At 41.9% G+C, this 141420-nt stretch overlaps 5 protein-coding genes and 1 pseudogene across 5 annotated transcripts; all 6 read right to left on the bottom strand.

The window, feature by feature from the left end:
* Nucleotides 1-5281: 5281 nt before the first annotated feature.
* Nucleotides 5282-13225, bottom strand: LOC135570083 (uncharacterized). The gene is made up of 4 exons (XM_065016147.1): nt 12193-13225; nt 11732-11829; nt 11268-11445; nt 5282-5376 (listed from the first exon to the last, which is right to left on the bottom strand). Exons 1-4 carry the CDS (start codon nt 12767-12769, stop codon nt 5282-5284), a joined length of 948 nt encoding a protein of 315 aa, XP_064872219.1. The 5' UTR covers nt 12770-13225.
* Nucleotides 13226-20512: 7287 nt separating this feature from the next.
* LOC135570087 (zinc finger protein 260-like) lies at nt 20513-27040 on the bottom strand. Its single transcript, XM_065016151.1, has 4 exons — nt 26333-27040; nt 25872-25969; nt 25559-25736; nt 20513-22091 (listed from the first exon to the last, which is right to left on the bottom strand). The coding sequence occupies exons 1-4, from the start codon at nt 26745-26747 to the stop codon at nt 21325-21327; spliced, it is 1458 nt and encodes a 485-aa protein (XP_064872223.1). The 5' UTR covers nt 26748-27040; the 3' UTR covers nt 20513-21324.
* Nucleotides 27041-32073: 5033 nt separating this feature from the next.
* On the bottom strand, nt 32074-108847 carry LOC135570085 (zinc finger protein 883-like). The gene is made up of 4 exons (XM_065016149.1): nt 108275-108847; nt 40883-40980; nt 40564-40741; nt 32074-35295 (listed from the first exon to the last, which is right to left on the bottom strand). Exons 1-4 carry the CDS (start codon nt 108585-108587, stop codon nt 33773-33775), a joined length of 2112 nt encoding a protein of 703 aa, XP_064872221.1. The 5' UTR covers nt 108588-108847; the 3' UTR covers nt 32074-33772.
* On the bottom strand, nt 79315-88281 carry LOC135570086 (zinc finger protein ZFP2-like). Its single transcript, XM_065016150.1, has 4 exons — nt 87494-88281; nt 87030-87124; nt 86717-86894; nt 79315-81112 (listed from the first exon to the last, which is right to left on the bottom strand). Exons 1-4 carry the CDS (start codon nt 87972-87974, stop codon nt 80094-80096), a joined length of 1773 nt encoding a protein of 590 aa, XP_064872222.1. The 5' UTR covers nt 87975-88281; the 3' UTR covers nt 79315-80093.
* Nucleotides 102160-107931, bottom strand: LOC135570084 (gastrula zinc finger protein XlCGF7.1-like). Its single transcript, XM_065016148.1, has 3 exons — nt 107923-107931; nt 107489-107666; nt 102160-103350 (listed from the first exon to the last, which is right to left on the bottom strand). Exons 1-3 carry the CDS (start codon nt 107929-107931, stop codon nt 102560-102562), a joined length of 978 nt encoding a protein of 325 aa, XP_064872220.1. The 3' UTR covers nt 102160-102559.
* A 5865-nt stretch (nt 108848-114712) lies between the features above and the next one.
* On the bottom strand, nt 114713-118630 carry LOC135570082 (zinc finger protein OZF-like; annotated as a pseudogene).
* Nucleotides 118631-141420: the final 22790 nt, after the last annotated feature.

Raw genomic sequence — 141420 nt, 5'->3', positions numbered from 1 at the left:
AGGATGCGGTGGTTGACAGAGTCGAAAGCCTTGGCCAGATCAATGAATACGGCTGCACAGTAATGTTTCTTATCGATGGCGGTTAAGATATCGTTTAGGACCTTGAGCGTGGCTGAGGTGCACCCATGACCAGCTCTGAAACCAGATTGCATAGCAGAGAAGGTATGGTGAGATTCGAAATGGTCGGTAATCTGTTTGTTGACTTGGCTTTCAAGACCTTAGAAAGGCATGGTAGGATAGATATAGGTCTGTAGCAGTTTGGGTCAAGAGTGTCCCCCTTTGAAGAGGGGATGACCGCAGCTGCTTTCCAATCTTTGGGAATCTCAGATGACACGAAAGAGAGGTTGAACAGGCTAGTAATAGGGGTGGCAACAATTTCGGCAGATAATTTTAGTAAGAAAGGGTCCAGATTGTCTAGCCCGGCTGATTTGTAGGGGTCCAGATTTTTCAGCTCTTTCAGAACTTCAGCTGAATGGATTTGGGAGAAGGAGAAATGGGGAAGGCTTGGGCGAGTTGCTGTTGGGGGTGCAGTGCTGTTGATGGTTGCAACACATGGAGTAGGGTTGATATAGTCATGGTAGGATACATGATAGAGACAACACATGGAGTAGGGTTGATACAGTCATGGTAGGATACATGATAGAGACAACACATGGAGTAGGGTTGATATAGTCATGGTAGGATACATGATAGAGACAACACATGGAGTAGGGTTGATATAGTCATGGTAGGATACATGATAGAGACAACACATGGAGTAGGGTTGATATAGTCATGGTAGGATACATGATAGAGACAACACATGGAGTAGGGTTGATATAGTCATGGTAGGATACATGATAGAGACAACACATGGAGTAGGGTTGATATAGTCATGGTAGGATACATGATAGAGACAACACATGGAGTAGGGTTGATATAGTCATGGTAGGAAACATGATAGAGACAACACATGGAGTAGGGTTGATATAGTCATGGTAGGAAACATGATAGAGACAACACATGGAGTAGGGTTGATATAGTCATGGTAGGATACATGATAGTGACAACACATGGAGTAGGGTTGATATAGTCATGGTAGGATACATGATAGAGACACATGGAGTAGTATAATGGTAAAAAACTTTACTCAACATATTGTGCAGCTTAATAGAATTAGAAATATACGTCCTATTACCAGTCAGATAGGAAGTAGCAGTAAAGTCCTATTACCAGTCAGGTAGGAAGTAGCAGTGAAGACCTATTACCAGTCAGATAGGAAGTAGCAGTGAAGTCCTATTACCAGTCAGATAGGAAGTAGCAGTGAAGTCCTATTACCAGTCAGATAGGAAGTAGCAGTGAAGTCCTATTGCCAGTCAGATAGGAAGTAGCAGTGTCAACACTGCCAAATGGCTGAGATGTCCTCCACTGAGTCCACAGTCCTCTCCACCATAAACACCATCTGTTGTCTGCACACCTCTGACCACAGATCAGATCAAATGAAATGTTATTGGTCTCATACACATATTTCTCTGATGTCATCACAGGTGTAGAGAAACAGTGCTGTAATATCTAACAAAACAAAACAATAAATGCAAATCCCCACAAGTTATTTTAAGGATGAAGAAATATAGAAATAGTCAGGTTCCGGAATATAATTATATACAGTTTGTTTACGATGTAAGAGTCTGGTATATAAATGTATACAGTTTGTTTACAATGTATATGATGGTGTGTATAGACATTATGGACCGTATTTTAATAGGAAAGGTGTGAACAGCAGTAGTTATATAGGATGAGTCTTGTCTAGAATACAGGGTGGAGTACTGGGTGGTGGACAGCTAGTAACAGTGACTAAAGTTCAGGACAGGGTACTGGGCGGAGGCCGGCTAGAGGTGACTATTTAACAGTCTGATGACCTGGAGATAGACCACACATTAACCACACAATAAGTATTGTGGTGGCAGCATCATGTTATGGGTATGCTTGTCAGGATCAAAATAAATATGAAAGGAGCAAAGCCCAGGTAACAAGTTAAAACCCACCTCAGTCTTCTGAAAACCTAACCCTGGGACATTGTTTAATTTTTCTGAAGGACAATTACACAGATGTTTACACTGCTGCCACCACCAGGCCTGGAGGGCTGGGATAGGGTTTTATGTTTCTGGAATTACACCATTTTCTATGCAAAAGACACACCAGAATGGCTTTCCAAGACTTGTTGAGTGTTCCTAAGTGGTCTGATCTCAGTCCTGACTTAAATGTACTGAAAAAACCCATATGGTTTAAATATCGCTGTCCACCAATGAGCACTTTTGACAAAAACGATGGATGTATTTTGCACAAAGTTGGTGGAATCTTAATGAAACTGTAATGGCTTCCACCAAGTATTAACTTGGACAGGAGACGGACTTATCCAATTATGATATAAAACAAAACACATAGTTCAACATTTTCTATTAAATCTAATTAAATCCCTTTATAGATTTCATTTTAAAAACGTGAACAAAAGTTAAAAGGCCTGGGAGACGTTCTATAGTCAATGTTCAGCTTTAACTGTGGAGTGACCCCATGAAATGGGATATCAGCCAACTCAGTGACAACCACAAACACAAATATGTATCATTTACACAAATATTAGTCATCTTAGCTCTTATTGCAGGACTTTGAATGTGGTACATCACCTCCATAACCAACCTACTGTGTGTATTGAACATTCATATTGGAAGCTGGCTTGATCAACCTATTGTGTGTATAGTTCATCCATATTGAACAGCCTTACCTATAGAGTAGCACCACCACCCATCAGCCCATTCTCTTCTTGATGTCAAAGCTGCATTGTATTGTTGCTATAGGAGTTTATGATTAATAATCCTATGATGTCACCATACTATTCATTTAAAGCCCCTCTGTCAGATATAAATCATCAGAGTGGGAAACCAACTGACATGGAAACAATAGCAAATGTATCACTATCAGAGGGGTGCAAATGTATCACTATCAGAGGGGTGAATTATGACATCATATAGAACTACTCAGACATTCCAAATATCACTTGCTTATCAGAGGGGTGAATTATGACATCATATAGAACTACTCAGACATTCCAAATATCACTTGATTATCAGAGGGGTGTATTATGACATCATATAGAACTACTCAGACATTCCAAATCAGGCTTCATCCACATCATGAAGGTGGATATTGATCCAACCATTTCAAAAGTAATGACCGGGCTGATGGAAACAGGATATGCCTGTACACTTTTATAAATGCCGACAGACGATTTGTTACTTCGTTTGACAATTTGTTTGTATGTTTGTGTCAGTAAAAATGTCTAAGCGAGAAATGGCTGTGGAAACTCCTTAATGATAACAATCACATCTTAGTTAACTTGGAGTCACATGATGATATGTTGTGTGGTCCTCCCACTATGACTTGAGAAACCATGTAGTTTATTAGGCTACAGATGAAATAAGTTATGAACTTCACAGGGTGGTGAAAGTGCATGTGATGAGCTTGATGCTCCTTTCCAATACATTTTGAGGTTCTTATTCTGGTGACATGATGATCGATGCTTGGTTGCCATTTGACAAATAAAATAATAATCTCATCATTCGGGTAACAACGTTTATTCAACCAGTGGGAGGCTTGTAAATGCCCCCAGGAAAGTCGAAAGAGGAACTCTTCATTGAGACAATAATAAACAGCAATCCATGGGCGAGTTGTGGTGGATATTATAAACTAAGGATCTGCTGGAGTCCGAGTCAAACCAAGATTCTTTATTTCTGAGCTCAGAGAGAATAACAGAGTTACACAGCACAGTGGAGACAGTCTGAATACCTGAAGCATTGAGTGATTAGCACATATCTTTATAGTTTCCTGTTCCTGGGAGGGACTTTATTCATACAAGGATGCAGGTGTAGCTGGTTTGCAACACAGAATGATAGTCCCAAGAAGAGGAGATTATAATAGGACAGTTTCACAAGGTTAGTCACATACTCAGTTATGTGGACACACAAACAATTAACATTTTCCATTACAGAGTCTGAACATTTTCATTTCATTAAATCATCAGTGGGCTACAATGCAGATGTCAACAATGGAACAAATGCATCACATCCAAATATCACTTGATTATCTGTAGTGCTGGAGGAATGACACACCCAGATAAACACACACAAAGAGTTTAAAAAAAGGACAATTTAAAAGAAGGAACCTGATCTTCTTTATATTCAAACTGACATACTCCATATTCAATTCATGTTTTCTAATAAAAACAAACAAATATATGTTTGAGTATACCCTGTACCATTTAATTTCATATGGTAAAGACAGGTAAACACATTGTCAGTCAACAATATAAGACAACGGGAGCACTGTGTATGTTCTCTGATGAATTTTAAGTCAATGTGATGTGAAATATCAACATACACGCTAAGAAAAGTAATTTCTCTCTCCTGTGTGGATTCTCTAATGACGTTTAAATCACTGTTATGAGTAATATGTTTTCCCACATTCTGAGCTTTTCTAAGCCTTCTCCTCTGTGTGTAGTCTAATGTGTTCTTTCAGGCTTCCTAAATGGGCAAAAGCTTTGCACCCTGGGAGGAGTGGTAAGGCTTCTGCCCTGTGTGTATTCTCTCGTGTTGGTTCAGGCATGCTTTCCGGCTGAAACTCTTTCCACACTGGGAGCAGTGGTAAGGCTTCACTCCTGTGTGGATTATCTCGTGTTGGTTCAGGAATGCTTTCCGGCTGAAACTCTTTCCACACTGGGAGCAGTGGTAAGGCTTCTCTCCCGTGTGTATTCTCTCGTGCTGTTTCAGCTCCCCCGAACGGACGAAACACTTTCCACATTGGGAGCAGTGGTTTCTCTCCTGTGTGTATTCTCTCGTGTTTTTTCATGTGTCCTCTCCTATTGAAACACTTTCCACATTGGGAGCAGTGGTAAGGCTTCTCTCCTGTGTGTATTATCTCGTGTTGGTTCAGGCATGCTTTCTCTGAAACTCTTTCCACACTGGGAGCAGTGGTAAGGCTTCCCCTGTGTGTATTCTCTCATGTATTTTCAGTCCCCCGAACGTTTCTTTCCACACTGGGAGCAGGGTTATTCTCTCATGTTGTTCAGGTTTAGTCTCTGGTTGAAACACTTTCCACATTGGGAGCAGTGGTAAGGCTTCTCTCCTGTGTGTATTCTCTCATGAGCTTTCAGGTGTGCTTTCTGGTGAAAACTCTTTCCACACTGGGAACATTGGTAAGGCTTCTCCCATGTGTGCATTTTCTCATGTTGTTTCAGGTCCCAAACCGGTTACAACTCTTTTGACACTTTCCAGTGGGAGCAGTGGTGTCGTCTTGCTAGTTTGGACGTCCCTGGCTCTGGTTCCTCCGAGTCTGGCCTTTCTCCTGCCAAAGACAGTGTTATTTTTAAATAGAGACCGAATGAAACCACATGATAAAACAACCTTGCTACGAGGGGAAATCCTAAATCAGATCTCTCAATAACCCGAGGCCAGTTTTAACAATCTTAGCGTGATTTTAAAACAAATGTAGAGCTTCCTGGTAATTACTGCTATGTTTACATTACTTATTCATCCTGCTTTACAAGTCAGAACACAAAAAACTAGACAGTTCTAGGACACTGAAGACACAGACGTCGCTGGATTCCAATTGAACAGGTGGTTCTAAATATATAACATTCATAGCTGTATGATACAGAATGTGACCTACACACTTCCTTAAACATAAAATAACTAAAGAAGTAATTTTGTGTGGAAGTCCAAAACTTGTTTTTACGTCGAAGATACAAAGCACATCAGTAACATCTCCCCGTTGTTGAAAGGGTTCGACACATTGCTGTTTAAATGGACCAATTTCTTATTTAGACATTCACAGATTTTCAACATTTTGATTATCGCTGATGTCATATTTTGGGTAAATGTTCCTAAAACTGATAGTAACAACAAAAAACTAAAATATAAACGCAACATGTAAAGTGTTGGATGTTTCATGAGCATCACTGTTAGTCAACATTTTTTCTTTGCCAAGATAATCCATCCACCTGACAGTGTGGCATATCAAGAAGCTGATTGAACAGCTTGGTTATTACACAGGTGCACCTTGTACTGGGGATAATAAAAGGCAACTCGCAAATGTGCAGTTTGTTCACACAACAATGCCACAGGTCTCTGAGGGAGCGGGCAATTGGCATGCTGATTGCAGGAATGTCCACTGGAGCTGTTAGACATTTACATTTACATTTAAGTCATTTAGCAGACGCTCTTATCCAGAGCGACTTACAAATTGGTGCTTTCACCTTATGACATCCAGTGGAACAGCCACTTTACAATAGTGCATCTGGGTCTTTTAAGGGGGGTGAGAAGGATTACTTTATCCTATCCTAGGTATTCCTTAAAGAGGTGGGGTTTCAGGTGTCTCCGGAAGGTGGTGATTGACTCCGCTGTCCTGGCGTCGTGAGGGAGTTTGTTCCACCATTGGGGGGCCAGAGCAGCGAACAGTTTTGACTGGGCTGAGCGGGAAATTTAATGTACAGTCAAAAGGTTGGACTCACCTACTCATTCAAGGGTTTTTCTTTATTTTTACTATTTTCTACATTGTAGAATAATAAAGACATCAAAATGATTAAAAAATGGAATTTAACATGGAATCATGTAGTAACCACAAGTGTTAAATCAAAATATATATTTTATTCTTCAAAAGTTGCCACCCTTGCTTTCTCTCAAACAGCTTCACCTGGAATCCTTTTCCAACAGTCTTGTAGGCATTCCCACATATGCTGAGAACTTGTAGGCCGCTTTCCCTTCACCTCTGCGATCCAACTCATCCCAAACCATCTTGATACAATACTTTAGATTCAAAGGTACCAAAAAGTACAGTAAAAATTACTTCCATCTCTGGAAACCAAAAAAAAATAAACAAGATAAAATAAAAAACGGTGGGGGATTGTGTCTGGGGATTGTGTAGGCCAGGTCATCTGATGCAGCACTACATCACTCTCCTACTTGATCAAATAGCTCTTACACAGCCTGGAGGTGTGTTGGGTCATTGTCCTGTTGAAAAACAAATGACAGTGGGACTAAGCCCAAACCAGATGGGATGGCATAAAGCTGTAGAATGCTGTGGAAGCCATGCTGGTTAAGTGTGACTTGAATAAATAAATCAATGACATTGTCAACAGCAAAGCACCCGCACACCATCACATCTCCTCCTCCATGCTTCACGCTGGGAACCACACATGCAGAGATAATCTGTTCATCTACTCGTCTCACAAAGACATGACGCTCAGATCAAAAAATCTCAAATTTGGACTCATCAGACCCAAGGACAGATATCCACCGGTCTAATGTCCATTGCTCGTGTTTCTTGGCCCAAGCAAGTCTCTTCTTCTTATTGGTGTCCTTTAGTAGTGGTTTCCTTGCAGCAATTCGACCATGAAGGCCTGATTCACGCAGTCTCCTCTGAACCGATGATGTTGAGATGTGTCTGTTTCTTGAACTTTGTGAAGCAATTATTTGGGCTGCAAGTTCTAAGGCTGGTAACTCTACTGAACTTTTGCATCAGAAGTAACTCTGGATCTTCCATTATTGTGGTGGTCCTTAAAGTAATGTTGGACTGTTGTTTCTCTTTGCTTATTTGAGCTGTTATTGACACCATATGGACTTCGTCTTTTACCCAATAGGGTTATCTTCTGTATGCCACCCCTACCTTGTCACAACACAACTGATTGGTTCAAACACATTAACACCTGTTATGGCTAGGGATTCCGCTAGCGGAACATTTCGACAACATCCGGTGAAATTGCAGAGTGCAAAATATATTTTTTTAAAATTAGAAATATTTAACTTTCATGCATTCACAAGTGCAATACCACAAATTAAAGTTTAAGACTCCATAATGTTTCATCATTAGATGCTACAAGGCTCCTTTAAGACTCCATAATGTTTCATCATTAGATGCTACAGTCCTCCTTTAAGACATCATGTTTAGAATGTGTCTGGAAGCGCTACTCTATCTATTCTACTCTCATCCTTTCGGTTTTAATAATATTTTATAATAATAATGTTATAATAGGTAATAACTAAGTTTAATAACTAGGGTTAATACCTGCCTGGCGCACCAACAAAATATTTATTTAGCCCTCTCTAACAATACCGCTACAGAATTAGCATAGTAGGCCATGTAACTTAACCTGTAGTGACACCCAGCCCGTGAACGGGACCGTTACCATCATCTGACACTAATTAGCATAACGCAACGGACATAAATGAAATATATTGGAACACAGCTTTGCCTTTTGTTAATCACCCTGTCATCTCAGATTTTCAAAATATGCTTTACAGCCAACGCTAGACAAGCATCTGTGTAAGTTTATCATAGCCTAGCATAGCATTATGCCTTGCTAGCAGCAGGCAAACTTGTCACGGAAATCAGAAAAGCAATCAAATTAAATCGTTTACCTTTGATGAACTTCGGATGTTTTCACTCACGAGACTCCCAGGTAGACAGCCAAAGTTCATTTTTTCCCAAAATATTATTTTTGTAGGCGAAATAGCTCCGTTTGTTCTTCATGTTTGGCTGAGAAATCCCCCGGAAATTGTGGTCACAACTCCGAAAAATATTCCAAATTAGCTCCATAATATCGACAAAAACATGGCAAACGTTGTTTAGAATCAATCCTCAAGGTGTTTTTCTAATATCTATTTGATAATATATCCGTCGGGACAATTCCTTTTTCTCAAGGACCGATTGGAGTAATGGCTACCTCTGCACTTTACACGAGAATCTCTCTCGGAGCCACCATGTGACCACTTACGCAATGTGCCCCCATACGGCTATTCTTCAATAGAAATGCGTAAAACTACGTCACAATGCTGTAGACACCTTGGGGAATACGTAGAAAGCATAAGCTTGTTGATGGTACATTCAAAGCCATAGGGAGTCATTGGAACGCAGCGCTTTCAAAACCTGGGGCACTTCCGGATTGGATTTTTCTCAGGCTTTCGCCTGCAACATCAGTTCTGTTATACTCACAGACAATATCTTTACAGTTTTGGAAACGTTAGAGTGTTTTCTATCCAAAGCTGTCAATTATATGCATATTCTAGTATCTTTTACTGACAAAATATCCCGTTTAAAACGGGGATGTTTTTTTCAAAAATGAAAATAGTGCCCCTAACACCAAGAGGTTTTAAGGTAATCAGAAATATTTAGGACTAACTTATTCCTTGACACCCATTCTGATACTAACTGCAGCTCTATGTTAAGTGTTGAAGTCATTTCAGTCGATGTAGTAGCTGACATGTACAGTGTTGAGTCAACGCATACATAGACTCACTGGCTTTACTCAAATGTCATTGGCATGTTGTTGGTAAAGATTTAAAAAAGTAGGTGCCAAACAGCTGCCCTGGGGAATTCCTGATTCAAACTTGATTTTGTTGTACAGGCTTCCATTAAAGAACACTCTCTGTGTTCTTTTAGACAGGTAGCTCTGGGGCGGCAGGTAGCCTAGTGGTTAGAGCGGTAGGCCAGTAACCGAAAGATTGCTGGATCGAAACCCTGAGCTGACAAGGTAAAAAACTCTGTCGTTCTGCCCCTGAACAAGGCAGTCCTAGGCCATCATTGAATAAAAGAATTTGTTTATAACTGACTTGCCTAGTTAAATAAAGGTTATATTTTAAAAGAAAAACTCTTTATCCACAATATAGCAGGAGGTGTAAAGCCATTTTTATCATCAATGTCTCTCAGCCAATCAGTCATTTGTAAGTGCTGTGCTAGTTGAATGAACTTCCCTATAAGCTGAACGTCTATATTTGTTTACTTTGTATCAGGTCAAATATATTTTTTCCAAAATTGTAATGGTTGGTAACAGGCTGATTGGTCGGCTATTTAAGGCTGATTGGTCGGCTATTTAAGCCAGTAAAGGGAGCTTTACTATTCTTGGGTAGTGGAATTACTGTATTATCTTATATTTTACTATTATCCTCAATTTTCCATCCACGTTGTCAGACACCAGTGACTTGTCATTGTTGATTTTATTTGCGCAAAATTTCATTGAAGATGCTCCAAAATATTTTTACTATCATTCTTCATGTCATTTATCTTTGTTTCATAGTGTAGTTTCTTCTTTATATTGAGTTTAGTCACATTATTTCTCAATTTGCAATAGGTGTCACGAATATTACCGAAGGTGGCTCCCCTCCCCGTTCGGGTGGCGCTCGGCGGTCGTCGTCGCCGGTCTACTAGCTGCCACCGATCCTTTTTCGTTTGGTTTTGTCTAATTGTTTTCACCTGTTCATTGTTTGGTTGTTAGGGTGGTAAGTTTGTTTCGCCCACTTCTGTTAGATATAGACTTTCATTGAGCAATAAGTTTCATTCTTCATGTCATTTATCTTTGGTTCATTGTGTAGTTTCTTCTTTTTATTCAGTTTAGTCAAATGATGTCTCAATTTGCAATACATTTGCCAATCAGTTATACAGCCAGATCTATTTGCCATCTCTTTTGCCTCCCTCTTCATCATACCATTTTTTAATTCCTCATCAATCCACGTGTATTTAACAGTTTTTACAGTCATTTTCTTAATGGTGCTGCTTATTAGTAACTGGGATAAGCAGCTTCAAATGTGTCAAGGGCAGCGTCTGGTTGCTCATCATTACACACCACAGACCAACAAATATTATTTACATCAATAACATAGGAATCACTACATCTGATGGATCTGGATACTGCTTTAAAACCCATTTCTGCAGCATTAGTAAAGATATGATCAAACCATGTTGATGATTTCATTCCTCTACTGTTTGTCACTACCCTGGTAGGTTGATTGATAACCTGAACCAGGTCGCCAGCACTGGTTACAGTTTGAAGCTTTCGTTTGAGTGGGCAGCCTGATCACAGCTTTTCTTCAGTACTAGTTAATTAATTACCAAAGACTTGAGTTTAGTTTGCCTGTTCTACAGTCTTGTAAAGATAGGGGTTTGACTGGGACAGGCAATGTAACATCCATAATGTTTTAAGGAAAAGTTTTTGTAAAAAAAGCACCTTACATTGGATCATCTTGAAACTTTCTCTCCAAAGCTAACTTTCATCAAGGTTTTATATGGTCTATTGGTTTCTCTCTTTTCATTGGCAGAATCCTTTTTCAGTGTTATGATATTCATAACATCCATATACACCAGTCTATCTTCCTGTCAACTAACAGAACTCTGCTGGTTGTCCTGGTAACAGATACCGGTGGGCAGATCTATTGTATTTGTTCAAACTAAACTACAGTACTTACTTTGTGGTGTCAAATCTGATCCTTTCTTCTCTTCTCCTCCTCTCACAGTTCCACTCAGCCCCGTTGTTTTCCTGCAGTCCACCAGCAGCACAGACAACTTCTTCATACCCAGCAGTAAGGTGCTACCGGGAGAGGCACGATACAGGGACTCCAGGAGGGAGGAAGGGCTAGTGTTGTCCTGGTAACCATAAAGAGGGGACACAGACGCACATCATTATGGATGCTGATGTCACTGTTGTCATAAAGTGCTTTACAGAAACCCAGCCCCCAAGCGAGAGAAAGCTGTTTGCTAGACCAGACCAAGCTGTACCATCTGGTGTTCTGATCTGGAGAGACTTCTCTGGCTCTGGATGCTGATGTCACTGTTGTCATAAAGTGCTTTACAGAAACCCAGCCCAGACCCAGAGAGAGCTAGACCAGACCCAGAGAGAGAAAGCTGTATACTAGACCAGACCAAGCTGTACCATCTTGTGTTCTGATCTGGAGAGACTCTTCTCTTCCTCGTCAGCATCAGGATGTTGTTGAAGCTCCCCAGAGGATCCACCATAGTCATGTCTCTCTCCTGTGTTAATGAGAACATCAAAATGAGTAGTAAACTTATAACCGTCTCATAAAATCATAGGGTCTTACAAGAGGCATGAATATGTCCCTTTGATATTTTAAGTAGAGATTATGCTTCAATATTGAATTTTAAAAGCCTGTTATACTAGATGAGGGGAACTTTAATGTAGACCACATGGAGAATTCAATACATCGAATTGAAAAGTCCCTAAAATATATGAACCAATGGCAGATTGACCCTTTAACAATTCCTACAGTACTGAACAACATATTCAAGTGTAGAACTTCAGTAGAATAACACTTTAAAACCACACATTAGTTCAACAACGGCATAGTTTGTGTCCCTGTTAAAGACAGTACTCACTGGTGTTAATCTGATATTCTGTCTCTTCCTCTTTCACTCCAAAAACGTCTTCCTCCTTCACCTTTATTGAGATAGCATCCTCTTCCTCTCTAAACGGTTCTTTCTCTTCTATCACTATAACAGCCTCCTCTTCCTCCTTTTTCATTCTGAAATGTTCTTTCACTATAACAGCATCTTCTTCCTTCACTATAACAGCCTCCTCTTCCTCCTTTTTCATTCTAAAAGGTTCTTTCACTATAACAGCATCTTCTTCCTTCATTATAACAGTCTCCTCTTCCTCCTTTTTCATTCTGAAATGTTCTTTCACAATAACAGCATCTTCTTCCTTCATTATAACAGTCTCCTCTTCCTCCTTTTTCATTCTGAAATGTTCTTTCACTATAACAGCATCTTCTTCCTTCATTATAACAGTCTCCTCTTCCTCCTTTTTCATTCTGAAATGTTCTTTCACAATAACAGCATCTTCTTCCTTCATTATAACAGTCTCATCTTCCTCCTTTTTCATTCTGAAATGTTCTTTCACTATAACAGCATCTTCTTCCTTCACTATAACAGTCTCATCTTCCTCCTTTTTCATTCTAAAAGGTCCTTTCTCTTCTTTCACTGTAACCTCATCCTCTTCTTCAATGTTCAGCGCCAGAACGTCTTTCTCCAAACAGCAGACCTCCTCTTCTATAGCAGGGATGAGTAGTTTAATGAACTCATGGTCAGGGATGTTAGCTATAGTTAGTTAGCATTAGCGAATAGCCTAGGGCTAGGCTCAGCATAAATCTTGAACAAGTTTGCAAATTAGGTTACAGTTAACCAGTTAATACGTCAACAGAACTGTGTTTAAAACACTGAGATTAGATAATGTACATTAAGATGGTCTAAAGCGTCAATCTTTCACTTTTATGTTGGCTAGCAAGCTACCGACGTAGTCGAAAGAGTTGGCGCCTTGTTGTTCCTGAAGAAGCGTCCGTCCAGTCCATTATACGTCACGCAAGAAGAGACAACTGAACGACGCTCGTCGCCATCTGCTGGCTGGAGTGGGTAACGCAGTTTGGAAACAATAGTGACAACACTTTTTGTATTGGAAAGAACGTCATAATTATTTAATAATAAGCTGATACATTTTCTCTTCCAAATAATACGTTCCTGTACACAGACGTAGAAGCTCAATATGAAAATGTAGATGATTAATAAATATTTATATGAATAGGTAGTGTGTTGATATACATTTTCTCTGTTAATTTTTCACATTCTTTTTTATCTACATGTGACCATACTATTCCCTTAAAGACAAAATATTTAAGTTACTTTGCCGGGGTATGGTAGTAGGTGCCAGGTGCACCGGTTTGTGTCAAGAACTGCAACGCTGCTGGGTTTTTCAGCAGAACAATCTCGCGTCTTGTGACGGCCGGCCGCCCAACAACCTGCCCGCTTGACCCTATCCCCTCCTCTCTTCTCCAGACCATTTCCGGAGACCTTCTCCCTTACCTCACCTCGCTCATCAACTCATCCCTGACCGCTGGCTACGTCCCTTCCGTCTTCAAGAGAGCGAGAGTTGCACCCCTTCTGAAAAAACCTACACTCGATCCCTCCAATGTCAACAACTACAGACCAGTATCCCTTCTTTCTTTTCTCTCCAAAACTCTTGAACGTGCTGTCCTTGGCCAGCTCTCCCGCTATCTCTCTCAGAATGACCTTCTTGATCCAAATCAGTCAGGTTTCAAGACTAGTCATTCAACTGAGACTGCTCTTCTCTGTATCACGGAGGCGCTCCGCACTGCTAAAGCTAACTCTCTCTCCTCTGCTCTCATCCTTCTAGACCTATCGGCTGCCTTTGATACTGTGAACCATCAGATCCTCCTCTCCACCCTCTCCGAGTTGGGCATCTCCGGCGCGGCCCACGCTTGGATTGCGTCCTACCTGACAGGTCGCTCCTACCAGGTGGCGTGGCGAGAATCTGTCTCCTCACCACGCGCTCTCACCACTGGTGTCCCCCAGGGCTCTGTTCTAGGCCCTCTCCTATTCTCGCTATACACCAGGTCACTTGGCTCTGTCATAACCTCACATGGTCTCTCCTATCATTGCTATGCAGACGACACACAATTAATCTTCTCCTTTCCCCCTTCTGATGACCAGGTGGCGAATCGCATCTCTGCATGTCTGGCAGACATATCAGTGTGGATGACGGATCACCACCTCAAGCTGAACCTCGGCAAGACGGAGCTGCTCTTCCTCCCGGGGAAGGACTGCCCGTTCCATGATCTCGCCATCACGGTTGACAACTCCATTGTGTCCTCCTCCCAGAGCGCTAAGAACCTTGGCGTGATCCTGGACAACACCCTGTCGTTCTCAACTAACATCAAGGCGGTGGCCCGTTCCTGTAGGTTCATGCTCTACAACATCCGCAGAGTACAACCCTGCCTCACACAGGAAGCGGCGCAGGTCCTAATCCAGGCACTTGTCATCTCCCGTCTGGATTACTGCAACTCGCTGTTGGCTGGGCTCCCTGCCTGTGCCATTAAACCCCTACAACTCATCCAGAACGCCGCAGCCCGTCTGGTGTTCAACCTTCCCAAGTTCTCTCACGTCACCCCGCTCCTCCGCTCTCTCCACTGGCTTCCAGTTGAAGCTCGCATCCGCTACAAGACCATGGTGCTTGCCTACGGAGCTGTGAGGGGAACGGCACCTCAGTACCTCCAGGCTCTGATCAGGCCCTACACCCAAACAAGGGCACTGCGTTCATCCACCTCTGGCCTGCTCGCCTCCCTACCACTGAGGAAGTACAGTTCCCGCTCAGCCCAGTCAAAACTGTTCGCTGCTCTGGCCCCCCAATGGTGGAACAAACTCCCTCACGACGCCAGGACAGCGGAGTCAAACACCACCTTCCGGAGACACCTGAAACCCCACCTCTTTAAGGAATACCTAGGATAGGATAAAGTAATCCTTCTCACCCCCCCCCCCCCTTAAAAGATTTAGATGCACTATTGTAAAGTGGCTGTTCCACTGGATGTCAGAAGGTGAATGCACCAATTTGTAAGTCGCTCTGGATAAGAGTGTCTGCTAAATGACTTAAATGTAAATGTAACAGTTTCCCATGTGTACCAAGAGTGGTCCACCACCCAAACAGTGGTGGTTTGTGCCGTTTAAGATGAGGCAGGACGATTTGTTTTTCCATGAGCATGGCCTTAATTCTATTTCAGCATATTGGATGACTGTCATTCATATGTCCCTCACCCTGTTCAATGTAACAGCAATAGGTTTAGGCTACTACGTGATACTCTAATTGTCCCTATACCCATCATGAGGTAGCAACCTAGCCTATGAATGAAAGTTTAGAATGTAGGTTCACACAGTTCGAGAGAACATTTTGCGATGACAGACAGTGACACATAGACAAACAGTGACACATTCAATACTGCCTTGCACACTCTCGCCTGCATCTAGCTGAAATAGAGATATCACTGGACAAATTCAGGTATGTTTATCCCCGTTTTGTTCCATTTAAACGCTTGTCATCAGAATCGGCGGAATGAATACACCCCTGATCATGCATAAACACAGTTCACTTTCATTACAGACACGTTGTATTCCTTCTTGCATCTATGTGCTCTCTTATCACCTTCTCCCTTTGTTTCTGTACTTCAATGCACAACACATCAGCTGTATGTCACCAGGAGAAAAAACCTTTCCAAGCCAAACCATTTCATAACTGAAACACACAGCTTACATTGTTGTCACCATATTAGCTAAAATAACATCATAGTCAACAGAGCTAATAGAACTAACTCGTTAGTAAACCTGCTACAATCATGCAGTAACGTTACAGTGTACAGTCAGTAAGCAGTTTAGCACTTACCTTGGCGGGTCCCAGTGGCAATAAATTAGTCAAACCAAAAGCTTGCCTTGACTTGGAAGAGTTCCAGTGTTGTGTTGGATAGTCATAGCCAGCTAGCTAACATAGCATCCCTTTGTTTGAGCCAAGTGTTTGAGTAGACTAAACTAGATAGCTGCATTTGCTAGCTAAGTAAGTGAAACTGAAAGTGGAAAATAAATGACGAAATATCTCTCTCTCGCTTCTCCTTCATTTTGGAATAAAATAATTTGTTCAAAACTGTTCAACTATTGTATTTTTCTCTCTTTTAGTCAACTACTCACCACATGTTATGCACTGCAGTGCTAGCTAGCTGTAGCTTATGCTTTCAGTACTAGATACATTCTCTGATCCTTTCATTGGTTGGACATCATGTCAGTTCATGCTGCAAGAGCTCTGATAGGTTGGAGGATGTCCTCTGGAAGTAGTCATAATAACTGTGTGAGTCTATGGAAGCCTTGAGAACCATAATCCTCCTAGGTTTTGTATTGAAGTCAAAGTACCCAGAGGAGGATGCAAAATAGTATGTTTTAATAAATTATTTGGTGACGTGATTATATTTAGTATGGTTTCATCTAAAAAGGACCACTTTTAAATATTTTACCATTTTTATTTTTCTAAAAATAACTGAGGACGATGGTTCTCCCCTTCCTCCTCTGAGGAGATCCCACTGCACCCAAAGGACACCCAGCCAACTTGACACAATTGTGGGAAGCATTGGAGTCAACATGGGCCAGCATCCCTGTGGAATGCTTTCGACACCTTGTAGAGTCCATGCCACGACGAATTGAGGCTGTTCTGAGGGAGAAAGGGGGGGGTCCAACTCCATATTAGGAAGTTGTTCCAAATGTTTGGTATAATCAGTGGATATATCTGCCATTTAGCAGAGTTTCAAAAATATAATTGAATCAAAGACCATAACATTGAAACAGACATACTTCATATTTAGTTACAATCAAATATCATTTGTCACATGCGCTGAATACAACAGGTGTAGATCTTAACGTGAAATGCTTACTGACAAGCCCTTAACCAACAACGTAGATAAGAAAAATAAGGGTTAAGAAAATATTCCCAAAATAAAACGTTCAAAAAAGTAACACAATAAAAAACAAAAACGAGACAAAATACAGGAGGTACCAGTACAGTGTCAATGTGGAGGCTATATGCAGGGGGTACCAGTACAGAGTCAATGTGGAGGCTATATACAGGGGGTACCAGTAGAGTCAATGTGGAGGCTATATACAGGGGGTACCAGTACAGAGACAATGTGGAGGCTATATACAGGGGGTACCAGTACAGAGACAATGTGGAGGCTATATACAGGGGGTACCAGTACAGAGTCAATGTACTGAGGTACAGATCAGGAGCAGGTGTTGAAATAAAATACATACAGCTTTATACAGTTTGATTTAATGAGGCTTAATGACCAAAAGCACAATTCTATTTTTGTAAACATGAGACAAGTGTAAGAGCATATGCATGTTCTCTCATGAACTTTAAGTAGCCTTTATTTGATGTGATATAATCCTTTCGAGACAGGATTGTGTCACGGATCTGGGGAAGTGGACCAAAGCATTTCTGCAGCATTGAAGGTCCTAAAGAACACAGTGGCTGCCATCATTCTTAAATGGAAAGTTTGGAACCACCAAGACTTCATAGTGCTGGCCGCCCAGCCAAACTGAACAATTGGGGGAGAAGGGCCTTGGTCAGGGACGTTACTGAGAACCCGATGGTCACTCTGACAGAGCTCAAGAGTTCCTTTGTGGAGATGGGAGAACCTTCCAGAAGGACAACCATCTCTGCAGCACTCCACCAATTTGGCCTTTTTGGTAGAGTGGCCAGACGGAAGCAAACATTTCTAAAATCCTGTTTTTGCTTCGTCATTATAGGGTGTTGTTGTGCAGATTCATGAGGAAAACCTCCCAATTGAATCAATTTTAGAATATTCCAGTAAATTCAGGAAGTAAACTGAAAATTCCAATTATCTTCTATGGTTTTCAATGAGGAAAATGTGGAATTTGGTTTACTTTCTGAATTGACTGTAATTTAAATGGAATTGACTCCAACCCTGGTTTTACTACAAATCTGTCAACGTCATCATTTAGTCAATCAATGTTATAATGCATAAAGCTCACAGATGTGCTTGTTCTCATTCAGAGTAAATTATTCTATTTGAATAAAACATAATTAAACAAATCAAATGTATTATGCACCTGAATAACTTCAACAACCTGGTTGATTCTCTGGTTGATTCTCTGCTCAACAACACTGACTGTGAATCAATCTGGTTGATTCTCTGCTCAACAATTTTCTTTAAGGAATACCTAGGATAGGATAAAGTAATCCTTCTCCCCCCTTAAAAGATTTAGATGCAATATTGTAAAGTGGCTGTTCCACTGGATGTCATAAGGTGAATGCACCAATTTGTAAGTCGCTCTGGATAAGAGCGTCTGCTAAATGACTTAAATGTAAATGTAAACAACACTGACTGTGAATCAATATGGTTGATTCTCTGGTTGATTCTCTGCTCAACAACACTGACTGTGAATCAATATGGTTGATTCTCTGGTTGATTCTCTGCTCAACAACACTGACTGTGAATCAATCTGGTTGATTCTCTGCTTAACAACACTGACTGTGAATCAATCTGGTTGATTCTCTGCTCAACAACACTGATCGCGTGAGAGACTGGATGACGGCTTCCTGCTCCCTCTTCCATAGTGGGAACACTGATGGCTCAACATGGGCTTCCTGGTTATGAAAGAAAGTGTGATGGTCAATGGTAGCCTCTCCCATTGTTTGAAGCAGTTGTAGTCTTTGTTGGCATGTATCCAGACCCCAGAATGGTAGTAGAAAGGAGCCTGTTCCCCGCATGCTTCCTCACAGTCATTGGCTGGATCGACCACTCCCCCACCTGACCACAGGACCAGTATTGCTGTCTGATCTTCATTCCTACAGCCTTCATCACCGTCCCTGGAGTCTCTTCACTGTCTGATCTTCATTCCTACAGCCTTCATCACCGTCCCTGGAGTCTCTTCACTGTCTGATCTTCATTCCTACAGCTTTCATCACCATCCCTGGAGTCTCTTCACTGTCTGATCTTCATTCCTACAGCCTTCATCACCGTCCCTGGAGTCTCTTCACTGAGTAAGTAAAGATAGTATAAGAAACCTCTCCCATTCTACTTGTCTATTATCTTTGTTTAGAAATAGTCATTTGTGTGACCTACTGATTTTCCCTACAATTCATTTTAAGGATTTAGAAATATAGAAATGGTAGAATGAGGAATGTCAGAGTCTGGAATATAAATATATACAGTTGGTTTACAATGTATATGATGGTGTGTCTAGACATTATGGACCGTATATGAATATAAAAGGTGTGTACAGTAGTAGTTATATAGCATGAGCCTTGACTAGAATACAGGATGGAGTACTGGGTGGTAGACGACTAGTAACAGTGACTAAGTTTAGGGCAGGGTACTGGGCGGAGGCTGGCTAGAAGTGACTATTTGAACATTCATATTGGACAGCCTTACCTATAGAGTAGCACCACCACCCATCAGCCCATTCTCTTCTTGATGTCAAAGCTGCAGTGTATTGTTGCTATAGGAGTTTATGATTAATAATCCTATTTACTTCAAGACACACTAAGATGTCACCATACTATTCATTTAAAGCCCCTCTGTCAGATATACATCATCAGAGTGGGAAACTAACTGACATGGAAACAATGGAGCAAATGTATCACTATCAGAGGGGTGTATTATGACATCAGATAGAACTACTCAGACATTCCAAATATCACTTGATAATCAGAGGGGTGAATTATGACATCATATAGAACTACTCCAGACATTCCAAATCAGGCTTCATCCACATCATGAAGGTGGATATTGATCCAACCATTTCAAAAGTAATGACCGGGCTGATGGAAACAGGATATGCCTGTACACTTTTATAAATGCTGACAGACTATTTGTTACTCCGTTTGACAATTTGTTTGTATATTTGTGTCAGTAAAAATGTCTAAGCGAGAAATGGCTGTGGAATCTCCTTAATGATAACAACCACATCTTAGTTAACTTGGAGTCACATGATATGTTGTGTGGTCCTCCCACTATGACTTGAGAAACCATGTAGTTTATTAGGCTACAGATGAAATAAGTTATGAACTTCACAGGGTGGTGAAAGTGCACGTGATGAGCTTGATGCTCCTTTCCAATACATTTTGAGGTTCTTATTCTGGTGACATGATGATCGATGCTTGGTTGCCATTTGACAAATAAAATAATAATCTCATCATTCGGGTAAAAACTTTTATTCAACCAGTTTGAGGTTTGTAAATGCCCCCAGGAAAGTCGAAAGAGGAACTCTTCTTTGAAACAATAATAAACAGCAATCCTTGGGAGAGTTGTGGTGGATATTATAAACTAAGGATCTGCTGGAGTCCAAGTCAAACCAAGATTCTTTATTTCTGAGCTCAGAGAGAATAACAGAGTTACACAGTGCAGTGGAGACAGTCTGAATTCCTGAAGCATTGAGTGATGAGCACATATCTTTATAGTTTCCTGTTCCTGGGCGGGACTTTATTCATACAAGGACACAGGTGCAAATTGGTTTGCAACACAGGATGATAGTCCCAAAAACAGGAGCTTATAATAGGACAGTTTCACAAGGTTAGTCACATACTCAGTTATGTGGACACACAAACAATTAACATTTTCCATTACAGAGTCTGAACATTTTCATTTCATTAAATCATCAGTGGGCCAACAATGCAAATGTCAACAATGGAACAAATGCATCACATCCAAATATCACTTGATTATCTGTAGTGCTGGAGGAATGACACACCCAGATAAACACACACAAAGAGTTTAAAAAAAGGACAGTTTAAAAGAAGGAACCTGATCTCCTTTATATTCAAACTGACATACTCCATATTCAATTCATGTTTTCTAATAAAAACAAACAAATATATGTTTGAGTATACCCTGTACCATTTAATTTCATATGGTAAAGACAGGTAAACACATTGCCAGTCAACAATATAAGACAACGGGAGCACTGTGTATGTTCTCTGAAGAATTTTAAGTCAATGTGATGTGAAATATCAACATACACGCTAAGAGAAGTAATTTCTCTCTCCTGTGTGGATTGTCTAATGACGTTTAAATCACTGTTATGAGTAATATGTTTTCCCACAGTCTGAGCTTTTCTAAGTCTTCTCCTCTGTGTGTAGTCTAATGTGTTCTTTCAGGCTTTCTAAATGGGCAAAAGCTTTGCACCCTGGGAGGAGTAGTAAGGCTTCTCTCCTGTGTGTATTCTCTCATGTTGTTTCAGGTTTACTCTCTGGTTGAAACACTTTCCACATTGGGAGCAGTGGTAAGGCTTCTCTCCTGTGTGTATTCTCTCATGCCGCTTCAGGTGTCTTCTCTGGTTAAAACACTTTCCACATTGGGAGCAGTGGTAAGGCTTCTCCCCCGTGTGGATTCTCTCATGTAGTTTCAGCTCCCCCGACTGGTTGAAACACTTTCCACATTGGGAGCAGTGGTAAGGCTTCTCCCCTGTGTGTATTCTCTCATGTTGTTTCAGGTTTCCTCTCTGGTTGAAACACTTTCCACATTGGGAGCAGTGGTAAGGCTTCTCTCCTGTGTGTATTCTCTCGTGTAGTTTCAGGTCCCCCCACTGGTTGAAACACTTTCCACATTGGGAGCAGTGGTAAGGCTTCTCTCCTGTGTGTATTCTCTCATGTGTTTTCAGGTTTACTCTCTTGTTGAAACACTTTCCACATTGGGAGCAGTGGTGGGGCTTCTCCCCTGTGTGGATTCTCTCATGTAGTTTCAGCCCCCCCGACTGGCTGAAACTCTTTCCACACTGGGAGCAGTGGTAAGGCTTCTCCCCTGTGTGTATTCTCTCATGAGCTTTCAGGTGTCCTTTCTGGTGAAAACTCTTTCCACAGTGGGAGCAGTGGTGTCGCCTTGCTAGTTTGGACGTCCCTGGCTCTGGTTCCTCCGAGTCTGGCCTTTCTCCTGCCAAAGACAGTGTTATTTTTAAATAGAGACCTGAATGAAACCACATGATAAAACAACCTTGCTACGAGGGTAAATCCTAAATCAGATCTCTCAATAACCCGAGGCCAGTTTTAACTATCTTAGTGTGATTTTAAAACAAATGTAGAGATTCCTGGTAATTACTGATATGTTTACATTACTTATTTTATTCATCCTGTTTTACAAGTCAGAACACAAAAACCTGGACAGTTCTAGGACACTGAAGACACAGTCGTCGCTGGATTACAATCAGCAGGTGGTTCTAAATATATAACATTCATAGCTGTATGATACAAAATGTGACCTACACACTTCCTTAAACATCAAATAACTAAAGAAGTAATTTTGTGTGGAAGTCCAAAACTTGTTTTTACGTCGAAGATACAAAGCACATCAGTAACATCTCCCCGTTGTTGAAAGGGTTCGACACATTGCTGTTTAAATGGACCAATTTCTTATTTAGACATTCACAGATTTTCAACATTTTGATTATCGCTGATGTCATATTTTGGGTAAATGTTCCTAAAACTGATAGTAACAACAAAAAACTAAAATATAAACGCAACATGTAAAATGTTGGATGTGTCATGAGCATCACTGTTAGTCAACATTTATTCTTTGCCAAGATAATCCATCCACCTGACAGTGTGGCATATCAAGAAGTTGATTGAACAGCTTGGTTATTACACAGGTGCACCTTGTACTGGGGATAATAAAAGGCAACTAGAAAATGTGCAGTTTGTTCACACAATAATGCCACAGGTCTCTGAGGGAGCGGGCAATTGGCGAATAGCTCTGTTTGTTCTTCACGTTTGGCTGAGAAATTGCCCGGAAATTGCGGTCACAACTCCAAAAAAGATTCCAAATTAGCTCCATAATATCGACAAAAACATGGCAAACGTTGTTTAGAATCAATCCTCAAGGTGTTTTTCTAATATCTATTTGATAATATATCTGTCGGGACAATTCCTTTTTCTCAAGGACCGATTGGAGTAATGGCTACCTCTGCACTTTACGCGATAATCTCTCTCGGAGCCACCATGTGACCACTTACGCAATGTGCCCCCATACGGCTATTCTTCAACAGAAATGCATAAAACTACGTCACAATGCTGTAGACACCTTGGGGAATACGTAGAAAGCTTAAGCTCGTTGATGGTACATTCAAAGCCATATACGGAGTCATTGGAACGCAGCGGTTTCAAAACCTGGGGCACTTCCGGATTGGATTTTTCTCAGGCTTTCGCCTGCAACATCAGTTCTGTTATACTCACAGACAATATCTTTACAGTTTTGGAAACGTTAGAGTGTTTTCTATCCAAAGCTGTCAATTATATGCATATTCTAGTATCTTTTCCTGACAAAATATCCCGTTTAAAACGGGGACGTTTTTTCCCCAAAAATGAAAATACTGCCCCCTAACACCAAGAGGTTTTAAGGTAATCAGAAATATTTAGGACTAACTTATTCTTTGACACCCATTCTGAAACTAACTGCAGCTCTATGTTAAGTGTTGCAGTCATTTCAGTCAATGTAGTAGCTGACATGTACAGTGTTGAGTCAACGCATACATAGACTCACTGGCTTTACTCAAATGTCATTGGCATGTTGTTGGTAAAGATTGAAAAAAGTAGGTGCCAAACAGCTGCCCTGGGGAATTCCTGATTCAAACTTGATTTTGTTGTACAGGCTTCCATTAAAGAACACTCTCTGTGTTCTGTTAGACAGGTAGCTCTGGGGCAGCAGGTAGCCTAGTGGTTAGAGCGGTAGGCCAGTAACCGAAAGATTGCCGGATCGAATCCCCGAGTTGACAAGGTAAAAAACTCTGTCGTTCTGCCCCTGAACAAGGCAGTCCTAGGCCGTCATTGAAAAAAATAATTTGTTCTTAACTGACTTGCCTAGTTAAATAAAGGTTACATTTTAAAAGAAAAACTCTTTATCCACAATATAGCAGGGGGTGTAAAGCCATACGTTTTTGTCAGCAACAGACTATGATCGATAATGTCAAATGCTGCACTGAAGTCAAACAAAACAGCCCCAACAATATTTTTATCATCAATTTCTCTCAGCCAGTCAGTCATTTGTAAGTGCTGTGCTTGTTGAATGAACTTCCCTATAAGCTGAAAGTCAATATTTGTTTACTGTAAAATAGCATTGTATCTGGTCAAACACCATTCTTTAGGGTTGGTAACAGGCTGATTGGTCGGCTATTTAAGCCAGTAAAGAGAGCTTTACTATTCTTGGGGAGTGGAATGACTTTAGCTTCCCTCCAAGCCTGAGGGAACACACTTTCCAGTGGGCTTAAATTGAAGATAATGTGAATAGAACTGGCAAAATCAGCTGCTATTATCCTCAATCATTTTCCATCCACGTTGTCAGACACCATGACATTGTTGATTTTTTTTGCCCAAAATTTCATTGAAGACGCTCCAAAGCTTTTTACAATCATTCTTCATGTAATTTATCTTTGTTTTATAGTGTAGTTCTTCTTTTTACTCAGTTTAGTCACATGATTTCTCAATTTGCAATAGGTTTGCCAATCAGTTATTCAGCCAGACCTATATGCCATCTCTTTTGCCTCCCTCTTCATCACAGCATTTTTTAAATTCCTCATCAATTCACGTGGATTTAACAGTTTTGACAGTCATTTTCTGAATGGGTGCTGCTTATTAGTAACTGGGAAAAGCAGTTTCAAATGTGTCAAGGGCAGCGTCTGGTTGCTCATCATTACACACCAAGGGCCAACAAATATTATTTACATCAACAACATAGGAATCACTACAAAAAAATGTATGACCTCTTATACACAATATTAGGCCCAGCCTTTGGAACTGTGGTTTTCCTAGACATGGCTACTATGTTGTGATCACTACATCTGATGGATCTGGATACTGCTTTAAAAACCATTTCTGCAGCATTAGTAAAGATATGATCAAACCATGTTGATGATTTAATTCCTCTACTGTTTGTCACTACCCTGGTAGGTTGATTGATAACCTGAACAAGGTTGCCGGCACTGGTTACAGTTTGAAGCTTTCGTTTGAGTGGGCAGCCTGATCACAGCTTTTCTTCAGTACCAGTTAATTAATGACCAAAGTCTTGAGTTTAGTTTGCCTGTTCTACAGTCTTTTAAAGATAGGGGCGTTGACTGGGACAGGCAATGTAACATACATAATGTTTTAAGGAAAAGTTTTTGTAAAACAAGCACCTTACATTGGATCATCTTGAAACTATCTCTCCAAAGCTAACTTTCATCAAGGTTTTATATGGTCAATTGGTTTTTCTCTTTTCATTGGAAGAATCCTTTTTCAGTGTTATGATATTCATAACATCCATATACACCAGTATATCTTCCTGTCAACTAACAGAACTCTGCTGGTTGTCCTGGTAACAGATACCGGTGGGCAGATCTATTGTATTTGTTCAAACTAAACTACAGCACTTACTTTGATGTGTCAAATCTGATCCTTTCTTCTCTTCTCCTCCTCCCACAGTTCCACTCAGCCCCGTTGTTTTCCTGCAGTCCACCAGCAGCACAGACAACCTCTTCATACCCACCAGTAAGGTGCTACCGGGAGAGGCACGATACAGGGACTCCGGGAGGGAGGAAGGGCTAGTGTTGTCCTGGTAACCATAAAGAGGGGACACAGACGCACATCATTATGGATGCTGATGCCACTGTTGACATAAACTGCTTTACAGAAACACAGCCCAGACCCAGATAGAGCAAGCTGTATGCTAGACCAGACCAAGCTGTACCATCTGGTGTTCTGATCTGGAGAGACTCTTCTCTGCCTTGTCAGCATCAGGATGTTGTTGAAGCTCCCCAGAGGATCCACCATAGTCATGTCTCTCTCCTGTGTTAATGAGAACATCAAAATGAGTAGTAAACTTATAACCGTCTAATAAAATCATAGGGTCTTACAAGAGGCATGAATATGTCCCTTTGATATTTTAAGTAGAGATTATGCTTCAATATTGAATTTTAAAAGCCTGTTATACTAGATGAGGGCAACTTTAATGTAGACCACATGGAGAATTCAAAACATTGAATTGAAAAGTCCCTAAAATATATGAACCAATGGCAGATTGACCCTTTAACAATTCCTACAGTACTGAACAACATATTCAAGTGTAGAACTTCAGTAGAATGCCACTTTAAAACCACACATTAGTTCAACAACGGCATAGTTTGTGTCCCTGTTTAAGACAGTACTCACTGGTGTTAATCTGATATTCTGTCTCCTCTTTCACTCCAAAAACGTCTTCCTTCTTCACTTTTATTGAGATAGCATCCTCTTCCTCTCTAAACGGTTCTTTCTCTTCTATCACTATAACAGCCTCCTCTTCCTCCTTTTTCATTCTGAAATGTTCTTTCACTATAACAGCATCTTCTTCCTTCACTATAACAGTCTCATCTTCCTCCTTTTTCATTCTGAAATGTTCTTTCACTATAACAGCATCTTCTTCCTTCCCTATAACAGTCTCCTCTTCCTCCTTTTTCATTCTAAAAGCTTCTTTCTCTTCTTTCACTATAACCTCATCCTCTTCTTCAATGTTCAGCGCCAGAACTTCTTTCTCCAAACAACAGACCTCCTCTTCTATAGCAGGGGATGAGTACTTTAATGAACTCATGGTCAGGGATGTTAGCTAGCTAGTTAGCATTAGCGAATAGCCTAGTGCTAGGCGCAGCATCAATCTTTAACAAGTTTGCAAATTAGGTTACAGTTAACCAGTTAATACGTCAACAGAACTGTGTTTAAAACACTGAGATTAGATAATGTACATTAAGATGGTCTAAAGCGTCAATCTTTCACTTTTATGTTGGCTAGCAAGCTACCGACGTGGTTGGAAGAGTTGGCGCCTTGTTGTTCCTGAAGAAGCGTCCCGTCCAGTCCATTATACGTCACGCAAGAAGAGTCAACTGAAAGACGCTCGTCGCCATCTGCTGACTGGAGTGGTAACGCAGTTTGGAAACAATAGTTACTACACTTTTTGTATTGGAAAGAACGTCATAATTATTTAACAATAAGCTGATGCATTTTCTCTTCCAAATAATACGTTCCTGTACACAGACGTAGAAGCTCAATATGAATATGTAGATGATTAATAAATACTTATATGAATAGGTAGTGTGTTGATATACATTTTCTCTGTTAATTTTTCACATTCTTTTTTTTCTACATGTGACCATACTATTCCCTTAAAGCCACGCTCTATAAGATACAAATCATCCTGTAAACAACAGAACAAATGCATCACATGCAAATAGCACTTGATTATCTGTAGTGCTATACACTGGGTAGACAAAACATTAAGAACACCTGCTCCTTCCATGACTTAGAAAGACTAGGTGAATCCAGGCTAAAGCTATGATCCCTTACTGATGTCACTAGTTAAATCCACTTCAATCTGTGTAGATGAAGGGGGGAGACAGGTTATATAAGGATTTTTAAGCCTTGAGACATGAGACATGGATTGTGCATGTGTGCCATTTAGAGAGTTAATGGGGAAGACAAAATATTTAAGTTACTTTGCACGGGGTATGGTAGTAGGTGCCAGGCGCACCGGTTTGTGTCAAGAACTGCAACGCTGCTGGGTTTTTCAGCTCAACAGTTTCCCATGTGTACCAAGAGTGGTCCACCATCCAAACAGTGGTGGTCAGTGCCGTTTAAGATGAGGCTGGACGATTTGTTTTTTCATGAGCATGGCCTTAATTCTATTACAGCATATTGGATGACTGTCATTCATATGTCCCTCACCCTGTTCAATGTAACAGCAATAGGTTTAGGCTACTACGTGATACTCTAATTGTCCCTGTACCCATCATGAGGTAACAACCTAGCCTATGAATGAAAGTTTAGAATGTAGGTTCACACAGGTCGAGAGAAAATTTTGCGATGACAGACAGTGACACATTCAATACCACATTCAATACTGATCCAGGATGTAATCATTAGTCCAGCAGTCTGCAAATAGAGTTTTTAAAAACAAATTCAGGTATGTTTATACCCGTTTTGTTCCATTTAAAACCACATTAGTTCAACAACTGCATCGTTTGTGCCCCTGTTTTAAAGACAGTACTCACTGATGGTGATCGGATATTCTGCATCTATGTCCTCCTTTTATCACCTTCTCCCTTTGTCTTCTCCTCTTTTATTGAGATATCCTCCTCTTCCTCTTTTAGGAAAAACTTTCCAAAAACCATTCTTCCTCTTCTTTCAGCTTACATTCTCCTCCTTCAATGTTAGCTAAAATAACTCATAGTTTTTGATTCTGAAAGGTTCTTCCTCTTCTTTCACTATATTCTCCTTCTTCAATGTTAATCTTCAGTGTACTTTTTGATTCTGAAAGGTTCTACCTCCTCATGTTCCACTCTGACAACCTCTTTCCCATCTTCCTCTTGACTGTAATATCATCCTCTTGTTTCAATATGATAGCCTCCTCTTCCATTCTGCTCTGTTTTCCTCCAAGTTTCACCAGATCTTTCTCCGTCTAGTTTCGTGACCTCATGCTCCGGGCGATTAGCCTTGTGAAAATAAATCAAGTTAACACATTCGCTAATTTAAGAAGCAAACTATTTAAATTAACAAGTAGATGTTAAACAGAATTTTGTTCCAAACACTAAGATTAATATACAGAAGATTAGTGTAAAGAGCTTTCAAATACTCCGGATCTATTTCTCTGAAACCACCGCATTGGTTGAAATCATGTCAATGCCTTTTGTCTCTGATGGGTTGAAGAAGCCTCCTGTTCCGTCCACTAGATTATACTGTCACGTAAGTCTAAGCATCACCTTGAAAACCTAATCGCCATCTGCTGACTTTTGTATTGAGCAACAAGATCGGAACAAAAAGTAAAGCAATGTCAAATTTAGAAGTCATTTAAAAACAACCAGATGTTATGTTCTCTTTTTACTTTCTGAAAATACAGCCAATACTTTCCTCCACTGCTGACCTGCCCATTAGGCAGATTAGGTGACAGATTGACGTGGGAAGGCATATTCCGAGCTAAATGGACCAGGCATCCCTGTGGAATGCTTTCGGAAGAGTCACTAACACCTCACATAATTCTGCCCAAAAACAATTTTAAAAACTTCTCACTCAGCGGAATGTGGGCTATTTAGGTGAGTGGTGGATGTATCTGCCATTTAGCAGTGCCCACTTTGCAAAAGGCAACATGGACAGATATGTCTCTACCTGGGTGGTCCCAGAGCATCAAACCCACTTTACCCTTTTAACAGTCTCTAAAGTGCCCTGGACCATAATTTGATTCATTTTTTGTTATAGTTATTCTGAACTCCTGCCTTTCAAAATATAATTGAATAAATTTGCCTAACATTGAAACTGTATTTCCTTCAACCTTTTAAGATTAAATCAAACAGGAAATGCCACATGTCTGAGTGAAGTCTACAACAGGTGTAGCTGTTAGCGATGATGCTAATGACAACCTATAACCAACTGGTTGATAAGAAAAATAAGGGTTCCCACAAACCTTGTCAATTAAACGTTTTAAAAGTAGTCTGTTCCTACCTGGCAGAATATATCATGAATATTAGCATCAATCCAGTTGTGATTTTTGTTAAGCAGACTCTGCAATCACTTGTGTGCTACAGAGACACCACTTACCAAGCAAGGCTCTTTAGGGTAACTGAAGGATAGGACTGGATGGTCTTCAGAGATAGATGGGAGAGTTTAGGGTAACTGAAGGATAGACCCTCTCCTGGTCTTCAGAGATAGATGGGAGAGGTTTAGGGTAACTGAAGGATAGGACTGGATGGTCTTCAGAGATTAGATGGGAGGCCAGGTTTAGGGTAACTTAGGATAGGACTGGGGGTCTTCAGAGATAGATGGGAGAGGTTTAGGGTAACTGAAGGATAGGACTGGATGGTCTTCAGAGATAGATGGGAGAGGTTTAGGGTAACTGAAGGATAGGACTGGATGGTCTTCAGAGATAGATGGGAGAGTTTAGGGTAACTGAAGGATAGGACTGGATGGTCTTCAGAGATAGATGGGAGAGGTTTAGGGTAACTGAAGGATAGGACTGGATGGTCTTCAGAGATAGATGGAGAGAGGTTTAGGGTAACTGGGGTAACTGAAGGATAGGATTAAAAACAAACTAAATATAACTATTGTATAATACACTGTGTCTGTAAAATGTACATAGTATGTATAAGCTGGACTTAGAAGCCAAATAGTTGTTGTGCATTAGTTTCCTCCAATCAGGGAAGGGGTGGTAGGGTTAGTGGAAAACAAAGGAAAATATATGTTTATACATACAGTGCCTTTGGAAAGTATTCAGGTTTTTAGAAAATATTACAAATGTATATGTATTTAAACAGAAATAACTTATTTACATAATTATTCAGACCCTTTGCTATGAGAATTGAAATTGAGCTCAGGTGCATCTTGTTTCCATTGATCATCCTTGAGATGTTTCTACAACTTGATTGGAGTCCTCCTGTGGTAAATTAAATTGATTGGACATGATTTGGAAAGGCACACACCTGTCTATATAAGGTCCCACAGTTTGCAGCGCAAGTCAGAACAAAAATGTAATGACTTCTTATGACATTGTTTGCCAGACTGAACATTGTAAATCATATTTTTCCAAACTGCGTTACCCCCTCTAGTCAGCAGATGGCGATATGAGTTTTTCAGGTGATGCTTCTTGCGTGAAAATAAAAGAGAGCCGCACACTCTAGAAGCTCAAATGCAATAATTTAATTACCAACGTTACGAAAGCCAAGCTGTCTTCATCAGGGATGCTTCTTGCGTGACGTATAATCTAGTGGACGTGACAAAAGGCCTCTGATTGAAACACGCTGTGCTTTGCGAGCAAACCTAAAACCAAAACATTGAAGCTCTTTAGACCAATCTTGTGTATTTACTCTTAGGTAAACAGAATTATGTTCAAAACGCTATCTATTGGTTCATTTAAACGTAATTTGCTTGTTAAATTAGCAAATGTGTTACATTGATACTGTGTAACAGTAAGTATAACTCTAATCTGTCCCCTCGCCCATACCCGGGCGCGAACCGGAGATCCTCTGCACGCACACCACTACTTCGAGGTGTCAGAGCAAGTGACGTCACCAATTGAAACGCTACTTAGCGCTAAATAATACTTTTAAAATCAATTGGATTCTGAAGTATATTAAGAACCAGAACAGTATTTGGAATGTCTTGCCCTTAGTATTATTTGACTCTGTTAGTGGTTTAGAATTTTTGCTTTGATGTCATTTTAATGTTGATAAAATCCTAGTAAAATTGGCTAAATTCCATAAGCAGGCGATTTTAGCTTGGATGTTAGGTATAAACACAGTTTTCCCCCTCACATATATTTTCTATGGAACAACTAAGGTGGATATTGATCCAACCATTTCAAAAGTAATGACTGGGCTGATGGAAACAGGATATGCTTGTACACTTTAATAAATGCCGACAGACGATTTGTTACTTCGTTTGACAATTTGTTTGTCTTTTTGTGTCAGTAAAAATGTCTAAGCGAGAAATGGCTGTGGAAACTCCTTTATGCGCAAAGCTTTAAATAACAACCATCACGTCTTAATTAACTTGGTGTCACGTGATATGTTGTGTGGTCCTCCCACTACGATTCGGGAACCCATGTAGTTTATTAGGCTACAGATTAAATAAGTTATGAACTTCACAGGGTGGTGAAAGTGCATGTGATGAGCTTGATGCTCCTTTCCAATACATTTTGAGGGTCTTATTCTGGTGACATGATGATCGATGCTTGGTTGCCATTTGACAAATAAAATAATTGCTCTCACCCATAATAATCTCATCAATTGGGTAACAACGTTTATTCAACCAGTGGGAGGTTTGTAAATGCCCCCAGGAAAGTAAAACAAAGAACTCTTCATTGAGACAATGATAAACAGCAATCTGTGGGAGAGTTGTGGTGGATATTATAAAATAAGGATCTGCTGGAGTCCAAGTCAAACCAAGATTCTTTATTTCTGAGCTCAGAGAGAATAACAGAGTTACACAGCGCAGTGTAGACAGTCTGAATTCCTGAAGCATTGAGTGATTAGCACATATCTTTATAGTTTCCTGTTCCTGGGCGGGACTTTATTCATACAAGGACATAGGTGTAAATTGGTTTGCAACACAGAATGATAGTCCCAAGAACAGGAGCTTATAATAGGACAGTTTCACAAGGTTAGTCACATACTCAGTTATGTGGACACACATACAACTAACATTTTCCATTACAGAGTCTGAACATTTTCATGTCATTAAATCATCAGTGGGCCAACAATGCAAATGTCAACAATGGAACAAATGCATCACATCCAAATATAACTTGATTATCTGTAGTGCTGGAGGAATGACACACCCAGATAAACACACACAAAGAGTTTAAAAAAGGACCATTTAAACACATGGAATCTGATCTACTCTATATTCAAACTGACAGACTCCATATTCAATTCATGTTTTCTAATAGAAACAAACAAATATATGTTTGAGTATACTTTGTACAATTCACTTTCATCTCATAAAAACAAGTAAACACATTCTTAGTCAACAATATAAGACAACAGGAGCACTGTGTATGTTCTCTGATGAATTTTAAGTCAATGTGATGTGAAATATCAATATCAATATTACAAGTAATTCTTCTCTTTTGTGTGGATTCTCTCATGACGTTGAAGTGCCTGTGATGAGTAATATGTTTTCCCGGCCCCCCACAAGAGTCGCTGGTGCGCGATGAGACAAGGATATCCCTTCCGGCCAAACCCTCCCTAACCCGGACGACGCTAGGCCAAATGTGCGTCGCTCCACTGACCTCCCGGTCACGGTCGGTTGCGACAGAGCCTGGGCGCGAACCTAGAGTCTCTGGTGGCACAGCCCTTAACCACTGCGGCACCCGGGAGGCCCTCTAATGGGTTTTTTAAGGCTTCCCTAATTTGTTAAAATTCTTTGAACACTGGGAGCAGTGGTAAGGCTTCTCCCCTGTGTGTATTCGCTTATGTGTTTTCAGTTGACATAAGTGGGAAAAACTCTTTCCACACTGGTAACAGTGGTACAGCTTTTCTCCTGTATGTATACTTTCAACATTGTAAACATCTAACATTGTAAACGGCCAGGTAGGACTTCTCCCGTATGTGTATTCTCTCATGTATTTTCAGGTCCCTTAACTGGTTACAACCCTTTCCACACTGGGAGCAGTGTTAAGGCTTCTCCCCTGTGCGTATTTCCCCCTGTTGGTTCAGGTGTCCTTTCTGGTTAAAACTCTTTCCAGGACCTCGACTCTTTTCTATTTTTACCAATGACCATACAGTTTTTAAATTCCTCATCAATCCATGGAGCCTTAACAGTTCTAACAGTCAGTTTCTTAACAGGTACATGTTTATCAATAATTGGAAGAAACCATTTAATATGGTAAAAACAGGTAAACACATTGTCAGTCAACAATATAAGACAATGGGAGAACTGTGTATGTTCTCTGATGAATTTTAAGTCAATGTGATGTGAAATATCAATATACACGCTAAGAGAAGTCATTTCTCTCTCCTGTGTGGATTCTCTAAAGACGTTTAAGTGACTGTTATGAGTAAAATGTTTTCCCACAGTCTGGCCTTTTGTAAGCATTCTCCGCTGTGTGCAGTCTCATGTGTTCTTTCAGGCTCCCTAAATGGGCAAAAGCTTTGCACCCTGGGAGGAGTGGAAAGGCTTCTCCCCTGTGTGTATTCTCTCGTGTCGTTTCAGCCCCCATGACCGGTTGAAACACTTTCCACACTGGGAGCAGTGGTAAGGCTTCTCACCTGTGTGTATTCTCTCATGTTGTTTCAGCTCCTTTGACCGGATGAAACACTTTCCACACTGGGAGCAGTGGTAAGGCCTCTCCCCTGTGTGTATTATCTCATGTTGTTTTAGGTTCCTTAAATTGTTAAAACTCTTTCCACACAGGGAGCAGTGATAAGGCTTCTCTCCTGTGTGTATTCTCTCATGTTGTTTCAGTGTCCCTGAACAGTTGAAACTCTTTCCACACTGGGAGCAGTGGTAAGGCTTCTCTCCTGTGTGTATTCTCTCATGTTGTTTCAGCGTCCCTGAACAGTTGAAACTCTTTCCACACTGGGAGCAGTGGTAAGGCTTCTCTCCTGTGTGTATTCTCTCATGTAGTTTCAGCGTCCCTGAACAGTTGAAACTCTTTCCACACTGGGAGCAGTGGTAAGGCTTCTCTCCTGTGTGTATTCTCTCATGTAGTTTCAGCTCCCCTGAACAGACGAAACACTTTCCACATTGGGAGCAGTGGTAAGGCTTCTCTCCTGTGTGTATTCTCTCATGTAGTTTCAGGTATGTTTTCCGGTTGAAACTCTTTCCACAGTGGGAGCAGTGGTAAGGCTTCTCTCCAGTGTGTATTCTCTCATGTTGGTTCAGGCTATCTTTCCGGCTGAAACTCTTTCCACACTGGGAGCAGTGGTAAGGCTTCTCTCCTGTGTGTATTCTCTCATGTAGTTTCAGCTCCCCTGAACAGACAAAACACTTTCCACATTGGGAGCAGTGGTAAGGCTTCTCTCCTGTGTGTATTCTCTCGTGTTGTTTTAGGTTCCCTAAATTGTTAAAACTCTTTCCACACAGGGAGCAGTGGTAAGGCTTCTCTCCTGTGTGTATTCTCTCATGTTGTTTTAGGTTCCCTAAATTGTTAAAACTCTTTCCACACAGGGAGCAGTGATAAGGCTTCTCTCCTGTGTGTATTCTCTCATGTAGTTTCAGGTTCCCTAAATTCTTAAAACTCTTTCCACATTGGGAGCAGTGGTAAGGCTTCTCTCCTGTGTGTATTCTCTCATGCTGTTTCAGCGTCCCTGAATGGTTGAAACTCTTTCCACACTGGGAGCAGTGGTAAGGCTTCTCTCCTGTGTGTATTCTCTCGTGTAGTTTCAGGTATGTTTTCCGGTTGAAACTCTTCCTGCACTGGGAGCAGTGGTAAGGTTTCTCCCCCGTGTGTATTCTCTCGTGAGCTTTCAGGTGTGCTTTTTGAACGAAACACTGTCCACACTGGGAGCAGTGGTAAGGCTTCTCCCCGGTGTGTATTCTCTCATGAGCTTTCAGGTGTGCTTTCTGGTTAAAACTCTTTCCACAGTGGGAGCACTGGTGTCGTCTTGCTGGTTTGGACGTCCCTGGCTCTGGTTCCTCTGAGTTTGGTCTTTCTCCTGCCAAATACAGTGTTATTTTTACATTACTTATTTTATTCATCCTGTTTTACAAGTCAGAACACAAAAACCTGGACAGTTCTAGGACACTGAAGACACAGACGTCGCTGGATTCCAATTGAACAGGTGGTTCTAAATATATAACTTTCATAGCTGTATGATACAGAATGTGACCTACACTTCCTTAAACATAAAATAAATAAAGTAATTTTGTGTGGAAGTCCACAACTTGTTTTTACGTCGCAGATACAAAGCACATCAGTAACATCTCCCCGTTGTTGAAAGGGTTTGACACATTGCTGTTTAAATGGACCAATTTCTTATTTAGACATTCACAGATTTTCAACATTTTGATTATCGCTGATGTCATATTTTGGGTAAAGTAAAAAATAAGGTGAAATATTTGGGTAAATGTTCCTAAAACTGATAGTAACTACAATAAACAAAAATATAAACGCAACATGTAAAGTGTTGGATGTTTCATGAGCTGAAAAAAAAGATTGCAGAATTTTTTACATCCCTGTTAGTCAACATTTATTCTTAGGTTAGGATAGAAAACACAAAAGTTTCCAAAACTGTAAAAATAGTCTGTGAATAGAACATAACTGATATTGCAGGCGAAAGCCTGAGAAAAGTCCAATCAGGAAGTGACTCCCATTTTGAAGCCTTTGCGTTCCTATGCATCCCTATTGACCATTGAAAGGGATATCAACCATATTCCCTTTTTCTATGGCTTCCCTCATGTGTCTTCAGTCACTAGACATAGTTTCAGGCTTTTATTTTGAAAAATGAGCGTGAACGACAACATTGCGTCAGTGGTCAGGTGGTGGCTCTCAGATTGATTTGTGCGTAATAGACAAAGGCGGCCATTGTGCCTCTCGCTCCTCGTGAAAAGCCAATTGTCCCGGTTGATATATTATCGAATAGATATTTGAAAAACACGTTGAGGATTGATTATAAAAAACGTTTGCCATGTTTCTGTCGATATTATGGATCTAATTTGGAGGTTTTTTTCGGCGTTGTCGTGACCGCAACTTCCGGTGGATTTCTCAACAAAACGTGAAGAATAAACGGAGGTATTTCGGCTATAAAAAAATATCTTTATGGAACAAAATTAACATTTGCTGTCTAACTGGGAGTCTCGCGAGTGAAAACATCCGAAGCTCATCAAAGGTAAACGATTTAATTGGATTGCTTTTCTGATTTTCGTGACCAAGCTCCCTGCTGCTATCGATAAACTTACACAAATGCTTGTCTTGCTTTGGCTGTAAAGCATAATTTCAAAATCTGAGATGACAGGGTGATTAACAAAAGGCTAAGCTGTGTTTCACTATATTTCACTTGTGATTTCATGAATATGAATATTTTCTAGTAAGATTTTTTGTCCGTTGCGTTATGCTAATTAGTGTAGTTGATGACAATTCTCCCGGATCCGGGAGGAGTAGTTCCAAAAGGTTAAAAAACAATGCAATTAAAAACCTGCTGGCGGAATGTTGACAACATCCTGTGAAATTGCAGAGTGCAAAATATTTATTTATTTATTAGAAATATTTAACTTTCATACATTCACAAGTGCAAAGCTTAACTTCTTGTTAATCTAGCCACCGTGTCAGATTTCAGAAAGGCTTTACGGCAAAAGCAAACCATGCGATTATCTGAGGACAGCACCCCATCAAACAAACACATGACAATCATATTTCAACCCACCAGGCGCGACACAAACCTCAGAAATAACTATATAATTTGTGCCTTACCTTTGAAGAGCTTCTTCTTTTGGCACTCCAATATGTCCCATAAACATCACAAATGGTCCTTTTGTTCGATTAATTCCGTCGTTATATCTCCAAAATGTCCATTTATTTGGCGCGTTTGATTTAAAAAAAAACACTGGTTCCAACTCGCCCAGCATGACTACAAAATATCTAATACGATAAATGCTGTCCAAACATTTGAAAGAACTTTCCTAATCCAACTTTAGGTATTTTAAAACGGAAATAATCGAGAAAATTTAAGATGGGATAAACTGTGTTCAATACCGGATAAAAACAACGTGAAGCGCGTGACCTGGAGCGCGCATCAAAACATTAGAGAGCACTAGGCTGGACCCTCGTTCTGAATAGCCGAACTTCTTCATTTCTCTAAAGAAAAACATCAACCAATTTCTAAAGACTGTTGACATCTAGTGGAAGCAATAGGAACTGCAACCAAGTGCCACAGAAAAGTGCCACACAAAACCATTTGAAAACAGAGTCACCTCAACAACAAAAAATTCCTCCTGGATGGTTTGTCCTCGGGGTTTCACCTGCCAAATAAGTTATGATATACGCACAGACATTATTTTAACAGTTTTAGAAACTTTAGAGTGTTTTCTATCCAAACCTACCAATTATATGCATATCCTAGCTTCTGGGCAGGTAGCAGGTAGTTTACTTTGGGAACGCTTTTCATCCGGACGTGAAAATACTGCCCCCTATCCCAAACAGGTTATAAGGAAAGAAATTCCACAACTTAACTTCTAAAAAAGGCACACATGTTAATTTAAATGAATTCCCGGTGATTACCTCATGATGCTACAGTCCTCCTTTAAGACTCCATAATGTTTCATCATGAGATGCTACAGTCCTTCTTTAAGACTCCATAATGTGTCATCATTAGCTGTTACAGTCCTCCTTTAAGTCTCCATAATGTTTAGAATGTGTCTGGAAGCCCTACTCTATCTATTCTATTCTCATCCTTTTGGATTTAATAATATTTAATAATAATAATAACAATGTTATAATAGGTAATAACTAACTTTAATAACTATGGTTAATACCTGCCTGGCGCACCAACAAAATCTTCATATTTACACCCCTCTAACAATACCGCTACAGAATTAGCGTAGTAGGCCATGTAACTTAAGGTAATCAGAAATATTTAGGACTAACTTATTCCTTGCCACCCATTCTGAAACTAACTGCAGCTCTATGTTAAGTGTTGCAGTCATTTCAGTCGCTGTAGTAGCTGACGTGTACGGTGTTGAGTCATCCGCATACATAGACACACGGGCTTTACTCAAATGTCATTGGCATGTTGTTGGTAAAGATTGAAAAAAGTAGGTGCCAAACAGCTGCCCTGGGGAATTCCTGATTCTACCTTGATTTTGTTGTACAGGCTTCCATTAAAGAACACTGTGTTCTGTTAGACAGGTAGCTCTGGTGCGGCAGGTAGCCTAGCGGTTAGAGTGGTAGGCCAGTAACCGAGAGAATGCTGGATCGAATCCGAGTCGAATCGAGTCATTCTGCCCCTGAACAAGACAGTCCTAGACCGTCATTGAAAAAAATAATTTGCTCTTAACTGACTAGCCTAGTTAAATAAAGGTTACATTTAAAAAAAATAACTCTTTATCCACAATACAGCAGGGGGTGTAAAGCCATACGTTTTTTTCAGCAGCAGACTACGATCGATAATGTCAAAAGCCGCACTGAGTCAAACAAAACAGCCCCAACAATATTTTTATCATCAATTTCTCTCAGCCAATCAGTCATTTGTAAGTGCTGTGCTAGTTGAATGAACTTCCCTATAAGCTGAAAGTCTATATTTGTTTACTGTAAAATAGCATTGTATCTGGTCAAATATTTTTTTCCAAAAATGTAAGGGTTGATAACAGGCTGATTGGTCAGCTATTTAAGCCAGTAAAGGGAGCTTTACTATTCTTGGTTAGTGGAATGACTTTAGCTTCCCTCCAAGCCTGAGGGAACACACTTTCTAGTGGGCTTAAATTGAAGATAATGCGAATAGAACTGGCAATATCGGCCGCTATTATCCTCAATCATTTTCCATCCACGTTGTCAGACACCATGACAACATGTCATTGTTGATTTTTTTCGCCCAAAATTTCATTGAAGATGCTCCAAAGCTTTTTACAATCATTCTTCATGTCATTTATCTGTTTCATAGTGTAGTTTCTTCTTTTTATTCAGTTTAGTCACATAATTTCTCAATTTGCAATAGGTTTGCCAATCAGTTATTTAGCCAGACCTATATGCCATCTCTTTTGCCTCCCTCTTCATCATACCATTTTTAAATTCCTCATCAATCCACAAGAATTTAATAGTTTTTACAGTCATTTTCTTAATGGGTGCATGCTTATTAGTAACTGGGATAAGCAATTTCATAAACGTGTCAAGGGCAGCGTCTGGTTGCTCGTCATTACACACCTCGGACCAACAAATATTGTTTCCATTGTTGAAATCGGCTAAACTTTGAACATGGAGACATTAAAGTAGTGATAGGAAGTGAAAGAGACTGGGTGTTATGTCAGAAGTTAATGGTTCTCTGAAGAAAGACAGGTGGCTTTGGAATGTGTTGGGTGGACGAGAGGAGAGCAAAGTGTGAAACAGGGGAAACAAACATCTGTGGATTAGATGAAGGGGAGGTTGAGGTCAGGACAGATTCTCATCAGGGAGAAAGGTCTGGTATCCTGTTACTCTCTTTACTCTCTTCCTGTGGAACCATAAGATGTAAGGATTGGAGAGAAGGAGTGTCTTAAGTGAGACATATCTGGATGGAACAAATGTTGGGTTGTCTGAATTACAGATGTACAGAACCTTTGGGAATAATTCAACTTGGTTAAAGCTTCTCTAGTGTCCGTGAGTTATTTACTGTGAAAGAAAATAACCTAACAACATCTCAACAACATAGGAATCCCCACAAACAATTGTATGATCTCTTATATAGAACATTAGGCCCAGCCATTTGGAACTTTGGTTGTCCTAGATATGACTACTATATTGTGATCACAACAGCCGATGAATTTGGATACTGCTTTCAAACACATTCCTGCAGCAATAGTAAAGATATGATCAAAATATGTTGATGATTCAATTTCTGTACTGTTTGTAACTACCCTGGTAGGTTGATTAATTAATTAACAGTGTCTTGAGTTTAGTTTGCCTGTTCTACAGTCTTGTAAAGATAGGGGGGTTGACTGGGACAGGCAATGTACCATCCATAATGTTTTATGGAAACGTTTTTGTAAAACAAGCACCTTATATCAGGTCATCTTGAAACTTTCCCTCTAAAGGTAACTTTCATCAAGGTTTTATATGGTCTATTGGTTTCTCTCTTTTCATTGGCAGAATCCTTTTTCAGTGTTATGATATTCATAACATCCATATCCACCAGTCTATCTTCCTGTCAACTAACAGAACTCTGCTGGTTGTCCTGGTAACAGATACCGGTGGGCAGATTGTATATTATTTGTTCAAACTGAACTACAGCACTTACTTTGATGTGTCAAATCTGATCCTTTCCTCTCTTCTCCTCCTCCCACAGTTCCACTCAGCCCCGTTGTTTTCCTGCAGTCCACCAGCAGCACAGACAACCTCTTCCTACCCAGCAGTAAGGTGCTACCGGGAGAGGCACGACACGAGGACTCGGGGAGTGAGGAAGGGCTAGCGTTGTCCTGGTAACCATAAAGAGGGGACACACAGACATATCATTATGGATGCTGATGCCACTGTTGACATAAAGTGCTTTACAGAAACCCAGCCCAGACCCAGACTCAGATAGAGCAAGCTGTATGCTAGACCAGATCAAGCTGTACCATCTGGTGTTCTGATCTGGAGAGACTCTTCACTGCCTCGTCAGCATCAGGATGTTGTTGAGGCTCCCCAGAGGATCCACCATAGTCATGTCTCTCTCCTGTGTGAATGAGAACATCAAACAGATGGTAAACTGATGACCATCTATTGCAATCATAGAGTCTTACAAGAGGCATGCATATGTCTAAAATGGCCACTTTCATCATGATTTCCTAAAATAGTGTTTGTGACGCAAATGTTAAAGGGTCGTTCCACGAAATGGGTGGCTTTTGCGTCCCTTTGTTATTTTAAGTAGAAAATATTCACCAATATTGAATTTTAAAAGCCTGTTATATTAGATGAGGGGAACTTTAATATAGACCACATGGAGAATTCAATACATGTACATTAACATGGTCTAAAACGTCAATCTTTCAGTTTTATGTTGGCTAGCAAGCTACCGACGAGGTTGAAAGAGTTGACGCCTTGTTGTTCCTGAAGAATCGTCCCGTCCAGTCCATTATACGTCACGCAAGAAGAGTCAACTGAAAGACGCACATCGCCATCTGCTGACTGGAGTGGGTAACGCAGTTTGGAAACAATAGTTACTACACTTTTTGTATTGGAAAGAACGTCATAATTATTTAATAATAAGCTGATACATTTTCTCTTCCAAATAATACGTAACAGCTGCTCCTTCTACATGTGACCATACTCTTCCCTTAAAGCCACGCTCTATAAGATACAAATCATCCTGTAAACAACAGAACAAATGCATCACATGCAAATAGCACTTGATTATCTGTAGTGCTATACACTGGGTAGACAAAACATTAAGAACAGCTGCTCCTTCCATGACTTAGAAAGACTAGGTGAATCCAGGCTAAAGCTATGGTGACTGATGTCACCAATTAAATCCACTTCAATCTGTGTAGATGAAGGGGGGAGACAGGTTAAATAAGGATTTTTAAGCCTTGAGACATGAGACATGGATTGTGCATGTGTGCCATTTAGAGAGTTAATGGGGAAGACAAAATATTTAAGTTACTTTGCACGGGGTATGGTAGTAGGTGCCAGGTGCACCGGTTTGTGTCAAGAACTGCAACGCTGCTGGGTTTTTCAGCTCAACAGTTTCCCATGTGTACCAAGAGTGGTCCACCACCCAAACAGTGGTGGTTTGTGCCGTTTAAGATGAGGCAGGACAATTTGTTTTTTCATGAGCATGGCCTTAATTCTATTACAGCATATTGGACGACTGTCATTCATATTTCACTCACCCTGTTCAATGTAACAGCAATAGGTTTAGGCTACTACATGATACTCTAATTGTCCCTATACCCATCATGAGGTAGCAACCTAGCCTATGAATGAAAGTTTAGAATGTAGGTTCACACAGGTCGAGAGAACATTTTGAGATGACAGACAGTGACACAGACAGACAGTGACACATTCAATACTGCCTTGCACACTCTCGCCTGCATCTAGCTGAAATAGAGATATCACTGGACAAATTCAGGTATGTTTATCCCCGTTTTCTTCCATTTAAACGTTTGTCAACAGAATCGGCGGAATGAATACACCCCTGATCGTGCATAAACACAGTTCACTTTCATTACAGACACGTTGTATTCCTTTTTGCATCTATGTGCTCTCCTCTTATCACCTTCTCCCTTTGTTTCTGTACTTCAATGCACAACACATCAGCTGTATGTGACCAGGAGAAAAAACCTTTCCAAGCCAAACCATTTCATAACTGAAACACACAGCTTACATTGTTGTCACCATATTAGCTAAAATAACATCATAGTCAACAGAGCTAAGAGAACTAACTCGTTAGTAAACCTGCTACAATCATGCAATAACGTTACAGTGTACAGTCAGTAAGCAGTTTAGCACTTACCTTGGCGGGTCCCAGTGGCAATAAATTAGTAAAACCAAAAGCTTGCCTCGACTTGGAAGAGTTCCAGTGTTGAGTTGGATAGTCATAGCCAGCTAGCTAACATAACATCCCTTTGTTTGAGCCAAGTGTTTGAGTAGACTAAACTAGATAGCTGCATTTGCTAGCTAAGTAAGTGAAACTGAAAGTGGAAAATAAATGACGAAATATCTCTCTCTCGCTTCTCCTTCATTTTGGAATAAAATAATTTGTTCAAAACTGTTCAACTATTGTATTTTTCTCTCTTTTAGTCAACTACTCACCACATGTTATGCACTGCAGTGCTAGCTAGCTGTAGCTTATGCTTTCAGTACTAGATTCATTCTCTGATCCTTTCATTGGTTGGACATCATGTCAGTTCATGCTGCAAGAGCTCTGATAGGTTGGAGGACGTCCTCCGGAAATTGTCATAATTACTGTGTAAGTCTATGGAAGCCTTGAGAACAATAAACCTCCTAGGTTTTGTATTGAAGTCAATGTACCTGGAGGAGGATGCAAAATAGTATGTTTTAATAAATTATTTGGTGACGTGATTATATTTAGTATAGTTTTATCTAAAAAGGACCACTTTTAAATATTTTACCATTTTAATTTTTCTGAAAATAACTGAGGACGATGGTTCTCCCCTTCCTCCTCTGAGGAGACCCCACTGCACCCAAAGGACACCCAGCCAACTTGACACAATTGTGGGAAGCATTGGAGTCAACATGGGCCAGCATCCCTGTGGAACACTTTCGACAGCTTGAAGAGTCCATAACTCAATGAATTGAGGCTGTTCTGAGGGGAAAAGGGGAGGGTCCAACTCCATATTAGGAAGTTGTTCCAAATGTTTTGTATAATCAGTGGATATATCTGCCATTTATCCAAAGGGATTTACAGTCATGTGTGAAAACACTTTACATATGGGTGGTCCCAGGAATCAAACCCACTACCCTGGTTTAACAAGCACTATACTCCACCAACTGAGCTACAGGACCACAAGGAATGATCAAGGAATGACGCAGATAAACACACACAGCCTGAGTTTCAAAAATATAATTGAATCAAAGACCGTAACATTGAAACTGCATATTTAGTTACAATCAAATATTATTTGTCACATGCGCTGAATACAACAGGTGTAGATCTTAACGTGAAATGCTTACTGACAAGCCCTTAACCAACAACGTAGATAAGAAAAATAAGGGTTAAGAAAATATTCCCCCCCCAAAAAACGTTCAAAAAAGTAACACAATAAAAAACTAAAACGAGACAAAATACAGGAGGTACCAGTACAGAGTCAATGTGGAGGCTATATACAGGAGGTACCAGTACAGAGTCAATGTGGAGGCTATATACAGGAGGTACCAGTACAGAGTCAATGTGGAGGCTATATACAGGAGGTACCAGTACAGAGTCAATGTGGAGGCTATATACAGGGGGTACCAGTACAGAGTCAATGTGGAGGCTATATACAGGGGGTACCAGTACAGAGTCAATGTGGAGGCTATATACAGGGGGTACCAGTACAGAGTCAATGTGGAGGCTATATACAGGGGGTACCAGTACAGAGTCAATGTGGAGGCTATATACAGGGGGTACCAGTACCGAGTCAATGTGGAGGCTATATACAGGAGGTACCTGTACAGAGTCAATGTGGAGGTAATATACAGGTGGTACCAGTACAGAGTCAATGTGGAGACTATTTTCAGGCGGTACCAGTACAGAGTCAATGTGGAGGCTATATACAGGGGGTACCAGTACAGAGTCAATGTGGAGGCTATATACAGGGGGTACCAGTACAGAGTCAATGTGGAGGATATATACAGGGGGTACTGGTTCAGAGTCAATGTGGAGGCTATATACAGGGGGTACCAGTACAGAGTCAATGTGGAGGCTATATACAGGGGGTACCAGTACAGAGTCAATGTGGAGGCTATATACAGGGGGTACTAGTACAGAGTCAATGTGGAGGCTATATACAGGGGGTACCAGTACAGAGTCAATGTGGAGGCTATATACAGAGGGTACCAGTACAGAGTCAATGTGGAGGCTATATACAGGAGGTACCAGTACAGAGTCAATGTGGAGGCTATATACTGGGGGTACCAGTACAGAGTCAATGTGGAGGCTAAATACAGGGGGAACCAGTACAGAGTCAATGAGGAGGTCAGTCATCAAGAGTGTGAGGCTATATACAGGGGGTACCAGTACAGAGTCAATGTGGAGGCTATATACAGGGGGTACCAGTACAGAGTCAATGTGGAGGCTATATACAGGGGGTACCAGTACAGAGTCAATGTGGAGGCTATATACAGGGGGTACCAGTACCGAGTCAATGTGGAGGCTATATACAGGAGGTACCTGTACAGAGTCAATGTGGAGGTAATATACAGGTGGTACCAGTACAGAGTCAATGTGGAGACTATTTTCAGGCGGTACCAGTACAGAGTCAATGTGGAGGCTATATACAGGGGGTACTAGTACAGAGTCAATGTGGAGGCTATATACAGGGGATACCAGTACCGAGTCAATTTGGCGACTATTTTCAGGGGGTACCAGTACAGAGTCAATGTGGAGGCTATATACAGGGGGTACTGGTTCAGAGTCAATGTGGAGGCTATATACAGGGGGTACTAGTACAGACTCAATGTGGAGGCTATATACAGGGGGTACCGGTACAGAGTCAATGTGGAGGCTATATACAGGGTGTTACGGATACAGTTATCCTGTGTGTGTGTGTATCCTGTGTGTGTGTTTCTTTTCTCTCCTTCTCCCCTCACAGGTGAAAATCATCACTCCCCAATCAGTCAACAATCAATCATCAATCAGAAGACACACCTCCTCCTATTTCCTACCCTATCACAGTTCCTTCCCCATGGTTTAAAAACCCCATCATTTGTTTGTTCGAGAGCTCAATCTCTAGCTCAATCTCTAGCTCAATCTCTCGCTCAATCTCTCTGTAAATGCCATGTCTGTAGGTCTCTGTGTTTCACTCTCGCTTTGTGTCTTAACCTCTCTTTTGTTTAAAGCACCTCCATAGCACGTTGTCATCACCTGTGAGTATTGTTTTTGGTTATGGTGTTTGTTTGTTGCTGTTGGGAAAAGGGGGAAACCAAGACAAGTCGCCCATGGGCATACACTACCCGTAGGTGAACTTTGTTAAAAACACTAGTTAGAACTGGGCGGACCACCCACTGTATTTTTGGTTAGTTAGTTAGCTGTTGTTAAAGTAGGCTAGTCTAGCTTAGGGGTGTTTTTGAATACTTATTGTTTCTTTCCTTGGGTCCAGCTCAGCCCCTTTTCCTGCTCCCCCCATTACCGTGTGTTTATAAATAAACCTGGAGTTTGACGGTAGATTTCTGTTGTCGTGGTTATTTCGTTCACACTTTTACTTTGTCACAATAATAATTTGCATGAGTTATGTTACGGGTCTCATTACCATCCCCCCTAGACTGTCAGGCCAAAAGGGATTCGTAACATAAGTGGGGGCTCGTCCGGGATCTGTCATAACTGACACCCATAGATTGTTGTAGTGGTATAGTTCAGTGTTGAGCGTCATAGCTGAAGTAGCATTAGTGTTTGCTATTTTCTTTGGCACTTGTGAAGTAGTGTGAAATGACTACTTTTGATTTGAGATCCTTTTTGGATAACCCTTCGTGGGAGGTTTTTGACAAATGTCGTAGAGTTGATTTAATGACCTTGGCTGACCATTATTCAGTATCGATTCCGCAGAGTTTAGTTAAGGCGGAGGTTAAACGGCTAGTATTAAATGTATTGTTGGAAGAGCAGGTGCTTGTGTTACCGCTGCCTGAGCCTACTACCCCTGTAGCGGATGTTGCTGCTCCTGTGAGCCCATTGGTGTCTGATAATGAGGGAGAGGCTAAAACACCAGCCACATTGTCCCGTTTTGATCCACTCTCCCCACTGTCAAATGGTGATGCCAGGAGGGATGTCCGTTTAGCACAGTTCCAACTGGAGGTGGAAGAGAGAGCCCAAATTAGGCGAGAGACTCTCCAGTTGGAGATTTGTAAAATAGAGGCAGAAAAAGAACGAGAACAACAGCATTTGGAGATAAAATGTAAAAAAAGTGAAAAAAAGTGTAAAATTGAGGCAGACAGAGAACAAAGGCAGTTGGAGTTCAAAATGCGCCAGATGGAACTGGAGGCAGAGACAGCGAGGCTAGCCTCCGGTCCTACTGTGTCTGTTTGTGAGCCGTCCTCACCTACTGTGTCCTCAAACACGTTTGACATTAGTAGGCAGATTGCCTTAGTACCTTTGTTCAGAGAGTCAGAGGTTGACTCCTATTTTTGTGTATTTGAGCGTATAGCCGTAGCATTGAAATGGCCTGAAGAGGTATGGTGCCTATTACTTCAGTGTAAATTAACTGGTAAAGCCCAAGAGGTTTTGTCAGCGCTACCTCTGGAGGACAGTTTGAATTATGAAGTGGTCAAAGCTACTGTTCTTCGTGCCTATGAGCTTGTGCCTGAGGCATACCGACAGAGATTTAGGTCTCATAGAAAGTCTTCTAGTAAGACTTATGTGGAATTTGCTAGAGACAAGGGAAATCTGTTTGATAAATGGCATGCTGCTAGTAAGGTAACTGATTTCAACTCTCTCCGGGAGTTAATCTTGTTGGAAGAGTTTAAAAATTGCTTACCCGAACGCATTGTAGTTTACCTAAACGAACAGAAAGTATCCTCCCTGGCAGAAGCGTCTGTGTTGGCAGACGAGTTTGTGTTGACGCACAAGAGTGTGTTTTCGGCTCAAACTGAGAGTAGAGCCACTGAGTTTCCTACCGTTAGCCCTAGTCGGCCAGCAGTAGTATATCAAGCACGCCAGAAGAATGAGCGTCCCTGTTTCTATTGTCATAAAGTAGGACATATGATTAATGATTGCTTCCTGCTTAAACGCAAACAAGGGATGCCTCTTCGTGCCAAGCCACCAACAGGTGTTGCTCTAATTCGTACGGTTGTGAGGTCTGCAACAAAACAGGTGCCTCAGGGTAACTGTAGTTTGAAAGTCTCAATCCCCGACCGCAGTTATGAACCATTCATTTTCGAGGGGTTTGTGTCCCTAACGAATGACGAAGCGTCTCAGCGACCGGTAAAAATCCTTAGAGATACTGGTGCGGCGCAGTCGTTTATATTGTCTGATGTGTTGCCCTTATCTGACGATACATATTGTGGTTCCAGTGTGTTAGTGCAGGGTATTGAAATGGGTTTTGTCCCAGTGCCATTGCACTTTGTGAAAGTACACTCTGAGTTAATCAGTGGAATATTCAGAGTGGGGGTACGCCCTATGTTGCCAGTGAAAGGTGTGACCTTTATAATGGGTAACGATATTGCCGGAGGAAAGGTAGTACCCGTATTGGAAGTATTGGATAAAAGTGACCACTCTCTCTCGAATGAGCTGGCACAGAGTTATCCACATGTGTTCCCCGCTTGTGCTGTCACTCGTGCTCAGGCACGACAAGAGTGTGACGTGATAGATTTGTCAAACACTGTTCTGTTCAAAGAGGTTGATCAAGAAGATGGATTGTGTGATACCTCTGAGAAGCTGATCACCTCTGACAAACAGCCCAGGAAACAAGCAAAGATCGTTGAACTTATTGCTGATGCAATACAGTTACCAGTCACTCGTGAGCAGCTGATTGCTAACCAAAAGGTTGACAACAAGCTTGCTAAATGTTTTTCTAGTGTTGTCTCATTGGAAGATGTGAAGAAGAAGAACGTGGCTTACTTCATTGATGGTAATCTCCTCATGCGTAAATGGAAATCCCACGTTGACGCGGATGGAGATTGGAATGCTGTTTACCAAATAGTGATTCCTACAGCCTTTCGACAAAATGTGTTATCCCTTGCTCATGATCACCAGTGGTCTGGTCATTTAGGAATCACAAAAACTTATGATCGGATCCTTCAACATTTCTTTTGGCCGGGTTTAAAACAAGATGTGGCTCAGTTCTGTCGGACATGCCACACATGTCAGATAACAGGAAAACCAAATCAGGTTATTCCTCCCGCTCCTCTTTGTCCCATACCTGTCATAGGTGAACCATTCGAGCATGTGGTGGTTGATTGTGTCGGACCGTTACCGAAGACAAAATCGGGTAACCAGTTTTTGTTAACGATAATGTGTATGGCTACAAGATACCCCGAGGCCATTCCTCTGAGAAGGATTACAGCCCCGGTAGTGAGTAAAGCCTTAATAAAATTCGTCACGACATTCGGATTACCTAGGGTGGTACAAAGCGATCAAGGAACCAATTTCCTATCCAAGCTCTTCAGGCAGGTGTTAAAATCCTTGTCAATTACACACCGTGTGTCAAGCGCCTATCACCCAGAGTCTCAGGGTGCACTTGAAAGATGGCATCAGACACTGAAGTCTATGCTACGTAAATATTGTTTGGAATCTGAGAAAGATTGGGATGAGGGAGTTCCTCTAGTTTTGTTTGCTGCTCGTGAAACTGTGCAGGAGTCCCTAGGTTTCAGCCCGGCTGAACTGGTGTTTGGTCACACAGTGAGAGTACCAATGAAAGTCCTTAAAGAACAGTTCTTGTCCCAAGAGTTGTGTACCAGAGATGAGAATGTGTTGGACTACGTTAGTCGCTTTCGTGAGCGCCTACACCAAGCTTGTGCTCTCGCAAAGGAAGCTCTGTCTTCCACACAGAGGAGCATGAAAAGACACTATGATAAAGAGGCTGTTTCTCGTCCACTACAGCCAGGTGACCAAGTACTGGTGTTATTACCTGTTCCAGGATCTTCACTGTCAGCTCGTTTCTCGGGTCCTTATTTAATTGAAAAGAAAATAAGTGAAACTGACTATGTGCTTCAAACTCCTGATAGACAACGCCAATCTCGTGTGTGTCACATTAACATGTTGAAAGCTTACCACACCCGACCCATCACACAGTTAGAGAGTTCAAAAACAGAGGAAGGTACTGCTGTCTCCTCTGCTACTACTGCTATGATAGTGGACTGTCATATTGATGATGTTGATGGCTTAGAGTTGCGCAATACTCAGCAGCAGTGTGTTAGATTGCCCAACTCAGAAATGCTGCTGTCTATCCAATCCGGTCTGGTTCATTTAACGGATGGACAGGCCAATGATATTGTGAGGCTACTACACAGTTTTCCATGTCTCTTTAACCTCATAGTCCGCCCCATCCCGCATGCGGTATCGTTACTACAGCCTCAAGCTCATTACCATAACGCAACGTTAGCGATTTCTAAAAATCGCAAATGAAATGAAATAAATATGCCTGTTCTCAAGCTTATCCTTTTCTTAACAATCCTGTCGTCTCAGATTTTCAAAATATGCTTTAGAACCAGAGAAAATCACTAATTTGTGTAAGAGTGGTGATAGCTAGCTTAGCATTAGCGTTAGCATTTAGCACGCAACATATTCACAAAAACCAGCCAAGGAATCAAATAAAATAATTTACCTTTGAAGAACTTCAGATGTTTCAATGAGGAGACTCTCAGTTACATAGCAGATGTCCAGTTTTTCCTGAAAGATTCTTGTGTAGGACACATCGTTCCCTTTTGTTACTATGCATTTGGCTACCGAAACTAACCGAAAATTCAGTCACCTACATGTCGAACTTTTTTCCGAATTAACTCCATAATATCGACTGAAACATGGAAAACGTTGTTTGAATCAATCCTGAAGGTGGTTTGTCATATTTCTCTCCATTGAAAGCACCGTCCTTGTATCCTACTTTGTTCTGAGATGTGACTGGAAAAATACTGGGAGTTGATTTTTGCGCACCGAATGCCACGCAGACACCAAGAGGGACACTTGGCAATTGTAGTCTCTTATGGTCAATCTTCCAATGATATGCCTACAAATACGTCACAATGCTGCAGAGACCTTGGGGAAACAAGAGAAAGAGTCCGTTCATTCCTGTCGCATTCACAGCCATATAAGGCGATCATGGAAAACGTAGCCTCAGAAATCCTGTGCATTTCCTGGTCGGTCATACATCTTGGTTTTGCCCGAAGCATTTGTTCTAAGGGACTCACAGTGAAAATCTTTGCATTTCTGGAAACGTAAGACTGTCTTCTTTCCAAAACTATCAATTCCAAGCATATTCGAGCATCTTTTCGTGACAAAATATTGCGCTTAAAACGGGCACGTCTTTTTATCCAAAAATGAAATACTGCCCCTAGAGTACTAACAGGTTAATGACGTTCCTACTCGCACAAATGTGTTGGAACATGACATTAATGTTGGAAATGCTACACCTATCAAGCAACACCCATATCGTATCAACGCTTCCAAGAGGAAGATAATGAGGGATGAGGTGAGATATTTGTTGGAGAATGACCTGGCTAAGCCAAGTTCAAGCCCTTGGAGTTCTCCTTGCATTTTGGTTCCTAAACCTGATGGTACGTCCAGGTTATGTACGGATTATCGAAAGGTAAATTCTGTCACAATGCCAGATTCGTTCCCGTTACCCCGACTGGACGACTGTATCGACACTATTGGTGCTGCTAAGTATGTAACTAAGTTAGACCTCTTAAAAGGTTACTGGCAGGTTCCGTTAACTTCACGTGCTTCTGAGATTTCTGCCTTTGTGACCCCAGACAACTTCCTACAGTACTCAGTCATGGCTTTTGGGATGCGAAATGCACCAGCCACTTTCCAACGACTGGTTAACTCCGTATTAGCTGGCGTTCCTAATTGTAGTGCATACCTTGATGACCTAGTGATTTATTCGTCTGAGTGGACAGATCATGTTGACTCGCTAAGGGTAGTATGTGAACGGTTGGCAGCTGCTTCTCTAACCCTGAACTTGGCAAAGTGCGAGTTTGGGAAGGCTACTGTTACCTATCTCGGTAAAGAGGTTGGCCATGGACAGGTGCGCCCTGTTGATGCCAAGGTCTTGGCTATAACTGCATTCCCTGCACCTACCACCAGACGAGAGCTACGCCACTTTTTAGGGATGGTTGGCTACTACCGTAGCTTCTGTAAAAATGTCTCTGCGGTAGTTGCTCCATTGACCGATTTGCTTAGTCCGGCTAGATCATTTGTGTGGTCCCCTGATTGTAAGAGAGCTTTTGAATCAGCGAAAGCACTCTTATGTAGTACACCTGTACTTGCTGCTCCAGATTTTGAACAACCATTCAAACTTGAGGTAGATGCTAGTGCCAGAGGTGCTGGTGCTGTTCTACTGCAGCAGGACAAGAGTGGAGTGGATCATCCCATTTGTTATTTTTCACGTAAATTTAATAAATGTCAAACAAACTATGCGACAATAGAACAAGAAGCTCTTGCTTTGTTGTTGGCTCTGCAATACTTTGAAGTATATATTGGTTCCAGTGCCCTACCCGTGATTGTATATACTGACCATAACCCCTTAGTTTTTCTCCACCGAATGTACAACCAGAACCAGCGCCTTATGCGTTGGGCGCTGATTGTACAAAATTATAATTTGGAGATCCGCCACAAAAAGGGTTCTGATAATGTGTTGGCAGATGCTTTGTCTCGTGTGTGAAAATGATTTCTGTATGTTTTGCAAGGTTGTTGCTTTGTTGTGAGTATTCATTGAAATACTGTAGTCGCAACCCCTAGGGTTGCTCTTTTAAGGGTGGGAGTGTTACGGATACAGTTATCCTGTGTGTGTGTATCCTGTGTGTGTGTTTCTTTTCTCTCCTTCTCCCCTCACAGGTGAAAATCATCACTCCCCAATCAGTCAACAATCAATCATCAATCAGAAGACACACCTCCTCCTATTTCCTACCCTATCACAGTTCCTTCCCCATGGTTTAAAAACCCCATCATTTGTTTGTTCGAGAGCTCAATCTCTAGCTCAATCTCTCGCTCAATCTCTCTGTAAATGCCATGTCTGTAGGTCTCTGTGTTTCACTCTCGCTTTGTGTCTTAACCTCTCTTTTGTTTAAAGCACCTCCATAGCACGTTGTCATCACCTGTGAGTATTGTTTTTGGTTATGGTGTTTGCTTGTTGCTGGTGGGAAAAGGGGGAAACCAAGACAAGTCGCCCATGGGCATACACTACCCGTAGGTGAACTTTGTTAAAAACACTAGTTAGAACTGGGCGGACCACCCACTGTATTTTTGGTTAGTTAGTTAGCTGTTGTTAAAGTAGGCTAGTCTAGCTTAGGGGTGTTTTTGAATACTTATTGTTTCTTTCCTTGGGTCCAGCTCAGCCCCTTTTCCTGCTCCCCCCATTACCGTGTGTTTATAAATAAACCTGGATTTTGACGGTAGATTTCTGTTGTCGTGGTTATTTCGTTCACACTTTTACTTTGTCACAATAATAATTTGCATGAGTTATGTTACGGGTCTCATTACCATCCCCCCTAGACTGTCGGGCCAAAAGGGATTCGTAACACAGGGGGTACCAGTACAGAGTCAATGTGGAGGCTATATACAGGGGGTACCAGTACAGAGTCAATGTGGAAGCTATATACAGGGGGTACCAGTACAGAGTCAATGTGGAGGCTATATACAGGAGGTACCAGTACAGAGTCAATGTGGAGGCTATATACAGGGGGTACCGGTACAGAGTCAATGTGGAGGCTATATACAGGGGGTACCAGTACAAAGTCAATGTGGAGGCTTTATACCGGAGGTACCAGTACAGAGTCAATGTGGAGGCTATATATAGAGGAGGCTATATACAGGAGGTACCAGTACAGAGTCAATGTGGAGGCTATATACAGGAGGTACCAGTACAGAGTCAATGTGAGCAAGTCTTCTTCTTTTTGGTGTCCTTGAGTAGTGGTTTCTTTGCAGCAATTCGACCATGAAGGCCTGATTCACACAGTCTCCTCTGAACAGTTGATATTGAGATGTGTCTGTTAGTTCAACTCTGTGAAGCATTTATTTGGGCAGCAATTTCTGAGGCTGGTAACTCTAATGAACTTATCCTCTGCAGCAGAAGTAACTCTGGGTCTCAATAAAATGCAAATGAATTACTTAAAAATCATTAAATGTGATTTTCTGGATTTTTGTTTTAGATTCCGTCTCTCACGGTTTAAATGTATCTATGATAAAAATTACAGACCTCTACATGCTTTGTAAGTAGGAAAACCTGCAAAATCGGCAGTGTGTCAAATACTTGTTCTCCCCACTGTATAGCCATATTATAAAGTATGAAAAGGCTTGTTCGTTCACATGTCATGATATTTGTATTACGACTTTTATTATGTAATATACTTTTTTTTGTTACTATGGAATAGTGAAGTATAATTACAAGCATTTCATAAGTGTCAAAGGCTTTTATTGACAATTACATGAAGTTGATGCAAAGAGTCAATATTTGCAGTGTTGACCCTTCTTTTTCAAGACCTCTGCAATCCACCCTGGCATGCTGTCAATTAACTTCTGGGCCACATCCTGACTGATGGCAGCTCATTATTGCATAATCAATGCTTGGAGTTTGTCAGAATTTGTGGGTTTTCGTTTGTCCACCCGCCTCTTGAGGATTGAACACCAATATGCTCAATGGGATTAAGGTCTGGGGAGTTTCCTGACCGTGGACCCTAAATATTTATGTTTTGTTCCCTGAGCCACTTAGATATCACTTTTGCCTTATGGCAAGGTGCTCCATCATGCTGGAAAAGCCATTGTTCATCAACAAACTGTTCCTGGATAGTTGGGAGAAGTTGCTCTCGGAGGATGTGTTGGTACCATTCTTTATTCATGGCTGTGTTCTGAGTAAAAATTGTGAGTGAGCCCACTCCCTTGGCTGAGAAGCAACCCCACACTTGAATGGTCTCAGGATGCTTTACTGTTGACATGACACAGGACTGATGGTAGAGCTCACCTTGTCTTCTCCGGACAAGCTTTTTTCCGGATGCCCCAAACAATAGGAAAGGGGATTCATCAGAGAAAATGACTTTACCCCAGTCCTCAGCAGTCCAATCCCTGTACCTGTTGCAGAATATCAGTCTGTCCCTGATATTTTTCCTGGAGAGAAGTGGCTTCTTTGCTGCCCTTCTTGACAACAGGCCATCCTCCAAAAGTCTAAGCCTCACTGTGCGTGCAGATGCCCTCACACCTGCCTGCTGCCCTCACACCTGCCTGCTGCCATTCCTGAGCAAGCTCTGTACTGATGGTGCCCCGATCCCGCAGCTGAATCAACTTTAGGAGCCGGTCCTGGAGCTTGCTGGGCATTCTTGGGCACCCTGAATCCTTCACAACAATTGAACCGCTCTCCTTGAAGTTCTTGATGATCCGATAAATGGTTGATTTAGGTGCAATCTTACTGGCCGCAATATCCTTGCCTGTGAAACCCTTTTTGTGCAAAGCAATGATGACGGCACGTGTTTCCTTGCAGGTAACCATCGTTGACAGTGGAAGAACAATGATTCCAAGCACCACCCTCCTTTTGAAGCTTCCAGTCTGTTATTCTGGAAGAATTTGTTCTTAACTGACTCGCCGAGTTAAATAAAGGTAAAAAATAAAATAAAAAATAAAACATTCGAACTCAGTCAGCATGACAGAGTCTCCAGCTTTGTCCTCGTCAACACTCACACCTGTGTTAACGAGAGAATACTGACATGATGTCAGCTGGTCCTTTTGTGGCAGGGCTGAAATGCAGTGGAAAAGTTTTGGGGGAATTCAGTTCATTTGAATGGCAAAGAGGGACTTTGCAATTAATTGCAATTCATCTGATCACTCTTCATAAGATTCTGGAGTATCTTCAAATTGCCGTCATACAAACGGAGGCAGCACACTTTGTGAAAATTAATATTTGTATCATTCTCAAAAAGTTTGACCACGACTGTACATAGGTATTCCTTTTGTCCAGATGTGAAAGGGCAGTGTTGAGTGCAATAGAGATTGCATCATTTGTGGATCTGTTGGGGCGGTATGCAAATTAGAGTGGGTCTCTGATCTGATGAAACCAAGATCAAACTCTTTGGCCTGAATGCCAAGCGTCAGGTCTGGAAGAAACCTGACACCATCCCTACGGTGAAGCGTGGTGGTGGCAACAGGTGTGGGGATGTTTTTCAGCGGCAGGGACTGGGAGACTAGTCAGGATCGAGGGAAAGATGAACGGAGCAAAGTACAGAGAGATAGTTGATGAAAACCTGCTCAAGAGCACTCAGGACCTCAGACTGGGGCAAAGGTTCACCTTCCAACAGGACAACGACCCTAAGCACACAGCGAAGACAACATAGAAGTGGCTTTGGGACAAGTCTGATTGTCCTTGAGTGGCCCAGCCAGAGCCCGGATTTTAACCCGACCGAACAACTCTGAAGAAATCCTGAAAATAGCTGCACAGCGACGCTCCCCATCCACCCTGACAGATCTTGAGAGGATCTGCAGAGAAGAATGGGAGAAACTCCACAAATACAGGTGTGCCAAGATTGTAGTGTCATACCCAAGGTGGCTTGAGGCTATAATCACTGCCAAAGGTGCTTCAACAAAGCACTGAGTAAAGGTTCTGAATACTTATTTAAATGTGATATTTCAGTTTTAATTTTAAAATGCATTTGCATACATTTCTAATCCTGTTTTTTGCTTCGTCATTATAGGGTGTTGTTGTGCAGATTCATGAGGAAAACCTCCCAATTGAATCCGTTTTAGAATATTCCAGTAAATTCAGGAAGTAAACTGAAAATTCCAATTCTCTTCTATGGTTTTCAATGAGGAAAATGTGGAATTTGGTTTACTTTCTGAATTGACTGGAAATGAAATGGATTTGACTCCAACCCTGGTTTTACTACAAATCTGTCAACGTCATAATTTAGTCAATCGATGTTATAATGCATAACGCTTGTTCTCATTCAGAGTAAATTATTCTAATTGAATAAAACAGAATTAAACAAATCAAATGTATTATGCACCTGAATAACTTCAACAACCTGGTTGATTCTCTGCTCAACAACACTGACTGTGAATCAATTTGGTTGATTCTCTGCTCAACAACACTGACTGTGAATCAATCTGGATGATTCTCTGCTCAACAACACTGACTGTGAATCAATCTGGTTGATTCTCTGCTCAACAACACTGATCGTGTCAAACTTCGTTTTGTATCCAGGCTGTCACTTCTGTCATCAGCTACTAACACCAGTGCTGCACCTTTGTCCTTGTCCCTGGATGACGGATTCCTGGTCCCTCTTCCATAGTGAGAACACTGATGGCTCAACATGGGCTTCCTGGTTATGAAAGAAAGTGTGGTGGTCAATGGTAGCCTCTCCCATTGTTTGAAGCAGTTTTAGTCTTTTTTGGCATGTATCCAGACCCCAGAATGGTAGTAGAAAGGAGCCTGTTCCCCGCATGCTTCCTCACAATCATTGGCTGGATCGACCACTCCCCCACCTGACCACAGGACCAGAATTGCTGTCTGATCTTCATTCCTACAGTCTTCATCACCGCCCCTGGATTCTCTTCACTGTCTGATCTTCATTCCAACAGCCTTCATCTCCATCCCTGGAGTCTCTTCACTGTCTGATCTTCATTCCAACAGCCTTCATCTCCATCCCTGGAGTCTCTTCACTGTCTGATCTTCATTCCTACAGCCTTCATCTCCGTCCCTGGAGTCTCTTCACTGTCTGATCTTCATTCCTACAGCCTTCATCACCGTCCCTGGAGTCTCTTCACTGAGTAAGTAAAGATAGTATAAGAAACCTCTCCCATTCTACTTGTCTATTATCTTTCTTTAGAAATAGTCATTTGTGTGACCTACTGATTTTCCCTACAATTTCTTTTAAGGATTTAGAAATATAGAAATGGTAGAACGAGGAATGTCAAGAGTTTGGAATATAAATATATACAGTTGGTTTAAAATGTATATGATGGTGTGTCTAGACATTATGGACCGTATATGAATATAAAAGGTGTGTACAGCAGTAGTTATATAGGATGAGCCTTGACTAGAATACAGGGTGGAGTACTGGGTGGTAGACAGCTAGTAACAGTGACTAAGTTCAGGGCAGGGTACTGGGCGGAGGCCGGCTAGAGGTGACTATTTAACAGTCTGATGACCTGGAGATAGACCACACATTAACCACACAATAGGTATTGTGGTGTCAGAATCATGTTATGGGTATGCTTGTCACCGGCAGGGACTGGGGAGTTTATCAGGATCAAAAGAAATATGAAAGGAGCAAAGTGTAGACTTTGTATAGGCACTGTACAGCCTTAACTGTGGAGTGACCCCATAAAATAGGATATCAGCCAACTTAGTAACAACTACAGAACACAACAATGTATAGGTTACACAAATATTAGTCTCTTAGCTCTTATTGCAGGACTTTGACTGTGGTACATCACCTCCCCAGTCAACCTATTGTGTGTATTGAAAATTCATATAGGACTGTACAGCTAGCTAACTGGCTACTGATCAACCTATTGTGTGTATTGAACATTCATATTGAACTGCCTTACCTATAGAGTAGCACCACCACCCATCAGCCCATTCTCTTCTTGATGTCAAAGCTGCAGTGTATTGTTGCTATAGGAGTTTATGATTAATAATCCTATTTACTTCAAGACACACTAAGATGTCACCATACTATTCATTTAAAGCCCCTCTGTCAGATATAAATCATCAGAGTGGGAAACCAACTGACATGGAAACAATGGAGCAAATGTATCACTATCAGAGGGGTGTATTATGACATCAGATAGAACTACTCAGACATTCCAAATATCACTTGATTATCAGAGGGGTGTATTATGACATCATATAGAACTACTCAGACATTCCAAATATCACTTGATTATCAGAGGGGTGAATTATGACATCATATAGAACTACTCAGACATTCCAAATCAGGCTTCATCCACATCATGAAGGTTGATATTGATCCAACCATTTCAAAAGTAATGACCGGGCTGATGGAAACAGGATATGCCTGAACACTTTTATAAAAGCCGACAAACTATATGTTAGTTCGTTTGACATGGTGGGGACTTTTTGTGTCAGTAAAAATGTATAAGCGAGAAATGGAGGTGGAAACTCCTTTATGAGCAAATATTTATATAATAACCATCACATCTTAGTTAACTTGGAGTCACGTGATGATATATTGTGTGGTTCTCCCACTACGACTTGGGAACCCGTGCAGTTTATTAGGCTACAGATGAAATAAGTTATGAACTTCACAGGGTGGTGAAAGTGCATGTGATGAGCTTGATGCTCCTTTCTAATACATTTTGAGGGTCTAATTCTGGTGACATGATGATCGATGCTTGGCTGCCATTTGACAAATAAAATAATATCGCTCTCATCCATAATAATCTCATCATGTAGGTAGCCTACCAACACTGTATCTGTGAGCTGCTGGCTACAGTGCACGGGACAAGAGAAGTTTTGCTATATAATGCAACAGTTTTGTTAAACCATCAGTAGAGTTGAAAATGCGATGGAAACCATTGGGAATTTAACAGAAAAAGTTATTTATTTGTCACGCAAAGCCTTTAATCCGCAATAAGTCTGTTTGATAGAAACATTTCTGGTGGGAAAATGTATATTGTTTTATGCAGATTTTTGAATATTCACATGAAAATCTGTCTCAAATTACATGGAAACTTAGCTACTAAGGTGGATATTGATCCAACACCTGCTGCTTTTTCAAACCAGCCCACTGGGGACAGACGTCAGTTCAACATCTAGTTTCTATTTACATTTCTTTGAGTTGTCAACTAAAGTGAATTCAACACGAAATCAACACAAAATGTCACCTGTCATTGGATTTCGGTTGCTGGTTGGGTGAAACACAAAATGTTACCTGTGGAAACAATGTTTATTCAATCAGTGGGAGGCTTGTAAATTCTCCCAGGAAAGTGGAACGAGGAACTCGGTGGAACGAGGAATCGGAGGGTCTGCTGTCCGGACCTCTGGCAGTCTCTATGGGGGTGCCACAGGGTTCAATTCTTGGACCGACTCTCTTCTCTGTATACATCAATGAGGTCGCTCTTGCTGCTGGTGAGTCTCTGATCCACCTCTACGCAGACGACACCATTCTGTATACTTCCGGCCCTTCTTTGGACACTGTGTTAACAACCCTCCAGGCAAGCTTCAATGCCATACAACTCTCCTTCCGTGGCCTCCAATTGCTCTTAAATACAAGTAAAACTAAATGCATGCTCTTCAACCGATCGCTACCTGCACCTACCCGCCTGTCCAACATCACTACTCTGGGGCTCTGACTTAGAATACGTGGACAACTACAAATACTTAGGTGTCTGGTTAGACTGTAAACTCTCCTTCCAGACCCATATCAAACATCTCCAATCCAAAGTTAAATCTAGAATTGGCTTCCTATTTCAAACAAAGCATCCTTCACTCATGCTTTCTTGGAACATACCCTTGTAAAATTGACCATCCTACCAATCCTTACTTTGGTAATGTCATTTACAAAATAGCCTCCAATACCCTACTCAACAAATTGGATGCAGTCTATCACAGTGCAATCCGTTTTGTCACCAAAGCCCCATATACTACCCACCATTGCGACCTGTACGCTCTCGTTGGCTGGCCCTCGTCTTCATACTTTTCGCCAAACCCACTGGCTCCATGTCATCTACAAGACCCTGCTAGGTAAAGTCCCAATTATCTCAGCTCGCTGGTCACCATAGCATCTCCCACCTGTAGCACACGCTCCAGCAGGTATATCTCTCTAGTCACCCCCAAAACCAATTCTTTCTTTGGCCGCCTCTCTTCCAGTTCTCTGCTGCCAATGACTGGAACGAACTTTCAAAAATCTCTTAAATTGGAAACACTTATCTCCCTCACTAGCTTTAAGCACCAACTGTCAGAGCATCTTACAGATTACTGCACCTGTACATAGCCCACCTATAATTTAGCCCAAACAACTACCTCTTTCCCAACTGTATTTAATTTATTTATTTATTTTGCTCCTTTGCACCCCATTATTTTTATTTCTACTTTGCACATTCTTCCATTGCAAAACTACCATTCCAGTGTTTTACTTGCTATATTGTATTTACTTTGCCACCATGGCCTTTTTTGCCTTTACCTCCCTTCTCACCTAATTTGCTCACATTGTATATAGACTTGTTTTTTTACTGTATTATTGACTGTATGTTTGTTTTACTCCATGTGTAACTCTGTGTCGTTGTATGTGTCGAACTGCTTTGCTTTATCTTGGCCAGGTCGCAATTGTAAATGAGAACTTGTTCTCAACTTGCTTACCTGGTTAAATAAAGGTGAAATAAAAATAAAATAAAACTCTTCTTTGAGACAATGATAAACAGCAATCCTTGGGAGAGTTGTGGTGGATATTATAAAATAAGGATCTGCTGGAGTCCAAGTCAAACAAAGATTCTTTATTTCTGAGCTCAGAGAGAATAACAGAGTTACACAGTGCAGTGTAGACAGTCTGAATTCCTGAAGTATTGAGTGATTAGCAAATATCTTTATAGGTTCCTGTTCCTGGGTGGGACTTCATACAAGGACACAGGTGCAAATTCGTTTGCAACACAGGATGATAGTCCCAAGAACAGGAGCTCTGAGGGAGGGTAAATGTTTTGGGTAAATGTTCCTAAAACTGATAGTAACAACAAAAAACAAAAATATAAACGCAACATGTAAAGTGTTGGATGTTTCATGAGCTGAACAAAAAAGATCGCAGAATTTTTTACATCCCTGTTCGTCAACATTTATTCTTTGCCAAGGTAATCCATCCACCTGACAGTGTGGCATATCAAGAAGCTGATTGAACAGCTTGGTTATTACACAGGTGCACCTTGTACTGGGGATAATAAAAGGCAACTCGAAAATGTGAAGTTTGTTCACACAACAATGCCACAGGTCTCTGAGGGAGCGGGCAATTGGCATGCTGATTGCAGGAATGTCCACTGGAGCTGTTAGGAAATTTAATGTACAGTACCAGTCAAAAGGTTGGACTCACCTACTCATTCAAGGGTTTCTTTATTTTTACTATTTTCTACATTGAAGAATAATAAAGACATCAAAATGATTAAAAAACACATGGAATCATGTAGTAACCACAAGTGTTAAATCAAAATATATATTTTATTCTTCAAAAGTTGCCACCCTTGCTTTCTCTCAAACAGCTTCACCTGGAATCCTTTTCCAACAGTCTTGTAGGCGTTCCCACATATGCTGAGAACTTGTAGGCCGCTTTCCCTTCACCTCTGCGATCCAACTCATCCCAAACCATCTTGATTTGGTTGAGGTCGGGGGATTGTGTAGGCCAGGTCATCTGATGCAGCACCCCATCACTCTCCTCCTTGGTAAAATAGCTCTTACACAGCCTGGAGGTGTGTTGGGTCATTGTCCTGTTGAAAAACAAATGACAGTGGGACTAAGCCCAAACCAGATGGGATGGCATATAGCTGTAGAATGGTGTGGAAGCCATGCTGGTTAAGTGTGACTTTGATTTATTTATTCATGACATTGTCAACAGCAAAGCACCCGCACACCATCACATCTCCTCCTCCATGCTTCCCGGTGGGAACCACACATGCGGAGATAATCTGTTCATCTACTCCTCGTCTCACAAAGACATGACGCTCGGGTCCAAAAATCTCAAATTTGGACTCATCAGACCCAAGGACAGATATCCACCAGTCTAATGTCCATTGCTCGTGTTTATTGGCCCAAGCAAGTCTCTTCTTCTTATTGGTGTCCTTTAGTAGTGGTTTCCTTGCAGCAATTCGACCATGAAGGCCTGATTCACGCAGTCTCCTCTGAACCGATGATGTTGAGATGTGTCTGTTACTTGAACTTTGTGAAGCATTTATTTGGGCTGCAATTTCTAAGGCTGGTAACTCTAATGAACTTATGCATCAGAAGTAACTCTGGATCTTCCATTCTTGTGGTGGTCCTTAAAGTAATGATGGACTGTTGTTTCTCTTTGCTTATTTGAGCTGTTCTTGACATAATATGGACTTCGTCTTTTACCCAATAGGGCTATCTTCTGTATACCACCCCTACCTTGTCACAACACAACTGATTGGTTCAAACACATTGTTATGGCTAGGGATTCCGCTAGCGGAACATTTCGACAACATCCGGTGAAATTGCAGAGTGCAAAATATATATTTTTTATTAGAAATGTTTTACTTTCATGCATTCACAAGTGCAATACCACAAATTAAAGCTTAAGACTCCATAATGTTTAATCATTAGATGCTACAAGGCTCCTTTAAGACTTCATAATGTTTCATCATTAGATGCTACAGTCCTCCTTTAAGAATCCATAATGTTTCATCATTAGGTGCTACAGTCCTCCTTTAAGACTCCATAATGTTTCATCATTAGATGCTACAGTCCTCCTTTAAGACTCCATAATGTTTCATCATTAGATGCTACAGTCCTCCTTTCAGACTCTATAATGTTTCATCATTAGATGCTACAGTCCTCCTTTAAGAATCCATAATGTTTCATCATTAGATGCTACAGTCCTCCTTTCAGACTCTATAATGTTTCATCATTAGGTGCTACAGTCCTCCTTTTATACTCCATCATGTTTAGAATGTGTCTGGAAGCGCTACTCTATCTATTCTACTCTCATCCTTTCGGTTTTAATAATATTTAAAAAATAAATAATGTTATAGGTAATAACTAACTTTAATAACTAGGGTTAATACCTGCCTGGCGCACCAACAAAATATTTCTTTAGCCCCCTCTAACAATACCGCTACAGAATTAGCATAGTAGGCCATGTAACTTAACCTGTAGTGACACCCAGCCCGTGTACGGGACCGTTATCATCATCTGACACTAATTAGCATAACGCAATGGACATAAATCTTCCTAGGAAATATTCCTATTCATGAAAATCACAAGTGAAATATATTGGAACATAGCTTAGCCTTTTGTTAATCACCCTGTCATCTCAGATTTTCAAAATATGCTTTACAGAAAAATATTCCAAATTAGCTCCATAATATCGACAAAAACATGGCAAACATTGTTTAGAATCAGTCCTCAAGGTGTTTTTCTAATATCTATTTGATAATATATCCATCGGGACAATTCCTTTTTCTCTAGGACCGATTGGAGTAATGGCTACCTCTGCGCTTTACGCGAGAATCTCTCTCGGAGCCACCATGTGACCACTTACGCAATGTGCCCCCATACGGCTATTCTTCAACAGAAATGCGTAAAACTACGTCACAATGCTGTAGACACCTTGGGGAATACGTAGAAAGCGTAAACTCGTTGATGGTACATTCAAAGCCATATAGTGAGTCATTGGAACGCAGCGCTTTCAAAACCTGGGGCACTTCCGTGTTAGATTTTTCTCAGGCTTTCGCCTGCAACATCAGTTCTGTTATACTCACAGACAATATCTTTACAGTTTTGGAAACGTTAGAGTGTTTTCTATCCAACGCTGTCAATTATATGCATATTCTAGCATCTTTTCCTGACAAAATATCCCGTTTAAAACGGGGACGTTTTTTTCCCAAAAATGAAAATACTGCCCCCTAACACCAAGAGGTTTTAAGGTAATCAGAAATATTTAGGACTAACTTATTCCTTGACACCCATTCTGAAACTAACTGCAGCTCTATGTTAAGTGTTGCAGTCATTTCAGTCGCTGTAGTAGCTGACGTGTACGGTGTTGAGTCATCCACATACATAGACTCACTGGCTTTACTCAAATGTCATTGGCATGTTGTTTTTTATTTTATTTTATTTTTTTATTTCACCTTTATTTAACCAGGTAGGCTAGTTGAGAACAGGTTCTCATTTGCAACTGCGACCTGGCCAAGATAAAGCATAGCAGTGTGAACAGACAACACAGAGTTACACATGGAGTAAACAATTAACAAGTCAATAACACAGAGAAAAATGGGGAGTCTATATACAATGTGTGCAAAAGGCATGGGGAGGTAGGCAAATAATTACAATATTGCAGATTAACACTGGAGTGATAAATGATCAAATGATCATGTACAGGTAGAGATATTGGTGTGCAAAAGAGCAGAAAAGTAAATAAATAAAAACTGTGGGGATGAGGTAGGTGAAAATGGGTGTGCTATTTACCAATAGATTATGTACAGCTGCAGCGATCGGTTAGCTGCTCAGCTAGCTGATGTTTGAAGTTGGTGAGGGAGATAAAAGTCTCCAACTTCAGCGATTTTTGCAATTCGTTCCAGTCACAGGCAGCAGAGTACTGGAACGAAAGGCGGCCGAATGAGGTGTTGGCTTTAGGGATGATCAATGAGATACACCTGCTGGAGCGCGTGCTACGGATGGGTGTTGCCATCGTGACCAGTGAGCTGAGATAAGGCGGAGCTTTGCCTAGCATGGCCTTGTAGATGACCTGGAGCCAGTGGGTCTGGCGACGAATATGTAGCGAGGGCCAGCCGACTAGAGCATACAAGTCGCAGTGGTGGGTAGTATAAGGTGCTTTAGTGACAAAATGGATGGCACTGTGATAAACTGCATCCAGTTTGCTGAGAAGAGTGTTGGAAGCAATTTTGTAGATGACGTCGCCGAAGTCGAGGATCGGTAGGATAGTCAGTTTTACTAGGGTAAGCTTGGCAGCGTGAGTGAAGGAGGCTTTGTTGCGGAATAGAAAGCCGATTCTTGATTTGATTTTCGATTGGAGATGTTTGATATGGGTCTGGAAGGAGAGTTTGCAGTCTAGCCAGACACCTAGGTACTTATAGGTGTCCACATATTCAAGGTCGGAACCATCCAGTGTGGTGATGCTAGTCGGGCATGCGGGTGCAGGCAGCGATCGGTTGAAAAGCATGCATTTGGTTTTACTAGCGTTTAAGAGCAGTTGGAGGCCACGGAAGGAGTGTTGTATGGCATTGAAGCTCGATTGGAGGTTAGATAGCACAGTGTCCAATGACGGGCCGAAAGTGTATACAATGGTGTCGTCTGCGTAGAGGTGGATCAGGGAATCGCCCGCAGCAAGAGCAACATCATTGATATATACAGAGAAAAGAGTCGGCCCGAGAATTGAACCCTGTGGCACCCCCATAGAGACTGCCAGAGGACCGGACAACATGCCCTCCGATTTGACACACTGAACTCTGTCTGCAAAGTAATTGGTGAACCAGGCAAGGCAGTCATCCGAAAAACCGAGGCTACTGAGTCTGCCGATAAGAATATGGTGATTGACAGAGTCGAAATCCTTGGCAAGGTCGATGAAGACGGCTGCACAGTACTGTCTTTTATCGATGGCGGTTATGATGTCGTTTAGTACCTTGAGTGTGGCTGAGGTGCACCCGTGACCGGCTCGGAAACCAGATTGCATAGCGGAGAAGGTAAGGTGGGATTCGAGATGGTCAGAGACCTGTTTGTTGACTTGGCTTTCGAAGACCTTAGATAGGCAGGGCAGGATGGATATAGGTCTGTAACAGTTTGGGTCCAGGGTGTCTCCCCCTTTGAAGAGGGGGATGACTGCGGCAGCTTTCCAATCCTTGGGGATCTCAGATGATATGAAAGAGATGTTGAACAGGTTGGTAATAGGGGTTGCGACAATGGCGGCGGATAGTTTCAGAAATAGAGGGTCCAGATTGTCAAGCCCAGCTGATTTATACGGGTCCAGGTTTTGCAGCTCTTTCAGAACATCTGCTATCTGGATTTGGGTAAAGGAGAACCTGGAGAGGCTTGGGCGAGGAGCTGCGGGGGGGCCAGAGCTGTTGGCCGAGGTAGGAGTAGCCAGGCGGAAGGCATGGCCAGCCGTTGAGAAATGCTTGTTGAAGTTTTCGATAATCATGGATTTGTCGGTGGTGACCGTGTTCCCTAGCCTCAGTGCAGTGGGCAGCTGGGAGGAGGTGCTCTTGTTCTCCATGGACTTCACAGTGTCCCAGAACTTTTTGGAGTTGGAGCTACAGGATGCAAACTTCTGCCTGAAGAAGCTGGCCTTAGCTTTCCTGACTGACTGCGTGTATTGGTTCCTGACTTCCCTGAACAGTTGCATATCGCGGGGACTGTTCGATGCTATTGCAGTCCGCCACAGGATGTTTTTGTGCTGGTCGAGGGCAGTCAGGTCAGGAGTGAACCAAGGGCTGTATCTGTTCTTAGTTCTGCATTTTATGAACGGAGCATGCTTATCTAAAATGGTGAGGAAGTTACTCTTAACCAGTTGCTCCTACCCTCTACTTTTTTGAACATTTTGTTAAAAATCGCGCAACATTTCAGCGCCCTGCTACTCATGCCAGGAATATAGTACGTTCATATGGTTAGAATGTGTGGATAGGAAACCCTCGGACGTTTTTAAAACTGGTTAAATCACGACTGTGGCTATAACATAACGTGCGTTACATCGGAAAGCGCAGGAAAACCTGATCACAGAAAATGGAAATAAATATCCTTGCGCCACTTCCAGCAATTGTTAACAGTGAGCCGAATTAGATAAGACCGAGCATTCAACTCCCACAGCATCCCCATGTTGTCTAGAGTCTTGTGAATTGAATCATCTTTGATTCTTGGTTGAACCGAAACAGGGGCACCACTTACCTCCAGTCTCCGCCCAGATCATTCTGGAAGAGCTCTCTCGTGAAATTTTTTCCAAGACGACAGCTAATGATTTTTACATCGCCTACGGATGATTTTTATCGCTTATTAACGTTTACTAATACCTAAAGTAGCATTACAAACAAATTTCGAAGTGTTTTGTGAAAGTTTATCGTCTACTTTTTGAATTTAAAAAAATTACGTTACGTTGTGAAATCGCTGTTTTTTTCGTTTATCACACAGTCTACATATAACGATATCTTGGCTTTATATGGCCCGATTTAATCGAAATAAAGACCCAATAGTGTTTATGGGACATCTAGGAGTGCCAACAAAGAAGATGGTGAAAGGTAATGACTGTTTTCTATTTTATTGTGCGGTTTGTGTAACGCCGAAATGCTAATTATTTTGTTTACGTCCCCTGCTGTGCTTTTGTGTTGTAGTGTATTGGTGCATGCTATCAGATAATAGCTTCTCATGCTGTCGCCGAAAAGCATTTAAAAAATCTGACTTGTTGCCTGGATTCACAACGAGTGTAGCTTTAATTCGATACCCTGCATGTGTATTTTAATGAACTTTTGAGTTTTAACTAATACTATTAGCATTTAGCGTAGCGCATTTGCATTTCCAGAGCTCTAGTTGGGACGCAAGCGTCCCAAGTAGAAGCAAGAGGTTAAAGAATGACCAGGCATCCTCAACTGACGGGATGAGGTCAATGTCCTTCCAGGATACCCGGGCCAGGTCGATTAGAAAGGCCTGCTCACAGAAGTGTTTTAGGGAGCGTTTGACAGTGATGAGGGGTGGTCGTTTGACTGCGGCACCGTAGCGGATACAGGCAATGAGGCAGTGGTCGCTGAGATCCTGGTTGAAGACAGCGGAGGTGTATTTGGAGGGCCAGTTGGTCAGGATGACGTCTATGAGGGTGCCCTTGCTCACAGAGTTAGGGTTGTACCTGGTGGGTTCCTTGATGATTTGTGTGAGATTGAGGGCATCTAGCTTAGATTGTAGGACTGCCGGGGTGTTAAGCATATCCCAGTTTAGGTCACCTAACAGAACAAACTCTGAAGCTAGATGGGGGGCAATCAATTCACAAATGGTGTCCAGGGCACAGCTGGGAGCTGAGGGGGGGTCGGTAGCAGGCGGCAACAGTGAGAGACTTATTTCTGGAGAGAGTAATTTTCAGAATTAGTAGTTCGAACTGTTTGGGTATGGACCTGGAAAGTATGACATTACTTTGCAGGCTATCTCTGCAGTAGACTGCAACTCCTCCCCCTTTAGCAGTTCCATCTTGACGGAAGATGTTATAGTTGGGCATGGAAATCTCTGAATTATTGGTAGCCTTCCTGAGCCAGGATTCAGACACGGCAAGGACATCAGGGTTAGCAGAGTGTGCTAAAGCAGTGAGTAAAACAAACTTAGGGAGGAGGCTTCTGATGTTGACATGCATGAAACCAAGGCTTTTTCGATCACAGAAGTCAACAAATGAGGGTGCCTGGGGACATGCAGGGCCTGGGTTTACCTCCACATCACCCGCGGAACAGAGAAGGAGTAGTATGAGGGTGCGGCTAAAGGCTATCAAAACTGGTCGCCTAGAGCGTTGGGGACAGAGAATAAGAGGAGCAGGTTTCTGGGCATGGTAGAATATATTCAGGGCATAATGCGCAGACAGGGGTATGGTGGGGTGCGGGTATGGCGGAGGTAAGCCCAGGCACTGGGTGATGATGCGAGAGGTTTTATCTCTGGACATGCTGGTTGTAATGGGTGAGGTCACCGCATATGTGGGAGGTGGGACAAAGGAGGTATTAGGGATATGAGGAGTGGGACTAGGGGCTCCATAGTGAACTAAAACAATGATAACTAACCTGAGCAACAGTATACAAGGCATATTGACATTTGAGAGAGACATACAGCGAGGCATACAGTAATCACAGGTGTTGAATTGGGAAAGCTAGCTAAAACAGTGGGTGAGACAACAGCTAATCAGCTAGCATAACAACAGCAGGTAAAATGGCATTGACTAGGCAACGGGGCCGACAGATAAAACAAACAAGCAGAATGGAGTACCGTGATTAATGGACAGTCCAGCGTGCATCAGCTATGTAGCCAAGTGATCAGAGTCCAGGGGGCAGCGGTGGATGGGGCAGGGGGGCTGGACTGGCGAGTGTTATCCAGGTTAAAAAAATAACAATGACTAAGTAGCTTGTAGCTAGCTAGCTGGTTAGCTTCTGGAGGTTCTTGAGTGTGTTCTAAAAATAAAGATAATAGCGATTCCGTATCACATTGGGTGAGGCAGGTTTCCGGAAGGTATAAACAATTTTTTTTTAAATCGGGAAGAGATAGAAAGTACATATGGGCCACTGCGTTTTGGGACGCGGCGATGCAGACGGTTAGCAGGCCTGTGCTAACAAGCTAACAGATTAGCAGGCCGGGGTAAACAAGGTAGTAGTTAGCGGACCTGGGCTAAACAAGCTAAACAAGCTAGCATGCCGAATTAGCAAGCAAGGAGATAGCGAGGGCTAGAGAGTTAGCCTTTGGAGGACGTTGCGATGGGGTGAGTCTGTATATTCCTCTTCATGCAGTGATATCGATAGACCGGTCGTAGGTCCAGGTATTGTAGCCCAGGAGTATGCTAGGAGCTCTGGCCGGGCTAGCTTCAAGCTACGTGGGTGGAAACGCTAGCCAGGAGTAATCAACCAGGGTTGCTGTTTAGCTCGATAGCTAGTTGTGAAGATCCAGCTGAAGAATGTTCCGTTTGTGGTGGGAATCCGGAGGTAAAAATTAAATAGGTCCGTTATGCTCTGGTTAGCGTCGCGTTGTTCGAACTGGCGAGAGCTTACCGAGCTAAAGGTTAGCTGATGACCGGTTAGCTGAAGACCGCTAGCATAGCTGGTGGTTAGCTGGCTAGCTTCAGTTGAGGGGTTCCGGTTCCGAAGTAAATATAAATACTTTAGGAAAAGTAGCTACATTGGCGGGTTGCAGAAGAGTATTTGGAAGCTTAGGTTTAGCAAAATGTTTTTAAAGATATGCGAAGAAAAAATATCAAAAATATCTAAAACGAAAAAGAGACGATATTTACAGAGAGACGATACGACAGGACGATTTACTGCTACGCCATCTTGTTGGTAAAGATTGAAAAAAGTAGGTGCCAAACAGCTGCCCTGGGGAATTCCTGATTCAAACTTGATTTTGTAGCTCTGGGACGGCAGGTAGCCTAGTGGTTAGAGCGGTAGGCCAGTAACCGAAAGATTGCTGGATCGAATCCCCGAGTTGACAAGGTAAAAAACTCTGTCGTTCTGCCCCTGAACAAGGCCGTCATTGAAAAAAATAATTTGTTCTTAACTGACTTGCCTAGTTAAATAAAGGTTACATTTTAAAAGAAAAACTCTTTCTCCACAATATAGCAGGGGGTGTAAAGCCATACGTTTTTGACAGCAACAGACTATGATTGATAATGTCAAATGCCGCACTGAAGTCAAACAAAACAGCCCCAACAGTATTTTTATCATCAATTTCTCTCAGCCAATCAGTCATTTGCAAGTGCTGTGCTTGTTGAATGAACTTCCCTATAAGCTAAAAGTCTATATTTGTTTACTGTAAAATAGCATTGTATCTGGTCAAATATTTTTTTCCCAAGATTGCAAGGGTTGGTAACAGGCTGATTGGTCAGCTATTTAAGCCAGTAAAGGGAGCTTTACTATTCTTGGGTAGTGGAATGACTTTAGCTTCCCTCTAGGCCTGAGGGCACACACTTTCTAGTAGGCTTAAATTCAAGACAAGGCAAATAGGAATGGCAATATTGGCTGCTATTATCCTCAATTTTCCATCCACGTTGTCAGACACCAGTGACTTGTCATTGTTGATTTTATTTGCACATTGAAGATGCTCCAAAGATTTTTACAATCATTCTTCATGTCATTTATCTTTGTTTCATAGTGTAGTTTCTTCTTTTTATTCAGTTTAGTCACATGATTTCTCAATATGCAATAGGTTTGCCAATCAGTTATTCAGCCAGACCTATTTGCCATCTCTTTTGCCTCCCTCTTCATCATACCATTTTGTAATTCCTCATCAATCCCAGTTTTTACAGTCATTTTCTTAATGGGTGCTGCTGATTAGTAACTGGGATAAGCAGTTTCAAATGTGTCAAGGGCAGCGTCTGGTTGCTCATCATTACACACCAAGGGCCAACAAATATTATTTACATCAACAACATAGGAATCACTACAAAAAAATGCATGACCTCTTATACACAATATTAGGCCCAGCCTTTGGAACGGTGGTATTCCTAGACATGGCTCCTATATTGTGATCACTACATCTGATGGATCTGGATACTGCTTTAAAACCCATTTCTGCAGCATTAGTAAAGATATGATCAAACCATGTTGATGATTTCATTCCTCTACTGTTTGTAACTACCCTCGTAGGTTGATTGACAACCTGAACAAGGTTGCCGGCACTGGTTACAGTTTGAAGCTTTCTCTTGAGTGGGCAGCCTGATCACAGCTTTCCTCCAGTATTAGTTAATTAACAGTGTCTTGAGTTTAGTTTGCCTGTTCTACAGTATTGTAAAGATAGGGGGGTTGACTGGGACAGGCAATGTAATATCCATAATGTTTTAAGGAAAAGTTTTTGTAAAACAAGCACCTTACATTGGATCATCTTGAAACTTTCTCTCCAAAGCTAGCTTTGTATTTGTTCAAACTAAACTACTTACTTTGATGTGTCAAATCTGATCCTTTCTTCTCTTCTCCTTCTCTCACAGTTCCACTCAGCCCCGTTGTTTTCCTGCAGTCCACCAGCAGCACAGACAACCTCTTCATACCCAGCAGTAAGGTGCTACCGGGAGAGGCACGACACGGGGACTCCGGGAGGGAGGAAGGGCTAGCGTTGTCCTGGTAACCATAAAGAGGGGACACAGACACATATCATTATGGATGCTGATGTCACTGTTGTCATAAAGTGATTTACAGAAACCCATCCCAGACCCAGAGAGAGCAAGCTGTATGCTAGACCAGACCAAGCTGTATGCTAGACCTGCTGATGCCACTGTTGACATGAAGTGTTTTACAGAAACCCATCCCAGACCCAGAGAGAGCAAACTGTATGCTAGGCCAGACCAAGCTGTACCATCTGGTGTTCTGATCTGGAGAGACTCTTCTCTTCCTCGTCAGCATCAGGATGTTGTTGAGGCTCCCCAGAGCATCCATAATAGTCATGTCTCTCTCCTGTGTGAACGAGGACATCAAACAGATGGTAAACTTATGACCATCTATTGCAATCATAGAGTCTTACAAGAGGCATGAATATGTTTGAAATGGCCACTTTCATCATGATTTCCTAAAATATTGTTTGTGATGCAAATGTAAAAGGGTCGTTCCACGAAATGGGTCGCTTTTGCGTCCCTTTGTAATTTTAAGTAGAGATTATGCTTCAATATTGAATTTTAAAAGCCTGTTATACTAGATGAGGGGAACTTCAATATAGACCACATGGAAAATTCAATACATCTAATTGAAAAGTCCCTCAAATATATGAACCAATAGCATATCGACCCTTTAACAATTCCTACAGTACTGAACAACATATTCAAGTGTAGAACTTCAGTAGAATGCCCCTTTAAAACCACACATTAGTTCAACAACGGCATAGTTTGTGTCCATGTTGAAGACAGTACTCACTGGTGTTAATCTGATATCCTGTCTCTTCCTCTTTCACCCCCAAAACGTCTTCCTCCTTCACCTTTATTGAGATAGCATCATCTTCCTCTCTAAACGGTTCTTTCTCTTCTTTCACTATAACAGCCTCCTCTTCCTCCTTTTTCATTCTGAAAGATTCTTTCTCCAAACAGCAGACCCCCTCTTCATTAGCAAGGGAGGAGTAGTTTAGTGAGCTCATGGTCAGGGATGTTAGCTAGCTAGCTAGCATTAGCGTCTAGCCTAGTGCTAGGCTCAGTATCAATCTTTAACACGTTTGCAAATTGAACCAGTTGATACGTCAAACGAAACTTGTTTAAAACACTGAGGTTAGCTAATGTACATTAAAACAGCAGACCTCCTCTTCATTAGCAGGGGATGAGTACTTTAATGAACTCATGGTCAGGGATGTTAGCTAGCTAGTTAGCATTAGCGACTAGCCTAGTGCTAGGCTCAGCATAAATCTTTAACAAGTTTGCAAATTAGGGTACAGTTAACCAGTTAATACGTCAACAGAACTGTGTTTAAAACACTGAGATTAGATCATGTACATTAACATGGTCTAAAGCGTCAATCTTTCACTTTTATGTTGGCTAGCAAGCTACCGAGGTGGTCGAAAGAGTTGGCGCCTTGTTGTTCCTGAAGAAGCGTCCCGTCCCGTCCATTATACGTCACGAAAGAAGAGTCAACTGAAAGACGCTCATCGCCATCTGCTGGCTGGAATGGGTAACGCAGTTTGGAAACAGTAGTTACAACACTTTTCGTATTGGAAAGAACGTCATAATTATTTAACAATAAGCTGATACATTTTCTCTTCCAAATAATACGTTCCTGTACACAGACGTAGAAGCTCAATATGAAAATGTAGATGATTAATAAATACTTATATGAATAGGTAGTGTGTTGATATACATTTTCTCTGTTAATTTTTCACATTCTTTTTTATCTACATGTGACCATACTATTCCCTTAAAGCCACGCTCTATAAGATACAAATCATCCTGTAAACAACAGAACAAATGCATCACATGCAAATAGCACTTGATTATCTGTAGTGCTTTACACTGGGTGGACAAAACATTAAGAACAGCTGCTCCTTCCATGACTTAGAAAGACTAGGTGAATCCAGGCTAAAGCTATGATCCCTTACTGATGTCACTAGTTAAATCCACTTCAATCCGTGTAGATGAAGGGGGGAGACAGGTTAAATAAGGATTTTTAAGCCTTGAGACATGAGACATGGATTGTGCATGTGTGCCATTTAGACAGTTAATGGGGAAGACAAAATATTTAAGTTACTTTGCACAGGGTATGGTAGTAGGTGCCAGGCGCACCGGTTTGTGTCAAGAACTGCAACGCTGCTGGGTTTTTCAGCTCAACAGTTTCCCAAGAGTGGTCCACCACCCAAACAGTGGTGGTTAGTGCCGTTTAAGATGAGGCAGGACGATTTGTTTTTTCATGAGCATGGCCTTAATTCTAATACGGCATATTGGACGACTGTCATTCATATTTCACTCACCCTGTTCAATGTAACAGCAATAGGTTTAGGCTACTACATGATACTCTAATTGTCCCTATACCCATCATGAGGTAGCAACCTAGCCTATGAATGAAAGTTTAGAATGTAGGTTCACACAGGTCGAGAGAACATTTTGCGATGACAGACAGTGACACATAGACAGACAGTGACACATTCAATACTGCCTTGCACACTCTCGCCTGCATCTAGCTGAAATAGAGATATCACTGGACAAATTCAGGTATGTTTATCCCCGTTTTGTTCCATTTAAACGTTTGTCAACAGAATCGGCGGAATGAATACACCCCTGATCATGCATAAACACAGTTCACTTTCATTACAGACACGTTGTATTCCTTCTTGTATCTATGTGCTCTCCTCTTATCACCTTCTCCCTTTGTTTCTGTACTTCAATGCACAACACATCAGCTGTATGTCACCAGGAGAAAAAACCTTTCCAAGCCAAACCATTTCATAACTGCTACACACAGCTTACATTGTTGTCACCATATTAGCTAAAGTAACATCATAGTCAACAGAGCTAATAGAACTAACTCGTTAGTAAACCTGCTACAATCATGCAGTAACGTTACAGTGTACAGTCAGTAAGCAGTTTAGCACTTACCTTGGCGGGTCCCAGTGGCAATAAATTAGTAAAACCAAAAGCTGGCCTTGACTTGGAAGAGTTCCAGTGTTGTGTTGGATAGTCATAGCCAGCTAGCTAACATAGCATCCCTTTGTTTGAGCCAAGTGTTTGAGTAGACTAAACTAGATAGCTGCATTTGCTAGCTAAGTAAGTGAAACTGAAAGTGGAAAATAAATGACAAAATATCTCTCTCTCGCTTCTCCTTCATTTTGGAATAAAATAATTTGTTCAAAACTGTTCAACTATTGTATTTTTCTCTCTTTTAGTCAACTAACCAGAAGTTATGCACTGCAGTGCTAGCTAGCTGTAGCTTATGCTTTCAGTACTAGATACATTCTCTGATCCTTTCATTGGTTGGACATCATGTCAGTTCATGCTGCAAGAGCTCTGATAGGTTGGAGGATGTCCTCTGGAAGTTGTCATATTAACTGTGTAAGTCTATGGAAGCCTTGAGAACCATAATCCTCCTAGGTTTTGTATTGAAGTCAATGTACCCAGAGGAGGATGCAAAATAGTATGTTTTAATAAATTATTTGGTGACGTGATTATATTTAGTATGGTTTCATCTAAAAAGGACCACTTTTAAATATTTTACCATTTTTATTTTTCTGAAAATAACTGAGGACGATGGTTCTCCCCTTCCTCCTCTGAGGAGACCCCACTGCACCCAAAGGACACCCAGCCAACTTGACACAATTGTGGGAAGCACTGGAGTCAACATGGGCCAGCATCCCTGTGGAATGCTTTCGACACCTTGTAGAGTCCATGCCCCGACGAATTGAGGCTGTTCTGAGGGGAAAAGGGGAGGGTCCAACTCCATATTAGGAAGTTGTTCCAAATGTTTGGTATAATCAGTGGATATATCTGCCATTTAGCAGAGTTTCAAAAATATAATTGAATCAAAGACCGTAACATTGAAACAGACATACTTCATATTTAGTTACAATCAAATATCATTTGTCACATGCGCTGAATACAACAGGTGTAGATCTTAACGTGAAATGCTTACTGACAAGCCCTTAACCAACAACGTAGATAAGAAAAATAAGGGTTAAGAAAATATTCCCAAAATAAAACGTTCAAAAAAGTAACACAATAAAAAACAAAAACGAGACAAAATACAGGAGGTACCAGTACAGAGTAAATGTGGAGGCTATATGCAGGAGGTACCAGTACAGTGTCAATGTGGAGGCTATATACAGGGGGTACCAGTACAGAGTCAATGTGGAGGCTATATACAGGAGGTACCAGTACAGAGTCAATGTGGAGGCTATATACAGGAGGTACCAGTACAGAGTCAATGTGGAGGCTATATACAGGGGGTACCGGTACAGAGTCAATGTGGAGGCTATATGCAGGGGGTACCAGTACAGAGTCAATGTGGAGGCTATATACAGGGGGTACCAGTACAGAGTCAATGTGGAGGCTATATACAGGGGGTACCAGTACAGAGACAATGTACTGAGGTACAGATCAGGAGCAGGTGTTGAAATAAAATACATACAGCTTTATACAGTTTGATTTAATGAGGCTTAATGACCAAAAGCACAATTCTATTTTTGTAAACATGAGACAAGTGTAAGAGCATATGCATGTTCTCTCATGAACTTTAAGTAGCCTTTATTTGATGTGATATAATCCTTTCGAGACAGGATTGTGTCACGGATCTGGGGAAGTGGACCAAAGCATTTCTGCAGCATTGAAGGTCCTAAAGAACACAGTGGCCGCCATCATTCTTAAATGGAAAGTTTGGAACCACCAAGACTTCCTAGTGCTGGCCGCCCAGACAAACTGAACAATTGGGGGAGAAGGGCCTTGGTCAGGGACGTTACTGAGAACCCGATGGTCACTCTGACAGAGCTCAAGAGTTCCTTTGTGGAGATGGGAGAACCTTCCAGAAGGACAACCATCTCTGCAGCACTCCACCAATTTGGCCTTTTTGGTAGAGTGGCCAGACGGAAGCAAACATTTCTAAAATCCTGTTTTTGCTTCGTCATTATAGGGTGTTGTTGTGCAGATTCATGAGGAAAACCTCCCAATTGAATCAATTTTAGAATATTCCAGTAAATTCAGGAAGTAAACTGAAAATTCCAATTCTCTTCTATGGTTTTCAATGAGGAAAATGTGGAATTTGGTTTACTTTCTGAATTGACTGTAATTTAAATGGAATTGACTCCAACCCTGGTTTTACTACAAATCTGTCAACGTCATCATTTATTCAATCGATGTTATAATGCATAAAGCTCACAGATGTGATTGTTCTCATTCAGAGTAAATTATTCTAATTGAATAAAACATAATTAAACAAATCAAATGTATTATGCACCTGAATAACTTCAACAACCTGGTTGATTCTCTGGTTGATTCTCTGCTCAACAACACTGACTGTGAATCAATCTGTTTGATTCTCTGGTTGATTCTCTGCTCAACAACACTGACTGTGAATCAATCTGGTTGATTCTCTGGTTGATTCTCTGCTCAACAACACTGACTGTGAATCAATCTGATTGATTCTCTGGTTGATTCTCTGCTCAACAACACTGACTGTGAATCAATATGGTTGATTCTCTGGTTGATTCTCTGCTCAACAACACTGACTGTGAATCAATATGGTTGATTCTCTGGTTGATTCTCTGCTCAACAACACTGACTGTGAATCAATCTGGTTGATTCTTCATCACTGACTTGATTCTCTGCTCAACAACACTGACTGTGAATCAATCTGTCACAGCCTTCATCTCCGCCCCCACCTGACCACTTCCAGAATTGCTGTCTGATCTTCATTCCTACAGCCTTCATCACCGTCCCTGGAGTCTCTTCACTGTCTGATCTTCATTCCTACAGCCTTCATCTCCATCCCTGGAGTCTCTTCACTGTCTGATCTTCATTCCTACAGCCTTCATTACCGCCCCTGGAGTCTCTTCACTGTCTGATCTTCATTCCTACAGCCTTCAACACCATCCCTGGAGTCTGTTCACTGTCTGATCTTCATTCCTACAGCCTTCATCACCGTCCCTGGAGTCTCTTCACTGAGTAAGTAAAGATAGTTTAAGAAACCTCTCCCATTCTACTTCTCTATTATCTTTGTTTAGAAATAGTCATTTGTGTGACCTACTGATTTTCCCTACAATTTATTTTAAGGGTTTAGAAATATAGAAATGGTAGAACGAGGAATGTCAGAGTCTGGAATATAAATATATACAGTTGGTTTACAATGTATATGATGGTGTGTCTAGACATTATGGACCGTATATGATTATAAAAGGTGTGTACAGCAGTAGTTATATAGGATGAGCCTTGACTAGAATACAGGATGGAGTACTGGGTGGTAGACGGCTAGTAACAGTGACTAAGTTTAGGGCAGGGTACTGGGCGGAGGCTGGCTAGAAGTGACTATTTGAACATTCATATTGGACAGCCTTACCTATAGAGTAGCACCACCACCCATCAGCCCATTCTCTTCTTGATGTCAAAGCTGCAGTGTATTGTTGCTATAGGAGTTTATGATTAATAATCCTATTTACTTCAAGACACACTAAGATGTCATCATACTATTAATTTAAAGCCCCTCTGTCAGATATAAATCATCAGAGTGGGAAACCAACTGACATGGAAACAATGGAACAAATGTATCACTATCAGAGGGGTGTATTATGACATCATATAGAACTACTCCAGACATTCCAAATCAGGCTTCATCCACATCATGAAGGGGGATATTGATCCAACCATTTCAAAAGTAATGACCGGGCTGATGGAAACAGGATATGCCTGTACACTTTTATAAATGCTGACAGACGATTTGTTACTTCGTTTGACAATTTGTTTGTATATTTGTGTCAGTAAAAATGTCTAAGTGAGAAATGGCTGTGGAAACTCCTTAATGATAACAATCACATCTTAGTTAACTTGGAGTCACATGATATGTTGTGTGGTCCTCCCACTATGACTTGAGAAACCATGTAGTTTATTAGGCTACAGATGAAATAAGTTATGAACTTCACAGGGTGGTGAAAGTGCATGTGATGAGTTTATTGCTCCTTTCCAATACATTTTGAGGTTCTTATTCTGGTGACATGATGATCGATGCTTGGTTGCCATTTGACAAATAAAATATTAATCTCATCATTCGGGTAACAACGTTTATTCAACCAGTGGGAGGCTTGTAAATGCCACCAGGAAAGTCGAAAGAGGAACTCTTCATTGAGACAATAATAAACAGCAATCTGTGGGAGAGTTGTGGTGGATATTATAAAATAAGGATCTGCTGGAGTCCAAGTCAAACCAAGATTCTTTATTTCTGAGCTCAGAGAGAATAACAGAGTTACACAGCGCAGTGTAGACAGTCTGAATTCCTGAAGCATTGGGTGATGAGCACATATCTTTATAGTTTCCTGTTTCTGGGAGGGACTTTATTCATACAAGGATGCAGGTGCAGCTGGTTTGCAACGCAGAATGATAGTCCCAAGAAGAGGAGATTATAATAGGACAGTTTCACAAGGTTAGTCACATACTCAGTTATGTGGACACACAAACAATTAACATTTTCCATTACAGAGTCTGAACATTTTCATTTAATTAAATCATCAGTGGGCGACAATGCAAATGTCAACAATGGAACTAATGCATCACATCCAAATATCACTTGATTATCTGTAGTGCTGGAGGAATGACACACCCAGATAAACACCCAGAGTTTAAAAAAAGGACCATTTAAAACAAGGAACCTGATCTTCTTTATATTCAAACTGACATACTCCATATTCAATTCATGTTTTCTAATAAAAACAAACAAATATATGTTTGAGTATACCCTGTACCATTTAATTTCATATGGTAAAGACAGGTAAACACATTGTCAGTCAACAATATAAGACAACGGGAGCACTGTGTATGTTCTCTGATGAATTTTAAGTCAATGTGATGTGAAATATCAATATACACGCTAAGAGAAGTAATTTCTCTTAAATGACTTTTATGAGTAATATGTTTTCCCACAGTCTGAGATTTTCTAAGCCTTCTCCTCTGTGTGCAGTCTAATGTTTTCTTTCAGGCTTCTTATATGGGCAAAAGCTTTGCACCCTGGGAGGAGTGGTAAGGCTTCTGCCCTGTGTGTATTCTCTCATGCCATTTCAGCATCCCTGAATGGTTGAAACACATTCCACACTGGGAGCAGTGGTAAGGCTTCTCTCCGGTGTGTATTCTCTCATGTCGTTTCAGCATCCAAAGATGGTTGAAACACTTTCCACACTGGGAGCAGTGGTAATGCTTCTCTCCTGTGTGTATTCTCTTATGTTGTTTCAGCTCCTCCGAATGGTCGAAACACTTTCCACATTGGGAGCAGTGGTAAGGCTTCTCTCCTGTGTGTATTCTCTCATGCCATTTCAGCATCCCTGAATGGTTGAAACACATTCCACACTGGGAGCAGTGGTAAGGCTTCTCTCCGGTGTGTATTCTCTCATGTCGTTTCAGCGTCCCTGGATGGTTGAAACACTTTCCACACTGGGAGCAGTGGTAATGCTTCTCTCCTGTGTGTATTCTCTCATGCTGTTTCAGCTCCTCTGAACGGCCGAAACACTTTCCACATTGGGAGCAGTGGTAAGGCTTCTCTCCGGTGTGTATTCTCTCGTGTCGTTTCAGCGTCCCTGGATGGTTGAAACACTTTCCACATTGGGAGCAGAGGTAAGGTTTCTCCCCTGTGTGTATTCTCTCATGAGCTTTCAGGTGTGCTTTCTGGTAAAAACTCTTTCCGCACTGGGAGCAGTGGTAAGGCTTCTCTCCTGTGTGTATTCTCTCATGTTGTTTCAGCTCCTCCGAACGGCCGAAACACTTTCCACATTGGGAGCAGCGGTAAGGCTTCTCTCCTGTGTGTATTCTCTCATGTTTTTTCAGTTGTGCTTTCTGTTTAAAACTCTTTTCACACTGGGAGCAGTGGTAAGGCTTCTCCCCTGTGTGTATTCTCTCATGTTTTTTCAGTTGTGCTTTCTGTTTAAAACTCTTTTCACACTGGGAGCACTGGTGTCGTCTTGCTGGTTTGGACGTCCATGGCTCTGGTTCCTCTGAGTCTGGTCTTTCTCCTGCCAAAGACAGTGTTATTTTTAAATAGAGACCCAAATGAAACCACATGATAAAAAAACCTTGCTACGAAGGTAAATCCTAAATCAGATCTCTCAATAACCTGAGGCCAGTTTTAACAATCTTAGTGTGATTTTAAAACAAATGTAGAGCTTCCTGGTAATTACTGCTATGTTTACATTACTTATTCTTCCTGTTTTACAAGTCAGAACACAAAAAACTAGACAGTTCTAGGACACTGAAGACACAGACGTCGCTGGATTCCAATTGAACAGATGGTTCTAAATATATAACTTTCATAGCTGTATGATACAGAATGTGACCTACACACTTCCTTAAACATAAAATAACTAAAGAAGTAATTTTGTGTGGAAGTCCAAAACTAGTTTTTACGTCGCAGATACAAAGCACATCAGTAACATCTCCCCGTTGTTGAAAGGGTTCGACACATTGCTGTTTAAATGGACCAATTTCCTATTTAGACTTTCACAGATTTTCAACATTTTGATTATCGCTGATGTCATATTTTGGGTAAATGTTCCTAAAACTGATAGTAACAATAAACAAAAATATAAACGCAACATGTAAAGTGTTGGATGGTTCATGAGCTGAACAAAAAAGATTGCAGAATTTTTTACATCCCTGTTAGTCAACATTTATTCTTTGCCAAGATAATCCATCCACCTGACAGGTTAGGCATATCAAGAAGCTGATTGAACAGCTTGCTTATTACACAGGTGCACCTTGTGCTGGGGATAATAAAAGGCTACTCGAAAATGTGCAGTTTGTTCACACAACAATGCCACAGATCTCTGAGGGAGCGGGCAATTGGCATGCTGACTGCAGGATTGTCCACTGGAGCTGTTACGGAATTGAATGTACAGTACCAGTCAAAATTTTGGACTCACCTACTCATTCAAGGGTTTTTCTTTATTTTTACTATTATCTACATTGTAGAATAATAAAGACATCAAAATGATTAAAAAACACATGGAATCATGTAGTAACCACAAGTGTTAAATCAAAATATATATTTTATTCTTCAAAAGTTGCCACCCTTGCTTTCTCTCAACCAGCTTCACCTGGAATCCTTTTCCAACAGTCTTGTAGGAGTTCCCACATATGCTGAGAACTTGTATGCTGCTTTTCCTTCACTCTGCGATCCAACTCATCCCAAACCATCTCAATTTGGTTGAGGTCGGGGGATTGTGTAGGCCAGGTCATCTGATGCAGCACTCCATCACTCTCCTTCTTGGTCAAATAGCTCTTACACAGCCTGGAGGTGTGTGTTGGGTCATTGTCCTGTTGAAAAATAAATGACAGTGGGACTAAGCCCAAACCAGATGGGATGGCATATCGCTGCAGAATGCTGTGGTAGTCATGCTGGTTAAGTGTGACTTGAATAAATAAATCACTGACATTGTCAATAGCAAAGCACCCGCACACCATCACATCTCCTCCTCCATGCTTCACGGTGGGAACCACACATGCGGTGATAATCTGTTCATCTACTCCTCGTCTCACAAAGACATGACGCTCGGAACCAAATACTCAAATTTGGACTCATCAGACCCAAGGACAGATATCCACCGGTCTAATGTCAATTGCTCGTGTTTCTTGGCCCAAGCAAGTCTCTTCTTCTTATTGGTGTCCTTTAGTAGTGGTTTCCTTGCAGCAATTCGACCATGAAGGCCTGATTCACGCAGTCTCCTCTGAACCGATGATGTTGAGATGTGTCTGTTGCTTGAACTTTGAAGCATTTATTTGGGCTGCAAGTCAACTTTGAACTTTGCATCAGGTAACTCTGGGTCACCACCTTTGAAACCCCACCTCTTTAAGGAATACCTAGGATAATAAAGTAATCCTTCTAAAAGACCTAGATGCACTATTGTAAAGTGGCTGTTCCACTGGATGTCATAAGGTGAAAGCACCAATAAGAGCTCTGGACTTAAATGTAAATGTAAATGTCTTCCATTCTTGTGGTGGTCCTTAAAGTAATGATGGACTGTTGCTTCTCTTTGCTTATTTGAGCTGTTCTTGACATAATATGGACTTCGTCTTTAACCCAATAGGGCTATCTTCTGTATACCCCCCTACCTTGTCACAACACAACTGATTGGCTCAAACACATTAAAACCTGTTATGGCACATTAACCTTTGAAACTCGGGGGCACTATTTTCATTTTTGGAAAAATAACTTTCCCAAAGTAAACGGGCTATTTCTCAGGACCAGGTGCTAGAATATGCATATAATTGACAGCTTAGGATAGAAAACACTATAGTTTCCAAAACTGTAAAAATATCGTCTGTGAATATAACAGAACTGATATTCCAGGCGAAAGCCTGAGAAAAATCCAATCAGGAAGTGACTCTTATTTTGAAGCCTTTGCGTTCCTATGCATCCCTATTGACCATTGAAAGGGATATCAACCAGATTCCTTTTTCTATGGCTTCCCTAATGTGTCTACAGTCACTATACATAGTTTCAGGCTTTTGTTTTGAAAAATGAGCGTGAACGACAACATTGCGTCAGTGGTCAGGTGGTGGCTCTCAGATTGATTTGTGCGTAATAGACAAAGGCGGCCATTATGCCTCTCGCTCCTAGTGAAATGCCAATTGTCCTGGTTGATATATTATCAAATAGATATTTGAAAAACACCTCGAGGATTGATTATAAAAAAGGTTTGCCATGTTTCTGTCGATATTATGGATCAAATTTGGAGTTTTTTTCGGCGTTGTCGTGACCGCAACTTCCGGTGGATTTCTCAACAAAACGTGAAGAATAAACGGAGGTATTTTGGCTATAAAAAAATCATCTTTATGGAACAAAATTAACATTTGCTGTCTAACTGGGAGTCTCGTGGGTGAAAACATCCGAAGCTCATCAAAGGTAAACTATTTAATTTGATTGCTTTTCTGATTTTCGTGACCAAGCTCCCTGCTGCTAGCTGGACATAATGCTATGCTATCGATAAACTTACACAAATGCTTGTCTTGCTTTGGCTGTAAAGCATCATTTCAAAATCTGAGATGACAGGGTGATTAACAAAAGGCTAAGCTGTGTTTCACTATATTTCACTTGTGATTTCATGAATATGAATATTTTCTAGTAAGATTTTTTGTCCGTTGCGTTATGCTAATTAGTGTAGTTGATGACAATTCTCCCGGATCCGGGAGGAGTAGTTCCAAAAGGTTCAAACACATTAAAACCTGCTAGCGGAACGTTGACAACATCCAGTGAAATTGCAGAGTGCAAAATATATTTTTTTAATGAGAAATATTTAACTTTCATTCATTCACAAGTGTAAAGCTTAACTTCTTGTTAATCTAGCCACCGTGTCAGATCTCAAAAAGGCTTTGCGGCAAAAGTAAACCATGAGATTATCTGAGGACAGCACCCCATCAAACAAACACATGACAATCATATTTCAACCCGCCAGGCGCGACACAATCCTCAGAAATAACGATATAATTTGTGCCTTACCTTTGAAGAGCTTCTTCTGTTGGCACTCCAATATGTCCCATAAACATCACTTTAGTTCGATTAATTCCGTCGTTATATCTCCAAAATGTCAATTTATTTGGCGCGTTTGTCACGTTCTGTCCATCGTTCGTATGTGTTTTCCTTGTTTTAGTGTTGGTCAGGACGTGAGCTGGGTGGGCATTCTATGTTGTGTGTCTGGTTTGTCTATTTCTATGTTTGGCCTGATATGGTTCTCAATCAGAGGCAGGTGTTAGTCATTGTCTCTGATTGGGAACCATATTTAGGTAGCCTGTTTTGTGTTGGGTTTTGTGGGTGATTGTTCCTGTCTCTGTGTTTGCACCAGATAGGACTGTTTAGGTTTTCACTTTTCTTGTTTGTATAGTCTGTTCATGTATAGTCGTCTTTATTAAAAACATGAATAACCACCACGCTTCTCTTTCACCAGAAGAAAACCCTTACAGAATCACCCACCAACCAAGGACCAAGCGGCGTGGTAAACAGAGGCAACAGCAGCAGCAGGAGAAGCGACAGGTGCAGCAGGAGCAACAGCAGCAGCAGCAAAGGCAGCAGCAGGAGAAGCAACAGAGGCAGCAGCAGCAGTGGGAGAGGCTGCACTATTTGGATAAATGGACTTGGGAGGAGATCCTTGACGGAAAAGGACCCTGCCCAGGGGAATATTGCCGCCCCAAAGCCGAGCTGGAGGCAGCGAAAGCAGAGAGGCGCCATTATGAGGAGCTAGCATGGCAGAGCGGCTGGAAGCCCGAGAGGCACCCCCAAATATTTCTTGGGGGGTGGCACAGGGAGAGCGTGGCAGAGTCAGGAGTCAGACCTGAGCCAACTCCCCTGGTTTACCGTAAGGAGCCATGGATGGAATTGGAGCTGTCGGCGAAGCAGAGTGCTGAGTCTGAGAGTGTGGAGGATGTATTGGACAGAGTAGAAAGAAAGCTGTTGGTTTGGCATAGTATGCACGGCATACCAGTGCCAGCACCACGCATCAGGCCTACAGTGCGTCCCGCCTGTCCAGCGCTGCCGGAGCCTTCCTCCTCTCCAGCGCAGCCAGAGTCTCCCACCTGTCCGGCGCTGTCAGAGCTACCGCCCCTCATGCCAGAGGCGCCAGAGCCCCTCATTACAGAGGCACCAGTGCTCCTCAGTCCAGCGCTGCCAGAGCCTTTTTCTCCAGTCTGCCCAGCGCCGTCTGAGCTACCCGTCTGCCCAGCGCCGTCTGAGCTACCAGTCTGCCCAGCGCCGCCAGTGCCGCCAGTCTGCCCAGCGCCGTCTGAGCTACCTGTCTGCCCAGCGCCGTCTGAGCTACCAGTCTGCCCAGCGCCGCCAGTCTGCCCAGCGCCGCCAGTGCGCCCAGCGCCGCCAGTCAGCCAGGATCTGCCAGTCGGCCAGGATCTGCCAGTCAGCCAGGATCCGCCAGTCGGCCAGGATCAGTTAGATCCGCCATTCAGCCAGGATCCGCCAGTGTGCCAGGATCCACCAGTCAGCCAGGATCCGCCAGAAGTGCCAGTCAGCCAGAATCTACCAGATCCGCTAGTCAGCCAGGATCCGCCAGTCAGCCAGGATCTGCCAGTCAGCCAGGATCTGCCGGAACTACCAGCCAGCCAGGATCTGGTAGATCCATCAACCTGCCTGAGCTTCCTCTCACCACCGCTAACTAGCTAGCCGTTTCATATCCGTTACACAGGCACTGGTTACAGTTCGAAGCTTTCTCTTGAGTAGGCAGCCTGATCACAGCTTTCCTCCAGTATTAGTTCATTAATTACCAAAGACTTGAGTTTAGTTTGCCTGTTCTACAGTCTTGTAAAGATAGGGGGGTTGACTGGGACAGGCAATGTAACATCCATAATGTTTTATGGAATGTTTTTGTAAAACAAGCACCTTATATCAGGTCATCTTGAAACTTTCCCTCTAAAGCTAACTTTCATCAAGGTTTTATATGGTCTATCAGTTTCTCTCTTTTCATTGGCAGAATCCTTTTTCAGTGTTATGATATTCATAACATCCATATACACCAGTCTATCTTCCTGTCAACTAACATAACTCTGCTGGTTGTCCTGGTAACAGATACCAGTGGGCAGATCTCTTGTATTTGTTCAAACTGAACTCCAGCACTTACTTTGATGAGTCAAATCTGATCCTTTCTTCTCTTCTCCTCCTCTCACAGTTCCACTCAGCCCCGTTGTTTTCCTGCAGTCCACCGGCAGCACAGACAACCTCTTCATACCCAGCAGTAAGGTGCTACCGGGAGAGGCACGATACAGGGACTCCGGGAGGGAGGAAGGGCTAGCGTTGTCCTGGTAACCATAAAGAGGAGACACAGACATATATCATTATGGATGCTGATACCACTGTTGTCATAAAGTGCCTTACAGAAACCCAGCCCAGACCCAGATAGAGCAAGCTGTATGCTAGACCAGACCAAGCTGTACCATCTGGTGTTCTGAAATGGAGAGACTCTTCTCTGCCTCGTCAGCTTCAGGATGTTGAGTCTCCCCAGAGGATCCACGATAGTCATGTCTCTCTCCTGTGTTAACGAGAACATCAAACAGATGGTGAACTTATTACCATCATCAATTATTACTGTCTATTACAGTCATAGGGTCTTATCAGAGGCATTAATATCTCTAAATTAATTGGGTGCCTTTTGTGTCCCTTTGATATTTCAAGCATAAATTATGCTCCATTATTACATTTTAAAAGCCTGTTATATATAATTAAATCTCATTTTAAAGTCCCAAAAATACATGTAGCAATGGCAGATTGACCCTTTAACAATTTAAATAGTACTGAACATCACATTGAAGTGAATAACTTAAGTAGAATGCCCCTTAAAAACCACACATTAATTCAACAACTGCATAGTTTGTGCTCCTGTTTTTAGGACAGTACTCACTGGTGTTAATCTGATATTCTGTCTCCTCCTCTTTCACTCCCAAAACCTCTTCCTCCTTCACCTTTACTGAGATAGAACCTTTTAGAGAGGAAGAGGATGCTTTCTCTTCTTTCCCTATAACAGCCTCCTCTTCCTCCTTTTTCATTCTGAAAGGTTCTTTCTCTCCTTTCACTGTAATATCCTCCTCTTCGTCTTTCACGACAATGTTCAGCGCCAGAGCATCTTTCTCTCCTTTCACTGTAATATCCTCCACTTCATCTTTCACGACAATGTTCAGCGCCAGAGCTTCTTTCTCTCCTTTCACTGTAATATCCTCCTCTTCGTCTTTCACGACAATGTTCAGCGCCAGAGCTTCTTTCTCTCCTTTCACTGTAATATCCTCCTCTTCGTCTTTCACGACAATGTTCAGCGCCAGAGCTTCTTTCTCCGGACAGCAGACATCCACTTCTTTAGCAGGGGATGAGTAGTTTAATGAGCTCATGGTCAGGGATGTTAGCTAGCTAGTTAGCATTAGCGAATAGCCTAGTGCTAGGCTCAGTATCAATCTTTAACAAATTTGCAAATTGAACAAGCACATTAGGTTCAAGTTAACGTCAACTGAAATGTGTTTTAAACACTGCGATTAGCTAATGCACATTAACATGGTCTAAAAAGTCAATATTTAACTTTTATGTTGGCTAGCAAGCTACCCAGGTGGTTGAAATAGTATCCGTGTTGTTGTTCCTGAAGAAGCGTTCGTCCAGTCCATTATACGTCACACAAGAAGCATCACCTGAAAGACGCTCATCGCCATCTGCTGACTGGAGTGGGTAACGCAGTTTGGAAACAATAGGTACTACACTTTTTGTATTGGAAAGAACATCATAATAATTTAACAATAAGCTGATATATTTTCTCTTACGTCTTACAACTAATACTTTCCTGTACACAGACGTAGAAGCGTAATATGAATATGTAGATGATGAATAAATACTTCCATGAATATGTAGTGTGTTTATACACATTTACTCTATTCATTTTTTATCTAGATGTGACCATACTATTCCTTATAAAGCTACGCTACAAAGCTACAACAGGTGTAGACATTACCGTGAAATTCTTACTGACAAGCCCTTAACCAACAATGTAGTTAAGAAAAATAAGAGGTAAGAAAAAAAGTTACACAATAAAAAAACTATACCGTGGCTACAGAGTCAATGTGGAGGCTATATACAGGGGGTACCAGTACAGAGTCAATGTGGAGACTATATACAGGGGGTACCAGTACAGAGTCAATGTGGAGCCTATATACAGGGGGTACCAGTACAGAGTCAATGTGGAGGCTATATACAGGAGGTACCAGTACAGAGTCAATGTGGAGGCTATATACAGGGGATACCAGTACAGAGTCAATGTGGAGGCTATATACAGGAGGTACCAGTACAGAGTCAATGTGGAGGCTATATACAGGGGGTACCAGTACAGAATCAATGTGGAGGCTATATACAGGGGGTACCAGTACAGAATCAATGTGGAGGCTATATACAGGGGTACCAGTACAGAGTTAATGTGGAGGCTATATACAGGGGGTACCAGTACAGAGTCAATGTGGAGGCTATATACAGGAGGTACCAGTACAGAGTCAATGTGGAGGCTATATACAGGAGGTACCAGTACAGAGTCAATGTGGAGGCTATATACAGGGGGTACCGACAGAGAGTCATAGTGGAGGCTATATACAGGGGGTACCAGTACAGAGTCAATGTGGAGGCTATATACAGGGGGTACCAGTACAGAGTCAATGTGGAGGCTATATACAGGGGGTACCAGTACAGAGTCAATGTGGAGGCTATATACAGGGGGTACCAGTACAGAGTCAATGTGGAGGCTATATACAGGGGGTACCAGTACAGAATCAATGTGGAGACTATATACAGGGGTTACCAATACAGAATCAATGTGGAGGCTATATACAGGAAGTACCAGTACAGAGTCAATGTGGAGGTGTTGTAGTTATTGTTACATATAGAGACAGATATGACAGTATTGAGCAAAGACAGGTGTACATTAGACCACAAACAGAAAGCGGACAGGAATTCAGAGATTAAACAGACATAAGTGTAATGGTCGAAGCCATATGTGCTTTACTGTGCATAAGGGCTTAGGGCAAAGAGGAGGAGGTGACACTTAAATACATGATCTATTATGGAAAGAGCAGAACACCATTATAAAGATTAGATAGAGAGGAACAAACATAAGTGCTTAGGGTAAAGGACATAAGTGCTTAGGGTAAAGGACATAAGTGCTTAGGGTAAAGGACATAAGTGCTTAGGGTAAAGGACATAAGTGTTTAGGGTAAAGGACATAAGTGCTTAGGGTAACGGACATAAGTGCTTAGGGTAAAGGACATAAGTGCTTAGGGTAAAGGACATAAGTGCTTAGGGTAAAGGACATAAGTGCTTAGGGTAAGATAGACATATATTCATTTTAGGACACGAGGGACTTGCCACCATTGTAATCTAATCAAGAGCGGATACAGGCGTTATTAGACATGAACATGGAGGAAGTCTGGACTGAAAGATAATGGTGGCCGATGACCAGAGGGAAGTAACTTCATTAACATGTGGAATGGACTCATATACTGTGTGTGTATAAAGACAGAGCTCTGGGAAGGTGTGTGTTCCAAGGACCATCTAGGCTTCTGATATGTTTGTATTAAAAGCCTATATTGAATTCACAAGTTCTTGTAAGTGTTATATTTTGAAACGATCCTCCACGACACCTACTAGCTGCCATCGATTCCCTTTCCTTTTTGTTTCTGTTATTTGGGTCTAATTGGTAACACCTGTTTTGAGTTTAGTTTTGTTTGTAGGCTATTTAAGGGCACTAGGCCCGCTGGCTATTGTGCGGGCTTGTTCTCTGTTTTATGGTGTTGGTTTATTTTATGGTCTCTATTTTTCCAGACAGTTTAGTCCTGTTTGTTTGGACGGGTTGTTTCATGCGCCCTTGTGTTTTACATGTCCGTTTTCTCTGTCTTTGGAATAAAGATCCACGTTCGGAACTAACCTGCTCTCTGCGCTTGACTCCTCCACCCACCATTCCTAGAAGCCGTAACATAACTGCCATGTTCACGGGTAGATAGACAAATTGTTACCTTGTTAGCTCAGAGATTCGATCTAGCAACTTTACGGTTACTGGCACAATTTTCTAACCACCTGCCGTCTCTACAGTCATGGCCACAAGTTTTGAGAATGACACAAATATTAATTTCCACAAAGTTTGCTGCTTCAGTGTCTTTAGATATTTTTGTCAGATGTTACTATGGAATAGTGAAGTATAATTACAAGCATTTCATAAGTGTCAAACACTTTTATTGACAATTACATGAAGTTGATGCAAAGAGTCAATATTTGCAGTGTTGACCCTTCTTTTTCAAGACCTCTGCAATCCACCCTGGCATGCTGTCAAGTAACTTCTGGGCCACATCCTGACTGATGGCAGCCCATTCTTGCATAATCAATGCTTGGAGTTTGTCAGAATTTGTGGGTTTTTGTTTGTCCACCTGCCTCTTGAGGATTGAACACCAATATGCTCAATGGGATTAAGGTCTGGGGAGTTTCCTGACTATGGACCCTAAATATCGATGTTTTGTTCCCCGAGCCACTTAGATATCACTTTTGCCTTATGGCAAGGTGCTCCATCATGCTGGAAAAGCCATTGTTCATCACCAAACTGTTCCTGGATGGTTGGGAGAAGTTGCTCTCAGAGGATGTGTTGGTACCATTCTTTATTCATGGCTGTGTTCTGAGGAAAAATTGTGAGTGAGCCCACTCCCTTGGCTGAGAAGCAACCCCACACTTGAATGGTCTCAGGATGCTTTACTGTTGGCATGACACAGGACTGATGGTAGCGCTCACCTTGTCTTCTCCGGACAAGCTTTTTTCCAGATGCCCCAAACAATCGTAAATGGGATTCATGAGAGAAAATGACTTTACCCCAGTCCTCAGCAGTCCAATCCCTGTACCTTTTGCAAAACATCAGTCTGTCCCTGATGTTTTTCCTGGAGAGAAGGGGCTTCTTTGCTGCCCTTCTTGACAACAGGCCATCCTCCAAAAGTCTTCGCCTCACTGTGCGTGCAGATGCACTCACACCTGCCTGCTGCCCTCACACCTGCCTGCTGCCATTCCTGAGCAAGCTCTGTACTGATGGTGCCCCAATCCCGCAGCTGAATCAACATTAGGAGCCGGTCCTGGAGCTTGCTGGACTTTCTTGGGTGCCCTGAAGACTTCTTCACAACAATTGAACCGCTTTCCTTGAAGTTCTTGATGATCCGATAAATGGTTGATTTAGGTGCAATCTTACTGGCAGCAATATCTTTGCCTGTGAAGCCCTTTTTGTGCAAAGCAATGATGACGGCACGTGTTTCCTTGCAGGTAACCATCGTTGACAGAGGAAGAACAATGATTCCAAGCACCACCCTCATTTTGAAGCTTCCAGTCTGTTATTCTGGAAGAATTTGTTCTTAACTGACTTGCCTAGTTAAATAAAGGTAAAAAATTAATTAAAAATTCTAACTCAATCAGCATGACAGAGTGATCTCCAGCTTTGTCCTCGTCAATACTCACACCTCTGTTAATGAGAGAATCACTGACATGATGTCAGCTGGTCCTTTTGTGGCAGGGCTGAAATGCAGTGGAAAAGTTTTGGGGGGATTCAGTTCATTTGAATGGCAAAGAGGGACTTTGCAATTAATTGCAATTCATCTGATCACTCTTCATAAGATTCTGGAGTATCTTCAAATTGCCATCATACAAACGGAGGCAGCAGACTTTGTGAACATTAATATTTGTATCATTCTCAAAAAGTTTGGCCACGACTGTACATAGGTATTCCTTTTGTCCAGATGTGAAAGGGCAGTGTTGAGTGCAATAGAGATTGCATCATTTGTGGATCTGTTGGGGCCTTATGCAAATTAGAGTGGGTCTCTGATCTGATGAAACCAAGATCAAACTCTTTGGCCTGAATGCCAAGCGTCAGGTCTGGAAGAAACCTGGCACGATTCCTACGGTGAATCATGGTGGTGGCAACAGGTGTGGGGATGTTTTTCAGCAGCAGGGACTGGGAGACTAGTCAGGATCGAGGGAAAGATGAACGGAGCAAAGTACAGAGAGATAATTGATGAAAACCTGCTCAAGAGCACTCAGGACCTCAAACTGAGGCTATAATCACTGCCAAAAATGCTTCAACAAAGCACTGAGTAAAGGTTCTGAAAACTTATTTAAATGTGATATTTCAGTTTTAATTTTCTCTGGTTGATTCTTTGCTCAACAACACTGACTGTGAATCAATCTGGTTGATTCTCTGGTTGATTCTCTGCTTAACAACAATGACTGTGAATCAATCTGGTTGATTCTCTGGTTGATTCTCTGCTCAACAACACTGACTGTGAATCAATCTGGTTGATTCTTTGCTCAACAACACTGACAGTGAATCAATCTGGTTGATTCTCTGGTTGATTCTTTGCTTAACAACACTGACTGTGAATCAATCTGGTTGATTCTTTGCTCAACAACACTGACAGTGAATCAATCTGGTTGATTCTCTGGTTGATTCTTTGCTCAACAACACTGACTGTGAATCAATCTGGTTGATTCTCTGGTTGATTATCTGCTCAACAACACTGACTGTGAGTCAATCTGGTTGATTCTCTGCTCAACAACACTGACTGTGAGTCAATCTGGTTGATTCTCTGCTCAACAACACTGACTGTGAATCAATCTGGGTGATTCTCTGCTCAACAACACTGATCGCGTGAGAGACTGAATGACGGCATCCTGCTCCCTCTTCCAAAGTGAGAACACTGATGGCTCAACATGGGCTTCCTGTTTATGAAAGAAAGTGTGATGGTCAATCTAGGACTTGGGTGACTGTTGTCTCTGACAATTTTATGGGGGAATCTCACACATGACCACCTCTCCATCAGTACAATTGAACAAGCATCTTGGTCTCAAACGTCACACTAAAGTCTGCTTGTTTACCTTCTCAAATCAATGCTGGAATGTTCACGCTCTAGTTTAGCTGCTAGCACATGAACTGGAACACAGCCAGATTCAAATTCAACATTGGATGCAAAGCAGAGGGCTGGAGCGAGCCGGTCGCATCCGCGCTTCGGTCTGCAGGTTGTATAACTTTTTCATTACATTTCATTACATTTCATTATAGTACAACGGTCTGATTTGTCTAATCTTAGCAATTTCTTCTTAGCTAGCTACATAGTCGTCGTTGTATCAAAGATAATTGCGTTATTATCGTATTTCGTCGTCCTCCTATCTGCCTAGCAGCTAGCCAGCTAGCATACGTTCACCGGCTACCGTAGCACTGTAGTAACTATCACACTCAACTGAACGACTTGATTAGTGTAGTATTAGCTAGCTACATAGTTGTCTTTGCTGTCTTCGTATCCAAGATAATTGTGTAGTTTAGAGTGTGTAGTCTTAGAGTGATTATCTTAATTCACCGAGGTTAGCTAGCCAGCTATTTTGTCGTCCTTAACGTAGGAGACACTCCTAGCTAGCCAATAGCCAGCCAACGTCTACTGAATAGAACTTTCGCATTCGGTCGCATTCCGCTTCGCTCCACAGGTAGTATCACATTTTCATTTCATTTCATTACAGTCCCAACGGTGTGATTTGTTTGATCGTAGCTAGCTACATAGCCATCTTTGTTTCAAAGATAATTGTGTAGTCTAGAGCGATTTTCTAGGTTAGCTAGCCAGCTATTGTCGTTCTCCTAACGCAACGTAACGTAACCAACACTGCTAGCTAGCCAGCTAGCTCCCGAAAAGCAGCATTGTAGAAACTTCACACTCAACGGTACGACTTGATTAGGGTAGTGTCAACAACGCAGCTAGCCTACCCCAGCAGTACTGTATCATTTTAATCATTTTAGTCAATTAGATTCTTGCTACGTAAGCTTAACTTTCTGAACATTCGAGACGTGTAGTCCACTTGTCATTCCAATCTCCTCTGCATTAGCGTAGCCTCTTCTCTAGCCTGTCAACTATGTGTCTGTCTATCCCTGTTCTCTCCTCTCTGCACAGACCATACAAACGCTCCACACCGCATGGCCGCGGCCACCTAATCTGGTGGTCCCAGCGCGCACGACCCACGTGGAGTTCCAGGTCTCCGGTAGCCTCTGGAACTGCCGATCTGCGGCCAACAAGGCAGAGTTCATCTCAGCCTATGCCTCCCTCCAGTCCCTCGACTTCTTGGCTCTGACGGAAACATGGATCACCACAGACAACACCGCTACTCCTACTGCTCTCTCTTCGTCCGCCCACGTGCTCTCGCACACCCCGAGAGCTTCTGGTCAGCGGGGTGGTGGCACCGGGATCCTCATCTCTCCCAAGTGGTCATTCTCTCTTTCTCCCTTACCCATCTGTCTATCGCCTCCTTTGAATTCCATGCTGTCACAGTTACTAGCCCTTTCAAGCTTAACATCCTTATCATTTATCGCCCTCCAGGTTCCCTCAGAGAGTTCATCAATGAGCTTGATGCCTTGATAAGCTCCTTTCCTGAGGACGGCTCACCTCTCACAGTTCTGGGCGACTTTAACCTCCCCACGTCTACCTTCGACTCATTCCTCTCTGCCTCCTTCTTTCCACTCCTCTCCTCTTTTGACCTCACCCTCTCACCTTCCCCCCCTACTCACAAGGCAGGCAATACGCTCGACCTCATCTTTACTAGATGCTGTTCCTCCACTAACCTCATTGCAACTCCCCTCCAAGTCTCCGACCACTACCTTGTATCCTTTTCCCTCTCGCTCTCATCCAACACTTCCCACACTGCCCCTACTCGGATGGTATCGCGCCGTCCCAACCTCCGCTCTCTCTCCCCGCTACTCTCTCCTCTTCCATCCTATCATCTCTTCCCTCTGCTCAAACCTTCTCCAACCTATCTCCTGATTCTGCCTCCTCAACCCTCCTCTCATCCCTTTCTGCATCCTTTGACTCTCTATGTCCCCTATCCTCCAGGCCGGCTCGGTCCTCCCCTCCCGCTCCGTGGCTCGACGACTCATTGCGAGCTCACAGAACAGGGCTCCGGGCAGCCGAGCGGAAATGGAGGAAAACTCGCCTCCTGCGGACCTGGCATCCTTTCACTCCCTCCTCTCTACATTTTCCTCCTCTGTCTCTGCTGCTAAAGCCACTTTCTACCACTCTAAATTCCAAGCATCTGCCTCTAACCCTAGGAAGCTCTTTGCCACCTTCTCCTCCCTCTTGAATCCTCCTTCCCCCCCTCCTCCCTCTCTGCAGATGACTTCGTCAACCATTTTGAAAAGAAGGTCGACGACATCCGATCCTCGTTTGCTAAGTCAAACGACACCGCTGGTTCTGCTCACACTGCCCTACCCTGTGCTCTGACCTCTTTCTCCCCTCTCTCTCCAGATGACATCTCGCGTCTTGTGACGGCCGGCCGCCCAACAACCTGCCCGCTTGACTCTATCCCCTCCTCTCTTCTCCAGACCATCTCCGGTGACCTTCTCCCTTACCTCACCTCGCTCATCAACTCATCCCTGACCGCTGGCTACGTCCCTCCTGTCTTCAAGAGAGCGATAGTTGCACCCCTTCTGAAAAAACCTACACTCGATCCCTCCGATGTCAACAACTACAGACCAGTATCCCTTCTTTCTTTTCTCTCCAAAACTCTTGAACGTGCCGTCCTTGGCCAGCTCTCCCGCTATCTCTCTCAGAATGACCTTCTTGATCCAAATCAGTCAGGTTTCAAGACTAGTCATTCAACTGAGACTGCTCTTCTCTGTATCACGGAGGCGCTCCGCACTGCTAAAGCTAACTCTCTCTCCTCTGCTCTCATCCTTCTAGACCTATCGGCTGCCTTCGATACTGTGAACCATCAGATCCTCCTCTCCACCCTCTCCGAGTTGGGCATCTCCGGCGCGGCCCACGCTTGGATTGCGTCCTACCTGACAGGTCGCTCCTACCAGGTGGCGTGGCGAGAATCCGTCTCCTCACCACGTGCTCTCACCACTGGTGTCCCCAGGGCTCTGTTCTAGGCCCTCTCCTATTCTCGCTATACACCAAGTCACTTGGCTCTGTCATAACCTCACATGGTCTCTCCTATCATTGCTATGCAGACGACACACAATTAATCTTCTCCTTTCCCCCTTCTGATGACCAGGTGGCGAATCGCATCTCTGCATGTCTGGCAGACATATCAGTGTGGATGACGGATCATCACCTCAAGCTGAACCTCGGCAAGACGGAGCTGCTCTTCCTCCCGGGGAAGGACTGCCCGTTCCATGATCTCGCCATCACGGTTGACAACTCCATTGTGTCCTCGTCCCAGAGCGCTAAGAACCTTGGCGTGATCCTGGACAACACCCTGTCGTTCTCAAATAACATCAAGGCGGTGGCCCGTTCCTGTAGGTTCATGCTCTACAACATCCGCAGAGTACGACCCTGCCTCACACAGGAAGCGGCGCAGGTCCTAATCCAGGCACTTGTCATCTCCCGTCTGGATTACTGCAACTCGCTGTTGGCTGGGCTCCCTGCCTGTGCCATTAAACCCCTACAACTCATCCAGAACGCCGCAGCCCGTCTGGTGTTCAACCTTCCCAAGTTCTCTCACGTCACCCCGCTCCTCCGCTCTCTCCACTGGCTTCCAGTTGAAGCTCGCATCCGCTACAAGACCATGGTGCTTGCCTACGGAGCTGTGAGGGGAACGGCACCTCAGTACCTCCAGGCTCTGATCAGGCCCTACACCCAAACAAGGGCACTGCGTTCATCCACCTCTGGCCTGCTCGCCTCCCTACCACTGAGGAAGTACAGTTCCCGCGCAGCCCAGTCAAAAGTGTTCGCTGCTCTGGCCCCCCAATGGTGGAACAAACTCCCTCACGATGCCAGGACAGCGGAGTCAATCACCACCTTCCGGAGACACCTGAAACCCCACCTCTTTCAGGAATACCTAGGACAGGATAAAGTAATCCTTCTCACCCCCCTCCCCCCTTAAAAGATTTAGATGCACTATTGTAAAGTGGCTGTTCCACTGGATGTCTTAAGGTGAACGCACCAATTTGTAAGTCGCTCTGGCTAAATGACTTAAATGTAATGTAAAAACCAACCAAACAATGGAGCAAATGTATCACTATCAGAGGGGTGTATTATGACATCAGATAGAACTACTCAGACATTCCAAATATCACTTGATTATCAGAGGGGTGTATTATGACATCAGATAGAACTACTCAGACATTCCAAATCAGGCTTCATCCACATCATGAAGGTGGATATTGATCCAACCATTTCAAAAGTAATGACCGGGCTGACAGAAACAGGATATGCCTGAACAATTTTATGAAAGCCGACAAACTATATGTTAGTTCGTTTGACATGGTGGGGACTTTTTGTGTCAGTAAAAATGTATAAGCGAGAAATGGAGGTGGAAACTCCTTTATGAGCAAATATTTATATAATAACCATCACATCTTAGTTAACTTGGAGTCACGTGATGATATGTTGTGTGGTTCTCCCACTACGACTTGGGAACCCATGTAGTTTATTAGGCTACAGATGAAATAAGTTATGAACTTCACAGGGTGGTGAAACTGCACGTGATGAGCTTGATGCTCCTTTCCAATACATTTTGAGGGTCTAATTCTGGTGACATGATGATCGATGCTTGGCTGCCATTTGACAAATAAAATAATATCGCTCTCATCCATAATAATCTCATCATGTAGGTAGCCTACCAACACTGTATCTATGAGCTGCTGGCTACAGTGCACGGGACAAGATCATTTTTGCTATATAATGCAACAGTTTTGTTAAACCATCAGTAGAGTTGAAAATGCGATGGAAACCATTGGGAATTTAACAGCAAAAGTTATTTATTTGTCACGCAAAGCCTTTAATCTGCAATAAGTCTGTTTGATAGAAACATTCCTGGTGGGAAAATGTATATATTGTTTTATGCAGATTTTTGAATATTCACATGAAAATCTGTCTCAAATGACATGGAAACTTAGCTACTAAAGTGGATATCGATCCAACACCTGCTGCTTATTCAAACCAGCCCACTGGGCACAGATGTCAGTTCAACATCTAGTTTCTATTTACATTTCTATGAGTTGTCAACTAAAGTGAATTCAACATGAAATCAACACAAAATGTCACCTGTCACTGGATTTAGGTTGCAAGTTGGGTGAAACACAAAATGTTACCTGTGGAAACAATGTTTATTCATCAGTGGGAGGCTTGTAAATTCCCCCAGGAAAGTGGAACTCTTGTGGTGGATATTATAAAATAAGGATCTGCTGGAGTCCAAGTCAAACCAAGATTCTTTATTTCTGAGCTCAGAGAGAATAACAGAGTTACACAGTGCAGTGTAGACAGTCTGAATTCCTGAAGCATTGAGTGATTAGCAAATATCTTTATAGTTTCCTGTTCCTGGGTGGGACTTTATTCATACAAGGATACAGGTGCAAATTGGTTTGCAACACAGGATGATACTCCCAAGAACAGGAGATTATAATAGGACAGTTTCAGAAGGTTAGTCACATACTCAGTTATGTGGACACACATACAATTAACATTTTCCATTACAGAGTCTGAACATTTTCATTTAATTAAATCATCAGTGGGCGACAATGCAAATGTCAACAATGGAACTAATGCATCACATCCAAATATCACTTGATTATCTGTAGTGCTGGAGGAATGACACACCCAGATAAACACACACAAATAGTTTTAAAAAAAGGACAGTTTAAAAGAAGGAACCTGATCTTCTTTATATTCAAACTGACAGACTCCATATTCACTTCATGTTTTCTAATAAAAACAAACAAATATATGTTTGAGTATACCCTGTAACATTTAATTTCATCTGGTAAAGACAGGTAAACACATTGTCAGTCAACAATATAAGATAACGGGAGCACTGTGTATGTTCTCTGATTAATTTTAAGTCAATGAGATGTGAAATATTAATATACAAGTAATTATTCTCTCCTGTGTGGATTCTCTCATGACATTTAAGTGACTGTGATGAGTAATATGTTTTCCCACAGTCTGGGCTTTTGTAAGCATTCTCCGCCCTGTGTGCAGTCTCATCTGTTCCTTCAGGCTTCCTAAATGGGCAAACGCTTTGCACCCTGGGAGCAATGATAAGGCTTCTCCCCTGTGTGTATTCTCTCATGTTGTTTCAGATGACAAGGACGTTTGAAACTCATTCCACACTGGGAGCAGTGGTAAGGCTCCTCCCCTGTGTGTATTCTCTCATGCCGTTTCAGATGACAAGGACGTTTGAAACTCATTCCACACTGGGAGCAGTGGTAAGGCTTCTCCCCTGTGTGTATTCTCTCATGCCGTTTCAGATGACAAGGACGTTTGAAACTCTTTCCACACTTGGAGCAGTGGTACGGCTTCTCTCCTGTGTGTATTCTCTCATGTCGCTTCAGCTGCCCTGAGTGGTTGAAACACTTTCCACAGTGGGAGCATTGGTAAGGCTTCTCCTCTCTGTGTATTCTCTCGTGTTGTTTCAGGTTCCCTAAATTGTTAAAACCCTTTCTACACTGGGAGCACTGGTGTCTTCTTGCTGGTTTGGACGTCCCTGGCTCTGGTTCCTCCGAGTCTGGTCTTTCTCCTGCCAAATACACTGTGTTATTTTTAAATAGAGACCCGAATGAAAACTCCACATGATCAAACAACCTTACATTTACATTACATTTAAGTCATTTAGCAGACGCTCTTATCCAGAGCGACTTACAAATTGGTGCTTTCACCTTATGACATCCAGTGGAACAGCCACTTTACAATAGTGCATCTAGGTCTTTTAAGGGGGGTGAGAAGGATTACTTTATCCTATCCTAGGTATTCCTTAAAGAGGTGGGGTTTCAGGTGTCTCCGGAAGGTGGTGATTGACTCCGCTGTCCTGGCGTCGTGGGGAGTTTGTTCCACCATTGGGGGCCAGAGCAGCGAACAGTTTTGACTGGGCTGAGCAGGAACTGTATTTCCTCAGTGGTAGGGAGGCGAGCAGGCCAGAGGTGGATGAACGCAGTGCCCTTGTTTGGGTGTAGGGCCTGATCAGAGCCTGGAGGTACTGAGGTGCCGTTCCCCTCACAGCTCCGTAGGCAAGCACCATGGTCTTGTAGCGGATGCGAGCTTCAACTGGAAGCCAGTGGAGAGAGCGGAGGAGCGGGGTGACGTGAGAGAACTTGGGAAGGTTGAACACCAGACGGGCTGCGGCGTTCTGGATGAGTTGTAGGGGTTTAATGGCACAGGCAGGGAGCCCAGCCAACAGCGAGTTGCAGTAATCCAGACGGGAGATGACAAGTGCCTGGATTAGGACCTGCGCCGCTTCCTGTGTGAGGCAGGGTCGTACTCTGCGGATGTTGTAGAGCATGAACCTACAGGAACGGGCCACCGCCTTGATGTTATTTGAGAACGACAGGGTGTTGTCCAGGATCACGCCAAGGTTCTTAGCGCTCTGGGACGAGGACACAATGGAGTTGTCAACCGTGATGGCGAGATCATGGAACGGGCAGTCCTTCCCGGGAGGAAGAGCAGCTCCGTCTTGCCGAGGTTCAGCTTGAGGTGATGATCCGTCATCCACACTGATATGTCTGCCAGACATGCAGAGATGCGATTCGCCACCTGGTCATCAGAAGGGGGAAAGGAGAAGATTAATTGTGTGTCGTCTGCATAGCAATGATAGGAGAGACCATGTGAGGTTATGACAGAGCCAAGTGACTTGGTGTATAGCGAGAATAGGAGAGGGCCTAGAACAGAGCCCTGGGGGACACCAGTGGTGAGAGCACGTGGTGAGGAGACGGATTCTCGCCACGCCACCTGGTAGGAGCGACCTGTCAGGTAGGACGCAATCCAAGCGTGGGCCGCGCCGGAGATGCCCAACTCGGAGAGGGTGGAGAGGAGGATCTGATGGTTCACAGTATCGAAGGCAGCCGATAGGTCTAGAAGGATGAGAGCAGAGGAGAGAGAGTTAGCTTTAGCAGTGCGGAGCGCCTCCGTGATACAGAGAAGAGCAGTCTCAGTTGAATGACTAGTCTTGAAACCTGACTGATTTGGATCAAGAAGGTCATTCTGAGAGAGATAGCGGGAGAGCTGGCCAAGGACGGCACGTTCAAGAGTTTTGGAGAGAAAAGAAAGAAGGGATACTGGTCTGTAGTTGTTGACATCGGAGGGATCGAGTGTAGGTTTTTTCAGAAGGGGTGCAACTCTCGCTCTCTTGAAGACAGGAGGGACGTAGCCAGCGGTCAGGGATGAGTTGATGAGCGAGGTGAGGTAAGGGAGAAGGTCACCGGAGATGGTCTGGAGAAGAGAGGAGGGGATAGGGTCAAGCGGGCAGGTTGTTGGGCGGCCGGCCGTCACAAGACGCGAGATGTCATCTGGAGAGAGAGGGGAGAAAGAGGTCAGAGCACAGGGTAGGGCAGTGTGAGCAGAACCAGCGGTGTCGTTTGACTTAGCAAACGAGGATACGAGGGTAAATCCTAAATCAGATCTCTCAACCTGAGGCCGGTTTTAACAATCTTAGTGTGATTTTAAAACCAATGTAGAGCTTCCTGGTAATTACTGCTATGTTTACATTACTTAACAGCAATCCGTGGGAGAGTTGTGGTAGATATTATAAAATAATGATCTGCTGGAGTCCAAGTCAAACCAAGATTCTTTATTTCTGAGCTCAGAGAAAATAACAGTTACACAGTGCAGTGAAGACAGTCTGAATTCCTGAAGCATTGAGTGATGAGCACATATCTTTATAGTTTCCTGTTCCTGGGCGGGACTTTATTCATGGAATGACACACCCAGATAAACACAAACATAGAGTTTAAAAAAGGACCATTTAAACACAAGGAACCTGATCTTCTTTATATTTAAACTGACAGCCTCCATATTCAATTCATGTCTTCTAATGAGTATACTTTGTACCATTCAATTTGATATGGTATAAACAAGTAAACACATTCTCATTCAACAATATAAGACATTGATAGAACTGGGCATGTTCTCTGATGAATTGTAAGTTAATGTTATGTGAAATATAAATGAACACACTAGGATAAGTAATTCTTCTCTCCTGTGTGGATTCTTACATGCATTTTAAGTAACTGGGATGAGTAATATGTCTTCCCACAGTCTGAGCATTTGTAAGGCTTCTCCCCTGTGTGTATTCGCTCATGAGCTTTCAGGCTTCCTACCTTGCTAAAACTCTTCCCACACTGGAAGCAGTGGTAAGGTTTCTCCCCTGTGTGGATACTCTCATGGATTTTAAGTGACTGTGATGAGAAATAAGTCTTCCCACAGTCTGAGCATGTGTAAGGCTTCTCCCCTGTGTGTATTCGCTCATGAGCTTTCAGGCTTCCTAAGTGGCTAAATCCATTTCCACACTGGATGCAGTGGTAAGGCTTCTCTCCTGTGTGCAGTCTCATGTGTTCATTCCGGTTTCTTAAGTGGCTAAATCTCTTTACACACTGGGAGCATTTGTAAGGCTTCTCCCCCGTGTGTATTCGCTCATGAGATTGCAGGTTCCCTAACAAGCTAAAATGCTTTCCACACTGGGCGCAATGGAAAGGCTTCTCCCCTGTATGCATTCTCTCGTGTCTTTTCAGATTTCCTAAAAGGTTAAAACTCGTTCCACACAGGGTGCAATGGAAAGGCTTCGCTTCGGTGTGTATCCTCTCATGTCTTTTCAGGCTTCCTAACTTGGTAAACCTAGTTCCACAATGGTAGCAGTGGTAAGGCTTCTCCCCTGAGTGTATTCTCTCATGAGCTTTCAGGCTTCCTAACTTGGTAAAACTCTTTCCAATCTGGGAGCAGAGGTGTTGACTTGCTGGTTTCTCTTGTTACCCCGAGTTTGGTTTTTCTCCTGCCAAAGACAGTGTTTATTTAAAGAGAGCCCTGAATGAAACCACATGATAAAACCACCTTGCAATGAGGTTTAATCCAAATCAGATCCCTCAATAACCGGAAGCCATTTTTCAAACATTTCATAATTTAAAACAATCTTGGTGTGATTTTAAAGCAGATTATTATGTTGTAGAGCTTCCTGTTAATTTGTTTAGTTTACATTACTTACTCATTCTGTTTTAGAAGTCAGAAAACAAACAACTAGACAGTTCTTGGACACAAGACACAGAAGTCGCTGGATTCCTATTGAGCAGGTGGATCTTAATATATAACCCTCATAGCTGTATGATACAGAATGTGACCTACACACTCCCTTAAACCTAAAATAAGTAGAGAAGTAATTTGGTGTGGAAGTCCAAAATATGTTTTACATTGGAGACAGACACAAAGCACATCAGTAACATCTCCCTGTTGTCTCAAGGGTTCGACACATTGCTGTTCACAAATCTTTAACATTTTGACTAATCACTAATGTCATGATATTTCAGGGAAAAGTAAAAAGAATGAAATATTTGGGGCAGATTAAAATATATATTATTATAAACAACTTTTTGGTAAATTGCTAGTTACAGTCTTGTCTCCTCGCTGCAACTCCTGTAATGTCTCGGGAGAGGCGAACGTCAAGAGCCAACCCGGAAGCCAGCCACACCAACGTGTTGGAGGAAACACTGGCGACCGTGACAGCGTGCATGTGCCCGGCCGCCACAGGAGTCACTAGAGCGTGATGGGACAAGGACACCCGAGCGTGACAGCGTGCATGTGCCCGGCCGCCACAGGAGTCGCTAGAGCGTGATGGGACAAGGACACCCCAACTGGGCCTCCCCCAACCAGGATGACGCTGGTTGTTGTTGTGCGTCACCTCATGGCTCCCGGCCGGCTGCGAAACAGGTCCTACATTTTGGAGAAATTTCCTCTGGTCTGATGAAACAAAAATAGAACTGTTTGGCCATAATGACCATCGTTGCGTTTGGAGGAAAATGGGGGTGGCTTGCAAGCCGAACAACACCATCCCAACTGTGAAGCGCGGGGGTGTCAGCATCATGTTGTGGGGGTGCTTCGCTGCAGGAGGGACTGGTGAACTTCACAAAATAGATGGCATCATGAGGCAGGACAATTATGTGGATATATTGAAGCAACATATCAAGACATCAGTCAGGAAGTTAAAGCTTGGTGGCAAATGGGTCTTCCAGATGGACAATGACCCCAAGCAGACTTCCAAAGGTGTGGCAAAATGCCCTAAGGACAACAAATTCAAGGTATTGGAGTGGCCATCACAAAGCCCTGACCTCAATCCTATAGAACATTTGTGGGCAGAACTGAAAAAGTGTGTGCGAGCAAGGAGGCCTACAAACCTGACTCAGTTACACCCGCTCTGGCAGGAGGAATGGGCCAAAATTTACTCAACTTATTGTGGGAAGCTTGTGGAAGGCTACCTGAAACATGTGACCCAAGAAAAACTATTTAAAGGCAATGCTACCAAATACTAATTGAGTGCATGTAAACTTCTGACCCACTGGGAATGTGACTATTATTCTGACATTTCACATTCTTAAAATAAAGTGGTGATTGTTACATTGCTGGGAGATCATTGAAGAAAGGCAGTTGGTATGTATTATGTTAGTTGTAGATGGGAGCAGCTTTGGTAGGTTCTGTGTGAGTGTGTTGCTCAGTCAGAGCCTATTTGATGTCCTGTGTTTCTCAGTGTGTTTGTGAAGTGTTTTAATTTGTTCCCAGGGGGGAGGGGAAGGCACCTAGGAAGTGCTTAGGCAAGAGGTCCGCGGGCATCCATATACCCGTAGTACATTTACTGTCTAGGCTAGGTGCACTAGGTAAGACCTGGGTGGACCCCCCCCTGTATTTTGGTTAGGGCACCAGGTGGTGCTACATTAGGTAAGTAGTGGTTAGGCAGGTAAGATTGGGGAGGTTAGGTAAGTAGTGGGTAGGCAGGTAAGATGGGAGAGGTTAGGTAAGTAGTAGTTAGGCAGGTAAGATGGGAGAGGTTAGGTAAGTAGTGGTTAGGCAGGTAAGATGGGAGAGGTTAGGTAAGTAGTGGTTAGGCAGGTAAGATGGGAGAGGTTAGGTAAGTAGTGGTTAGGCAGGTAAGATGGGAGAGGTTAGGTAAGTAGTGGTTAGGCAGGTAAGATGGGAGAGGTTAGGTAAGTAGTGGTTAGGCAGGTAAGATGGGAGAGGTTAGGTAAGTAGTGGTTAGGCAGGTAAGATGGGAGAGGTTAGGTAAGTAGTGGTTAGGCAGGTAAGATAGGAGAGGTTAGGTAAGTAGTGGTTAGGCAGGTAAGATGGGAGAGGTTAGGTAAGTAGTGGTTAGGCAGGTAAGATAGGAGAGGTTAGGTAAGTAGTGGTTAGGCAGGTAAGATGGGAGAGGTTAGGTAAGTAGTGGTTAATGAAGCAATACAGACCACATTGAAGTGTCTGGAGTTTAGTTTGTATGTTCTAGAGTCTAGTGAAGATACGGGGGGTAGACTGGGACAGGCAATGTAACATCCATCATGATGTTAAGGAAATGGGACAGGCAATGTAACATCCATCATGATGTTAAGGAAATGGGACAGGCAATGTAACATCCATCATGATGTTAAGGAAATGGGACAGGCAATGTAACATCCATCATGATGTTAAGGAAATGGGACAGGCAATGTAACATCCATCATGATTTTAAGGAAATGGGACAGGCAATGTAACATCCATCATGATGTTAAGGAAATGGGACAGGCAATGTAACATCCATCATATGATGTTAAGGAAATGGGACAGGCAATGTAACATCCATCATGATTTTAAGGAAATGGGACAGGCAATGTAACATCCATCATGATGTTAAGGAAATGGGACAGGCAATGTAACATCCATCATGATTTTAAGGAAATGGGACAGGCAATGTAACATCCATCATGATTTTAAGGAAATGGGACAGGCAATGTAACATCCATCATGATGTTAAGGAAATGGGACAGGCAATGTAACATCCATCATGATGTTAAGGAAATGGGACAGGCAATGTAACATCCATCATGATGTTAAGGAAATGGGACAGGCAATGTAACATCCATCATGATGTTAAGGAAATGGGACAGGCAATGTAACATCCATCATGATGTTAAGGAAATGGGACAGGCAATGTAACATCCATCATGATGTTAAGGAAATGGGACAGGCAATGTAACATCCATCATGATTTGAAGGAAATATTTTTGCAGTCTAACTTCATGTCAACTGATGGGTTTTGACCTTTAAACTTCAAACATCCTTAATCATGTCACGGCGGGAGAGAGAGAGAAGGTGCCGGACGTGTAAATACTGTCAGAACATGTTATTGACATCAGGGATCATATGGAAAGGAAGGGCGGGGTCACAGACCGGTACGAGTCCACAGGACAGCTGAGTTGGGGAGAATTAAGGAATTCGAGGATGAGGTCAGATGAAGTCAGAAAGAACAGTCATCACTACAGTTCTGCCGAGCAACAGAGAGGTATTGGTCTGACCATATGTGAGGAGGAGACTCAGCCTTGGAAGTGTTAAATACCAGCGCTGGTGTGAATAGGTTGCTTGTCTCATGCAGCTGTAAGACCCAATGGGTGATTTAAACTTGGTTTAAGCTTTACTAACCGTCCCTGAGTTTATTTACTCTGTTTGTTTATTTAGAACCTAACACAACTAACACAACTAAATATACCTGGTAACAGATACCAGTCCATCTTCATGTCAACTAACAGAACTCTGTCTACTGCGGTGGAAATATACCTGGTAACAGATACCAGTCCATCTTCATGTCAACTAACAGAACTCTGTCTACTGCGGTGGAAATATACCTGGTAACAGATACCAGTCCATCTTCATGTCAACTAACAGAACTCTGTCTACTGCGGTGGAAATATACCTGGTAACAGATACCAGTCCATCTTCATGTCAACTAACAGAACTCTGTCTACTGCGGTGGAAATATACCTGGTAACAGATACCAGTCCATCTTCATGTCAACTAACATAACTCTGCTGGTTGTCCTGGTAACATACTAGATGGCAGATCTATTGTATTTGTTCAAACTAAACTACAGCACTTACTTTGATGTGTCAAATCTGATCCTTTCTTCTCTTCTCCTCCTCTCACAGTTCCACTCAGCCCTGTTGTTTTCCTGCAGTCCACCAGCAGCACAGACAACCTCTTCATACCCACCAGTAAGGTGCTAACGGGAGAGGCACGACACGGGGACTCCGGGAGGGCGGAAGGGCTAGCGTTGTCCTGGTAACCATAAAGAGGGGACACAGACACATATCATTATGGATGCTGATGCCACTGTTGACATAAAGTGCTTTACAGAAACCCAGACCCAGATAGAGCAAGCTGTATGCTAGACCAGACCAAGCTGTACCATCTGGTGTTCTGATCTGGAGAGACTCTTCTCTGCCTCGTCAGCATCAGGATGTTGTTGAGGCTCCCCAGAGGATCCACGATAGTCATGTCTCTCTCCTGTGTGAACAATCACAAAGGGTCTTACTAGAGGCATTAATATCTCTAAACAGCCTAAAATGCAAATGTCAAAGGGTCGTTTCGCGAAATGGTTTTGCATCCCTTTGATATTTTAAGTAGAAATTATGCACCAATATTGAATTTTAAAAGCCTGTTATATTAGATGAGGGGAACTTTAATGTAGACGACATGGAGAATTCAATACATCTAATTTAAAAGTCTCCAAAATATATGAACCAATGGCAGATCGACCCTTTAACAATTCCTACAGTACTGAACAACATATTCAAGTGTATAACTTCAGTAGAATGCCCCTTTAAAACCCCACATTAGTTCAACAACAGCATAGTTTGTGTCCCTGTTTTTAAGACAGTACTCACTGGTGTTAATCGGTGTTAACGCTGTCTCCTCCTCTTTCACTCCCAAAACGTCTTCCTCCTTCACCTTTATTAAGATAGCATCCTCTTCCTCTCTAAAAGGTTCTTTCTCTTCTTTCACTGTAACAGCCTCCTCTTCTTTCACTATAACAGCCTCCTCTGCTTCCTTTTTAATTCTAAAATGTTCTTTCTCTCCTTTCACTGTAATATCCACCTCTTCTTCTTCTTTCACAACAATGTTCATCTCTAGAGCTTCTTTCTTCATACAGCTGACATCCTCTTCTTTAGCAGGGGAATAGTAGTTTAGTGAACACATGGTCGGGGATGTTAGCTAGCTAGTTAGCATTAGCGACTAGCCGAATGCTAGGCTTAGTATCAATATTTAACAGGTTTTTGAAATTGAAAAGGCAAAATAGATTAAAGTTAACCAGTTGATACGTCAGCTGACATGTGTTTTAAACACTGGGTTTGCCGAATGTACACAAACATGGTCTAAAACGTCAATCTGTACGTTTTATGTTGTCTAGCAAGCTACCCAGGTGGTTGAAATAGTATCCGTGTTGTTGTTCCTGAAGAAGCGTCCATCCAGTCCATTATACGTCACGCAAGAAGCATCGCCTGAAAGATGTTCATCGCCATCTGCTGGCTGGAGTGGGTAACGCAGTTTGGAAACAATAGGTACTACACTTTTTGTATTGGAATGAACATCATAATAATTTAACAATAAGCTGATACATTTTATCTTACGTCTTACAACTAATACGTCCCTGTACACAGACGTAGAAGCTTAATATTGTAACGACCCTGGGTTTATAACCGCGGAAATCGACCCTGCCGCACGAGCTTTTGCGGCACAGTCGATAGCGCGACGGACCTCGGGCTCGAAGGTCGAGGGTTCAAGACCTGCTCCCCGCTGTTTCATTTCAATATGAATATGTGGCTGATGAATAAATACTTATATGAATAGATAGTGTGTTAATATGTGTGTTAATGTGTGTTTTCAATCAGGATCTCAGGGATCACTGCCTCAAACGACCTCATCACTGTCAAACGCTCCCTAAAACACTTCTGCGAGCAGGCCTTTCTAATCGACCTGGCCCGGGTATCCTGGAAGGATATTGACCAAATCTCGTCAGTCGAGGGTGCCTGGTCGTTCTTTAAATAAGCACCTTTTAAAAACATGTAGAAATAAAAACAGATATAGCCCTTGGTTCACTTTTTCACTTCAGACCTGACTGCCCTCGACCCGCACAAAAACATCCTGTAGCATTGAATAGTCCCCGCGATATGCAACTTTTCAGGGAAGTCAGGAACCAATACACGCAGTCAGTCAGGAAAGCAAAGGCTTTTTCAAATAGAAATTAGCATCCTGTAACTCCAGAACGTTTTGGGACTCTGTATAATACTTATTCAAATAATACTACTTTTCCACCATCATTTGCAAATAAATTCATTAAAAATCCTACAATGTGATTTTCAGGATTTTCTTTTTCTCATTTTGTTTGTCGTAGTTGAAGTGTACCTATGATGACAATGACAGGCCTCTCTCATCTTTTTAAGTGGGAGAACTTGCACAATTGGTGGCTGACTAAATACTTTTTTGCCCCACTGTATATGCTCTAGTCGGCTGGCCCTCGCTACATATTCGTCGCCAGACCCACTGGCTCCAGGTCATTTATAAGTCTATGCTAGGTAAAGCTCCGCCTTATCTCAGTTCACTGGTCACGATAACCACACCCACCCGTAGCATACGTTCCAGCAGGAGTATCTCACGAATCATCCCCAAAGCCAACACCTCATTTGGCCGCCGTTCATTCCAGTTCTCTGCTGCCAGTGACTGGAACGAAATGCAAACATCACTGAAGTTGGAGACTTTTATTTCCCTCACCAACTTTAAACATCAACTATCTGAGCAGCTAACCGATCACTGCAGCTGTACATAGTCCATCTGTAAATAGCCACCCAATCTACCATACTGTTTTTTAAATTTTATTTACTCTTCTGCTCATTTGCACACCAGTATCTCTACTTGCACATCATCATCTGCTCATTTATCACGCCAGTGTTAATCTGTTAAATTGTAATTATTCGCTCCTATGGCCTATTTATTGCCTACCTCCTCATGCCTTTTGCACACACTGTATATAGACTTTCTTTTCTCTACTGTGTCATTGACTTGTTTGTGTCATTGGCTTGTTTATTGTTTACTCCATGTGTAACTCTGTGTTGTTGTCTGTGTCACACTGCTTTGCTTTATCTTGGCCAGGTCGCAGTTGCAAATGAGAACTTGTTCTCAACTAGCCTACCTGGTTAAATAAAGGTGGGGGGAAAATGTGTTCTATGTGTTCTGTGTGGGGCGGCAGGGTGGCCTAGTGGTTAGAGCATTGGACTAGTAACCGAAAGGTTGCAAGTTCAATTCCCCGAGCTGAGAAGGTACAAAATCTGTCGTTCTGCACTTGAACAGGCAGTTAACCCACTGTTCCTAGGCCGTCATTGAAAATAAGAATTTGTTCTTAACTGACTTGCCTAGTAAAATAAAGGTAAAACAAAAAAATTAAACATGTGTTCTGTGTGTTCTATGTGTTATGTGAAATAAAAGATGAAGGAGGGGTTGAGGACAGATTCTCATCAGGGAGTAATAAGGGTTTGGTATCCTGTTACCCTCTTTCTGTTGTAACATAAATGTAAATGTAGGATGTGTATAACTGTGATGGAGAGAAATGTTTTGCTGTCTGAATACAGCTGTACAGAACCTTTGGGAATAATTAAACTTGGTTAAAGCTTCTCTAGTGTCCGTGGGTTAATTACACTGAAAAATAAGAACCTAACAACATTATCAGAGGGGTGTATTATGACATCAGATAGAACTACCCAGACATTCCAAATATCACTTGATTATCAGAGGGGTGAATTATGACATCAGATAGAACTACCCAGACATTCCAAATATCACTTGATTATCAGAGGGGTGAATTATGACATCAGATAGAACTACTTAGACATTCCAAATCAGGCTTCATCCACATCATGAAGGTGGATATTGATCCAACCATTTCAAAAGTAATGACTGGGCTGACGGAAACAGGATATGCCTGAACATTTTATAAATGCAGACAGACAATTTGTTAGTTTGTTTGACATGGTGGGGACTTTTTGTGTCAGTAAACATTTATAAGCAAGAAATGGAGGTGGAAACTCCTTTATGAGCAAATATTTATATAATAACCATCACATCTTAGTTAACTTGGAGTCACGTGATGATATGTTGATTGGTCCTCCCACTATGACTTGGGAAACCATGCAGTTTATTAGGCTACAGATGAAATAAGTTATGAACTTCACAGGGTGGTGAAAGTGCACATGATAAGCTTGATGTTTCGTTCCAATACATTTTGAGGTTCTTATTCTGGTGACATGATGATTGATGCTTGGTTGCCATTTGACAAATGAAATCATATCTCTCTTATTCATAATAATCACTGTAATCACCCGCACGGTATCTGTGAGCTGCTGGCTACAGTGCACGGGGACAAGAGCACGTTTTCTACATAACGCAACAGATTTTTAAAACCATCAGTAGAGTTGAAAATGCGATGGAAACCCATTTAACTTGTATTTCTTATTTAGTTAGTTTAGGGAATGTTAACAGCAAAAAATGTTTAATTGAAAGACCGTTGCGCCCTTCGGTCTCAACGTAGACTTTGATCTGAAGCCATTCTTGTGATTATTGTGACTTTGCCATTGTAATTGTTTGTAAGCTTGTGTAGTCAAATTAATCTATGATCGTATGCTATCCATTTGTTGTTTGTATGTTGCTCTTTGTGTGACATTTTAATATTTGATTATTAACCAATGATATTAGGCCACTCTTGGCCATGATTACAGACACCAGTGTTTGTGATTATACCCTGATGAAGACAGCTTGGAGTTCCTAGAGTGTGATTATACCCTGATGAAGACAGCTTGGAGCTCCTAGAGTGTGATTATACCCTGATGAAGACAGCTTGGAGCTCCTAGAGTGTGATTATACCCTGATGAAGACAGCTTGGAGCTCCTAGAGGTGATTATACCCTGATGAAGACAGCTTGGAGCTCCTATTATACCCTGATGAAGACAGCTTGGATTATACCCTGATGAAGACAGCTTGGATTATACCCTGATGAAGACCTAGAAGACAGCTTGGAGCTCCTAGGGTGATTATACCCTGATGAAGACAGCTTGGAGCTCCTAGAGGGTGATTATACCCTGATGAAGACAGCTTGGAGCTCCTAGAGGGTGATTATACCCTGATGAAGACAGCTTGGAGCTCCTAGAGGGTGATTATACCCTGATGAAGACAGCTTGGAGCTCCTAGAGGGTGATTATACCCTGATGAAGACAGCTTGGAGCTCCTAGAGGGTGATTATACCCTGATGAAGACAGCTTGGAGCTCCTAGAGGGTGATTATACCCTGATGAAGACAGCTTGGAGCTCCTAGAGTGTGATTATACCCTGATGTGCGGCTCTCTTTCATTTTTGCATCTGAGCTCCTAGAGTGTGCGGCTCTCTTTTATTTTCAAGTTTAGGGAATGTTAAGTTTCTATTTACATTCAACACAAAATGTCACCTGTCATTAGATTTAGGTTCCCAGTTGGGTGAAACACAAAATGTCAGCTGTCATTAGATTTAGGTTCCCAGTTGGGTGAAACACAAAATGTCAGCTGTCATTAGATTTAGGTTCCCAGTTGGGTGAAACACAAAATGTCAGCTGTCATTAGATTTAGGTTCCCAGTTGGGTGAAACACAAAATGTCAGCTGTCATTAGATTTAGGTTCCCAGTTGGGTGAAACACAAAATGTCAGCTGTCATTAGATTTAGGTTCCCAGTTGGGTGAAACACAAAATGTCAGCTGTCATTAGATTTAGGTTCCCAGTTGGGTGAAACACAAAATGTCACCTGTCATTAGATTTAGGTTCCCAGTTGGGTGAAACACAAAATGTCAGCTGTCATTAGATTTATTTCCCAGTTGGGTGAAACACAAAATGTCAGCTGTCATTAGATTTAGGTTCCCAGTTGGACACTACCAAGTATGAAAACTAAAGAAACACAAAGAAAATGTCACCTGTCATTTGTTTTTGAGATTTAGGTTTCAAGTTGTTGGTGAAATAGAAAATTGCTATATTGTTTTTTCACTGAAATAGAAAATATAGTCTACTGATGTCCTTTGAATACCGGTTTCTTTCATCTAATGAAACACAAAATGTCACCTGTCATTAGATTTAGGTTCCCAGTTGGGTGAAACACAAAATGTCAGCTGTCATTAGATTTAGGTTCCCAGTTGGGTGAAACACAAAATGTCAGCTGTCATTAGATTTAGGTTCCCAGTTGGGTGAAACACAAAATGTCAGCTGTCATTAGATTTAGGTTCCCAGTTGGGTGAAACACAAAATGTCAGCTGTCATTAGATTTAGGTTCCCAGTTGGGTGAAACACAAAATGTCACCTGTCATTAGATTTAGGTTCCCAGTTGGGTGAAACACAAAATGTCACCTGTCATTAGATTTAGGTTCCCAGTTGGGTGAAACACAAAATGTTACCTGTGAAACATAAATAAAAATACCTGATGTTGAGGCTTTTTACAAATCCAATCAGTTGTCGACATTGATCTAACATCATCACATGGATTTGTTTTGTTGAAATGATGTGGAAATAATGTTTATTTAACCAGTGGGAGGCTTGTAAATGCCCCTAGGAAAGTGGAGGAACTCTTCATTTTGACAATAATGGAACAGCAATCCTTGGGCGAGTTGTGGTGGATATTATAAAATAAGGATCTGCTGGAGTCCAAGTCAAACCAAGATTCTTTATTTCTGAGCTCAGAGAGAATAACAGAGTTACACAGCACAGTGGAGACAGTCTGAATTCCTGAAGCATTGAGTGATGAGCACATATCTTTATAGTTTCCTGTTCCTGGGCGGGACTTTATTCATACAAGGACACAGGTGCAAATTGGTTTGCAACACAGAATGATACTCCCAAGAACAGGAGATTATAATAGGACAGTTTCACAAGGTTAGTCACATACTCAGTTATGTGGACACACATACAACTAACATTTTCCATTACAGAGTCTGAACATTTTCATTTAATTAAATCATCAGTGGGCCAACAATGCAAATGTCAACAATGGAACTAATGCATCACATCCAGATATCACTTGTTAATTCATCTGTAGTGGTGGAGGAATGACACACCCAGATAAACACACACAGAGTTTAAAAAAGGACCATTTAAACACATGAAACCTGATCTATCCTACATTGAAACTGACAACTCCATATTCAATTAATGTTTTCTAATAAAAACATACAAATATATGTTTGAGTATACTTGGTACAATTCAATTTCATATGGTACAAACAAGTAAACACATTATCAGTCAACAATATAAGACAATGGGAGCACTGTGTATGTTCTCTGATGAATTTTAAGTCAATGTGATGTGAAATATCAATTTACACACTAGGATAAGTAATTATTTTCTCCTGTGGATTCTCACATGACGTTTAAGTGACTGTGATGAGCAATATGTTTTCCCACAGTCTGAGCACTTGTAAGGTTTCTCCCGTGTGCAGTCTCACATGTTCTTTCAGATTACCTAAATGGGTAAAACGCTTTGCACACTGGGAGCAATGGAAAGGCTTCTCCCCTGTATGTGTTCGCTCATGAGCTTTCAGATTTCTTAAGTGGCTAAAACTCTTTCCACACTGAGAGCAATGGAAAGGCTTCTCCCCTGTGTGTGTTCGCTCATGAGCTTTCAGGATTCCTGACTGGCTAAAACTCTTTCCACACTGGGAGCAATGGAAAGGCTTCTCACCTGTGTGTGTTCGCTCATGAGCTTTCAGGATTCCTGACTGGCTAAAACTCTCACCACACTGGGCACAATGGTATGGCTTCTCCCTCGTGTGTATTCGCTCATGAGTTGAGGGTGTCTAACCGCATAAAACTCTTTCCACACTGGGAGCAATGGAAAGGCTTCTCCCCTGTGTGTATTCGCTCATGAGCTTTCAGCTTTCCTGGCTGGCTAAACGTCTTTCCACACTGGGAGCAATGGTGTGGCTTTGCTCCCGTGTGTATCCGCTGATGTCTTTTCATGTTAACTAACTGGCTAAAACTCTTTCCACAATGGGTGCAATGGAAAGGCTTCTCCCCTGTGTGTGTTCACTCATGAGATTTCAGATTTCTTAAGTGGCTAAAACTCTTTCCACACTGGGTGCAATGGAAAGGCTTCTCCCCTGTGTGTATTCTCTCATGAGTTTTCAGGTTTCCTACCTGGCTAAAACTCTTTCCACACTGGGAGCAGAGGTGTCGTCTTGCTGGTTTGGACGTCTCTGGCTCTGGTTCCTCCGAGTTTGTTTTTCCTCCTGCCAGAGAGTGTTTATTTAAAGAGAGACCTGAGTGAAACCTCCACATTATAAAAAACACCTTGCTATGAGGTTTAAGTTCTCAAACATTTCAAAATTGAAAACAAAATGTGGTACAGCTTCCTGGTAATTAATGCTGATATGTTTACATTACTTATTTTACTCATTCTGTTTTAGAACACAAAGAACTAGACAGTTCTACGACACTCAAGACACAGACATCGCTGGATCCCTTTCATGCAAGTGATTGTGTATATATATATATATATATATACCTTCATAGCTGTACGATACAGGATGTGACTTTTTCGATATGCATGAAAGCGACAGGGTAGCCTAGTGGTTAGAGCGTTGGACTAGTAACCGGAAGGTTGCAAGTTCAAACCCCCGAGCTGACAAGGTACAAATCTGTCGTTCTGCCCCTGAACAGGCAGTTAACCCACTGTTCCTAGGCCGTCATTGAAAATAAGAATTTGTTCTTTAACTGATTTGCCTAGTTAAATAAAGGTAAAAAAATATATATATTTAAACAAAACAATTCTCTCCGATTTTGTGCACAAATTTGTTTACATCCCTTTGCCAAGAAATTCCATCCACCTGACAGGCATATCAAGAAGCTGATTAAGCAGCATGGTCATTACACAGGTGCACCTTGTGCTGGGGGAAATTAATCAGCATGGTCACGACAATATTCTGCAGCAATACACCATCACATTTGGTTTGCGCTTAGTAGTCACTATCATTTGTTTTTCAACAGGACAATGACCCATCACACCTACAGGCTGTGTAAGAGCTATTTGACCAAGAAGGAGAGTGATGGAGTGCTGCATTAGATGACCTGGCCTACACAATCCCCCGACCTCAACCAAATCGAGATGGTTTGGGATGAGTTGTATCGCAGAGTGAAGGAAAAGCAGCCAACAAGTTCTCAGCATATGTGGGAACTCCTTCAAGACGGTTGGAAAATCATTCCAGGTGAAGATGGCTGAGAGAACGCCAAGAGTGTGCAAAGCTGTATTTGTATTAGTTGGGGACAGCCCTATTGGGAACAGATACCAGTGGGCAGATCTATTGTATTTGTTCAAACTACAGCACTTACTTTGATGTGTCAAATCTGATCCTTCCTTATCTTCTCCTCCTCTCACAGTTCCACCCAGCCCTGTTGTTTTCCTGCAGTCCACCAGCAGCACAGACAACCTCTTCATACCCAGCAGTAAGGTGCTACCGGGAGAGGCACAACAAGGGGACTCCGGGAGGGAGGAAGGGCTAGCGTTGTCCTGGTAACCATAAAGAGGGGACACAGATCATTATGGATGCTGATATCACTGTTGACATAAAGTGTTTTACAGAAACCCAGACCCAGAGAGAGAAAGCTGTATGCTAGACCAGACCAAGCTGTACCATCTGGTGTTCTGATCTGAAGAGACTCTTCGCTTCCTCGTCAGCATCAGGATGTTGTCGAGGCTCCCCAGAGGATCCACAATAGTCATGTCTCTCTCCTGTGTGATTGAGAACATCAAAGTCAACTTATGATCTTTTCTTGCAATCATAGGGTCTTACAAGAGCCATTAATATGTCTAAAAAGGACCTAAATTGGCCACGTAATTATCTTATATATATATATATATTGTTTGTGATGCAAAAGCAAAGGGTCGTTCCACGAAATGGGGGCCTTTTTTTCACCCCTTTGATATTGAAGTAGAAATGAAGCTCCAACATTGAATTTTAAAAGCCTGTTAAACCAAATTAAGTGCACTTCATTATAGACCACATAGATAATTCAAATAAATCGAATTTAAAAGTCCTCAAAAAATATATGTACCGATGGCAGATTGACCCTTTAACAATTCCAACAGTACTGAAGAACATATTCAAGTGTAGAACTTCAGTAGAATGCCACTTTAAAACCACACATTAGCTCAGGTTGGTATAAACAGTTCCAACAGGAATCTGCTCCAAAAACTTCGTAAATAACAAGAATGCCAACAAACAGCGCAGAATAAGATACCGGGTAGGGAGTGGGCTATTTTAATACGTTTTTCACTCACCACGTTAATCCACTCTGGTAGCCTACGGACAATCATTAAGTTGTATAGCGGCAGAATAAAATACCGGGTAGGGAGTGGGCTATTTTAATACGTTTTTCACTCACCACGTTAATCCACTCTGGTAGCCTACGGACAATCATTAAGTTGTATAGCGGCAGAATAAAATACCGGGTAGGGAGTGGGCTATTTTAATACGTTTTTCACTCACCACGTTAATCCACTCTGGTAGCCTACGGACAATCATTAAGTTGTATAGCGGCAGAATAAGATACCGGGTAGGGAGTGGGCTATTTTAATACGTTTTTCACTCACCACGTTAATCCACTCTGGTAGCCTACGGACAATCATTAAGTTGTATAGCGGCAGAATAAGATACCGGGTAGGGAGTGGGCTATTTTAAAACGTTTTACACTCGCCACGGTTAATCCACTCTGGTAGCCTACGGACAATCATTAAGAATAAACTGCGTGGTGAGTTGATGCCTATTCCGCAGCTAGTTAGTTAGCTCGGTGAATTGATCATGTTACTTTGAATGCCGCGTTTGTTGGCAACCTTGTACTTTACGAAGTTTTTGGAACAGATTCCCGTTGGGACAACAAATTATACCAACCCCATTAGTTCAACAACAACATAGTTTGTGGCCCTGTTTATAAGACAGTACTCACTGGTGGTAATCGGAACTTCCGTCTCCTCCTCCTCTTTTATTGAGATATCCTCCTCTTCCTCTTTTACACCAAAAGGTTCTTCCTCTTCTTTCACTACATTATCTTCTTTCAAGGTTATGTCATCTTCCTCCTCTTTGATTCTGAAAGCTTCTACCTCCTCCTCTTCCACAACCTCTTTCCCATCTTCCTCTTTCCCTGTAATATCATCCTCTTCTTCTTTCAATGTGATAGCCTCCTCTTCCATTCTGAAAGCTTCTTCCTCTCCTTTCACCAGTTTCTTTCTACGTCTAGTTTAGTGACCTCATGCTCCGGGCGATTAGCCTTGTGCTTTAGCAATGTAACATGTGCTAATTTAACAAGCAAATTACGTTTAAATGAACTAGTAGAAACGTAAACATAGTTGTGTTCTAAACACTAAGAGTAGTATACACAAGATTACTTATTACACTATTACTTTCTTACTTACTTTACTTTGATTAATTATTATTATTATTACACTAGATAGCAAATCACCGCGTCGGTTGTATCTGTAGCCTTCTGTCTGTTGAAGAAGCCTCCTGTTCCGTCCACTAGATTATAAGAAGCAAGAAGCATCACCTGAAATACTCACATCGTCATCAGCTGACTGGAGTGGGTAACGCAGATTGGAAGAAAAATCTCCATTACAATGTTAATTCTGGCAAGCAATGTCATGAGAAGTAATTTAAAAACAACCAGATGTTATGTTTTCTCTTACAGTCAATACTTTTCTCCAGGGCTGACCTGCCCATTAGTCCCCAAGCCACTGACCATTAGGCAGGATTAGGTGACAGATTGACAATGGTGGCATATCCTGGAGCTAAATTGACCACGGCTCATCGGTAACAACACATAATAACACCTCACATAATGCTGCCCAAATACAATGCTAACTTCTCTCACCCAGCCGCATGTGGGATATTTATGTGAGTGGTGCTGTTGCCACATGAAGCACTTCCCACTTTGCAAAAGGCAACATGGACAGATATGACTCTACCTGTGTGGAGCACATGCCCCTTTACCCTTCCTGTCTCTGAAGTGCCCTTTTGGGTGGTGGTATAATTTGTATTCATTTTTTCTCTTAGTTATTCTGAAACCACTGCCTGCAAATCGTCGTTAAATTCCCCTAAGTGATTTGTATTTTCCTTAACTTTCTGAAGATTAAACAGCCAGGAAATGCCCCTGTCTGAGTTTGTCTACCACTATGTGTAGCTGTTAGCGATGATGCTAATGATCCACTATGTGTAGCTGTTAGCGATGATGCTAATGATCCACTATGTGTAGCTGTTAGCGATGATGCTAATGATCCACTATGTGTAGCTGTTAGCGATGATGCTAATGATCCACTATGTGTAGCTGTTAGCTATGATGCTAATGATCCACTATGTGTAGCTGTTAGCGATGATGCTAATGATCCACTATGTGTAGCTGTTAGCGATGATGCTAATAACAACCATCTTCTAGTTGATGGAAAAGCTTTCCCAAAAACGTTGTCAATTAAACGTCAACTACAAAGTAGTCTATGCCTCCCTGGCAGAATGATATCATTACTATTAGTAGTCTATGCCTCCCTGGCAGAATGATATCATTACTATTAGTAGTCTATGCCTCCCTGGCAGAATGATATCATGATTATTAGTAGTCTATGCCTCCCTGGCAGAATGATATCATTACTATTAGTAGTCTATGCCTCCCTGGCAGAATGATATCATGATTATTAGTAGTCTATGCCTCCCTGGCAGAATGATATCATGATTATTAGTAGTCTATGCCTCCCTGGCAGAATGATATCATGACTATTAGTAGTCTATGCCTCCCTGGCAGAATGATATCATGACTATTAGTAGTCTATGCCTCCCTGGCAGAATGATATCATGATTATTAGCATCAATCCACTTGTGATTTCTTCAGCAAACTCTGCAATCACATGTGTGCTACAGAGACACCACCAACCAAGCAAGGCTCTTGCTGGTGCCACTTAAATTAAAGGGTATCTACACCCAAAAATCAAATTTTCAGATTTTCCTCAGACTTCAAAAATGGTCTCCTGATGTGGTTTAAGTATGGTTGTGGACTTACATCCAATGGTGTAGTTTCTCTATTAACAGTGTGATTTTGAGAGAGAAGAACAGGAACTCGGAAACCAAGGGGGAACACTTGTGGAGCGTACAATTCCTTCGACCTCATGGCTTGGTTTCTGCTCTGACAAGCATTGTCAACTGTGGGACCCACACCTAAACAGGTGTGTGCCTTTCCAAGTAATGTCCAATCAATTGAATTTACCCCGGGTGGACCCCAATCAAGTTGTAGAAATATCTGAAGGATGATAAATGGAAACAAGAGGCACCTGAGCTCAATGTCGAGTCTCATATAGCAAAGGGTCTGAATACTTATGCAAATGAAGTATTTCTGTTTTTTTGTTGTTTTTAATACATTTGCTAAAATGTATAAACAGCCTGTTTTCGCTTTGTCATTATGGGGTATTGTGATGTCATTATGGGCTATTGTGTGTTAGATTGCTGAGGAAATTGTTTCATTTAATACATTTTAGAATACGGCTGGAAAGTCTGAATACTTTCCGAAAGTAAGTGATTGAGGAAAGAGCATCATTGCTATATTCCAATTAAAATAATAATAATCCATAAGAGATCACATGACCAAAGCAAGACGTGACCCATATAGAATTAAAACTATATTATTCTTAATGAGAAATATAATCTAATAAACAAATGTTTGCATAACCAAAGACATGAAAACTGATACCAACATTGTATTTAGCTTGGCTTTCATATGGCCAGGAAGGTCATTCAGAATAACAATAGACAATAGTTATTGTTGCTAGTTCAGGGATGAAGATATTTGTTGACAGAGGGGGATTAGGGGGGGATTAGAACCCCAAAGTAAAAAGGGTACAAAATAACCTGTTGTATGAGAAAGAACCTGTTGTATGAGAAAGAACCTGTTGTATGAGAAAGAACCTGTTGTATGAGAAAGAACCTGTTGTATGAGAAAGAACCTGTTGTATGAGTAAAGAACATTTAGAATGTTTGTGTTGCCACCCCAGGGTCACAATACTACTCACAAAGAACATTTAGAATGTTTGTGTTGCCACGCCAGGGTCACAATACTACTCACAAAGAACATTTAGAATGTTTGTGTTGCCACGCCAGGGTCACAATACTACTCACAAAGAACATTTAGAATTTAGAATGTTTGTGTTGTCACCCCAGGGTCACAATACTACTCATAAAGAACATTTAGAATGTTTGTGTTGCCACCCCAGGGTCACAATACTACTCATAAAGAACATTTAGAATGTTTGTGTTGCCACCCCAGGGTCACAATACTACTCATAAAGAACATTTAGAATGTTTGTGTTGCTACCCCAGGGGTCACAATACTACTCATAATGAACATTTAGAATGTTTGTGTTGTCACCCCAGGGTCACAATACTACTCATAAAGAACATTTAGAATTTAGAATGTTTGTGTTGCTACCCCAGGGGTCACAATACTACTCATAATGAACATTTAGAATGTTTGTGTTGTCACCCCAGGGTCACAATACTACTCATAAAGAACATTTAGAATGTTTGTGTTGCCACCCCAGGGTCACAATACTACTCATAAAGAACATTTAGAATTAAGAATGTTTCTGTTGCTACCCCAGGGTCACAATACTACTCATAAAGAACATTTAGAATGTTTGTGTTGCCACCCCAGGGTCACAATACTACTCATAAAGAACATTTAGAATGTTTGTGATGCCACCACAGGGTCACAATACTACTCATAAAGAACATTTAGAATGTTTGTGATGCCACCACAGGGTCACAATACTACTCATAAAGAACATTTAGAATGTTTGTGATGCCACCACAGGGTCACAATACTACTCATAAAGAACATTTAGAATGTTTGTGATGCCACCACAGGGTCACAATACTACTCATAAAGAACATTTAGAATGTTTGTGATGCCACCACAGGGTCACAATACTACTCATAAAGAACATTTAGAATGTTTGTGATGCCACCACAGGGTCACAATACTACTCATAAAGAACATTTAGAATGTTTGTGATGCCACCACAGGGTCACAATACTACTCATAAAGAACATTTAGAATGTTTGTGATGCCACCACAGGGTCACAATACTACTCATAAAGAACATTTAGAATGTTTGTGTTGCCATCCCAGGGTCACATTACTACTCATAAAGAACATTTAGAATGTTTGTGTTGCCACCCCAGGGTCACATTACTACTCATAAAGAACATTTAGAATGTTTGTGTTGCCACCCCAGGGTCACAATACTACTCATAAAGAACATTTAGAATGTTTGTGATGCCACCACAGGGTCACAATACTACTCATAAAGAACATTTAGAATGTTTGTGATGCCACCCCAGGGTCACAATACTACTCATAAAGAACATTTAGAATGTTTGTGATGCCACCCCAGGGTCACAATACTACTCATAAAGAACATTTAGAATGTTTGTGTTGCCTCGCTAGGATCACAATACTACTCATAAAGAACATGTAGAATGTTTGTGATGCCACCCCAGGGTCACAATACTACTCATAAAGAACATGTAGAATGTTTGTGATGCCACCCCAGGGTCACAATACTACTCATAAAGAATATTTAGAATGTTTGTGTTGCCACCCCAGGGTCACAATACTACTCACAAAGAACATTTTGAATGTTTGTGATGCCACCCCAGGGTCACAATACTACTCATAAAGAACATGTAGAATGTTTGTGATGCCACCCCAGGGTCACAATACTACTCATAAAGAACATGTAGAATGTTTGTGATGCCACCACAGGGTCACAATACTACTCATAAAGAACATTTAGAATGTTTGTGATGCCACCACAGGGTCACAATACTACTCATAAAGAACATTTAGAATGTTTGTGATGCCACCACAGGGTCACAATACTACTCATAAAGAACATTTAGAATGTTTGTGTTGCCACCCCAGGGTCAAATTACTACTCATAAAGAACATTTAGAATTTAGAATGTTTGTGTTGCCACCCCAGGGTCACAATACTACTCATAAAGAACATTTAGAATGTTTGTGTTGTCACCCCAGGGTCACAATACTACTCATAAAGAACATTTAGAATGTTTGTGATGCCACCACAGGGTCACAATACTACTCATAAAGAACATTTAGAATGTTTGTGATGCCACCACAGGGTCACAATACTACTCATAAAGAACATTTAGAATGTTTGTGATGCCACCCCAGGGTCAAATTACTACTCATAAAGAACATTTAGAATGTTTGTGTTGCCTCGCTAGGATCACAATACTACTCATAAAGAACATTTAGAATGTTTGTGATGCCACCACAGGGTCACAATACTACTCATAAAGAACATTTAGAATGTTTGTGATGCCACCACCACAGGGTCACAATACTACTCATAAAGAACATTTAGAATGTTTGTGATGCCACCACAGGGTCACAATACTACTCATAAAGAACATTTAGAATGTTTGTGATGCCACCCCAGGGTCACAATACTACTCATAAAGAACATTTAGAATGTTTGTGATGCCACCCCAGGGTCACAATACTACTCATAAAGAACATGTAGAATGTTTGTGATGCCACCCCATGGTCACAATACTACTCATAAAGAACATTTAGAATTTAGAATGTTTGTGTTGCCACCCCAGGGTCACAATACTACTCATAAAGAACATTTAGAATGTTTGTGTTGTCACCCCAGGGTCACAATACTACTCATAAAGAACATTTAGAATGTTTGTGATGCCACCACAGGGTCACAATACTACTCATAAAGAACATTTAGAATGTTTGTGATGCCACCCCAGGGTCACAATACTACTCATAAAGAACATTTAGAATGTTTGTGTTGTCACCCCAGGGTCACAATACTACTCATAAAGAACATTTAGAATGTTTGTGATGCCACCCCAGGGTCACAATACTACTCATAAAGAACATTTAGAATGTTTGTGTTGCCACCCCAGGTTCACATTACTACTCATAAAGAACAGTTAGAATTTAGAATGTTTGTGTTGCCACCCCAGGGTCACAATACTACTCATAAAGAACATTTAGAATGTTTGTGATGCCACCACAGGGTCACAATACTACTCATAAAGAACATTTAGAATGTTTGTGATGCCACCCCAGGGTCACAATACTACTCATAAAGAACATTTAGAATGTTTGTGATGCCACCACAGGGTCACAATACTACTCATAAAGAACATTTAGAATGTTTGTGTTGCCACCCCAGGGTCACAATACTACTCAAAGAACATTTAGAATGTTTGTGATGCCACCACAGGGTCACAATACTACTCATAAAGAACATTTAGAATGTTTGTGATGCCACCCCAGGGTCACAATACTACTCATAAAGAACATTTAGAATGTTTGTGATGCCACCACAGGGTCACAATACTACTCATAAAGAACATTTAGAATATTTGTGTTGCCACCCCAGGGTCACAATACTACTCATAAAGAACATTTAGAATGTTTGTGATGCCACCCCAGGGTCACAATACTACTCATAAAGAACATTTAGAATGTTTGTGATGCCACCACAGGGTCACAATACTACTCATAAAGAACATTTAGAATTTAGAATGTTTGTGTTGCCACCCCAGGGTCACAATACTACTCATAAAGAACATTTAGAATGTTTGTGATGCCACCACAGGGTCACAATACTACTCATAAAGAACATTTAGAATGTTTGTGATGCCACCCCAGGGTCACAATACTACTCATAAAGAACATTTAGAATGTTTGTGTTGTCACCCCAGGGTCACAATACTACTCATAAAGAACATGTAGAATGTATGTGATGCCACCCCATGGTCACAATACTACTCATAAAGAACATTTAGAATTTAGAATGTTTGTGTTGCCACCCCAGGGTCACAATACTACTCATAAAGAACATTTAGAATGTTTGTGTTGTCACCCCAGGGTCACAATACTACTCATAAAGAACATTTAGAATGTTTGTGATGCCACCACAGGGTCACAATACTACTCATAAAGAACATTTAGAATGTTTGTGATGCCACCCCAGGGTCACAATACTACTCATAAAGAACATTTAGAATGTTTGTGTTGTCACCCCAGGGTCACAATACTACTCATAAAGAACATTTAGAATGTTTGTGATGCCACCACAGGGTCACAATACTACTCATAAAGAACATTTAGAATGTTTGTGTTGCCACCCCAGGTTCACATTACTACTCATAAAGAACATTTAGAATTTAGAATGTTTGTGTTGCCACCCCAGGGTCACAATACTACTCATAAAGAACATTTAGAATGTTTGTGATGCCACCACAGGGTCACAATACTACTCATAAAGAACATTTAGAATGTTTGTGTTGCCACCCCAGGGTCACAATACTACTCAAAGAACATTTAGAATGTTTGTGATGCCACCACAGGGTCACAATACTACTCATAAAGAACATTTAGAATGTTTGTGATGCCACCACAGGGTCACAATACTACTCATAAAGAACATTTAGAATATTTGTGTTGCCACCCCAGGGTCACAATACTACTCATAAAGAACATTTAGAATGTTTGTGATGCCACCACAGGGTCACAATACTACTCATAAAGAACATTTAGAATGTTTGTGTTGCCACCCCAGGTTCACATTACTACTCATGAAGAACATTTAGAATTTAGAATGTTTGTGTTGCCACCCCAGGGTCACAATACTACTCATAAAGAACATTTATAATGTTTGTGATGCCACCCCAGGGTCACAATACTACTCATAAAGAACATTTAGAATGTTTGTGATGCCACCACAGGGTCACAATACTACTCATAAAGAACATTTAGAATGTTTGTGTTGCCACCCCAGGGTCACAATACTACTCATAAAGAACATTTAGAATGTTTGTGTTGCCACCCCAGGTTCACATTACTACTCATAAAGAACATTTAGAATTTAGAATGTTTGTGTTGCCACCCCAGGGTCACAATACTACTCATAAAGAACATGTAGAATGTTTGTGATGCCACCCCAGGGTCACAATACTACTCATAAAGAACATGTAGAATGTTTGTGATGCCACCACAGGGTCACAATACTACTCAAAGAACATTTAGAATGTTTGTGTTGCCACCCCAGGGTCACAATACTACTCATAAAGAACATTTAGAATGTTTGTGTTGTCACCCCAGGGTCACAATACTACTCATAAAGAACATTTAGAATGTTTGTGATGCCACCACAGTGTCACAATACTACTCATAAAGAACATTTAGAATGTTTGTGATGCCACCACAGGGTCACAATACTACTCATAAAGAACATTTAGAATGTTTGTGATGCCACCCCAGGGTCACAATACTACTCATAAAGAACATTTAGAATGTTTGTGTTGCCTCGCTAGGATCACAATACTACTCATAAAGAACATTTAGAATGTTTGTGATGCCACCACAGGGTCACAATACTACTCATAAAGAACATTTAGAATGTTTGTGTTGCCACCCCAGGTTCACATTACTACTCATAAAGAACATTTAGAATTTAGAATGTTTGTGTTGCCACCCCAGGGTCACAATACTACTCATAAAGAACATTTAGAATGTTTGTGATGCCACCCCAGGGTCACAATACTACTCATAAAGAACATTTAGAATGTTTGTGATGCCACCCCAGGGTCACAATACTACTCATAAAGAACATTTAGAATGTTTGTGATGCCACCACAGGGTCACAATACTACTCATAAAGAACATTTAGAATGTTTGTGATGCCACCACAGGTTCACAATACTACTCATAAAGAATATTTAGAATGTTTGTGATGCCACCACAGGTCACATTACTACTCATAAAGAACATTTAGAATTTAGAATGTTTGTGTTGCCACCCCAGGGTCACAATACTACTCATAAAGAACATTTAGAATGTTTGTGATGCCACCCCAGGGTCACAATACTACTCATAAAGAACATTTAGAACGTTTGTGATGCCACCCCAGGGTCACAATACTACTCATAAAGAACATTTAGAACGTTTGTGATGCCACCACAGGGTCACAATACTACTCATAAAGAATATTTAGAATGTTTGTGATGCCACCACAGGTTCACATTACTACTCATAAAGAACATTTAGAATTTAGAATGTTTGTGTTGCCACCCCAGGGTCACAATACTACTCATAAAGAACATTTAGAATGTTTGTGATGCCACCACAGGGTCACAATACTACTCATAAAGAACATTTAGAATGTTTGTGATGCCACCCCAGGGTCACAATACTACTCATAAAGAACATTTAGAATTTAGAATGTTTGTGTTGCCACCCCAGGGTCACAATACTACTCATAAAGAACATGTAGAATGTTTGTGATGCCACCCCAGGGTCACAATACTACTCATAAAGAACATTTAGAATGTTTGTGATGCCACCCCAGGGTCACAATACTACTCATAAAGAACATTTAGAATGTTTGTGATGCCACCCCAGGGTCACAATACTACTCATAAAGAACATTTAGAACGTTTGTGATGCCACCACAGGGTCACAATACTACTCATAAAGAATATTTAGAATGTTTGTGATGCCACCACAGGGTCACAATACTACTCATAAAGAATATTTAGAATGTTTGTGATGCCACCCCAGGGTCAAATTACTACTCATAAAGAACATTTAGAATTTAGAATGTTTGTGTTGCCACCCCAGGGTCACAATACTACTCATAAAGAACATTTAGAATTTAGAATGTTTGTGTTGCCACCCCAGGGTCACAATACTACTCATAAAGAACATTTAGAATGTTTGTGTTGTCACCCCAGGGTCACAATACTACTCATAAAGAACATTTAGAATGTTTGTGATGCCACCACAGGGTCACAATACTACTCATAAAGAACATTTAGAATGTTTGTGTTGCCACCCCAGGTTCACATTACTACTCATAAAGAACATTTAGAATGTTTGTGTTGCCACCCCAGGGTCACAATACTACTCATAAAGAACATGTAGAATGTTTGTGATGCCACCCCAGGGTCACAATACTACTCATAAAGAACATGTAGAATGTTTGTGATGCCACCACAGGGTCACAATACTACTCATAAAGAACATTTAGAATGTTTGTGATGCCACCCCAGGGTCACAATACTACTCATAAAGAACATTTAGAACGTTTGTGATGCCACCACAGGGTCACAATACTACTCATAAAGAATATTTAGAATGTTTGTGATGCCACCACAGGGTCACAATACTACTCATAAAGAATATTTAGAATGTTTGTGATGCCACCCCAGGGTCAAATTACTACTCATAAAGAACATTTAGAATTTAGAATGTTTGTGTTGCCACCCCAGGGTCACAATACTACTCATAAAGAACATTTATAATGTTTGTGATGCCACCACAGGGTCACAATACTACTCATAAAGAACATTTAGAATGTTTGTGATGCCACCACAGGGTCACAATACTACTCATAAAGAACATTTAGAATGTTTGTGATGCCACCCCAGGGTCACAATACTACTCATAAAGAACATGTAGAATGTTTGTGATGCCACCACAGGGTCACAATACTACTCATAAAGAATATTTAGAATGTTTGTGTTGTCACCCCAGGGTCACAATACTACTCATAAAGAACATTTAGAATGTTTGTGATGCCACCACAGGGTCACAATACTACTCATAAAGAACATTTAGAATGTTTGTGATGCCACCACAGGGTCACAATACTACTCATAAAGAACATTTAGAATGTTTGTGATGCCACCACAGGGTCACAATACTACTCATAAAGAACATTTAGAATGTTTGTGATGCCACCACAGGGTCACAATACTACTCAAAGAACATTTAGAATGTTTGTGATGCCACCCCAGGGTCACAATACTACTCATAAAGAACATTTAGAATGTTTGTGTTGTCACCCCAGGGTCACAATACTACTCATAAAGAACATTTAGAATGTTTGTGATGCCACCACAGGGTCACAATACTACTCATAAAGAACATTTAGAATGTTTGTGTTGCCACCCCAGGTTCACATTACTACTCATAAAGAACATTTAGAATTTAGAATGTTTGTGTTGCCACCCCAGGGTCACAATACTACTCATAAAGAACATTTAGAATGTTTGTGATGCCACCACAGGGTCACAATACTACTCATAAAGAACATTTAGAATGTTTGTGATGCCACCCCAGGGTCACAATACTACTCATAAAGAACATTTAGAATTTAGAATGTTTGTGTTGCCACCCCAGGGTCACAATACTACTCATAAAGAACATGTAGAATGTTTGTGATGCCACCCCAGGGTCACAATACTACTCATAAAGAACATTTAGAATGTTTGTGATGCCACCCCAGGGTCACAATACTACTCATAAAGAACATTTAGAATGTTTGTGATGCCACCCCAGGGTCACAATACTACTCATAAAGAACATTTAGAATTTAGAATGTTTGTGTTGCCACCCCAGGGTCACAATACTACTCATAAAGAACATTTACAATTTAGAATGTTTGTGTTGCCACCCCAGGGTCACAATACTACTCATAAAGAACATTTAGAATGTTTGTGTTGCCACCCCAGGGTCAAATTACTCATAAAGAACATTTAGAATTTAGAATGTTTGTGTTGCCACCCCAGGGTCACAATACTACTCATAAAGAACATTTAGAATGTTTGTGATGCCACCCCAGGGTCACATTACTACTCATAAAGAACATTTAGAATGTTTGTGTTGTCACCCCAGGGTCACAATACTACTCATAAAGAACATTTAGAATGTTTGTGATGCCACCCCAGGGTCACATTACTACTCATAAAGAACATTTAGAATGTTTGTGTTGTCACCCCAGGGTCACAATACTACTCATAAAGAACATTTAGAACGTTTGTGATGCCACCACAGGGTCACAATACTACTCATAAAGAATATTTAGAATGTTTGTGATGCCACCACAGGGTCACAATACTACTCATAAAGAATATTTAGAATGTTTGTGATGCCACCCCAGGGTCAAATTACTACTCATAAAGAACATTTAGAATTTAGAATGTTTGTGTTACCACCCCAGGGTCACAATACTACTCATAAAGAACATTTAGAATGTTTGTGTTGCCACCCCAGGGTCAAATTACTACTCATAAAGAACATTTAGAATGTTTGTGTTGCCACCCCAGGGTCACAATACTACTCATAAAGAACATTTAGAATGTTTGTGTTGCCACCCCAGGGTCACAATACTACTCATAAAGAACATTTAGAATGTTTGTGTTGCCACCCCAGGGTCACAATACTACTCATAAAGAACATTTAGAATGTTTGTGTTGCCACCCCAGGTTCACATTACTACTCATAAAGAACATTTAGAATGTTTGTGTTGCCACCCCAGGGTCACAATACTACTCATAAAGAACATTTAGAATGTTTGTGATGCCACCCCAGGGTCACAATACTACTCATAAAGAACATTTAGAATGTTTGTGTTGTCACCCCAGGGTCACAATACTACTCATAAAGAACATTTAGAATGTTTGTGATGCCACCACAGGGTCACAATACTACTCATAAAGAACATTTAGAATTTAGAATGTTTGTGTTGCCACCCCAGGGTCACAATACTACTCATAAAGAACATGTAGAATGTTTGTGTTGCCACCCCAGGATCACAATACTACTCATAAAGAACATTTAGAATGTTTGTGTTGTCACCCCAGGGTCACAATACTACTCATAAAGAACATTTAGAATGTTTGTGATGCCACCACAGGGTCACAATACTACTCATAAAGAACATTTAGAATGTTTGTGATGCCACCACAGGGTCACAATACTACTCATAAAGAACATTTAGAATGTTTGTGTTGCCACCCCAGGGTCAAATTACTACTCATAAAGAACATTTAGAATTTTGTTACGAATCCCTTTTGGCCCGACAGTCTAGGGGGGATGGTAATGAGACCCGTAACATAACTCATGCAAATTATTATGGTGACAAAGTAAAAGTGTGCACGAAATAACCACGACAACAGAAATCTACCGTCAAACTCTAGGTTTATTTATAAACACACGGTAATGGGGGGAGCAGGAAAAGGGGCTGAGCTGGACCCAAGGAAAGAAACAATAAGCATCCAAAACACCCCTAAGCTAGACTAGCCTACTTTAACAACAGCTAACTAACTAACCAAAAATACAGTGGGTGGTCCGCCCAGTTCTAACTAGTGTATTTAACAAAGTTCACCTACGGGTAGTGTATGCCCATGGGCGACTTGTCTTGGTTTCCCCTTTTCCCACCAGCAAACAAACAAACACCATAACCAAAAACAATACTCACAGGTGATGACAAAGTGCTATGGAGGTGCTCAAACAAAAAAAGAGGTTAAGACACAAAGCGAGAGTGAAACACAGAGACCTACTGACATGGCATTTACAGAGAGATTGAGCTAGAGATTGCTAGAGATTGCTCCAGAGCAAACAAATGATGGGGTTTTTAAACCATGGGGAAGGAACTGTGATAGGGTAGGAAATAGGAGGTGTGTCTTCTGATTGATGATTGATTGTTGACTGATTGGGGAGTGATGGTTTTCACCTGTGAGGGGAGAAGGAGAGAAAAGACACACACACAGGATAACTGTATCCGTAACACTCCCACCCTTAAAGAAGCAACCCTAAGGATTGCGACCACAGTATTACAATGAATACTCACAACAATGCAAAACATACAGAAATAATTTTCACACACGAGACAAAGCATCTGCCAACACATTATCAGAACCCTTTTTGTGGCGGATCTCCAAATTATAATTTTGTACAATCAGCGCCCAACGCATAAGGCGCTGGTTCTGGTTGTACATTCGGTGGAGAAAAACTAAGGGGTTATGGTCAGTATATACAATCAGGGGTAGGGCACTGGAACCAATATATACTTCAAAGTATTGCAGAGCCAACAACAAAGCAAGAGCTTCTTGTTCTATTGTCGCATAGTTTGTTTGACATTTATTAAATTTACGTGAAAAATAACAAACGGGATGATCCACTCCACTCTTGTCCTGCTGCAGTAGAACAGCACCAGCACCTCTGGCACTAGCATCTACCTCAAGTTTGAACGGTTGTTCAAAATCTGGAGCAGCAAGTACAGGTGTACTACATAAGAGTGCTTTCGCTGATTCAAAAGCTCTCTTACAATCAGGGGACCACACAAATGATCTAGCTGGACTAAGCAAATCGGTCAATGGAGCAACTACCGCAGAGAAGTTCTTACAGAAGCTACGGTAGTAGCCAACCATCCCTAAAAAGCGGCGTAGCTCTCGTCTGGTGGTAGGTGCAGGGAATGCAGTTATAGCCAAGACCTTGGCATCAACAGGGCGCACCTGTCCATGGCCAACCTCTTTACCGAGATAGGTAACAGTAGCCTTCCCAAACTCGCACTTTGCCAAGTTCAGGGTTAGAGAAGCAGCTGCCAACCGTTCACATACTACCCTTAGCGAGTCAACATGATCTGACCACTCAGACGAATAAATCACTAGGTCATCAAGGTATGCACTACAATTAGGAACGCCAGCTAATACGGAGTTAACCAGTCGTTGGAAAGTGGCTGGTGCATTTCGCATCCCAAAAGCCATGACTGAGTACTGTAGGAAGTTGTCTGGGGTCACAAAGGCAGAAATCTCAGAAGCACGTGAAGTTAACGGAACCTGCCAGTAACCTTTTAATAGGTCTAACTTGGTTACATACTTAGCAGCACCAATAGTGTCGATACAGTCGTCCAGTCGGGGTAACGGGAACGAATCTGGCATTGTGACAGAATTTACCTTTCGATAATCCGTACATAACCTGGACGTACCATCAGGTTTAGGAACCAAAATGCAAGGAGAACTCCAAGGGCTTGAACTTGGCTTAGCCAGGTCATTCTCCAACAAATATTTCACCTCATCCCTCATTATCTTCCTCTTGGAAGCGTTGATACGATATGGGTGTTGCTTGATAGGTGTAGCATTTCCAACAATAATGTCATGTTCCAACACATTTGTGCGAGTAGGAACGTCATTAAAGAGACATGGAAAACTGTGTAGTAGCCTCACAATATCATTGGCCTGTCCATCCGTTAAATCACATATGTCAGAGTCAAGGCCCGCGGGCCACATCCGGCCCGCAAGAAGGTTTTTTACGGCCCCTGGGATGATCTTGATTTATTATTAGAACCGGCCCGCAGCAAGCCGGCAGCCCGCAGATCTTTTACACGCACCAATACTACATTTCCCACAATGCAAAGGTGACGCACCGAGCAGTAGGCTGCTTCATTTCAATATTTATTGGCACAGCAGTCGTCAGCATCACAGTAAAATTAACTTTCAGATACCCATCAAAAATGGCAAAACGGAAGGTGGATACTGAGAACCGGGGTTTCAAACAAGGTGGGAGTCGGAGTATATGTTCACGAAGGTAGCTGGAAAACCTGTGTGTCTTCTGTGTGGAGAAAGTGTGGCGGTACTGAAAGAGTATAATCTGAGACGACATTATGAAACGAAACACGCGGACAAAAACAAGAATATGGACATGGAACAAAGGCTACAAAAGGCAGAGGAATTAAAACGAGGCCTCAAATCTCGACAGGCTCTGTTCAAAAAGCCAAATCACAAGGCCAGGCTGCTGTCAAGGCCAGTTTTATTTTGGCAGAAGAGATCGCTAAATCAGCCCGGCCATTTACGGAGGGGATTTCATCAAAAACTGCATGATTAAAGTTTGTGACGAAGTTTGCCCAGAAAAAAAAAGGCAACTCTTTTTAAATGTGAGTCTGAGCAGAAACACCATTGCCGAGAGAGTAGACCAGTTGTCCATCAATCTAAAAGAGCAGCTTGTGAAAAAGGGAAAAGATTTTATTGCATATTCCTTGGCTGTGGATGAGAGCACCGACATTTCTGACATTGCCCAGTTGTCAATTTTCATCCGCGGAGTGGACTCCAACCTAAGCGTGACAGAGGAGTTTTTGGCTTTACGTCCTATGCATGGCACAACTACGGGGCATGATTTGTATGAAGAGGTGTCAAGATGTGTAAATGAGATGGAGCTGCCTTGGGAAAAACTCGTGGGTTTGACAACCGACGGAGCACCTGCGATGTGTGGACACAGGAGCGGACTGGTGGCGAAGATACGGGAAAGATGCAAGAGGAAAACGCGACAGGTGAGCTGACAGCTTATCATTGTATCATACACCAGGAAGCGTTGTGCGGTAAAGCCTTGAAAATGGAGCATGTAATGAGCATCATCACGCGCACAGTTAACTTTATCAGAGCCAAAGGTTTGAATCACCGCCAGTTCAAGGCATTTCTGACGGAGTTAGAAACGGAGCATGGTGATTTGCCTTATCACACAGAGGTGCGATGGCTAAGCCAGGGAAAGGTGCTTCAAAGATGTTTCGAGCTTCGTGAGGAGATTTGTCTGTTCTTGGACAGCAAAGGGAAAGACACAACACAACTCCGAGACGAAATGTTTCTGTGTGAAATGGCTTTTCTGTGTGACATTACGAGTCATCTGAATGCAATAAACTTGCAGCTGCAGGGTCGGGATCGTGTCATCTCTGATATGTACAGTACAGTGAAGGCATTTAAAACCAAACTGACTCTGTGGGAGACGCAGATGCGGAAAGAAAATTTGAGCCACTTTCCCAGCTGCCAGACCATGAAAGAGAAGCTCTCTACCAGTGCGTTCCCGAGCACACAGTTGGCTGATAAAATAGGTATGCTTGCCGCTGACTTTCGACGCCGATTTGCTGACTTTGAAGCACAAAAAAGCAGGTTGGAACTGCTCGGTAACCCATTTGCTGTTGACGTGGAAAGCTCACCACCAAACCTCCAAATGGAGTTGATTGACCTCCAATGCAATGATGCACTGAGGGCAAAATATGCGGCAGTGGGTGCTGCGGAGTTCGCCCGTTTCCTCCCGGCACAATGCCCCAGCTGCGCATCCAGGCTGCTCAAACGTTGTCTATGTTTGGCAGCACATACCTGTGTGAACAACTGTTTTCTTTGATGAACCTGAACAAAACATCACACAGAAGTCGACTTACTGCTGAACACCTCCACTCAATTCTGAGGATTTCTTCAGCTCAGAGCCTTACCCCGAACATTGATGAACTTGTGGAAAAGATGGGACACCACCAAGTATCACCCTCAACCTCAAACAAGTGAACATTACTGTGCAATCACATATTTAGAGTTTTTACTCAGTTCAAGTTTAAAAGTTAAAATTTAATATTTGTTTTCACTGCATGTTACTTCTCCTTAAACAAAGTGTTGTTTTTGATTAATAGATTTTTGCACTTTATTTTTTTGTATTTCAATCCAATTATATTTTAAAAATATTTCAGTTGAGTGGATGATAGAAAATTGCTATTATTGTTTTTTCTTTGAAGTAAATTTAGCCCACTTTTGCTAAAATAGAAAATATAGTCTACTGATGGTGCCTTGAATACCGGTTTCTTTCATTTAATGTTCATGTTATGGGGATATTTATATAAAGGAAATTTGTCTTTTGTGTCTGTTGAAAATTAAAGATTACTGACAGAGCCATAAGAAAATATTGCTTTATTTATCTGATCATATTGTAATATATTTGTTAGGTTTTCAGTAGGTTCAATTAGGTTCACTAGACTATATGCGTCATTTAAAAAAATTTCAATGAACATTCGAACAGTCCGGCCCTCGTCTTGTAGCTGATTTTTTTATTTGGCCCTCCGTCCATTTGACTTTGACACCCCTGCGTTAAATGAACCAGACCGGATTGGATAGACAGCAACATTTCTGAGTTGGGCAATCTAACACACTGCTGCTGAGTATTGCGCAACTCCAAGCCATCAACATCATCAATATGACAGTCCACTATCATAGCAGTAGTAGCAGAGGAGACAGCAGTACCTTCCTCTGTTTTTGAACTCTCTAACTGTGTGATGGGTCGGGTGTGGTAAGCTTTCAACATGTTAATGTGACACACACGAGATTGGCGTTGTCTATCAGGAGTTTGAAGCACATAGTCAGTTTCACTTATTTTCTTTTCAATTAAATAAGGACCCGAGAAACGAGCTGACAGTGAAGATCCTGGAACAGGTAATAACACCAGTACTTGGTCACCTGGCTGTAGTGGACGAGAAACAGCCTCTTTATCATAGTGTCTTTTCATGCTCCTCTGTGAGGAAGACAGAGCTTCCTTTGCGAGAGCACAAGCTTGGTGTAGGCGCTCACGAAAGCGACTAACGTAGTCCAACACATTCTCATCTCTGGTACACAACTCTTGGGATAAGAACTGTTCTTTAAGGACTTTCATTGGTCCTCTCACTGTGTGACCAAACACCAGTTCAGCCGGGCTGAAACCTAGGGACTCCTGCACAGTTTCACGAGCAGCAAACAAAACTAGAGGAACTCCCTCATCCCAATCTTTCTCAGATTCCAAACAATATTTACGTAGCATAGACTTCAGTGTCTGATGCCATCTTTCAAGTGCACCCTGAGACTCTGGGTGATAGGCGCTGACACACGGTGCGTAATTGACAAGGATTTTAACACCTGCCTGAAGAGCTTGGATAGGAAATTGGTACCTTGATCGCTTTGTACCACCCTAGGTAACCCGAATGTCGTGAAGAATTTTATTAAGGCTTTACTCACTACCGGGGCTGTAATCCTTCTCAGAGGAATGGCCTCGGGGTATCTTGTAGCCATACACATTATCGTTAACAAAAACTGGTTACCCGATTTTGTCTTCGGTAACGGTCCGACACAATCAACCACCACATGCTCGAATGGTTCACCTATGACAGGTATGGGACAAAGAGGAGCGGGAGGAATAACCTGATTTGGTTTTCCTGTTATCTGACATGTGTGGCATGTCCGACAGAACTGAGCCACATCTTGTTTTAAACCCGGCCAAAAGAAATGTTGAAGGATCCGATCATAAGTTTTTGTGATTCCTAAATGACCAGACCACTGGTGATCATGAGCAAGGGATAACACATTTTGTCGAAAGGCTGTAGGAATCACTATTTGGTAAACAGCATTCCAATCTCCATCCGTGTCAACATGGGATTTCCATTTACGCATGAGGAGATTACCATCAATGAAGTAAGCCACATTCTTCTTCTTCACATCTTCCAATGAGACAACACTAGAAAAACATTTAGCAAGCTTGTTGTCAACCTTTTGGTTAGCAATCAGCTGCTCACGAGTGACTGGTAACTGTATTGCATCAGCAATAAGTTCAACGATCTTTGCTTCTTTCCTGGGCTGTTTGTCAGAGGTGATCAGCTTCTCAGAGGTATCACACAATCCATCCTCTTGATCAACCTCTTTGAACAGAACAGTGTTCGACAAATCTATCACGTCACCCTCTTGTCGTGCCTGAGCACGAGTGACAGCACAAGCGGGGAACACATGTGGATAACTCTGTGCCAGCTCATTCGAGAGAGAGTGGTCACTTTTATCCAATACTTCCAATACGGGTACTACCTTTCCTCCGGCAATATCGTTACCCATTATAAAGGTCACACCTTTCACTGGCAACATAGGACGTACCCCCACTCTGAATATTCCACTGATTAACTCAGTGTACTTTCACAAAGTGCAATGGCACTGGGACAAAACCCATTTCAATACCCTGCACTAACACACTGGAACCACAGTATGTATCGTCAGATAAGGGCAACACATCAGACAATATAAACGACTGCGCCGCACCAGTATCTCTAAGGATTTTTACCGGTCGCTGAGACGCTTCGTCATTCGTTAGGGACACAAACCCCTCGAAAATGAATGGTTCATAACTGCGGTCGGGGATTGAGACTTTCAAACTACAGTTACCCTGAGGCACCTGTTTTGTTGCAGACCTCACAACCGTACGAATTAGAGCAACACCTGTTGGTGGCTTGGCACGAAGAGGCATCCCTTGTTTGCGTTTAAGCAGGAAGCAATCATTAATCATATGTCCTACTTTATGACAATAGAAACAGGGACGCTCATTCTTCTGGCGTGCTTGATATACTACTGCTGGCCGACTAGGGCTAACGGTAGGAAACTCAGTGGCTCTACTCTCAGTTTGAGCCGAAAACACACTCTTGTGCGTCAACACAAACTCGTCTGCCAACACAGACGCTTCTGCCAGGGAGGATACTTTCTGTTCGTTTAGGTAAACTACAATGCGTTCGGGTAAGCAATTTTTAAACTCTTCCAACAAGATTAACTCCCGGAGAGAGTTGAAATCAGTTACCTTACTAGCAGCATGCCATTTATCAAACAGATTTCCCTTGTCTCTAGCAAATTCCACATAAGTCTTACTAGAAGACTTTCTATGAGACCTAAATCTCTGTCGGTATGCCTCAGGCACAAGCTCATAGGCACGAAGAACAGTAGCTTTGACCACTTCATAATTCAAACTGTCCTCCAGAGGTAGCGCTGACAAAACCTCTTGGGCTTTACCAGTTAATTTACACTGAAGTAATAGGCACCATACCTCTTCAGGCCATTTCAATGCTACGGCTATACGCTCAAATACACAAAAATAGGAGTCAACCTCTGACTCTCTGAACAAAGGTACTAAGGCAATCTGCCTACTAATGTCAAACGTGTTTGAGGACACAGTAGGTGAGGACGGCTCACAAACAGACACAGTAGGACCGGAGGCTAGCCTCGCTGTCTCTGCCTCCAGTTCCATCTGGCGCATTTTGAACTCCAACTGCCTTTGTTCTCTGTCTGCCTCAATTTTACACATCTCCAAATGCTGTTGTTCTCGTTCTTTTTCTGCCTCTATTTTACAAATCTCCAACTGGAGAGTCTCTCGCCTAATTTGGGCTCTCTCTTCCACCTCCAGTTGGAACTGTGCTAAACGGACATCCCTCCTGGCATCACCATTTGACAGTGGGGAGAGTGGATCAAAACGGGACAATGTGGCTGGTGTTTTAGCCTCTCCCTCATTATCAGACACCAATGGGCTTACAGGAGCAGCAACATCCGCTACAGGGGTAGTAGACTCAGGCAGCGGTAACACAAGCACCTGCTCTTCCAACAATACATTTAATACTAGCCGTTTAACCTCCGCCTTAACTAAACTCTGCGGAATCGATACTGAATAATGGTCAGCCAAGGTCATTAAATCAACTCTACGACATTTGTCAAAAACCTCCCACGAAGGGTTATCCAAAAAGGATCTCAAATCAAAAGTAGTCATTTCACACTACTTCACAAGTGCCAAAGAAAATAGCAAACACTAATGCTACTTCAGCTATGACGCTCAACACTGAACTATACCACTACAACAATCTACATGAGCGGCATGGGTGTCAGTTATGACAGATCCCGGATGAGTCCCCACTTATGTTACGAATCCCTTTTGGCCCGACAGTCTAGGGGGGATGGTAAAGAGACCCGTAACATAACTCATGCAAATTATTATGGTGACAAAGTAAAAGTGTGCACGAAATAACCACGACAACAGAAATCTACCGTCAAACTCTAGGTTTATTTATAAACACACGGTAATGGGGGGAGCAGGAAAAGGGGCTGAGCTGGACCCAAGGAAAGAAACAATAAGCATCCAAAACACCCCTAAGCTAGACTAGCCTACTTTAACAACAGCTAACTAACTAACCAAAAATACAGTGGGTGGTCCGCCCAGTTCTAACTAGTGTATTTAACAAAGTTCACCTACGGGTAGTGTATGCCCATGGGCGACTTGTCTTGGTTTCCCCTTTTCCCACCAGCAAACAAACACAAACACCATAACCAAAAACAATACTCACAGGTGACGACAAAGTGCTATGGAGGTGCTCAAACAAAAAAAAGAGGTTAAGACACAAAGCGAGAGTGAAACACAGAGACCTACTGACATGGCATTTACAGAGAGATTGAGCTAGAGATTGCTAGAGATTGCTCCAGAGCAAACAAATGATGGGGTTTTTAAACCATGGGGAAGGAACTGTGATAGGGTAGGAAATAGGAGGAGGTGTGTCTTCTGATTGATGATTGATTGTTGACTGATTGGGGAGTGATGGTTTTCACCTGTGAGGGGAGAAGGAGAGAAAAGACACACACACAGGATACACACACACACAGGATAACTGTATCCGTAACAAATTTAGAATGTTTGTGTTGCCACCTCAGGGTCACAATACTACTAATAAAGAACATTTAGAATTTAGAATGTTTGTGTTGCCACCCCAGGGTCACAATACTACTCATAAAGAACATTTAGAATTTAGAATGTTTGTGTTGCCACCCCAGGGTCACAATACTACTCATAAAGAACATTTAGAATGTTTGTGTTGCCACCCCAGGTTCACATTACTACTCATAAAGAACATTTAGAATTTAGAATGTTTGTGTTGCCACCCCAGGGTCACAATACTACTCATAAAGAACATTTAGAATGTTTGTGTTGCCACCCCAGGGTCACAATACTACTCATAAAGAACATTTAGAATGTTTGTGTTGCCACCCCAGGTTCACATTACTACTCATAAAGAACATTTAGAATTTAGAATGTTTGTGTTGCCACCCCAGGGTCACAATACTACTCATAAAGAACATTTAGAATGTTTGTGTTGTCACCCCAGGGTCACAATACTACTCATAAAGAACATTTAGAATGTTTGTGATGCCACCACAGGGTCACAATACTACTCATAAAGAACATTTAGAATGTTTGTGATGCCACCACAGGGTCACAATACTACTCATAAAGAACATTTAGAATGTTTGTGATGCCACCCCAGGGTCACAATACTACTCATAAAGAACATTTAGAATGTTTGTGTTGTCACCCCAGGGTCACAATACTACTCATAAAGAACATTTAGAATGTTTGTGATGCCACCACAGGGTCACAATACTACTCATAAAGAACATTTAGAATGTTTGTGTTGCCACCCCAGGTTCACATTACTACTCATAAAGAACATTTAGAATTTAGAATGTTTGTGTTG

Source organism: Oncorhynchus nerka, unplaced genomic scaffold (genome assembly GCF_034236695.1).
Source record: "Oncorhynchus nerka isolate Pitt River unplaced genomic scaffold, Oner_Uvic_2.0 unplaced_scaffold_1114, whole genome shotgun sequence".
NCBI classification, from domain to species: Eukaryota; Metazoa; Chordata; class Actinopteri; order Salmoniformes; family Salmonidae; genus Oncorhynchus; species Oncorhynchus nerka.
The sequence above is the reverse complement of the archived record's forward strand: the minus strand, read 5'-3'. Positions and strand labels throughout refer to the sequence as shown.

Bases quoted from the DNA above. Each gene is read 5' to 3' on its own strand.
- LOC135570083 (XM_065016147.1), bottom strand. From the start codon at position 12,769: ATGAAAAAGGAGGAAGATGAGACTGTTATAGTGAAGGAAGAAGATGCT. The intron at 11,446-11,731 runs GTACAGCTTGGT...TATGGTTACCAG, and splicing joins CCAGATCAGAACACAAGATG to GACAACACTAGCCCTTCCTC. The intron at 5,377-11,267 runs GTAAGTACTGTA...TGTCTTTGGCAG, and splicing joins ATCAGATTTGACACCACAAA to GAGAAAGGCCAGACTCGGAG.
- LOC135570087 (XM_065016151.1), bottom strand. From the start codon at position 26,747: ATGAGTTCATTAAAGTACTCATCCCCTGCTATAGAAGAGGAGGTCTGT. The intron at 25,737-25,871 runs GTACAGCTTGGT...TATGGTTACCAG, and splicing joins CCAGATCAGAACACCAGATG to GACAACACTAGCCCTTCCTC. The intron at 22,092-25,558 runs GTAAGTGCTGTA...TGTCTTTGGCAG, and splicing joins ATCAGATTTGACACATCAAA to GAGAAAGGCCAGACTCGGAG.
- LOC135570086 (XM_065016150.1), bottom strand. From the start codon at position 87,974: ATGAGCTCATTAAACTACTCATCCCCTGCTAAAGAAGTGGATGTCTGC. The intron at 86,895-87,029 runs GTACAGCTTGGT...TATGGTTACCAG, and splicing joins CCATTTCAGAACACCAGATG to GACAACGCTAGCCCTTCCTC. The intron at 81,113-86,716 runs GTAAGTGCTGGA...TGTCTTTGGCAG, and splicing joins ATCAGATTTGACTCATCAAA to GAGAAAGACCAGACTCAGAG.
- LOC135570084 (XM_065016148.1), bottom strand. The intron at 103,351-107,488 runs GTAAGTGCTGTA...CAAACTCGGGGT, and splicing joins ATCAGATTTGACACATCAAA to AACAAGAGAAACCAGCAAGT.
- LOC135570085 (XM_065016149.1), bottom strand. From the start codon at position 108,587: ATGTGTTCACTAAACTACTATTCCCCTGCTAAAGAAGAGGATGTCAGC. The intron at 40,742-40,882 runs GTACAGCTTGAT...TATGGTTACCAG, and splicing joins CCAGATCAGAACACCAGATG to GACAACGCTAGCCCTTCCTC. The intron at 35,296-40,563 runs GTAAGTGCTGTA...TGTATTTGGCAG, and splicing joins ATCAGATTTGACACATCAAA to GAGAAAGACCAAACTCAGAG.